At 50.4% G+C, this 111,052-nt stretch overlaps 1 protein-coding gene across 5 annotated transcripts; it reads left to right on the top strand.

Annotated features, from left to right (window-relative positions):
* Positions 1-19,069: 19,069 nt before the first annotated feature.
* Positions 19,070-96,885, top strand: SCML4 (Scm polycomb group protein like 4). Of its 5 annotated transcripts, none has more exons than XM_036902906.2 (8): positions 19,070-19,192; positions 55,427-55,640; positions 60,578-60,707; positions 62,888-63,088; positions 65,762-65,953; positions 83,427-83,717; positions 93,316-93,461; positions 95,887-96,885. In XM_036902906.2, exons 2-8 carry the CDS (start codon positions 55,485-55,487, stop codon positions 96,010-96,012), a joined length of 1,242 nt encoding a protein of 413 aa, XP_036758801.1. In that variant the 5' UTR covers positions 19,070-19,192; positions 55,427-55,484; the 3' UTR covers positions 96,013-96,885. The 5 variants fall into 5 exon arrangements, with proteins under 5 accessions (XP_036758801.1, XP_036758799.1, XP_036758798.1 ...); XM_036902904.2 differs by lacking the exon at positions 19,070-19,192 and adding an exon at positions 29,997-30,360 and having other exon boundaries at positions 93,316-93,465; positions 95,887-96,006; XM_036902903.2 differs by lacking the exon at positions 19,070-19,192 and adding an exon at positions 30,008-30,360.
* The last annotated feature ends 14,167 nt before the right edge of the window (positions 96,886-111,052 follow it).

Genomic DNA, 111,052 nt, shown 5'->3' with positions numbered 1-111,052 from the left:
TTACTTATTTATTTTACCATTGGAAGTCTGTCCTTTTTTTTAAATTTACTTCATTTTATTTTATTTTGTGAGGGCATCTCTCATATTTATTGATCAAATGGTTGTTAACGACAATAAAATTCTGTATAGGGGAGTCAATGCTCAATGCACAATCATTAATCCACCCCAAGCCTAATTTTCGTCAGTCTCCAATCTTCTGAGGCATAACAAACAAGTTCTTACATGGAGAATAAATTCTTACATAGTGAATAAGTTACATAGTGAACAGTACAAGGGCAGTCATCACAGAAACTTTCGGTTTTGCTCATGCATTATGAACTATAAACAGTTCAAATATGAATATTCATTTGGTTTTTATACTTGATTTATATGTGGATACCACATTTCTCTCTTTATTATTACTATTTTTAATAAAATGCTGAAGTGGTAGGTAGATACAAGATAAAGGTAGAAAATATAGTTTAGTGTTGTAAGAGAGCAAATGTAGATGATCAGGTGTGTGCCTGTAGACTATGTGTTAATCCAAGCTAGACAGGGGCAATAAAACATCCACGTATGCAGAAGATTTCTCTCAGAACAGGGGGGGTGAGGTTCTAAGCCTCACCTCTGTTGATCCCCAATTTCTCACCTGATGGCCCCCCTGCGACTGTGCCTGTCTTAGGTTGTTCCTCCCTTGAGGAATCTTACCCGTCTGGCTAACCAGTCATCTTCCGGGGCCATACAGGGAAATGTAGAGTTGATAAGTGAGAGAGAAGCCTTATTGTTTGAAATGGTTAGCTTTTTATTTCTTTGCATATTTATGCCCTGTAGCTTCTATGCCCAGCATTTGTCTTGAGGTATCTTTACCACTTGGAAGAATTATGATACTCGGTAAATTTGATATGAGGCATGAATTCTATTTAAGGGTTGTAATTAGGAAGAAAGAAGAAAAGCTATAGAAGTAGCAGGCGGAAGAAAACATGGGAAGATTGATTATTTCTTTGACATATCTTCTTGTAGAGTAACTTCAGCATGTATAGGTTTTAAGCTACTACTTACATTGCGCACACACATTAACATAATAGGAGTATAGTTACATAACCAAAGCATACCTGTAATTACCAGCCATCTCCAGTGAAACCAAGAAAACCAGTTAGGCACCTTAGGCATTTGTGAAAACTTATCTATGATATGGTGGATATTGTCCAACTGAACTTGAACAGTCTGAGAGAAATCAGACAAATTAAAACAACCCATTCCTGGGGACTGTTCACATGCCATATGTTCTTTTAGCAGCAAATAATCTGTAGTTGTAAGATTTTGGAGCGCTACAATTTGCACTTCTCCAAATTCTTGGTTGAGTTCCAACAGTATAGATCCAGTCAAATTTGTTGTTTTACTGTATGCACAGGCCAGCTTAGATGTCTCCTTCATTCCCATGGCAAGTCCAGGAGCTGGTGGGATGAGTGCATCTACAGCTGTAGCAGTGCGTGGATCTTTGTTGGGGTTTTTTGATGATCATCTTCTGGCATGAGTCTTCCAGAGAGTGCAGATGTTGGAAGTTCTCTTTCATATCGTATCTTAGTTCATTTTCGGGGTAGCCCAATTAGACTTTGATCTACTGTATAAACGCAAAGAGACCCTTTGCCTACACTTTTATATGCCCTTTATACCCTTGTGTAGAACTCATTGGAGGTTACCACACAGGACCTGCCCTTTTTTTTTCTTTTGTTTTGTTTTGTTTTGTTTTGTTTTGTTTTTGGTATCACTAACCTACACTTAACATGACGAATATTATGTTTACTAGGCTCTCCCCTATACCAGGTCTCCCCTATAAACCCCTTTACAGTCACTGTCCATCAGCATAGCAAAATGTTGTAGAATCACTACTTGCCTTCTCTGTGTTGTGCAGCCCTCCCTTTTCTCCTACCCCCCCATGCATGTTAATCTTAATACCCCCCTACTTCTCCCCCCCTTATCCCTCCCTACCCACCCATCCTCCCCAGTCCCTTTCCCTTTGGTACCTGTTAGTCCATTCTTGAGTTCTGTGATTCTGCTGCTGTTTTGTTCCTTCAGTTTTTCCTTTGTTCTTATATTCCACAGATAAGTGAAATCATTTGGTATTTCTCTTTCTCTGTTTGGCTTGTTTCACTGAGCATAATACCCTCCAGCTCCATCCATGTTGCTGCAAATGGTTGGATTTGCCCTTTTCTTATGGCTGAGTAGTATTCCATTGTGTATATGTACCACATCTTCTTTATCCATTCATCTATTGATGGACATTTAGGTTGCTTCCAATTCTTGGCTATTGTAAATAGTGCTGCGATAAACATAGGGGTGCATTGGTCTTTCTCATACTTGATTGCTGCGTTCTTAGGGTAAATTCCTAGGAGTGCAATTCCTGGGTCAAATGGTAAGTCTGTTTTGAGCATTTTGATGTACCTCCATACTGCTTTCCACAATGGTTGAACTAACTTACATTCCCACCAGCAGTGTAGGCGGGTTCCCCTTTCTCCACAGCCTCGCCAACATTTGTTGTTGTTTGTCTTTTGGATGGCAGCCATCCTTACTGGTGTGAGGTGACACCTCATTGTAGTTTTAATTTGCATTTCTCTGATAATTAGCGATGTGGAGCATCTTTTCATGTGTCTGTTGGCCATCTGTATTTCTTTTTTGGAGAACTGTCTGTTCAGTTCCTCTGCCCATTTTTTAATTGGGTTATTTGTTTTTTGTTTGTTGAGGCGTGTGAGCTCCTTATATATTCTGGACGTCAAGCCTTTATCGGATCTGTCATTTTCAAATATATTCTCCCATACTGTAGGGTTCCTTTTTGTTCTATTGATGGTGCTTTTGCTGTACAGAAGCTTTTCAGTTTAATATAGTCCCACTTGTTCATTTTTGCTGTTTTTTTCCTTGCCCGGGGAGATATGTTCAAGAAGAGGTCACTCATGTTTATGTCTAAGAGGTTTTTGCCTATGTTTTCTTCCAAGAGTTTAATGGTTTCATGGCTTACATTCAGGTCTTTGATCCATTTTGAGTTTACTTTTGTATATGGGGTTAGACAATGGTCCAGTTTCATTCTCCTGCATGTAGCTGTCCAGTTTTGCCAGCACCACCTGTTGAAGAGACTGTCATTTCGCCATTGTATGTCCATGGCTCCTTTATCAAATATTAATTGACCATATATGTCTGGGTTAATGTCTGGATTCTCTAGTCTGTTCCATTGGTCTGTGGCTCTGCTCTTGTGCCAGTACCAAATTGTCTTGATTACTATGGCTTTATAGTAGAGCTTGAAGTTGGGGAGTGAGATCCCCCTACTTTATTCTTCTTTCTCAGGATTGCTTTGGCTATTCGGGGTCTTTGGTGTTTCCATATGAATTTTTGAATTATTTGTTCCAGTTCATTGAAGAATGTTGCTGGTAGTTTCATAGGGATTGCATCAAATCTGTATATTGCTTTGGGCAGGATGGCCATTTTGACGATATTAATTCTTCCTAGCCACGAGCATGGGATGAGTTTCCATCTGTTAGTGTCCCCTTTAATTTCTCTTAAGAGTGACTTGTAGTTTTCAGAGTGTAAGTCTTTCACTTCTTTGGTTAGGTTTATTCCTAGGTATTTTATTTTTTTTGATGCAATTGTGAATGGAGTTGTTTTCCTGATTTCTCTTTCTGTTGGTTCATTGTTAGTATATAGGAAAGCCACAGATTTCTGTGTGTTGATTTTGTATCCTGCAACTTTGCTGTATTCCGATATCAGTTCTAGTAGTTTTGGGGTGGAGTCTTTAGGGTTTTTTATGTACAGTATCATGTCATCTGCAAATAGTGACAGTTTAACTTCTTCTTTACCAATCTGGATTCCTTGTATTTCTTTATTTTGTCTGATTGCCGTGGCTAGGACCTCCAGTACTATGTTAAATAACAGTGGGGAGAGTGGGCATCCCTGTCTAGTTCCCGATCTCAGAGGAAAAGCTTTTAGCTTCTCGCTGTTCAATATAATGTTGGCTGTGGGTTTATCATAGATGGCCTTTATTATGTTGAGGTACTTGCCCTCTATTCCCATTTTGCTGAGAGTTTTTAACATGAATGGATGTTGAACTTTGTCAAATGCTTTCTCAGCATCTATGGAGATGATCATGTGGTTTTTGTCTTTCTTTTTGTTGATGTGGTGGATGATGTTGATGGACTTTCGAATGTTGTACCATCCTTGCATCCCTGGGATGAATCCCACTTGGTCATGGTGTATGATCCTTTTGATGTATTTTTGAATTCAGTTTGCTAATATTTTGTTGAGTATTTTTGCATCTACGTTCATCAGGGATATTAGTCTGTAGTTTTCTTTTTTGGTGGGGTCTTTGCCTGGTTTTGGTATTAGGGTGATGTTAGCTTCATAGAATGAGTTTGGGAGTATCCCCTCCTCCTCTATTTCTTGGAAAACTTTAAGGAGAATGGGTATTATGTCTTCCCTGTATGTCTGATAAAATTCCGAGGTAAATCCATCTGGCCCGGGGGTTTTGTTCTTTGGTAGTTTTTTGATTACCGCTTCAATTTCATTGCTGGTAATTGGTCTGTTTAGATTTTCTGTTTCTTTCTGGGTCAGTCTTGGAAGGTTGTATTTTTCTAGGAAGTTGTCCATTTCTCCTAGGTTTCCCAGCTTGTTAGCATATAGGTTTTCATAGTATTCTCTAATAATTCTTTGCATTTCCGTGGGGTCCGTCGTGATTTTTCCTTTCTCGTTTCTGATACTGTTGATTTGTGTTGACTCTCTTTTCCTCTTAATAAGTCTGGCTAGAGGCTTATCTATTTTGTTTGTTTTCTTGAAGAACCAGCTCTTGGTTTCATTGATTTTTGCTATTGTTTTATTCTTCTCAATTTTATTTATTTCTTCTCTGATCTTTATTATGTCCCTCCTTCTGCTGACCTTAGGCCTCATCTGTTCTTCTTTTTCCAATTTCGATAATTGTGACATTAGACCGTTCATTTGGGCTTGTTCTTCCTTTTTTAAATATGCTTGGATTGCTATATACTTTCCTCTTAAGACTGCTTTTGCTGTGTCCCACAGAAGTTGGGGCTTAGTGTTGTTGTTGTCATTTGTTTCCATATATTGCTGGATCTCCATTTTGATTTGGTCATTGATCCATTGATTGTTTAGGAGCGTGTTGTTAAGCCTCCATGTGTTTGTGAGCCTCTTTGCTTTCTTTGTACAGTTTATTTCTAGTTTTATGCCTTTGTGGTCTGAAAAGTTGGTTGGTAGGATTTCAATCTTTTGGAATTTTCTGAGGCTCTTTTTGTGGCCTAGTATGTGGTCTATTCTGGAGAATGTTCCATGTGCACTTGAGAAGAATGTATATCGTGTTGCTTTTGGATGTAGAGTTCTGTAGATGTCTATTAGGTCCATCAGCTCTACTGTGTTGTTCAGTGCTTCCTTGTCCTTACTTATTTTCTGCCCGGTGGATCTATCCTTTGGGGTGAGTGGTGTGTTGAAGTCTCCTAGAATGAATGCATTGCAGTCTATATCCCCCTTTAGTTCTGTTAGTATTTGTTTCACATATGCTGGTGCTCCTGTGTTGGGTGCATATATATTTAGAATGGTTATATCCTCTTGTTTGACTGAGCCCTTTATCATTATGTAGTGTCCTTCTTTATCTCTTGTTACTTTCTTTGTTTTGAAGTCTATTTTGTCTGATATTAGTACTGCAACCCCTGCTTTCTTCTCACTGTTGTTTGCCTGAAATATGTTTTTCCATCCCTTGACTTTTAGTCTGTACATGTCTTTGGGTTTGAGGTGAGTTTCTTGTAAGCAGCATATAGATGGGTCTTGCTTTTTTATCCATTCTGTTACTCTGTGTCTTTTGATTGGTGCATTCAACCCATTAACATTTCGGGTGTCTATTGAAAGATATGTTCTTATTGCCATTGCAGGCTTTAACTTCGTGGTTACCAAAGGTTCAAGGTTAGCCTCTGTAGTATCTTACTGCCTAACTTAGCTCGCTTATTGAGCTGTTATATACACTGTCTGGAGATTCTTTTCTTCTCTCCCTTCTTGTTCCTCCTCCTCGATTCTTCATATGTTGGGTGTTTTGTGCTGTGCTCTTTCTAGGAGTGCTCCCATCTAGAGCAGTCCCTGTAAGATGTCCTGTAGAGGTGGTTTGTGGAAAGCAAATTCCCTCAGCTTTTGTTTGTCTGGGAATTGTTTAATCCCACCGTCATATTTGAATGATAGTCGTGCTGGATACAGTATCCTTGGTTCAAGGCTCTTCTGTTTCATTGCATTAAATATATCATGCCATTCTCTTCTGGCCTGTAGGGTTTCTGTTGAGAAATCTGACGTTAGCCTGATGGGTTTCCCTTTATAGGTGACCTTTTTCTCTCTAGCTGCCTTTAACACTCTTTCCTTGTCCTTGATCTTTGCCATTTTAATTATTATGTGTCTTGGTGTTGTCCTTCTTGGATCTTTTCTGTTGGGGGTTCTGTGTATTTCCGTGGTCTGTTCGATTATTTCCTCCCCCAGTTTGGGGAAGTTTTCAGCAATTATTTCTTCTAAGATACTTTCCATCTCTTTTCCTCTCTCGTCTTCTTCTGGGACCCCTATAATACGGATATTGTTCCTTTTGGATTGGTCACACAGTTCTCTTAATATTGTTTCATTCCTGGAGATCCTTTTGTCTCTCTCTATGTCAGCTTCTATGCATTCCTGTTCTCTGGTTTCAATTCCATCTATGGCCTCTTGCATTCTATCCATTCTGCTTATAAACCCTTCCAGAGTTTGTTTCATTTCTGCGATCTCCTTTCTGGCATCTGTGATCTCCCTCCGGACTTCATCCCATTTCTCTTGCGTATTTCTCTGCATCTCTGTCAGCATGTTTATGATTCTTATTTTGAATTCTTTTTCAGGGAGACTGGTTAGGTCTGTCTCCTTCTCTGGTGTTGTCTCTGTGATCTTTGTCTGCCTGTAGCTTTGCCTTTTCATGTTGATAGGAATAGTTTGCAGAGCTGGGACGAGTGACGGCTGGAAGGACTTCCCTTCTTGTTGGTTCGTGGCCCTCCTCTCCTGGGAGAACAGCGGCCTCTAGTGGCTTGTGCTGCGCAGCTGCACGCAGACAGGGCTTCTGCTTCCTGCCCGGCTGCTATGGAGTTAATCTCCGCTGTTGCTGTGGGCGTGGCCTGGCTCGGGCAGCTGCTCCAAGTGGTGGAGTCGCGTTGGAGCAGGAGCTGCTGGGAGGCTATTTATCTCCGCAAGGGGCCTCCCTGCTCCCTGCAGCCCAGGGGTTAGGGTGCCCAGAGATCCCGGATTCCCTACCTCTGGATTAAGTGACCCGCCCTGCCCCTTTAAGACTTCCAAAAAGCACCCGCCAAAACAAAACAACGACCACCAAAATAAAAAATTTTTTTTAATTAAGAAAAAAAAGGTGGTCGCTGGTTTTTCTTTATTCTCCGGTGCCAGCCTCAGGCCTCTGCTCACCAGTCTTGCTGCCCTTTTTCCCTAGTATTGGGGTCCCTATCCCTTTAAGACTTACAAAAAGCGCTTGCCAAAACAAAACAGCAAAAAAGCAAAAAAAAAAAATGGTCGCGCGCTTTTCTTATGTCCTCTGTCGCCCAGCCTCCAGTGGCTGCTCACTGTTCTTGCTGCCCTGTTTTCCTAGTATCGAGCGCCCTGCACTCTGGCTCGGGTGGCTGGGGCTGGGTGCTCGGCAGTCCTGGGCTCCGTCTCCCTCCCGCTCTGCCTGCTCTTCTCCCGCGGGGAGCTGGGGGGAGGGGCGCTCGGCTCCCTCGGGGCCGGGGCTTGTATCTCACCCCCTTCACGAGGCGCTGGGTTCTCTCAGGTGCGGATGTGGTCTGGATATTGTCCTGTGTCCTCTGGTCTTTATTCTAGGAAGGGTTGTCTTTGTTATATTTTCATAGATGTATGTTGTTTTGGGAGGAGATTTCCGCTGCTCTACTCACGCCGCCATCTTCTGCCCCTCTCTCACATGTGTCCTTTTAAAACATTAAATTTACTTCTCAGTTTTTGGGCTGGAAACATTAAGTCCCTTTGCAAAAAAAATCCAGAAGACAATCCATATTTATACATTGTGCTAGAATTGTAGGAGCTTCTTTGCTTGAGAGGGGTGGGAAGTCAGGACAAAATCCTTTTATTCTATCAAATGTTAATGTTGGGGGTGGTTGGTGTCCAGAACTGTGAAAGGTCTGAGATTTTTACTCCACGTGCAAGCTAACAACCTGCCACAATGTCACGGACGCCGGTAGAGACTTGAGGTTCCCAGATCAGACGCACTGCAGGCTGTGTGGACTACGTGTTCCCCATCTGTGCCTCTGGGCGCCCCCAGGTCCACGGCGGTGACGAGCAGCCCGGCTGATGCTGCACGTGAAGAGTGTGTGTTCGTCTCACAGCTGAAGAATTTCGAGCTGGATCTTTCAAAGGTATGTGGGCAAAGCTGCCCAAGAGGGAGATACCCTCTTGCATGGCTGTTCCCTATACAAACATAAAAGTCTAGAACGAAAGCCGTGTGCCTCTGCTCCAAGGTGTGCAGAAACATGACATACCCACAGAAAACTGTCTCTCAAAAGTTGGAATTTGAAATACATAGAAACTATTTACAAACAGGTACAGAGTACTTTCAAAGGGAAGGGGTTATATTGAGTGAAAATTAGGACCAGTGAGATCATCTTCCTTGAGAATAAAGTGCATTTAAGCCTCTTGCGGGTGTTTGATTTGTCAAGATAGTTTTTTGTTACACCTGAAGGTAGTTCACTCAACCTGTGTAACACGTAGGAAACACCCAGATTTTTCTAAGTTGAATCCAACCCAGTGTGACAAGGGGTGTCTGAAAAATGAATGCCGCATCCATTGGGCACTATGTAACCATAAAAGATTTTGACTATTGCCCTCTGCCACCCTCCCCTTACCTCAACCCAAACCTGTCCTCCATCGGTAAAACAAGCCCACACTCTTCTCAATGCAATGAGTGTTTGCCTGCAAGTGAGCCTCAGTCCCTGTAGAACGTGGCCGCTCCCTTAGTGGGGGCCCCTTCTCCGAGATGCTGCCTGAGCCCAGGGAGACTTTGGACCTTCTTTGGTTGACATAACTGAGGACCATCTCACACACTCTCCTCAACAGTCATGCTGGCACCTACCTGACAGTCCTTCGAGGTTTTGTTTTTGACTGAAAAGTCATTTAGAGATGATGCAGATGAAGAGGGAGGGTAATCAAATTTGCTGGTAGATATTTTGATAAAAAATTAGGCATGTGAATACAATTCAATGAGAGACATTTTCACAAATGACAAAAACTGTGGAGATGGAGAGACCTCTGAAATGAATGGGTTTACTGCGGCTTTGCAGATGCAGCTGGAAGGGACCTAGTCCTGGGATGGGGAGTTTCTGCTTCCCCCGAGGCAAGGCCAGTTACAACTCATCTGCCAGACCCAAGGAGAGGCACATTTATGAGGGGTCTCAAGGACTGAAAGTTCTGTAAATTCACATTGGCTTCCGGTAAGGAAGGCGGGCTGACTCACGGTGGGGGGAGGTCTGAGGTAGGGGGTTTGTCCGCAGGGAAGGCTCGCGGAGGGGCTGTTGATGGTCGGACGCCGGTCACGTGCAGGGGGATGCGGTGGTCCTGGGGACCCTCTGGATGACTGGTGACATGACTAGGTCCAGGAACGCCCCGTTAGCCACGGCCCGCAGCTGCCTTCCCCAGTCCCTCCCCCTCACTCTGCCGCCCTTAGGTCACTTGATTTGAAACATTTCAGGATTTTTGCCTTATCACAATCATGATCTTTAAATGGCATCTGAGGATTCCTAAGGAGGCAGCCAGTAATACTACTGGGATAACTATATTCTCCCTCACTTATGTTCATGAATCTGCATCTATGTATGAAATTGGTCTACTTTATAATCACATCCAAAGTCTCTCCAGCTTTTTTATGTCTTGATTCTCTGCCACATTATTGGGACTCCAGTCACCAGCTAGTACACACATCACTTCCCAAAATTCCCCAAGAGCCCATAGTTACCGGTCTTGACATGACGACGGGTGGGGGAGAGGGGAGGGATGGAAAAGGGGCCCCAGGAGAGGCGCCCTGAGTTGAAGGGAGGCAGAGCACCCCCTTGGAGTGAGTGTCTGGGAGCCGCAGCACCTGCTGCTTCAGAGCTCTGCTGTCACCCCACCTACCACACCCCAACGCACAGAACGCTGATCGGGGCCTGTTATCATGGCAATTATAAGGATTAGTGCGATTTTCAGGAAAGTTCAGTAACGCTTTTGAGAACGGGAGATGAAACAGCAGTGTTATGATTCACAGCCCTGTTTCTTCCTACACTGAAACCCCCCACATGGTTCAGGTCTGCTGACTTGATGACAGGGCACCCCGATAAATGTCAGGATTCAGGAGCAACACGTTTCACATGGGATTAAACATAACTAAGTTCCAGGTAGAATTGTGAATGTTCCAGTGTGTTACAATGAGTAACTTCTAAAGGGAAGAAAAAAACATCTTGAAAAAAAAAAATTCCTCCATCCCATTCAGTGTGAATTTGCAGTTTCCCTGCGTTCGGTGCTCTTGTGCATATTATTATCTGATGGAGGCAAGGGCCTGCCTGCCCCCGGCTCCTCCACGGCCTGTTAGGAGCGGAACCCGAGCGCAGGGGTGGTGGAGGCTCCCCGGGTTTCAGTGTCGCAGTGCCGTGGGGTGGCTCTCGCGGGGAAGCTGGCGACAGCCGGGGTGTGTAGGTGCTGGGACGGGGGGTGCCTTCTCCGCGGCTCTGGTTCAAGTCACCTGCACTCCGCTGGTGCCCACGGAGGGCCAGGCGCTGATGTGAGGGGGAGACAGAAACGAAGACCCGGAGAGTGACCAGCCACAGCTGGTGACAGGACCGGAGCTGGGCCCCGGTGCCTCCCCGACCGGGCGTGGCCACCTTCCACCACCCGTTGCTGTGCTGCGGGGAGGCGCCGGGGACAGGGCCGCTGCAGGCCGGGGCTCACGGTTGTAGAAGACAGGGGTGCAAGGAGTGCAAACTGAAGAAAAAGCAGGTGAATGCCTGCATTCCGGAAGGGGGAAAGGTGGTGAACAGCAAGCACCCTGGATGAGTAACTCGAATGGTGCATTTGAAGGTTGTAAGCGTGATGGAGAAAAGAGGGAAGGTGAGGAAGGCCGCGGAGGGCAGGTCTCTGCTCCAGACAGGCCGACACCTGGGCCGCGCCCCCGTGGAAAGCAATGGGGAACCCCGCCAACGGGGCCAGGGGCCTGCAGGGAAGCCCTCCCGCCTGCCGTGCCCCCTTCGCCGCAGCTCGCAGCCTGGAGGGAGGCCGCCCTGCCGCAGCCACCTGCCCAGCAGGGTGAGGCTTCCGCCCCTGCCGCCCTGCAGCCCAGCCAGCAGGAGGCCAGGGTACCCGGGCTCCCGGCCCCCCGACGGACCCCGCGCCCTTGCTCCGCGCAGGAGCCTCTGTGGCCCCCCGCAGGCGCGCCCCACCCGGTGGGATGACTGGCAGCTGTAATCATAAGGTTGGCAGCTTGGGGGGTGAGGCTAGCCGCGCAGCCGCGGGGGGCAGGGTGCCCGGGGAGAGGGCGATGCCGGCGCGAGGCTCCCAGGGAGTGCGGAAGGCCGCGGGGGCCGGTGGGTGCGGGGACGCCCCGGGCAGGGCCTCGCAGGCTCTTGAGCCTCCACCCGGGGCAGGGGAGCCGCCGCAGGGCCTCGAGCAGAGGCAGCCTGGGACCGGCGTCCGGCCTAAAGGGTCCCTCTGGCCGTTGAGTTGAAAACACAGAGGACGGCGGGGTTGAAGCAGGGGCACCGATTAGAGGGTGGTGCAGGCACCCCCCTGGGATTTTTCCGCGTGTTGCGAGGCCCTGGGTGCTCCGCGGCCTCGGGGCTCGGACGGGGTGGCAGCCGCGGAGGTGGGGGGCAGCGTGGGCATTCGGGCCCTGCTTAATTGCGGGTAAACAGACCCAACAGGATCTCCTGGTGAAGTGGACGCGCTGTTGTCAGGAGGGGGGTAAGGCCGCGTCTAATAGCGCCTGGACGTCCAGAGGGTGAAGGGGGGGCTGCTGTCAGCCCCGACGGTGAAGGCGGGTGAGGAACAGACCTGGGGGAAAGGTGGCAAGTTTGGGATTCCACAAACGGAAAAGCCAGGAAGGCGGGTGGGGGAGTGTGGAGGCGGAGGACGAGGTCCAGCTGGAAATGGAAATCGGGGCTTAAAATGGCATTTGCATGCCGAACGGGGTCATCAAAGGGACGGGCGAGGAGCAAGCGGAGACTTGAGGGGCAACGGGATCAGCCTGGGGAGAGGGGGAGGGCGGCCGTGGGCCGAGGGGCGCGGCCGCTGGGGGGAGAGCCGGGGGCCTGCGTCCTGGAGGCCCTGGAGGGAGCGGGTGTGGCTGGAGTCACCCGACGGACGGCGGGGTCCAGCCCGGAGGAGGCGCTGCTCACCTTCCCAAGGGCAGCCTCAGCGCGCACAGCTGGAGACCGAGACGCCACCCGAGGGGGCGGAAAGAGAACGGCAGGTATGGCGGTGTGGTGCCGGGACAGGGGCGGACAGAGAGGCCCGTGAGCAGAACGGGAAGCCAGACGCACGCCCGCTACGTGCGCACAGATTCACACGCTTGAACCGGTGACAGGTCGGTGCTGCACAGCGGCGGCCGAAGGGCCTTTCAGAATATGGGGCTGTGACGACAGGCTGTCCGTTTAGGGAACAAACGACGCGCGGCCGCTGTCTGTGCCTTATGCGACAGTTAATCCCAGGTGGCTTGAAAGCCTGAATCTGAAAGGCAAAACAGTAAAAGCTTTTAGAATACGGGGAATATATTCATGAGCTTAGGGTAGCAAATAAAGAACATGTCTTTAAAAAGGCAGAAAAGTTTGAGAAATTGAATTACATCCAAATGAAGGACTTCTGTGTTTCAAAGACACAATAAAGAAACGGAAAGTCAACCCACGGAGCGGCAGAAGACACTTGCCACACGTGTCCTGACAAAGGACTTGAATCCGTGCTACACACAAGACTCCAACTCAGTAGTAAAATGGGCGACAGGCTTACAAAGACTTGGGGTCTCAGACAGGGTTCTTAAGAAGCAGGACCCTGAGGAGGAGTTTGTGATGCAAGATGTTTATTAAGAACCAAGATGTTTACTGTGAACGAAATGGGGAGGAAGCAGGATCGGGCAGAGAAAGGAGGTGAACAACGCAGGCCTAGTAAAGCCTGGGCCAGCCTGGCGGGGACTCAGGGGTGATGCCCACGAGGGTGTCCCACGTCAGGCTGAGATGGCTGTGCCTGTGCGGCCCCGCCTGCCTCCGTCCGAGAGCGGGTCCCCCGGAGACCAGGAGGCTGCTGTGGTCCAGGGTGACCCTGCAGGGGCGGCTGGCTGGAGGCTGCTGACCACTCCCGCTGCCTCTGGGCAGCCGACCCTTCCTTGCAGGAGGAGCTCAGCGCCCCGTCTCCGTGTCCACCACTCGTCACAAATCACTAACCCAGGGCCCCCAAAACACAAAGCTGCTCAAGCTCTTTACCCATCAAAGGAATGCGAACTGACGCCACCACGCGCTCCCACTGCGCCCCCACCGGAAGGGCAGAGGGGGACGGGACCAGCAGCACCGGGGCGCCGAGGACCCGCCGCAACCGCAGGCCTCACCGGCGTCTGGCAGGAGCGGAAGCTGCGGCTCCCTTGGCGCCCGTTTGCCGGGAGTCGCTGACGCTGAGGTCACCCGCGGGCAGCGACCTAGCAAGTGCACGCCTAGGTATTTACCGGATGTGAGTGCGCGGTAGACGCGGCTCAGACCCTTCCTAGAAGCTCTGTTTGGAACAGCCAGCCCCAAACTAGAAACATCCCATACGTGGACGGATAACTGACTAGAGAAATACTGTTTTTCTGTTTACCCAAAGGCTGTGGGAGGCAGCCTCCAAGGTGGCCCCGGTGACCCCCTCTGGTGCTCGCACCCTTGGGCGGCCCCCAGCACAGTGGGCCGGGTGGTCCCTGTGACCCCCCGCACACAGCAGCAGTGACGGCCCGCCGCTTTTGAGATTAGGGCACAGAGGGCACTGCAGCTGCCGTATCAGGAGCCCTCACCCACATGTTTGCTCTTGACTACGTGCTCCGGGGAGATCTATGCCTGAGCAGACTCTGCAGAGGCCCCTGCGCCGAGGGACAGGGACTGGCCTTTGTTCCGTGTGTGAAGGGGGCGGGAGGTCCAGCTCGCGTGGAGGCTCGGAGACTGCAGCGTTAGGCGACAGGGGGACTGCGGCCCCGTGGGAGACCCCGAGCCGGAACACCAGCTAAGCCGTGCAAGAGTCCTCTCAGATCGTGGGGGACACCATAAATGTTAGTTTTAAGTTATTAAGTTTCGGGATAATTTGTTCTGTGGCAATTGGTAACTAATGCAATAGGATTCTAAAAGTGACAGAAATAAATGAAATGCAGTTACGTATGTCAACATGGGTGAATTTTGCCAACACAATGTTGAGGGCAAGAAGCCAGCCACTGAAGACACTTTTTTATTATCTTATGATTTAAGATAAATCTAAAGTATAGTGTTTAGGAATATGTGCCTGAATAGTAAAAGAATAAAATAAACCAAGAGAGTGATTATCATAAAAGTCAGGATGGTAGTTACCTTTGAAGGCAGATGGGGTCGGGGGCCGCCAGGAGGGCGTCAGGGCTGTCGGTAATGTGTTGTTTCTCGGATGGTCAAGGGTATTGGTTTTGGGTAAATCATCAAGCTGTATGCTTCTGTTTACCTCCCCCTGCCCCTTTTTTGTATATGTGCTGTATTTCACAATCAAAGGCTTGCAAAGAGAATGGGAGGAGCAGCCTTGGGGTAGAGGGCAGAGGGCAGAGGCTGCTCTCCAGGGGTGCGCGGCAGAGAGGGGGGCCGACGGCGGAGGAGGAGCTGAAAGAACTGAAATCTATTGTTTTTTAAGATGAGAGAAACAACAGTATGTTGTATTTACACAGAAGGAAACCATCTGCCTGAGAGGAGAAACTAACAGGACAGAAGAGGGCATTTCTGGAGCCAGATCCGGAGCAGGTGGGAGGGGTGAAGTCCGCACTGTGTGGTTACGGGGCCCTGGGGATCCTGAATTAGGCAGGGTTCTCCGAGAAACCCAACCAGTGGGACGTGTCTATGGCTGTGCATCCTGTTAGTAAGCCCCTATCTGTATTTCTATTTTTATCTATCTATCTATCTATCTATCTATCTATCTATCTATCTATCTATCTATCTATCTATCATCTATCTATCATGTATGTATGTATGTATGTATATGTGTATCTATCTTTATCTATCATCTATCATCTATCATCATCTATCATGTATGTATGTATGTGTATGTGTATCTATCATCATCTATCATCTATCATCATCTATCTATCATGTATGTATGTATGTGTATGTGTATCTATCTATATCTATCATCTATCATCATCTATCTATCATCTATCTATCTATATCTTTCATCTATCATCATCTATCATCTATCTATCAATCATGTATGTATGTATGTATGTGTATGTGTATCTATATCTATCATCTATCATCTATCTATCATCTATCATCATCTATCTATCATCTATCTATCTATATCTTTCATCTATCATCATCTATCATCTATCTATCTATCATGTATGTATGTATGTATGTGTATGTGTATCTATCTTTATCTATCTATCATCTATCATCTATCATCTATCATCATCTATCTATCATGTATGTATGTATGTGTGTGTATGTGTATCTATCTTTATCTATCATCTATCATCTATCTATCATCTATCATCATCTATCTATCTATCTATCATGTATGTATGTATGTGTGTGTATGTGTATCTATCTTTATCTATCATCTATCATCTATCTATCATCTATCTATCATCTATCATCATCTATCTATCTATCTATCATGTATGTATGTATGAATGTGTATGTGTATCTATCTTTATCTATCATCTATCATCATCTATCTATCATCTATCTATCATCTATCATCATCTATCTATCATCTATCATCTATCATCATCTATCTATCATCTATCTATCTATCTATCTATCTATATCTATCTATCCATCCATCCTTCCATCCATCATCTATGTATCTATATCTATCTATCTATCTATTATCTATCTATCATCTATCAATCATCTATCTATCTATCTATCTATCTATCTATCTATCTATCTATCTATCTATCTATCATCATCTATCCATCTAAAAAACAAGACAGCAACCTAGAGAGACAGACAGATTCACTTTAAGGAACTGGCTCGCATGGTTTGGAGGCTGGCAAGTTCAGATTTCCAGGCTGGGCCGGCAGGCTGGAGACCCAGGGAAGAGCCGATACAGTGAATGCAGAGGATCTGGAGGGTCTTCACTTCCTGGGGAAAGTCATTTTACCTCTGGAGGCCTTCAGCGGACTGGATGAGGCCCACCCATAGTATGGAAAGGGACGCACCTGCTTTACTCGAAGTCCACTGATGTGAACGTCCGTCTCATCTAAAAACTACCTGCACAACAACGTCAGACCTGTGTGACGAGGATCAGAGAACCTCGGCCCAGACACGTGGACCTGCGCCGTTAGCCATCGTGAAGACTTGGCTGGCTGTCGCCGGAGGTGGAGAGGGGGGTCGGCGGTGAGTGTGATGTTAGGACGCCCTTGCGTTGGTTTCCGTCTGGCCGTCTGCCCTCCATTCCGCCATCAGCCGGGAGAACGTCCCCCCAGCAGGGTGGGAAGGGGCCGAGGATGGAGTCATCGCGCGCATAATGTAAAACAAGACCCAAGCCCTGGATCTGTTTATTTTGAGCGCGCAGCAGAACCCCAGGAGAATTCTGAGTGGGGGCGATGTCTACTTGTATTTTCTTGCAACCTGGCAAGTCTTATATTGAGGGGTGGGGTCGCACGAACTCCAGGTGGTCTAACTGGAGCGGGCAGCAAGGCATGAACCGAACACCTGCAGGAGACACGCGCCGAGACGCTGTCAGGACGCTGGGGACCTTCCCTGGGGTCATTCCGCGGGGGGATCAGTGCTGCCCCCAGAGCAGGGCGGCCCGGCCGATGCCGCGGAGGACTCGAGCTGATTCCCTCGTCCGTGAAGACACTGGAAGAGGCGGCTCGGGCGGAAGCGGGCGCCTTCTTCGTCCCCGCGCCGGGGAGCACCAGCTCCCGGGGGGACTGGCCCGCAGCCGGGCTCAGCCCCCGAGTCCCGCCGGATCTCCCCGGGCCGCGCGCGGCGGACGGCGGCGCCTCCAGCGGTGGCCGCCAGGGGGCGCGCGGCGGGGCGGAGCCGCTCCAGAGTCCGACCGCCCCTTGGCCGCCCGGGCCGCGGGGTGCTCGTCGGCCTCGGCCCCTGGGGAGCCCTGCAGCTGGGCGCGCGGCCCGGGGGGTTCCCGCCGTCCGGGCCCACAGCGGCCTGCTCCCGAGCCTGGGGACCGCGGGGCCGTCGGGGCCTCGCTAGCGGGGGAGATGCAGCCGCGCCGCGGGGTTCTTCCTGGGGACGCGCACCCCCCACCGGGGCTGTCGGGGCGGTGGCCTCGGGCAGGGGGCAGAGTGGCCAGGGTGGTGCGCACGCAGAAGGGTGGCCGGGCTAGTGTCTGTGCACACTTACAGCGAAATATGTGCATTAAAAAATATTAAGTATTAATCTATTAAATATAGCATGTTTAATATGTAATATCAACAATATAGTTATAACCTGATATAGTAATAGTATTTATTAATAAATAATATATGAAATTTATGTTATATATTTGGGACAATACTTATACCAAATATGTATTTTCCTTATTTATATTTACTATAACATTTGTATGTATTTCATATAAATGCATATATATATATATAAATATATATATATATGCATTTATATATTTTATATAAGCCCAAGTACAACCTTGTCTGTGGCTTTTCCCCCCAAGTCTCAGCTCTCTGTCAGATTTCAAAAAGAACAGCTGGTCATTTAATTAGGGCATTAAGCTAAAGCTGCTGCCCTTTACGGAACCTTTCCTTCGGAGGAGCTTTATTTTTATGGCCAAATCTCCCTTTTGCTATTTTAGCAGAGAGGTTTACCTCTGACTAGAACCCGCGTGAACGGGAGCTGTCCTATGGGGCAGAAATACGGGCCGGGACGTGATAGCGCCTGCACAGGGCCTGTGGGAGCCGCCTGGGAGCCACTTCACACCCAGGGTCCTATGGGACGGACACACACACACACACACACACACACACACACACGCACACACATGCACACATACGCGCGCAGTCTGGGTGTTCATTACATTTAGCTTCGGGGTCAGGGGACTCAGTCCCTCAGAAGGGTTAGTCTTAGAATCCTCGTGACGCTGCTTGGCCCTGTTCCCCTCACTCTGCCGTGGGATCCCCCCAGATCGGGCTGACCCAGGGGTAGACACACTCCCCCCTTGGGCCCTGGGTTACAGGAAGCCAAGGTAGTAGGTTCCAGCGTCGCCTAAACAACAGACGTGTGGTCTGGCAGCTGGAGGCTGGGCGGCCCTCATCAGGTGTCCGCAGGGCCGCCTCCTGGGGGCCGGGAGTGAGGCGTCTGCCCCACGGGCTCTCCCCGGCTGGTAGAGGGCCTCCTCCCCCTTTGTCCCCTCACATTGTCTTCCCTCTGTGCACGGCTGTCGCTGTGCCCAAGCGCCTCCATTTGTAAGGACACTGGTCACCCTGAATCAGAGCCACGCTAATGACCTCGCCCTACCCTGGTCACCTCTTAACCTCAAATAAGGTCATGTTCGAGATACTGAGGGTTAGGATTTCAACCTCTCTTTTTGGGGGAACACAACTCAGCCCGTAAGACCAAGGGAACCCTGAGAAGTGGAGGTGAAACTCGTCGGTGCCCGAGAGGCGCCTCTCCGAGGGTTCCCCTCAGCAGCAGGGCCCCGGCTACTGGGCTGGTGGTTCTTGGGAGCTTCCGGGGCCCGGGCGGTGCTGGTTCCGTGGGGGAAGCTCCCTGGTCCAGCCGGACACCTGGGCCTGGTTTGGGGTCCGCTGCGCTGCCGGCAGGAGAGGCGCTTCCCTGTCTGCAGGGGGCCTTCCTGCGGGGGACCGGGTGGGGGTGCTCGCCTGACAGAGGCCGCTCCCCCCTCTGCAGGTGGCGGCGGGACCTCGAGCACAGCGTCCTCCACAGATTGGCCCGACGCGAGTGGCGTCCGAGTTCAGTGGAGAGCTGGGAATTGGTCCAGGAAAGAAGAACAAGGGCAGGCGATTGGAGGATTTGAGGTAAAAATTTAATTGCATGTGTAGTGGCTGTTCATAGTAATTTGGGTCTCCTGCCTTCCCACCCTGTCCTCTGACTTGGGCCATGAAACCCCAGTGCAACTGTGCGTTTTGTCACACAATTGAAATCCAAGGATTCAAAACAATACTTTGCTTATTTCTTTCTAAGGGAGCAAAGTCACTGACGAGTTTCAAACTCAGACGTTGATCACCTTATGTCCTCCTAAGAATTTAATATTCTGATTAGGAACAGGAAATATCACAAGTGAGAAAAATCCCAGTTGCTCCCCTGGTTGATGGAGAAGCCCAGTGCCGGCCCATCCCTCCGTGACTTCCCCAGGACCACCGCCTTTCCGGCAGCTGCCGAGTCCCCTGTGCAAACAAGGCTGATGGCCTGTGCCACTGCCCTCCATGGCCGGGCCCCCTGGGCAGTCCCCAGGCTCCCACGAGGCTAACTAGGTGTCAGGGCCGCCGAGGCCTATTGTGTTAGGACAGGGTTCTGATCCATGAGCCTAATTCCAGGTGGTCCTTGTTGCCAAAGGGAGATGCTTTGTTGCTATGCTTGGGGATATAGTTTTTCAGTACCCCCCAAATCCACAGTGTATTAGCAGTGCAAGATTTGGTCTGTGGACCGAGGGGATGGAGGGCTGAATGCAGGGAGGGAGAGCCCCTGCTGCGCCTGCCCATGCAATTCGGGCTCCAGAGGTAGTTGTTTGGAAAATGAAGTGGATTCTGTCCTTAAAAATAAAGCTCCTTGGCCAAGTGAGGAAGCCTGCGTCCAGCGGGGAGCCACAGGAGGAACTGGGGGCTTAACAGCCTTCTGCACACCTTTAAGGGCGTTTGAGGCCTGTGGCTGCTAGTCGGTACCCACGAACCATTTAAGTCATCAGCTCCGGGGTACATGTGAGCACATTAATAATTTCTCCTTAATACATTTAAGGTGAAAGGAAACTGGGGGCAGAAGATATTTGGTTTAATCACCTGGACGCATGAGCGCCACCACTCTGGTCCTGCCTCCCGTCTCTGGTGCCCACCCTCCAGGACGCACATCCCATCATGCTTTTGGGCGCCAAGCCCCCTCCAGAAGCCCCACTCACCCTCCCTTGGCCCCACGTGCTTCCTTTCTGCCAGTCTCTTCCTCCTGTTCTCTCCCCACACACATTCACATCTGTTTCCCATCATCTAGTTGTTCTGTGTCATGGTTTGCATTTCATTTGTCAGTTTACGTCTGTCTCCCATGTACATCTAGCTTTCCATTAGCAAACACATATTCATTGCATTTTGATACTGTGTCCTTGATAGTTTCCCCTGCCCAAGGAATTAGCTATTTTCTTCTTATCTTTTTTTTTTTCCTCCTGCTCTGGTTTTATTCTTCTCTCTCAGGGGCAGGGAAACCAGGGTGCAGGTGCCAAGGCTGGTCAACGGGGAAGTGCAGGCAGGCCCTGGGGCCGTACCTGCCAGTCTTGAATTCTGGTGAAAGCAGGGAATGGCGAAGGCCGCTTCCCACTCCTCCAGCCTGTGTTGGGAGGTTTGGGTGGGTAACACCACCAGGAAACATGACCAGTCTCCTTCCGGCCCAGAGTGGAGCATGCCTACAGTCTGCTGCTCTTCTGCAAAGCCCACTGCCGGGCCTGTGCGGGTAACTGCACAAGAGCCACAGGCAGAGTCTGCAGGCAGAGCAGGCAGGTTGATGATGACGTTGGTGAGAGACGGAAGTGTGTTTGTGTTGGGGAAGCCGTTTTCCTGGCTTACCCTGGGTAGAGCACCGCCTGTGTTCTGGAATATCTATCTGGAGGTCAAAGGGCAAGTCTCTGAAAGTTTCATGGTCACTGCCAACCAAGTCGCCACACGCTTGGAGAAGTCAATTATAGATTTGTGTGTTTTTTAGATTTTAGACGGACGACCTTCTCTAGGGGCCCTGGAATGAGGCTCCTGATGCTGTGAGAGTCTCCGGCCTTCCCCAGAGAATGTGATCTGCCTTTTTTCTCTGGCTGCCTTCAAGATTTCCTTGTTGCCTTTTCTTTTCAGCAGTTTAAAAATGACATACTTTAGGTTTGATGTTTTCTGCCTGGTGTTTCTGAGCTTATTGGATTTGTGGTTCGGTGTCTGTCATGAATTTTGGAAAATTCTCAGTGATCAGTTCTTCCAGTATTTCTTCTGCATCATTCTCTTTCTCTTCCTCTGGAATCCCAACTGCGTATATACTAGACCACTTGGTATGTCTCATGGTCAATAAAAAACATAGATATGAATAAAAGGGTGAAGAATAAATACCATGAAAACACTAAAGAAAGCTAGAGTGGCTATGTTATATTAATATCTGAGAAAGCAGCCTTCAGAATAAGGACTATTATCAGGGACAAACAGTGACATTTCATAGTGATAAAGGGGTTAATACTCCAGAAGATGTATCAGTCCTAAATGTGTACGTGCCTAACAATAGTGCTTAAAAACACAAAGCAAAAACTGCTAGAACTGAAAGAAGAGACAGATCCACTGTCATAGGTGGAGATGTCAATGACTGATAGAAAAAGTAGACAGAAAATCAGTAGACAGAGAAGACCTGAATTATGTAATTAGCCAACTAGACCCAATTGATATTTATAGACTACTCTGTTCAACCACAGCAGAAGACACATTCTTTTCAATTGCACACAGAATATTCACCAAGACAGACCCTATGCTGGCTTCTCTGCCAACATGCAGCGGGCGAGGGGTCCAACAAGGCAGGCCGATCCCCACTCACCCGCTTTCCACTGCGCATTGCAGATGAGTTGCTGAGGCTCAGCCGGCCCCTCTCCCCTCGCCGCCTTCAGGTAGCCACACACTTCACCTTCAGGGGACTTTCTGATGCTCTCGTTAATCACAGTTCCCTTCCACAGCGCTGACGCTCTGTATCTTCCTTCTCTACTTAAATGTTTCTCCTTAGTACTCATCACCATTTAACATGTACATATTTTACTTATTTATTTTTCTTATTGTCTGCCTCCCTTTAGTAGAAGGTAGGCTCCATGAGGGTAGAGATTTTGGTCTGTTTGTTCGTGGAGCCTGAAACAGTGGTTGGCACAGAGAAGGCGTTCACTATATAGTTAGTGAATCAATGAAGGAGTGAAGATTCCCTGCTGTTCACCTACTGTAAGTCAGGAGGACATTTAGGACTCCACGAGCATCTGATATGTTAGCTCATAAAATTCCATGTTTACTACAAAACCCCTGTCTATGATAGGTGTGTGCTAGGCACACGGTGGGTCACATGATCCCAAGCAGGACCTGATAATTGATCTGGTACAGTCTCTGCTTTCAAGGGACACCCCCACTCATTCAGGGTTCTCGGAAATCTACGACATTAGTTGTTCACCAGTGTTTAATGAATTAGTATTTCTCACTCACTCATCTACCATTTAAGTAGCATTTGTTCAGTGCCTGCTGCATGGCGGCCCTGTTCTTCATTGGACCTCTCCAAGAAAAAGAATTCCAGTATCCAACTGGACAGCGATAGTAGGTGTTTTTATAAAGAATCTGTATTAACATGGTCGTTTTTCACTATGGGTCAAAAAGCAGTGAAACCAAGCTTAAATTTAAAAAACTTTGTTTTGAAGTTTTTATTTTAATTTATGATCGACTTTCATTGCATGTTGGAGAAGTTACAACTCCAAGGTGAGATGAAATCATGCTCATAATTTTTGTGAGCTCCTCCACTCTCAGAGGTAGACGGCCCGTGATGTTCTTTATTTTCTGTGTTAATGAGCATGCTTAACACTTTTTATCTCATGCTTTTTACAATCAAAGTTGTGTACCTATCTATCTATTGAGAAAGAGATTAAAAGGCAAATAATTCTATAAGGTTTATATCAGAAATAGTTGTTCCTGTTCCCTTTCCCCACTCTCCAATGACAATCAAGTTTTTTGCTGTTGCTTCTGATATTTCCTCCTAAATTTCTAATTAACCTGCATATCTTGCCATTTCTTGATTCCTTTGTGTTTTAGACATAGTGAGACCCCATCCTGAAGACCCCACCCTACTTTTTCTCCCCCCAATCCTCCCAATAAAATCAGAGCATAATTTTTAGTAAAATCAACACTTACTGATAATATTGTTTACAAATATATCTATTACTGAGAACTGAGCCTCCCAGCGTACCAAGCGCCTGCTCCCCCTTCTCCCGCCCCCTCCGTCTTCCTCAGAGCCGACCCTCTCCATCTCCGTCTCCTGTGTTTGCTTGGATTGCCAAATCACAGACTTCTCCCCAGATGATCCACCGGTGCTCTACCACTTTCTTCACGTCCAAGCATTACTTTGTCTCCTGTTTTTATTTTTCCCTTTGGAGACATCACTCCAGGATGGCAACTCACTCGGTCTCTCGCCAGAGAGACCCCCAAACTCTCTGGGTCTCGACCTTCATCCAAAGGGGCTGCTCCTCGCCTTCAGCACTGGGGGTCAGTAAAGGGCCCATTTTCAGATGGTACTGCCGTATCGTCCTGCTGCCCAAGCAGGTGGTCCCTGCGTCCCCTGAGCCCCGAGCCGTATGGCACCTGCTCTCCAGTAACTCCAGTTCCCACCTGGCCGTTTCCCCAAGGCTGGGCTCTTAAATCCCGCACCACATAACACACGTAGCCTCGAGGCAGACGGCAGGCCAGGTCGAGGCACTCCCAGCGCCCACAATACTGCTCTTGAAGTGTACTTTGTTTTGTCTTAAGAATGCATCTGGCGAGTACTAGTTCCAGGCAAGTCCTCCTCTCCGGAAGATCCCGCCCCTTTATCAAGGGGTGCAGTGCAGCCAGGCGCACCCTTGATTTCTGCGGCTCTAGCCCCTTTGTCAGCTGGCTGCCTTTTTGCGCCTTGAATTCCTGATTTTCACATTCTCTGGGGAGGCCCAGGGGCCATGTGAAAGGCTGCCCAGTTGCCCAGGCCTAACGCTTTTGGCTTCCCTTCGGTCCTGGCCCCTGGCTTCTCATGTGCTATCTTGGTTTCACCTGCATAGACGCAGGATGCAAAACTCAGCCTCTCGTTCCATGTCTACAAGAAGCTCAACCACATCAGGCACTTTCAGTTTCTGCGGTTTGTCCTGCAGATGGTGTGTGAGAGTGCCTTAGGGGCGAGGGTCACGTGCACAGCACCCAGCTCCCCACCACGCCCCCTACCCCTGCCCTTATCCCCCCCCTCCCCCCCCGTGTCTCTGTGCCCCACCCTCTCTGAGTTAGTTGTTTCTTGCAGATTTTGGTCCTTTAGCACCCAGTCCTCTTCCTTTTTGCTAAGAGCATTGTGATTGTTGAGATATCTGCCCCTGGCCAGGTAGCTCTGTGGTGGGGGAAAAGCAGAGACCCCCCTTCCCTTCAAAGGCAGGCCCAGCCAGTCAGCAGCTCTGGGTAGCAGTCGCTGGCACAGGCTGGGCTGGGGCCCGCTTCCAGCCAGTGAGATGGAGGGATGCTGGCAGGAGGCTCCAGGAAAGAAGCTCCCTCCTCCTCCGTGGAGGGCGCCCGCGAAGGCTCTCCTTGGCGCTCCATGTCAGTGGGGAAGTATGCGGCCTGGAAGCCGCTGGCAGCCATGTTGTGACCAGGGGGAGCTGTGCACAGGGGGACTCAGACCAGACCTGTGGTGGTCAGCCTCCCCCGAAGTTCGCCGCTCTCCCTGCCAGTGAGTGTTTAGGTCAGTTTGAGCCGTTTTTTTTTTTTTACTGTTACCTGCAACCTTACTTCCCTCTCAGCCCCAGGACCAGTTTTCTGCGTTCAGCTTTGACTGTAAGTGGGCTTATCAAAGACACTAAAGTCGGCTGCCCTTCAGGGGAATTCATCAGCCAGCTGCTTTTAATTCCCCAACCACTGCCTTTTTATTAAAGAGAGAAAAATTTCAGACTGTGTTCTCTGCATTCAGACTCAAGTTGCATTTCACGGACAACGGTTGTATTCTTGTCTTATAACTAAGGGGCCCGTCTTGGACATCTTCTCCCAAATAAAGGCAGGTGGAGCATCAGGTGATCAAGACTATATCCTAGAAAATGAACGTGCAGGCAACTCCCCACAGGCTATTTTCTAAATGAGATTTAGAAAAATGTGGAGTCTCTCTTAGCTGGGCCCCCTGTTATATCCTTCCTATGTTACACACACACACACACACACACACACACACACACTCTTACACACTTCCTATAGTAACTGGGCCCAGAGCAGTAACTGTTTTCAGAGAAATTGCATGCACTCTTCGTCTTATTTGAAGTCTCCTCTCCTGTCTCTCCTGAGTGCATGTGCAGGTCTGGCTGAGGCCCGCTCTCTCTGGTTCTAGGAGCTTCTCAGCACTCAAGATCAGTTTCTCATGTTTGACTTGAGGGAAATATTTTAGGAGGAAAGGGGCAACCTAGCAAACAGCCAGAAGTGCTTGGACATCACCTGTCTGAAGTCTGAATAAAAGTTCATTAGTTTCAAACAAACATGGCTCAAAGCTGAAGTCATCCCAAAGAGTTAACATTTCGAAAGCATAAAGGAGGAGGGGGATAAGAACTAGAAATTGTCCTTTCAATTTTAACAAACCAGGAATGCCACCCAGCCTAAAAGCCTAAGCTAATGTTGGTTAAGATTGGGTCACCTCCTCCACCCCTAGTTTGTATTATCCATTAGGCAGTAGCTCTGTTCATTTCCTACTATGGGCCGGACACTGCATTACATGCTGGGAGACAGCGGAGGGCAAGACCCCTTGGGATTTACAGCCTGGTGACTGAGGGGAGGCCGCTGCTGGTGAGCCCCTCGGCTCTCCGGGCCGTCAGCTCAGGCCTGACAGCTCCGACCCTGCTACTAGGCCCCATCCCCGGAGGGAGCCTCTCTGGGCCTGTTACCCCCAGAACCGCCAGACCTGGAAACGAACGATCCCACTAGGCCGATCCCTGAATATGAGCCAGGGCCACAGGCCCAGGCCCGCAAGGAGCGGCGGCCCCATCCGGAAGGAGCCATGTTCTAGACCCAGGCCCCTTCCCTCGGATGGGAGGCATTTTCATTTCCTTCGGTCACCTTCTCGGCTCACCTCCTGCGTCTTCAGCACAGGGCTTTACTAATGCAGGACTGAGTGGGACCGGCTCTGAGAGGACCCCATGGATGGTGGGGAAGGACAGGGAGCCCGCTGGGCTGTGCTGAGCACCCCGCGTGGGCTCAAAGAGTTCGGGTGATGGTGAAGCCCAGGGGGAAGGACGGCAGGAGGGCCTATGCCAGCTGGGGGCCGTCTTCAGGCCTGGTGCCCCAGGTGAGGCCATGGCAGAGCGTAGCCTGCAGCCAGTGCACAAAGGTTTTATTTTTATTTCATGGATGGAAAATAAATTTGAGACTTAAGATTTTTGAGAATTATAAGCAAGTCTGTCTGTAGGTGTGGTAACGAAAAATTCTGTTAGTCAATTCACATAGCTTTTTATTGTCCAGAAAGTAGGTCTTCCTTTGTAGAAAATTAAAAAAATAAAGATTAAGAAGATAAAAATTATTCATAATCCTATCACCAAGGGATCATTACTACGGACACATCTCCAGCATTTTTCAAATCATTTTTTTTCAAAATAGGTTCTGTTCTGCATATGATTTTGTAACCTGCAATTATTTAGCAACTGTATACTGAGAACATTTTGTCATGTCTCTTGTGGTCTCCGGTGACATCTCTTTGGTAGTTACACTGTATCTTCTCTGCTGTGGACACGATACGGTCATTCACCATGATCTCTATCTGTGGGACTTTGAGGTTGTTTCTTGCTTGTCTTCATTACAAAGAATTGTCTACTTTTAATTTGCGAAGTCCCTGCTTGTGTACTTCAAACTAAGACCTGGCCCCACGGAAGGCAGGGCTTCCGGATGAAGAAGAGGCTGTTTGTGGGAGCTGGGGGTCTGGCACCCACTCTTTGTTCTGCCTTTCCTGTCTGACTGATCAGCTGAACCATTTCTGCCTCAGTTTCTGCTCTGGGAGAACGACGATCATAGCCTCAGACCTTCCATGACCCCTCCTCCGACTTTCAGGAGCCCACAGGGAGAGCGTGGCTGAGCAACGTGGAGGCAAAGTCCCGGGGAGCCTCAGGGTGGAGGGCTGGTCTCCCTCTGCTGCACAGGCAGCGGCCTTTACAGCTTCCCTGTTCTTTCTCCACGCCCTCTGGCCTTGCTTCCGCCCCAGTCGGGAGTCTAAAGCACTGGCTCACCAGGTCTTATTTTATTGAGAGAGAGGGTGCTTCTTGCCCCTTAGTAACCCTGGCCACAGCCACAACCACAGCTCGGTTTTCCTCCACCCCGAGGCCCCGGTCTGTCCCGGCCCAGAAGATAAAGTGACCGACTGCACTGTCGGATGCCGGAGCCACACGGACTGTAAAGGTGGTTGGTCCCCTGCCCTTCCCCTCCGTGTCATAGAAGGACAGAGATTTGACTAATGTCATTGGGTTAGTGGCAGAGCAGGACAACAGCCAGTGCCAGGAGGCCATGTGGTCAGGTGATTCATTACTGTGTCTTTGGGGACAGGCTGCCTGGATGGCCCTGCATTCCACCCTTTGGAGCTGTGTGACCTCGGGCAATTTCCTTAACATCCCTGTTCTAGTTTCCTTATCGAAATGGGGATGGTTCTCATCCTGCTCACTTCACGGGGTTGTTATCAATGAGATAACACATGAAACGGGCCTGTACATTGGATTTCCCCAGGGACACGAGCAAGTTTAGTGTGATAACAAAGGTGGTTTTTATTGGGGCATCACCCCGTCCACCTGCTGCTTGTGCTGTAACCCCAGCCCTTCACCAGCAGCTGACGCTGGGATTACTCTGCAAATGGACTCGACTCTAAGGAGCTTTGCATCTGGGATGCCCACAAATTAACCTGCTCCCTCCACCGCCTCCTGCTAACCGCCAACCCAATAGCGTTGGTGTGGAGAGAGCGGAGCGCGCTGCCTGTGGTCTGAGGTGGGAATGTAACCACAGCGCCAGTGAAAACGAGCAGGGTGGCACGACCTGAGGGTCCCAGCAGGGCACAAGGTTTAGAGGGACATTAGCACAGACGGGCCCCTTTTCTTCTTAACAGACCCCTCAGCTTATATGCAGCCATCCCACCAAATTTCTTTTCTCGCACATGTTTAGCTTAAATTTTTCCCAGAATTAAAAATATTTAGGACTTTTAAAAACATGGATTTAATTTCTTAAGGCCTGTAATCCTGATTGCATAAAGAGAGAAATCCCAGTAAGATTATCCATCTATCTATCTATCCATCTATCTTTCATCGTCATCTAACTATATTTTTTTAATCAAGCCACCTCGAGTTAATGTCCATTTTCAGCCTCGCTGTGTGGCTGACCCGTGATGCCAGACACACGTGACGTCAGGACAGGCTGGCAGCGCGGGCGGGGAGGTGGCACGTGCAGCCCGCAAGCACCAGCGTCCTGGACTCTCACCGAGTTGGGCAGCAGGGCTGCTTTTCGGGGGCCAGTTTTCACTTTTCCTTTTTCAGCCACGCCTTTTACTTATTTTATAAGATTTGGGGGATATTTTTCATGACTCAAGGAGATCTATTTTATTTATCTGAAGGGACATTTTAAAGTGAAGGCTGGTCTGGCATCTCGGACCGCTCAAGGCGCTCAGCCGAGTGGGATGCAGGACGGCGCCCGAGGCCCGGGGTGGCCGCAGCCGTAGCTGAGGCTGTGGCAGAGACGCCGGCCGACCGTGGTCGTACCCGGGGCCCCGTCCCATCCTCCTCCTCCTCCTTTAATGAAACCAGCGCAGATTAAATGGACAAATAAAAAATGACCAAACTCGTCCTTTCCTACGCAAAGCAAAGCAGCCCAATTAGATGATTAAATGAACAAAAGTAGTGAATTTACTTCTTGCTCAGCAGGTACAATGTTTTGACTTCAAAAAATTTTAATTTTTTCCTATGTTTGTAAATAAATCCAAGAGAGAGATTTCTTATGTCTTTTGAATGTGACACTGCCTATATATAGTAAGAAAAACCTGAAGCTGTAATTTCAGTTTTTTCACTCTTGGTAACTGTCCGAATTGTGGCATAAGCCTCGATCAGCCCTCGGTGGTGTTCAGTCCTGGCGGAGTTTGCTTGCTGCTCATCCCCAGGGGGGAGCCTGTGGGTGGCCACATGTTTGTTTAATGGGTGTTTCATCTTGTTAGAAACACTTGGGAACAATACTCCAGGGTGGGTTGAATGGCAGTCTTGTTCCTTTCACAAAAACAAGAAGAAAAAGTCCCTGTAACAGTGTGAATTGATTTGCCACAGAGAACACGCTGGGGTGTGGGGGGTGAATAGGGACGCTTTTCCTGCGCAAGCGCATTCCACCCCATGCAGCCCCAGCCATGTTCACATGTGCGGAAATGCTTCTGCGCTTAACACACAGATGTGGAGCCCAAGTCAGGGCCCCGTGTCGGTGAACTGACCGCGTGTGTGGTATGCAGCGTGGCGTGAATGTGCCCGAGCATGGTGTGTCCGCGTGTGTAGGCACACGCCTCTGGCAAACACAGAGTCGCTCCCGAACAGTGATGTCATTGGAATACTTCTTTCTGTTTTATTTGTCCAAAGTCGGGCATGCACTCCTTCAGATTAGCGGTATCTTAGCAGCTGGCCCCCGCTGCTGCAGGACTGGGACAAAGAGATGCTGTTCCAGCCTGGTCGCTATGGCAACAGAGGAGGGGTAATGAACACCGAAGTGTTGGCAACACGCATCCTGGCAATTGCGACATAATTCAGGTTATTACAAGGACGCGACTATCAAAGCAGCAGAAGCGTCATTACCTGCAGCTCATGTCGGCAGAAGGCTACGCTGCACATTTCTCTTAGCTGGGCTGCTGGGAGGAAGGAAACATGAGACACACACACACACACACACACACACACGCCTCGCTTTCTGCATGTAAAATGTGTGTGTGGTTTAAAAGCCAGTGGTTGGCTGGTTTTCCGGACATGATGTGGTTGAAGCTGTCACCGTAATGGAAATTCATCGCTGTAGCTATGTAAATCGGGTTTTCTGCCCGTGCTGAATGCATTAGTCCTCCTGAGATGTTTGCAGCCGGAGAGCAGGGCTGCCGCAGACTAACTGTGAGCTACTAACACACGGGTGGAAGATTAGCTTTTCTAATACTCGGGTTGCATGTACCGAAAGTCATCCATCTTCTGAGTCAACATTCTCGGCCTGGTAAAGCACCTGAGCAGGGCTCTGAACCAGCGTAGGTAAGGGAGACGCACAACGGGGAGGGTGCGCGCGTGACACAGGACCCTTCTCTTTCTCCTGTCAGCACGACAGGCTACCTGGGTCCGGCTTTCTGGCTTGCACGCCCACCGTTGTGGCAATGCACGGGTGTCCTGCCTGAAAACCGCTGAGGCCGGTGGGTGACTTCAGTGCCTCCTCCTGGAAATACAGTGTGTGATTTCTTAACCTGATCTCAGAGGGGAAGATGTAGCATAGAATTATACAGTTTATAAATTTGGGGTACATACATGTCCACTACTCTTTAACTCTGCATTGACACATGTAGAAAGTTGTTTCTTTTTCTCAAATGTGAACTCAAGTAATGAGTCAGCTTTTCCCTTTTGTCTTGCATGATCATTTCTTTGTTTTGTTTTTTAGTAAAAAAAAAAAAAACACAACATTGTTATATGGTCTTGGGATAAAAATAATTACCTAAAATTTACTTATTAAAACTGAAGCCTTATGAACACGCAAGAGTAGTTTTTTAAATTGAATTTTATTTTTTATATCCCAGATGGAATATTTAAACCAGCCTTTGTGCTGGTTTTTCCCAATTTCCCGGGGCAGCTGAGAATATTGTTTTTAGTAGTTGCTGATGCTGGTTTTGGGAAAAAAACCCCAGTGACTGTGGAGTGCCAGGAGGCATTTTCCCAAGTTCCATTACAGTTGCCGTCTTCCCAGGTGGGGCGTGTGACTTGAACGGGGGCAGCGGGAAGCTTCACCTCCGGGGTGCCGGCTGAGCGGGACGGGACGGGATGGGATGGGTGAGGCACAGACCGCACGTGAGTTGAGGTGCTAAGTCAAAGTTCTTCCTCCACCTGTAAGTAAACGAGAGGTGCCGCGTGGTCTTGTGCCTCGATTCTGCGCCCTGCCCGGAGGGCTAGACAGCAGCTTTCTGAGGAAGTGGCTTTTTGGACGGCCTCAGACTGTGGTGCCTGAGAAAGTGATGCAGGCGCTGCGGCCGGGGGATGTTTGTTGTGTGTCTTCTGGGCTCTTCTTCCAACCAGAGGAAACATTTCTGGAGAGTGAGAGACATAGTTGCTTTTTTTCCCTGTAACACTGAAAAAAAAAAAAGAACATTTGGGCTGAAAGCATAAAAATAACTACAAGGAATTTACAGTGTGACAAAGTAAACTACCTAGGAGTACAGGATTTGTGAGGAGCATTTTTTGTGTGGCTTGGTGGAAACTAGCCTGAAAAAGTGGGGGGTATTTGAGCAGCAGCAGCTGGGTGAAGATTACCTAAAAAGCAGGAGCGATCATCTCCCCTCAAATCAAGTGTTAATGTAGAATCTTCGATTTTAGGGAAGTTGTTTGGTGGCTTCAGAACCTTCCCCTTGAAACATATTTGTAACAGATGTTTAAGAAGATGTGAATGTGATTTCTTTAGCTCTTTAAATTGTGTATGTGGAGAGACTCTGTGATATTTTGGCATATTTATCAGGCTGCTTGATTTGCAGGATTTTAAGAAAAGTGCAAATCCTGTGAAAATCCAGTTATTTTATGTTTAACATGCTTACATTTCTTCCGTGTGCCACCAAAATTACTTTTATTTTTCTGCACAAAACAAAACAAAACAAAATGAATGAATAATAATAGAAATAAAAGAAGACAATAAAAGAAACAGGAGCAAGAGGCTTTTGGTCATTGACTTGCTTCTGGCACCGGGTTTTTGAGGCAAATGGAACCAGCAGATGCAGTTTCACTTTCTGGCTCTTCGCTTCTGGGCTGGGGTCACAGGTGTGGCCGCAGGCAAGGCAAGCCGGCCAGCTGCCGGAAAACAAGCCAGCCTCAAGGACTGTCCCCCCACATCAGAACTTAAACTGAAAGTTCAAAACAGCGGTGACTTTCAAAATGTTAAGTCATATTTGCATATTGTAGAAATTGAAGCGGTGCCCCAAAGTACAAAGATAGACATTTTAAAGTGTTTACACCTTAAAAGATGTGAAAATCACAAGCAAATAACGGTCTCCTAAGGTGGTGGCTTTATTTATATTTTAATCTCAAATTTGGATCTCAAATAGTTCAACAAACTTAAGGAACCCTCTTGAAGTTCCCTTAAATCACAAGGAATGCTTGGAGAGAATAACCTTTATGTATATTCGGGGAGCTAGATTTTAGAGTGTTTTGAAGGTCTGTTTACAAACCTAAGTAGGTTTGGCATGGCTGGAGATCACATCACCCACGTACTCACCCTCCTGGCACCTTAGAAGGGACACAGGTCCAGGCAGAGGTGGGGACAGAAGCTTGGCACTCGCTTCTTGCAGGGCGCTGTCTGCCCGAGTCTGTGCCCCTGGGGCCCTCAGCGTCACACTGCACCAGGTGGCTGAGGCTTGCTCACCGCAATCCACACGTCCTCGGGAAAGCAGGAGGCGACGCTGACCCTGGTCGGGGTGGAGGCCTCAGACTCCGTGCGCCTGCAGTTTCGTCCCGTGCCACTTCTCTTGCACCCAGCCTCCCCCTTCGTCCGGGGGTGGTGTGGGAGAGTAGACGAGGAAAGGCCCTCTTCCCCTCTAATTAGCCAAGAACATGAACTTCGGTGTAACGTTCTGGAGATGAGGTCTGCAGAGGCAGTCCTTCCTGGTGTGGGCACACATGTTCTTAATTTTGGTGGGCAAGCTGGACATTTCTGGGAAGGGGGCAGCTCTGTTTGAGTGCCTCCTTGGACATCTGACTTCTTAACCCAGAGATCTCCCAAAAGGCTAGTTTGAGATTTATATCATGTTTTTAATGTTTTTGTTGCCTTCAAAGGCAGACAGGTGGGGAGAGATGAGGGAGATTAGAAATAGCCCCTGGGAGAAAAATCAAATGGTTTGACACATATATAATGTAACAAAAGCCCCTACTGTGCCTAGTAAATTACTCTAAATTTTAATTAATGAGTCACAAAAGCCACACCATAAGCTTTAAAAATTACCCCTTTACCAATAAGGTGATAATTAACTCTCTCAGGAATTAGCAATTCTCTTAGCCCAGGGCAATATGCAACCTCCTAAGTTCTCTGGAATGCTGCCAACGTTAAACAATTGGTCTTTTGGCAAACCTACTGGATTTTCACTCGAACATCTATTGTGACATTGTCCAACACAGTTCAAGACCGTTGACTCTGCCCGAATCATGGCAGAATTTCCAGAGAGAAAGAGAGGCTGAGAGTGTTTGGATTACATTTGAATGTGCTGGTTCTCTTTCTTCATTCTCCTTTTCTATCTTTTCCCGCAAACCTGTGCGCTCGAAGAGCGCCAGACCCTGGTCTCTGCTGCAAGTCTCTGCCGCAGATCGCCGCGGCGCGTCCTGCGTGTGCCCGGGTGCCTATGCTGAGTGCGAGCCTGGCCCCACGCCCACGGCGCTCTAAGTGCCTTTCACGGCTGCATTCAGCTCAGTTTCAGTTCTGACTGGGGTTCTTCCTTCATATTTCTGCAAATTCTCACCCGAGGCTTGTCAGATGCAGAGATTTAGATTAAGAACTCAAAGCAGAGGAGTCATTGGCAGAAGGGCCATTTTGGGTGCATTTACAGCTGCTTGAAGTTTGCCTTATTCTGGCCTCTGCGCACCGCTTGCTTAGAAGGCAGGCCTCTCCTCCCTCTAGCGCCTTCAGAGGTTGGCACGGGGGTGGGGGTGGGGGTGGGGGCTCTGCTCTCCTCGCCCTGAGGCCGAGTAGGGCCGGATGCTGGGGACACAGCCCCCTGCTGGGCGACGCCAGCTGTTCTGACACAGTCAGAACATCCCCGCCTTAGGGGCCCATGGAGGTGAGTGACCGGCAGGCAGGGCCTGTGTGCTCTGCAGTCTGGCACGTCTCAGGCACTTGGCTGCCACCGAGGGGACCAAACACCCCCTGTTCATCGCAGTGATTACTTTGTGGACTCGTATTTTAGGACAGAAAGGAATTCATTCCCCAGTGGCAGTCCTCACTTGGTATTAAGCTGAAAAGTCACCCCGCCGAGTCTGTGTGACTCCCTTGATCAACAGGAATACATCAGATCCACAGCGCGGGCTCCGGGACAGCGTGGTCACCGTCTGACAGCTTTCACCGACGGCCAGCCCGGCGCACGGCCCGTGGGACCTTCCCTTCCCTCTGCCCACCCGCTCCGACGTGTCGCACCGAGTTTCTATTTGTGAGGCGGCCGCGTGCACTTCTTTTTCAGCAGCTGCATTTATCGAGGAGATGAGCGGAACCTGGTCCCCGTGACCCGTGTGGCCGAGTTTTGGGAATGAGGGCGCCTGTAGGCAGGGGCTGGGCCGAGGCGCGGTGGCCTTCCCACCAGACAGAAGCAGAGAGTGGAAGTGGCTGTTCTGAGGAAATTAATCACCAGGGAAAAACAGCGTCCACGCCGCGCTTTGAAAGGTGGTGACGTTTCCCCGAGACTGAGGACTCCCCTTTTGGGAGCTGAATACCTGGTAACAAAAGACCGTCGCGCTTTCCTCGCTCTTGGCTGATCATCCGGAGCAGCAACCCTCCTTCTTCCGAAACAGAACCATATGGCTGGAAAGTGACCCTAGAGAAACACGCGGCCCTCCCTGAAGACGGGCACCCGTTGGGAGCGAACGCTGAGCCCGCCGTCCCAGCCTGGCCAGAAGAGGTGGCCTGAACAAAGAGGTACTGGGCCGAGACCCGGCAGAGAGAGCCTGTTCCGGGCCCCTTCGGAGGAGGGCTTGGCCGTCCCTCTCCCTGCGCTTCCCGGTGCCGTTCAGAGAGGAGTGGTGGCATCCAGTAGGGATCCCCCTGGTCCTTTATGGCCTTCAGAAAAGAGGCTGATCCCTTTCCTTCCCAGCCCTGGAGGAGTTAGCACCCTCACCACTGGGGAACCACAGGGACGTCAGGGCTTCATCAGACAATCAGCTGTGAAGATAAGCTGCTCATGCCAGAGAGAATAACTGGAAAGTGTTGTGCGGGGCACTGGGCTTAGTGATAAGTAAAGAACTCCAGTGGGTGAATATATTCCTGCCATTTTTTGGTCCTGAGGAGCCAGCGGTCCTTGGTTTCTGACGTTGGCATCGCAGCCTGTGCCCGGGGACATGGCTGTGACATTCGGGGGCCAACCCAGCAGTCGTCTGTGCCTTTCCTCTTATACTGAGAATTCTCCCTTTCAGGTGCCAAAAGATGCTCAAGCGTATTTGATCCTATCCCTTTTAAGAGCTGGTTTGTGAAAGTGGTTCCAGTGGAAAGTTGCAGGTAGCTTTACGTCCTGGTGCACAAATCACAAACAAGACACGGAAACGGGGAAAAAATCCAACTGGTTCTAACGTCTGAAACCAGCACCTACAGTGTGAAAATGAAGCTCTTGTTTGGGGTGTTTGTGACATAACTCACGTTAAGTACTTAACATAAATAATGAGGGTGGACTCTAAGGCGGGGCTAAATTGCTGCGTGACCTGGAAATGGTTACCTGGTCCCACAGTGAAAGCTGTGCAGCTCTGTGCTGCTTTGATGTGACCAGGAGAATAGAAAGGCAAGTATAAACTCTCAACAGGGAATCGAAGTTGGAAACTCGAGCTGGGGTGTGATGTGTGTGACAAAGCGGGGGGCCAATGACACGTGAGGTTATGGAGGCTGGCCTTTTCTTTCTCCTGCCCGCCCTTGCAGTTAGAAGTCATTTGGCATGAACCCAGAGGGGACAGGGGAACTGAAATTACCTGACAGCAGAGTAAGGAACAAGGGCATTCAGAAAACTCCATCTCACTCACGTTTCCCTGTACTCAGCCCAAATCTCATTCCAAATCTCTACTAAAGTCAAGTGCTGAGAAGCCAAGTCCTCACTAACTGGCTGCAGACCAGAGTAATGTGGAATAAACTAGAAGTATGATTATTTAAAAAATATGTATTTCTGGGCACATATTAGACCACCGTTTTTAGGATGTGTTTGACATTTTCATGTCTGAAGAGAAATTTCCATGGGACCAAAGACTTCCCTGGCCCTCTGGATTTTTCCAGCAGTGGACAGTGTGGGTTACTCGGCTCCCTGGACCAAGGTAAGCAAACCCAGGGGGCCCTCTGGCCAAGATTTCCTGTATTCCGCGTGTGCACGTGGTAGAGTGACCGTCAGTCCCAGGGCACTTGCTGTCTCATTCCTGCGGGCACAGGGTAAGACAGCTTTAGAACAGGAGAAGAATTTACACTGGACCATGGACGCTCTGAAGCCCCAGACCATGTTCCAGCCAGTTCACCACTCAGCAGAAGCTGGGAGGTTAAAATAAGGCCAAATAATGAACCAGGGGGAAACCACCTGACGTTTGTGTTTTGAATACGTATTCCATTCATTGAGCATCATGGGCTCAGGGATGCTGGGGGAAGCACTAAACGTGCTTTATCTTATTTTTCTGACTTAGTCCACATAGGAGGTCCCCATGGGAGGGGCTATTTTTATCTCCATTACACAGATAGGGAAACTGAGGCTTATATTAAATAACTTGTCGAGGATCCCAGGCCGTATGAAGTATGCTGATTCCGTTTCCAAAAAGGAAGTCTTGCCTTCCGGTCTGAAAGGCCAAAGGGACGTCGGTGACTCTTCATGCAGCTGCCCCTGCGTGGCCTGGCTGGGATGTCCGCAGGTACAGCAGGGTCCAGAAAGGAAATGATCCCCTGGTGTTTCCACTTGGAAAGGCATTTTAGCCACGGCAAACTTCTTTTAAATCAATAGGCTCTCAGTCCTGTAAGACGCAACTCTCACATTTACTGCAAATGTCTTCTGATGCCCTGTTTACTTGCAGTGAACTTCCCACGTAGTATAACCCACCCGTACCCATAATTTAAGAAGACTCAGTAGAATGCAATAACTGCAAAATAAGAGGACCAGAGGAGAAGTGATTTCTAGTTATGTCCAGAGAAGACGCTGCTCTGCATGTCAGTGGGGTGGTTGGTGCCTGACATCTGCTCCCTCCAGGGCAGCCTGGAGACAGGCAGGTGGCAGTGGGGACTCGGATAAGAGGAGCTGGAGCTCCTGCCAGAGGCACGATTTCCCCAAACTGGGAACAACTGGGAATTCTGAACAAGAGAACAGCCTTCTCTCAACTCATTCCTGGAAGATAAAGTGTTTGTTACAGCTGAATAGAAACACATCATGTTTATACAGAAATTAAGTTAGTTCTGGGTTCAGAAAAACTGTGTTTTCCCTTAGGGGACTATATGGTGAGACTGCTCCCCATTATGTGGGGCAGCTCCGTGCGTCCGGCATCCCTGGGCTCTGCCCCCTCAGTGCACACACGCACCTGCCCCCGTGTGTTTATAGGATGCGAGCATCAGCAATCCATTTCTCGTACTAAAGAAGAAAAGGTCCACGGGGCCCTTGTCAGCTGGCTCCGCCTGCCGTATGGAAGCGCTGGAGGGTGGGGGCCACACGGTGGAAGTGTGTTTCCTCACAGTCTGGAGGCTGGAGGTGCGAGGTCAGCACATCAGCTGTCTGGCTGCCCCCGGCCACCTCTCCTCGGCTCGCCAGCCCCCGTGCCGCCGTGTCCTCGGGTTGCTCTTCCTCTGCGTGCGCCCCTGCTCTCTCTCCCTCTACTTGTGAGGACACTGATTCTGCCGGACAGGGCCCCACCCTTATAACCTCACTTAACCTGAATTACCTCTGAGAGGCCCCATCTCAAGTACTGTCACACTGGGGATTCAACCTTCAACATATGCATTTTGGGGTTACACTATATTCAGTGCATAATAGTGTTTATTTAAGATTTAATTGAACAGTTTTCATCTATTTCCCTGCAAACTATCAATGGTAAATGTGCCTCATAATGGTCTCTTATGATCAGCAAATACCTACATTTGAATTTTAGGTCAGTCACATTTTTGCCGTGCCCAACCCAGAGGGCCAAGGGATGCACTTCTTGAATGTTCCGACTCTTTGTCCATGGCAGAGGATGTGGTCTGATGTCTCCAAACCCTTTATTTTTATTTTTTTATTAAGGTGTTATTGATATACACTCTTATGAAGGTTTCACATGAAAAAACAATGTGGTTACTACATTCACCCATATTATCAAGTCCCCACCCACACCCCAGTGCAGTCACTGTCCACCAGTGTCTCCAAACACTTTTTAAGCGGCGACTGGAATCTCCCTGTGTCACTGTCACGGCTCCCGGCAGCTGGGCAAGTTCCCAAAGCCTAGAGAACTGGTGGAGCTCAGCAGGGAGGGGCGGACTGATGGGGGTTCGCCTCACGCCACAAAAACGCTCTCCACCCAGCTCCCACTGTGCGACCTATGTCTCCCCGGGGGGCAGGAGATCCCCCAGCCCACCTAAGCTGCTTTGCCATTAGTGGGGAGGGGGATCTTAAGCATACAGATTCTATCCGGGTGGAAATTATTGATCTTACTTTCATCCGTTTACCTAGATTTTCCTGAACTCTCCAATCTGAGATATTCCTCTAATTCTTGAGAGATTAACCTGTTGAAAATGAGTGATAATTATCGCAGCCTGAATTTTAAAACTGATGCTCAGATGCCTGGGCTGCTGCCCCGGAGGCAGTGAGCAGGCTTTGTTGCCGGGACACTGAGGCCCTACCAGTTAAGTGTGTTGCTTCAGGACCAATGACAAGAGCAGGATGGGGACAAAATCTTGCATCTTGAATCCTAAGCTGGATGCATTGCCAATGGGCCAGGGAAGTTCTCCTAGAATCCCTGATGTGAGGATGGGCCACGCAGGCTGTTTGGGTGTGAAATCTGAAAACCCATGCTTATCAATGTGACTCAGATGCTCTCCTGACTCCCATCTGGTGGCGTGAACAGAGTGGGGCCTGCGGAGCTGTGGGTGATGCAGAGGTTCTGGGAGGAAGCCCAGCGGGGCGCTTTGCCTCGGGGCCGGGGGCTCTCCGGGGCCTCTGACGCTGACTTTCCTCACATACATTGGTGCCCCCCTCCCCCCTGAAGGTTTCTGGTGGATTCTGGCTCTGACTTGGCAGGTGGCATGGGGAGGGCCGCCTCAGAGGAGGGAATGAGAGCCCTGGGCTTCGGGCTCCTGCCCTGGCAGTGATGGCAGCAGGGCTGTGCCCAGCCTCCGGGACAGAGGCCAGCCCCGGAGCGGCTGGAGCCAGGGCTTAGCCTGCCAGCCCAGGAGGGCCTCTGCTTGCGACTGTCCCTGCCCACCGACCACATGAGGGTGGGGCCTGGCATAGAGAGGGGCTGCACGTGTTTTCTGGCTGGATAGAGGATGTTCAGGCAGGAAGGGCATGGATGGTTACGCGAGGGGTTTGGGCACCCAGAGACTTGCCTGGCTGGCTCCCGAGTTCCACGCTGGCATTGCAGCTGACAGGTGCCCTAGACTCGGCATTTCACAACCCAGACTCGTCATCTGTCCCTGTCCCTACATCTTCTACCCCATGAAAGCCCTCACTGCCTCCTCAGCTATCTGCAGCGACAGTCTCAGAATCCCGAACTCTCTTCACCCCATGCCTCCGACCTGGACACCAAGTCCTGACTGGCACTAATTTCCAAAGACTTCCCTGCACCCCCACCCCACCCGCCTCCCCCCATCGCCCTTGCTCAGATCCTCATCAGCGCTGGTGGTCGCTGGGACCCGCTCTGCCCTGCGCCCACCTCACGTGTTCACCAAGGTCTTTGCTGGACACCCATGGGCTCTGGTGACTCGACTGCTTAAAAACTTCGGGCAGATTCCGCTGCCTGTATCGTGCATGCACATCCTTGCAATTTCCTTGCATGCACATCCATGCAAATTCCTTGCATGCACATCCGCAATACAATAACATATCCTAGTTTATACACATACTACTATATTAATGCATTATGCATATTATAAAATGTATGCAAAAATCAAAACGGAAAAGGCCACATGAGCCTTTTGCCCTTCCCCACACATTCCCAAAGTCTTCTCGCTTTCTGTTCCCGTGTCCTGGAATTCTCTTCCCTCACTTCTCCAGGTGACGAGACTCTCTGTGTCCTTCAGGACATGGCTTACGTGTCACTCCCTGGGCTCCAAATCCCCCACAGACTTCCTCTGTGCCTCCTTTACACAGAGTTTCTAGACCCCGACCTCCTCCTGCCGCGGGACTTGAGGAGGTTTTTCTGGTGGGCGAGGCGGAAGAAGGAAGGTGTGGGGATGCGGCCCCTTTGCTGCTGAGGATGAAGTTCCTATGGTAATGTGTGTCTCCTTCCTTGTCAGGCATCCCACGGAAGTGTTATTTTGTGCCCCCCGCTGTTTCAGCTCTCCTAGGGCTCCAGGTAGAATGTGTCCCCTCCAGGTGAGCACAGAGGCAGCAGCGAGCTGGGCCCCCAGTGGACGGGGGTCCCTGAGGCCACTGCGACCCCAGTGCCCAGCGTGAGGCAGGCGAGGCAGGAGCCGGTGGGGTGTGCGCCCCTCAGGGGAACTGGGCCCTGGAAGTGCCGTCAGCGGTTAGATTTCACTAGCAGGATAATAGAGCACTTCTTTGAAACGAGTATTGGGACCAGCCTGGGCGTTTCACAGTCGCGGGAACGGCAGATCATCCTCTGCAGAGACGGTCCCCAGCCCGGGCGGGAGCAGCCAGCGTGTCCTGGGACGGGGCTGCCGGGAGCACAGGTGGCCAGGCTGACCCGGGTGCCGGGACGCTGCAAGGAGCTCCACCTCTGGCCAAGGAGACGCTCAGCTCACCCAGCCCGTGTCCTGCCGGGACCTGTGCTGATAACTATGACAATGACATTGTAATGGGCCCGAAAGGCTGACGCAGCCCTTCCTTACTTCGTGCTCAGCATTATCCGGGAGCTTTGCGACCCCGGGGCCCTGGAGCAGGGGCACGTGGTTGACGGGAGGCATTTTAATTAGAGGCCTTGGGAACATCTCTGTGCTGTGGCAGCTCAGGAGGACCTGGCCCCACGACGGTTACCCAGCCGCGCCTTCCCCTTAGCCCTCAGCAGCCATTAAAAGGTCTTACTGACGGCAGGAGATAGGGGTGGGGAGGACAATGTGCCTAAGAAGGGAAGGACTCCTGCAGGCTGGTGTCCAGCGCCGGTTAGCTGCTCGGTGGTCAGCACCCAGAGCCCTTGTTTTAACAAAGTGGTGGCAAAGATCCACAGGGATGGCTCAACCCCATGATGGGTCCCGGGGCATTTTTAAAAGGCTCTTTTTAGTCTGGCTGCCTTTTCATGGTTTGGCTTAAATACAATACAAGAATAATGGCATAAATCAAAAGCTGTTAGCATACATGGCCCCTGAAATTTATGGGTATTAGGCAGAAAAAGCTTAGGAATATTTCACCAGATAATTCTCCAATCCCCTAAGGCTCATTTATACGCCTCTCCTCTCCCTCCCCCATTGCCGATGTATGTTTGCTGGCTGACCCCTGAGTCCCAGGCTGAGGGGGGGCCACCTCTGCCCTCAGACAGGCTGGCTGATTCTTATGCGGTGGGCATCAAAGCTCTGCCCAGCCAGGGGCTCCCCATGGGCCAAGAGGCAAGAACCAAGAGAAAGGCATGGCGCCTGCCCTCAGGTCAGGGATGTGGCCTTGGAAATGTCAGGCTCCCTCCAATTGGGCCTCTGTCCCCACCTCTTTCACCTTTAGCCCTGGGACTGGAGGGTGGAGAGCTTCACTGGGAGATGGTGGGACTAGGTGGCCGTAAGGGACCAGGATGGGACTTAATACTCAAAGCCAGCCGCTTCGGTTCAGGGCTGGGCCCCAGTGCTGAGTCCTGGAAGGCAAGGTTCAGGGCAGTGGCCCCCCAGAGGTCGGCATTAAGGAGCAGAACCACCCAGTTATGCCCCAGGGGCTGGTGACTGGGTCTTGCTATGTTAGTGGAGAAGCAGAAACCAATGGGTGGTGTTAACGTTTGTTAGGTAATTAGTGAATGTGACAAATAGTGACTGAGCTGCTCTGACAGGTGAGGCACATGGAATACTTACTCCGGCCGTGCAGGTAGACAGTCAGGTGAGTGCCCACAAGGGTTAGAGGGGGAGCTCCTGCCCTTCAAGGATCACCTCCGCCGGGAAGCCTCCCTGCCTTCCTGCAGCCCTTGAACTTACTCTTGGAGGGCCTTTGAGGTCTGTGTTGGGGTTTAACTATTTCATGTGTGTGTGTGTGCACGTGTGTGCACATGTGTGTGTGCCGTGTCTTCTCACATAGGGCAAAGTGAAGATAGCTGTCGCCTCGCACAGGAGGCTCTGTGGTGCAGTGTAGATGCCTGGGAATCCCAGGGTTTGAAACCCAGCCCTGCCACTGCCTGAGTGGTGAGACGGCCCCTTTTCATCTCCCTGAGCATCAGGTTTCCCAGCTTTAAAATGCAGACCCCAACAACTGCTTGCTATGAGGAGTGAGTGAGCTTAAATGTGCCTGACACTTGGCATGTTGCCTGGCTCACAGGGATAGGCTGTAAACTGAAGCCAGTAAGGCTCTGTCATGGAGCACACAGGGACTGCCACCCGAGCCTCTGCTCGTCGTCTGTTAGGAAGAAAATCTCCTTGTGACTTTCTGTCCTTGAGTCGGTAAGGGCCCATCTAAGTTGACAGCTGCCTTTAAGTAGAGAAGGGCAGGAGGTACAGGATTCTCTGTGGTGGCACCTGGCCTGTTACAAATCCTTTGTATTCAGTGAGGAAAGAGAAGGAACAAGGCCCACGTCAGACCTTCTGAGGCCGGCAGGCGCGTGCAGGTGGGGCTCTCCTGGCCGTGGCTTCTCCACGGGGACCCCGGGCTCGTGCTCTCCGGTCCCCACAGGCCCCGGGTCTCCCCGGAGATGATGTCTGTCCATGTCAGTGCCATTGTTCTTGTTAGAGCTGGAACGTTACATTTCAGAAGCAGGCTGATTTCTCATCAGGGCTCATGGCCAAGATGATAGCTGCCTGGCCCTCAGATCCATGGCCTGTAAACAGCTCAACATGTATGTGAGACTCTGTGTCACTCTTCGCTGAGCTAAGCTGGAACATTACAGTTGAGGAGAACATGGGGTCAAATCGAAGACGGGGCTTTGGCTGGGTCTGGGCACAACTGGGGTTTTTGGGCAGCTTTCTTCTAACAGAAGCATCAGGGCCCATTAAGCAGTCCAGTGCCAGAGTTTCAAGGTGCTGTGCTAGATATTCCTGCAGCACCTCCGTCCATCACCTTCTTTAAGATGAGGGTATAAATTGGTAGGAGGCGCTCCTTTAAAAAGGCCACAGCTGCAGGCTTCCTCACAATAGGAACCACGCTGCTGAAAAAGCTGGTGTCTCATGTTTTCTCATTCATTCATGTTATCTTAGTGTCCACTGCCACCCCTGTATTTTAGGTACTGTCCTGGAATAAACGGAAAGTAAGGCGTGGCCCCAGCCTCCGTGGACCTGGTGGTGTACTAGAGGGGTGGGCAAACTTTTTCTGTAAAGGGACAAATAGCAACTATTTTAGGTTTGGGGGCCCCGTGGTTTGGATTGCAGCACTCCCAAGGATTCCACGCCTCCTCCACACCCTCAGCTGTGCGGCCCTTCCTAAGCCTGCCGAGCCCTCTCTGCCGTCCCTGCACCCACTATCCCCTCGCCTCCGAGACAGGCGCTAACTGCAGCGGCACCGGCCGGTCGTGAGGACGAACCGAGTGGACGCGTGCAGAGACCTTGCTCCGGCTCCAGCAGCCGCTCAAAAATATGAGCCCCTCCTTTCCTTCCGGATGGATCTGAGAAAGTGAAACCCCTCCCAGTCTTCCAGGCTCACCCGGGAGCCCCAGCTCCAGCCCAGCATCTCCCCCAAGTCCTTCATCCTCTCAGCCCTTTCTCTGGACACCCAGCCTCCCTATCTTGTTAGACTTTGCCTGCAAACGTGCTTAGGTCTCCAGCACCTGGAGGGATTTAAGAGAGGGACTTGAAGAATAAGAATGAGAGGGCGGAGGAGGGGAAGGAGAGCCTCTGTCTGACCTCACGGCTCCCCCAGCGCCACGTGTTTTCCCTTTTGTCCAGATGGTCTCCGACTGTCCCACACTCTCTGTTGGTTTCAGTTCCTTCCCTACGTCTTTCCTTCCGAGCACCCTGGGCTGTGGAAAGGAGGGCGTTAGGGCCATGCACATGTCTCCACATTAGCACTTGTAGGGTCACAGACCCTGGGCAACTCACACAGCCCCAAGCTCCTCACCCACAAAATGGGAACAGTGAGGCCTCAGGAGGGGATGGCGAGAATTCAGCAAGGTGATTGGTGACAGGCGCAGTGCCAGGGCTTGGCATGTGGCAGGTGCCACTCAATAAATCCCTGTTCTTTTTTTCCTCCATGAGCTCTGTAAGGAAGGGTAGGGGCCTTTCCTTGGGGAGTTTGGAGCAGAGGGTGGGCATGGACTGGTTATCGTCCCAAGAAGTACCTGACACAGCTCTCCGAGTTGGCAAAATGTGCCTAGACCTTTTCTTTTCTTTTTTTCTTCATCTTTGTTAAAACTTGCAAAAAAAAACCAAGATGGGATTCTAGTCATGTAAAGACGGAAAGGTTGATTTAATTGATCAATTAATTACTCCGCTCAACACATACTTTTCCAACATCAGCTGTATGTTCACCCCTGTGAAAAGCTGGCATAAGAAGGTGGGTCCCCCCGACGGACAGTCTCAATCTGATTGGGGCTGGAGAGGCGAGCCGTGCAGCCATCCCGATGGCGGTGCCCGAGGTGGGGTGTGGGGGAGCACCTGCCTGCCGGGGGTGCAGGAGGGGAGCGGTGCCCTCCGCCAGAGGAGGTGGGGAGTCTCCCCGAGGGTGTGCCCCCGAGCCATCCGGAGTGAGGACTGTGAGGGTGCCCGGGCAGAGAGGGAGGCGGGAAGGGGCGCAGGAGGCCGGCTGTCTGTGGACCAGTGAGAGCCTGCCCTGGTCTGGACTAGAGAGACGTAAAGGGGAGAACGCAGGCGAAGGTGTGAGCCTCCTCCTGACCCTCCCCCGGGACATAAAGACTTACCTTCCCTATGGAGGGGAGTGAAGACTTCCCCACGTGACTCTGGAAGAAGGAGGTCGGCCCGGGGAGGGAAGGCTCTGGGGGGCAGTTCAGCTCTAGATCCGGAGGCATGGCACCCGCTCAGGTCCAGCAGCACAGCAGGCTCCCACCCCCGTGTGTGCGAGTGGGCCCCGTGCACGTGCGGGCAGCAAGCATGGGGCTGCTGCTTGTCTGCCAGACACAGAAGGAATTTATAAAAGAATGGGGGAGAGAGGAACGTGACCTCCATCCACGCGCCATCCACCACCTCCCGCCCGACCTGGGCGGCCTCCACGGGCCCTCACACCTCAGGCTGGGGAGGGGCAGGGCGACCAGGGATGGGTGTCCAGCCCAGCTCTCGCTTGCCTTACGAGCCCTACTTTTGCCACACTTTTTCCTTTCAAGGGGTAAGAAAAAAAGAAAGGCACAATTGGATAGCGTCCTCGGGCAGCAAGAGAAGTTGGGAGAGCTAGGTGGGCTTCTCACTAAGTGGATGCATACACCTACGTGTATGCATATGCATAGATATAAAACATTGTGTTTTGATTCAAATAGTAGGACTACTTTGACTGCTTGCACAACATATTGCAGTTTGAATCTGGCCCACATTCTCTCCCTTCTCTTCTCTACTCTCCTTTGGGCATCTTGCATCTGAAAGGCTGGAATTAAAATTTAGAGGTGGCCCCCCATGTTGTCTTCCCAGGGGGCCTGGCCTCAAGCAACTATAGGCATTCTGCCAAGACTTAATTTGTAGCAGGCTGTTGGGGTTTATTTATATATATATATATATTTTTTGCATTATACAGGTTGCACACACATATATTCATGTTTCAAATGAAAATTAATAAATTGGAACAGAATCTCCGTAGCTGTGCTCTCCACACAGCAGCTAGAGTGAGCTTTTTAAAATGTGAGTCAGGTCACATGTCAGAGAAAGAACCGGTGCTCATAAGTGGCCTGCAGGGCGCTGCATGCTCGGGCCTGCATCCTCCCCCCTGCATCCTCTGCCTTAGCTCGTCTTCCTCCCCCCTCGCCTCCGTTGCTCTGTGCCCAAGAGCTGGCCTCCCAGTGAACCCACCACAGGGCTCTTGCACGTGCTCGTTTCTCTGCCAGGACCACTCTCCACTTCCATGTCCCTGTGGCTCACTCTCCCAGTTCCTTGAGGTCTTTGCTCAAACATCCCTTAACAAGAGGGGGCTTCCCAGATCATCACTATAAAATAGCCCCCCGCTAACCGTATGCTTTCCCCACTTAGCCCAGTTTAATCATATGACATTTGTCATCATCTGGCTTATTACATATTTGTCTCTGTCTGTCTGTCTCTCCCACTAGACTATAAGTTCCCTGAGAGAATATAAGCTCCATGCTTTTTGTTGTTGTTTATACTGTGTTCTTAGTGCCTGAAACACCAGCACATGGTAGGTACTCAATAAATATTTATTGGGTAAATGGAGGAATTGATGAAGATACAGTAAAAAGTAAGAATTTCTCTCCACTCTCTTATATGCTCACTCCTATTCCACATTTCTCAGTTCTTAGCATGGTAACAGTATATCCTTAGAAATTTTTCTTTGCCTACACAAGGAAACCTAGAGGCTTCTGCTTCTAGAGAGGATGTAGAAAGGTGTGAAACACCTTTGGGCCTGGGATGCAATAAGAATAACCTGGGGGAAAAAACCCATAATTTTCCATGGGACTAGCAAAAAGTCACGGATGCAAAAACCCCCTGATGAGCTGTACTCTAGAGAAATGAGCCCCTCTAGGTACCGCAGAGAACTCTAGTCCCCATCTGTGGGGAGTGGGCAGATAGAGCAGGTGTATGCTTTGTGGACCATCTGGGAGGGTGACTGAGGGCACCAGGCCAGAGAAGGGGTCGCTGGAGTCGGGAGTGGGGTCGGCATCAGTGAAAGTGCGGCCTGGGTCTGGAAAGGAGTGGAGTGGACCTGCTGCACACAGAGAACTTACAAGAAGCCAGTCGGGCCGCAGAGAGCAGTGCATGCTGCTGGGAGGGGCTGGAGTCCGAAAGACCCTTGGGTTCTGTCAGGAGACATAAGCCACGCCAGGAATTTGAATAGGGATGATTTAATATGAAGAATTGCTACTACATGAAAGGTGGTTAACCAGATAAAGAGGTCAGAGAGAACAGGAACGTGGTGACTGCAGAGAGCAGTCATGCTCCCTGAAGCTGGAGGGAAGTAAACAATGAGGGAACTAGAAACCCAGAGGTAAGGTCCCTGCAAGGCTGAACCCCGGGCATCGGGGGAGGCAGGGTGTTGACCCGTGCTGGAGGGTGCCTGCTGCCCAGCCAGACAACCACCGGCCTCTCTCGGACACATGGCCAGGATCCCTGCAGGCTGACCCCCTCGCCACCAAGAAGAAAACCAAAACACTGGGAGAAAAAGTCCCTTCTTTCTCTTCCAGATTTGCAGTGCCTGTCCAGTGCCCTCTGTGGACAGGGCTCAACACCAAGCTGACTGGCAAGTGAGAAATGCAGTCTGAAGAACCCCCAGCCCCTGTATTACAGAGTGAGGCAAAGAGAGCTGGTTGGTTGCTGAGAAGTGATAAATTAATACGTGGCCCAAAAATACATTGTAAAAAACACACGCAAAAAACAGTACATTCATCTTCTCCTTTCTGCATTTTTTTGCTGAGATAGCACCAGTTGAGGAAGGGCTGGTAGGCAGAGAAAATGATGTAGTCTCAAATGTCTCCTAGTTTTAGGATTCTGGGGGCCCTGTAAGAGTTGAACTCAAAAGTAAACAAAGAAATAGGGGAAACTGGTTGGGGGTCGGGCAAATCACAGGTAAACTCAGCCTCAATTAAGCTGCAGCTCAGGTCAATTCTAAGTAAACCTGAGGGCCACCTGACAGAGGAAAGGGCTTGCAAAATACATACATACATACATACATACATACATAAATAAATAAATAAATAAAACTAAGCAAAAAATAACTACTATAAATATGTTAAATAATTTGAAGAAAAAAGATATTTCAGGAGAGAAATGGAAACTCTGAAAACAAGTAGAAATTCTGAAACTGAAAAATAAAATACAAGACATAAAAACGGATGGGCGTGTGTGGGAAGGGCGCAGCGTGGGGAGGGGCTGGGACTCGAGGACCCACAGGCTCCCTGACCCCTGTCCCTCCTCCTGAGGGCGTCTGGGTCCATTTCCATGTCCCTGGTGGGCTGGGCATAGCAGATTCCCGGAGTCAGGGGAAAAACGTCTGTTTCTGGCCATTGCTTCCCTCTCAAGGCTAAGAACGTGCCTTTGGCCCTGGCCTCGTCGTACCAGGAAGCCTGTGAGGCCACCAGGCTGTGCAGGTGTGGCCATCAGGGCAGACTGGTCGGACCCGCCGGCCACACATCCCTGGTGGGATGATGCTGGGACCGGATGGCACAGGATGACTGGAAGCCCTTGAGAGCCTTGGGGATCACAAGCAAATTAGGGCTGCATTTCATTTTCTTTCTTAGAAGTTAGAGAAAAAACACATGGTGGGGAGTTTTTCTCTACTCCTTGGTCCAGCCCTGCTTCCTTCTACCTGCTGTGTTCACAGACCTGGTGAGGGTCTGTGTTCCTAATCTTTGAAGACCCTGGGATTTTTCTCTATGAAGTCAGAGTGAGAGAGAACCGGGGTGCAGCAGCTGCAGGGACAGGTGGCAATGGGGCCAGGTGGGCACCGAGCACCCACCTCTCCCTGCAGCCGCACAGCTCACAGAGAGCGGCGGAGCCTCCCTATGCCAGGGGCCTGCTGCGGCTTCACCTGGTGGGCTGGACATAATCTAGACGGGACAGAGGGCTGTGTGAGGCTCTGCCGGCAGACAGGAGGAGCGAGGCATTCTCTGGATGCGTGCAGGTCTAGAAAAATAAACAGTTTGTTGTGCATTGTGTTTGGGGGCCCTGCAAACAGGTTGGTTGTGAAATAGAGTCCCTATCCACTCTGTTCTTTGCAGTAGGAATGGAAGAAAAGAAGTATTTGTTTGGGAACAGCAGTGATTTATTTTGCACGGGGCTTCCCAGATCTCATGGGCTCTCACGGGCTTCTCACCCGATCCCCCTAGCAGCCTGGTGACACCACGCCGGCAGGTACGCGTGTCTGTCAGGCAGGGACCCTGATCCCTAATAGCCACATGGCTACTCCACGGAGACTCAAGGCCAGCGCCCCTGGCCCCTCAGCCACAGAAATATGGTCCTTGTCTATTGTGCAAGCAAAGCTCTCAGCTACCAAACACGGAGAAATAAAACCAGTTCCAAGGTAACCAAGCACTTGCCCCCGCCTCTCACCTTTAAAAGGCGCGAGTGGTGAGCATGTCGGTTCCTGGGTTTTTCATACTTGCTTTCCTCCGACTGCTGTACTTGCACAGGTGGGTCCAGGGTGTGTGTCTTTCTTAGACAATGAACTATTGATGGGCAAACTTGAATTGCTACATCGCGTTACATGGCACTGACGGTGTTGTAGAGGCGTCTCTGTTTTACAGAGAGTGTCATGATGAAGACATCCTGGTCATACGTTTCTACACTTCAGCCTGAACAACAGTGTGCCTGGAGATTTGTGAGAACTGTTTGTGTCGGCCGGGGGGGCCACCTGAGGGAGCCGTGGGGAGGTCACTGCTGCCCCGGGCTGGCGGGTGCAACGCCGCGTGGTGAAGCATTGCCTCGGAGAGGTGTAACTTGTGCTGTTTGAATCTTGTTTTATTGTTAAGGCTTTCAAAGTTTTTCTTAGCAAAGTAGTTTAAAGGAACCTAGGTCTCCAGTTGATTTCTATTACAAAGAAGTCATCTTCAAAAGAGAGTTTGCTTTGGAGACAGAGACTGAACTAGAAACAAGCAAATCGCCCCGCCCCCAGCGCTTTCTCAGAACTAAATGTGAAGTATAAATAGGGAACAAAACAGGAAGTAGTGGTTTGCAAAAAAAGAAAGACATAGTTGTAGCTGCCCTAAAAAAGTGCCTTCCCTTACACCGTAGAGGTGGCTCAGGGACGAGTGACAGAGTCACTTGCCTCCCCTCCCAGCAGGGACAAGCATCTCCCAGCCAGCCCGGCCTTGAGGCTCCTGAAACTGCCCTTTAACAACCTTTTGTGACTATTTGGGTCTGTCTGCACATCGTGGGCACTGGCTAAACAAGTGTGCTTTCTCCTTTCAGAGAGCAGGGAGGCAGGACATTCCCAAAGGAGGCCTTCTTACCAAGTCCCCACCCAGCCCAAGGGGCAGGCAGATGCCCCCCTTCCCCAGTATGTCTGCTGGAGTCTAACTAGGAAATAGCTTTCTTATTTAAGGCACCGGGCATTTGGAAAATGGTAAGGTAAGAATGAAAGGGGACTGACACTGAGCCGCGGTCCCTGCAGCTGCCTTCCCTCCTCCTTCCCCCTGAGCTACAGGGAGAGGTGGTGTGGGACCCTGTGCGCCTGTCCACAGCGACTGCTGCATCTGTGGTGGGTTTGTGTCGCAGCTGAGTGACTCTAAGCCTAGGAAATCTGAGGAAGTCAGGGCGAGCTGCCTAGAGCTAACTGATAGGGAAGGAGAGGAGTAAGCCCAAGGGGAAAGAAAGAGAATCCCAGGCAAAGGGAGCTATACATGCAAAGGCCCTGTGGCGGGAGGAAGGGCCACAACTATAAATAAACAGCTAGATAAAAGGCCACCGTGGCGATTCCATGATTTTCGGGCTAATGGTGCTCAAGAGAGTGAGCCTGTTCATTTTCCCACTGTAAATGACCTACATGTTCTGCTCAAGTGCTTACAGATTTTTCCTTTTGCCTTTCTGTGTATTATTTTCACAGGAATTGTTGGAGATGTTTATTCTTTTTTTTTTTTTTTTTTATTGAAGGGTAGTTGACACACAGTATTACATTACATTAGTTTCAGGTGTACAACACAGTGATTCAACATTTATATACATGATAATTCTAGGTACCAGCTATCACCATACCAAGTTGCTACAATATTTTGACTATATTCCTTATGCTATACATTACATCCCAGTTACTTATTTATTTTACAATTGGAAGTGTTTATATATATATATATATATATATATATATATATATATATATTTTTTTTTTTTTTTTTGTGAGGGCATCTCTCATATTTATTGATCAAATAGTTGTTAACAACAATAAATTTCTGTATAGGGGAGTCAATACTCAATGCACAATCATTAATCCACCCCAAGCCTAATTTTCGTCAGTCTCCAATCTTCTGATGCATAACAAACAAGTTCTTACATGGAGAACAAATTCTTACATAGTGAATAAGTTACATGGTGAACAGTGCAAGGGCAGTCATCACAGAAGCTTTCAGTTTTGCTCATGCATTATGAACTATAAACAGTAAGTTCAAATATGAATACTCATTTGATTTTTATACTTGATTTATATGTGGATACCACATTTCTCTCTTTATTATTATTATTTTTAATAAAATGCTGAAGTGGTAGGTAGATACAAGATAAAGGTAGAAAACATAGTTTAGTGTTGTAAGAGAGCAAACGTAGATGATCAGGTGTGTGCCTGTAGACTATGTGTTAATCCAAGCTAGACAAGGGCAATAAACATCCACGTATGCAGAAGATTTCTCTCAGAACATGAGGAGGGAGGTTCTAAGCCTCACCTCTGCTGCTCCCCATTTTCTCACCAGATGTGGAGATGTTTATTCTTGAAGAGGTTTTCTGAAGACACAGAGAGCCGCTTCATTTTGGGAGACAGCCTCTTAATAGGCCTTTGAGTATTTCCTTTCTATTAGCTGTGACCTTTGCTCTAAACATTTGATAAATTGTCATCGTCTGTCTTCCATAGTTATGCTTTCTCTAAAAAATACTCCATTTGCCTTGCTGCCACTGCATGCCACATTCGGGAACCTTTCCTATTTGCAGTATTAATCTTTGCTATTTTTACTTTTTTGGTTCACATCTTAGTTTTGGAAAGGGAGATTTTGGAGAACCTGGAGTTTCATCACCGTCGTTTCTGGGTGTCTGGGTCTGTTATTGAAAGACCACTGAGTAAGCGCCTCCTTTCAGCTCTTTAAAATTATTCTGAGGAGACATTTAGAGAATCCCCCATGGCTAAAATAACCTCTGCAATTTTTAAAGTCCCTATCTCATTACTTAAAGCTGTATTTATTTGTGTATTAAAATTGTATTTATTTGTGGCAGGGAGTCGGGAAGTAGTTCCTTCCTGATGAGCACATGAGCTGTGTCATCATCCAGGTGTGGAAAGTGGCGTGGACAGTGGGAGGACTTCCGGTCTCCGGGTATCTCCCCAGCTGCCCTGTTCCCTCCTGTGCCACGAGGAAGGGTTCACTGTTGCTCCGTTAGCATGAAATTCATTGGCCAAATTCAGTTATCTGCAAAGCCCTTCGTACTCTTACAACGGGTGCGCTTCAATAGAAGAAAGCAAGGGGAAGTAAAACAACAGCAAAGCCCAGTTTAAGAAACGGCTTTTTTTCCTAGGAAATTTTTTTCTGACTTATTAAGAAATTTGGGATAGTTAAGAATAATCCGGAGTGATGCAGATTTTTGGAGTAATGTGCTAATTAATTTGTTACCCTTCCTTTACTCTTCAAACCCTATTCAGTAACAAAAATTCCATGAGGGCGCATCGCCCTCGCCAGTGCAGGGGTGCAGCTAGATGGCCCTTCAAGTGGACTCGCATTTCCTCCGGAGAAAGAGACTCAGTGCCTTTCCTGGCTGCGGGTTTACTCTTGTTGACATTTTTTAATTGAAGTGTAGCTGACAGACAATGTTATTTTGGTTTCAAGTGTACAACACAGTAACTCACCTTTATCGACATTATTAAATGCTCACCCCAATAAATGTAGTTACTGTCTGCCAACATAGGAAGATATGACAGTATTATTGACTATATTCTCTATGCTTTCTTTCATCCCCATGACTAATTTATATTATAATTGAGATTTTATGCCTCTTTATCCCCTTTACCTATTTCACCTGCCCACCCCAGCCCCTTGCTCATGGTGACCACCCATCTCTTCTCTGTGTCTATGAGTCTATTTGTTTTGTTCATTTGTTTTGTTTTAGATTCCACATGTAAGTGAAATCATATAGTCTTTGTCTTTCTCTGTCTGGCTTATTTCATTTAGCCTAATACCCTCTAGGTCCATCCATATTGTCACAAATGGCAGGATTTCTTTTTTCTTTTTGTGGCTGAGTGACATTCCATTGTGTATATGTACCCCATCTTCCTTATTCATTCACATTGATGGACACTTAGGTTGCTTCCATATCTTGGCTAATGTAAATAATGTGACGTCTCTTGCTGACTTTTGATCTTAACGTTAGCAGATACCCTGCTGACTTCCTCACCAGAGGTTATGTAGAAAGGTGGAGAAGCATGTCTAGACTAGGAAAAACTCCTGCTTCAAAAGTTTGTCAAGATCAGCAAACAGTGAAGAAGCCAGAAACTTGATCGTGGTAGTTCAAAATGGGAAGCAGACCAAGAGTCATATGGCAAAAATCTTACTGAATACATTTTGGTGGTTTTCCAATGTTTTTAGAAGCCTCTTTTTTTGAAATGAGCCCTTTGGGTATTTGTGGGCACTGCAGAGTACAGATGTGAAGTCTAGAAATAGAAGGATGTTCTTTGTTTACACGTCATTGGTTCATAGTCACTGACCATAATTCGCTGACTCTCAGGTGTCCTTGATTATATTACATGTCATTAGTTTATGTGCCACTAAGAGGAAAAATGCTCTCTGGAATTCGGGCATGCTCGCATCGCTGTAGGTGCACCGTGATCTCAGAGATGTTATTATGTGAAAAAAACATGCATCTTAAAATCAATGAGATTTGGTATTTTTCTTAAACTGGTAAAAAAACAAGGAAAACTGACTTCCTCAACAGCTTGTCTATTTCTTTGAAATATTTAACAATACATTCAATAAATAAATTTTTACTTTAAATTTCTATGTACTAGGTATGACTTTCCAAGAACAGTCAAAATTACTGATAGAATACTATTTATTAGTATTCAGAGAATTAACAGAGAGACCTTACATTTGTAAAGGATGTCCAAAATCTCCCATGTTGAGTATTTAAGAATTTCTGCTATCTGAGATTTTCCTTCGTGAGCACATCACTTTGGTCCCCGTGGGGCTGTGCAGAGCGTTGTTCAGAGGGCGCCTCTATCGTCTTGCCCAACTCTTCCTGCGGCCTTTTGAGCAATAGCCCCTCATTGCCACTGTTGGGTACCACTCGCCTTCAGAGATGAAGTTCATCACCTAACTTCATCCCTGCGTTACAGTCTAAAGGTCTATCCGACTTGTCACTTTCCTGAACATTCCAGGAAATCTGAGCTCATGATACCACTATGTTCTCTGGGTTGGAATTGATCAACTACGTCTGGCTGCAAGATTTAGGCAAAGCTACCTGAGAGGCTGTCAGTATTTTTGATGCTAAGAATATTAGAGGACATGGGTATGTGCTTGGGGGAGAGGATTTGTACGCACTTAGCGATCACTCGTAGTCCTACCACCCCTGCCACGGGGGCATTGTGGCGTGTTTGCTTTTATTTTCTCACCATACATTTTTGCATAGCTAATTTTTCTGTGTACTTTATGTGATGTTTATTCACTCAGACTTATGTCATTAAAAGAGTATTGTTAAAGGCTTTCAGTGCATTGATTATCCTATCCTGTAGATATGTTACGTGTCCATTTTATTTTTGCGATTCTAAGTCATGTTAAAATGATCACCTGTGCATGTAAACCTCAGTCCACATTTTGATGAAGGTACATTACCAACTTTAATGCAATTGATTTGTACTGTTAAACTTCTTTCCTGTGGAAAAAAGGTCCTAACAATTTATAACCCACCCAAAAGGAGAGGAATGAATATGAGAGAATGGCTGTGTTTATTTGATACTATTATGAGACCAGTTCAAAGTAGGACTGACCGGGGAAACTGAGACGCACGTGGACAGAGTTTTCCTGTTGCTGGTGACAAGATGGGCTGTGTTTGGAGCGGAGGATCTCTTGTCCTCTCCACCTAGCCAGGACGTTCCCCACTCCACTCCAGCCCTCTGGAATTCACTCGCCTTGAAATTATCCCAGGAGCCCAACAGCCCCGTAAAGGCTCCTTGTGGTGCCTGGCTCCCTCGTGTCTTCCCCTCCAGGAAGGACAGGGATGGCCCAGAGCACCAAACCGGATCCATGTTTTCTTGCAAACCCAACAAACACTTTTGTTTCTGTTTTGCTTTGTGTCTGGACTGATTCCTAGCACCTCTCCTGCTGTGAGAGATTTGTTACTTCCTTCTGCAAGACTGGCACCAGCAGAAATGCAGTCTCCGAGGGTCCCGGGGAGGAAGCGAGGCCGGCCCCCTCTTCATTCGACGCCTGTGAGGATGGCAGTTCATAACCTTTATTCTGCTTCAGCTGGTTCTTTACCCGCAGTGAAGACCCCAAAGAAAAGGGGGCGGAAACCTGGGCACAAGGTACGGCTCCTTCACCTCTGTTCTCCAAAGTGGCCTTGGGCTGGGGCACGGGGGCTTGGGCAGAGCTCGCAGCAAAGCGTGATGACAGGTCGGGAGCGGGGTAAAGACAGGATGAGACGTCAGGTTCTCCCAGGGAGGCGTGTGCCGGGCGAGGCCTCATTGTTATAACACGGCACCCGAGACCTGCTGTCATTGTCGCGTGTGTTTTTACAAGTGAAGAAAGCAGTCGCACCAGATGGGGCAAGTTGTAAGGTGAGCAGATTTTAGGGTCATAGCTAAACACACATTATTAAGCGTTGTATGTAAATTAGTGTTTCAGACACTCCGCTTTCCCGGACTGTGAGGAGGGCAGCTCTTGAAGCCACTTCCCAGAACTCGTTCATCATTTATTTTAGCAGAAGCAGATGATGCCCCTGAGACATTTAGGTCAACAATGCGAGCAGGCCGGTGTCAGAGGACATGGACGCGTTTCTCCCAAACAGGGCCTCAACAAGGGGACTCATCATGAAATTTCGGGGTGTTAATTCATGGTTTCTGGCTTATAAAAGGTGCTGACGTTACGTTTGACTACAGGGAGGCATATCAGGCAAAATTAAAATCCCGTGACCCTTTGAAGAATTCATTATTTGGCAAGGCTGGGGGGTAAAGAATAAATTCTCTGATGTAGCTGCAATAAAGCAGCCCAAATCCAGGAGGGGGGCCTTCTCCTCTCCGATGGTTTGAAGCGGGGACCAGAGAAGAGGGGCTGGTTACTGAGCTTGTTCTCTGTGAGCCTTTTGGGAGTTAGAAAATGAGCTTCAGAAGTTTTCCTTCATTTATTTTTCTTGAAATAAAGAGCTTGTTTCCGTCTTGAGATCTGAGTGCTCCAGCCAAAATGCAAATTGCCAATTAACTCCCATAGATTTAGGAAAACGTATGGAAATCATTTCAGGTCGGCAGGAAAACAAAGCTTCCGGAAGAATCGGTAATGAATTCAGTCTTTATCCCTTTGGTTCTCCGCAGCTCTTCCAGATACTGGAGAATAAAAATGGTAGGTAGCGGCGACGGGGGCTCAGAGTTATTTCGGGGCCGTTGGCCTCAGTAAAAGGCTCTTTAGCTCAGCCGTCTGGAGACGCAGTCTTGGCTCGCTGGCTGTGTTCTAACAAAGAGCCGCCTTCCCCCGTGGGCTCTGCAGCCTCAGGCCCGGGTCTCTGAGCCTGGCCCAGGGGCGTCTCCCGGCTCAGCCCCCTGCTCAGTTGCTGGGGTCTGGGAACTGCGTCGGGAAGCCTGGAGCAGGGCAGCCCTTCCGCGGGTGGGGCCCACGGGCAAATCAGGATCCCAAGAAACACGCTGAAAACTAAACTCTCCCCTGGGAGCTGTGACCCAAGAATGAAAATTGCTGACAGACACAGCATTTCTGGGGCCAGGAAAAATGAAAATTCAGTCCAGGGAATGCACCTGACTTCGCAATTTTCCTGTCTCTTAAAAAGGTCAGTTTTCAGTTCTCCGAACCCTCAGAGACACCCCCGGGCAGGAAGAGGTATGGTCAGCGGGCAGGGCAGTCCCTCCACAGAGCAGGCAGGTCTCCAGCCCACGCTCCACAGAGTTTCTGTTCTGGGCATAAAAGCCGCAGCTCTTCCTGGTGTCTGCCTCCCATGTATTTGGGGCAAAACGGGTGGGAATCATTTCGGACCAGCCACTCCCAGACAGCTGCCCCAGCCACGGGCTCAGTGTCCGGGAAGAAGACCCCTAGAGCAGGTGCTGGTCCACGGGGAGTCCTCCCCGCCATGAGGACGTGCGGGGGGAACCGTGTGAAAATCTTCACAAAGCGAAAATGATCCCACTTAAAGGAGCATCCTTTATTCTGAACTACCTGCTTCCTACTATCCTGGTGTCACCATTTATCTTATTTTATTAAGTCTCCTATATTATCAGGATTTGGTAATTTAAAAAATGTCCTCATGTGGCAAAATAAATTTGGCAATGTGTTAGGTCTCTCTAGTTTTTTTTGACAATTTCTTAGACCCATTTCACTACTAATGAAAGGGTTTTAATTGTGGAGAAGCCAGCAAGGAAACTGCACAGTTTCATTCCATTTACCAACAAATGGCCATTACTTTGGCAATTTTAACTACCTGGGACACAGTCAGGGGGCCAGAAGTTGTTAAAAAAAATTGTGAGCAAGTGGAATAAGATATTACTTGGTCTACCCTTAAAGACTTTGTATTTCACTACTAAGAAAATGCTTCCAAGCCCTTCCTCAGAGTCTTAAGTGTAGACATATTTCTTACCAGCTTAATTACAATAGTTTAATACCTATTTGAAGGGGAAGATATTTTGGGGTAAAAGACTGTACAACCAGCTGGACATTGAAAGTGCAATTACTAAACGATACATTAATTATATGGAAATAATAAAATATTCAATAATATTATCCATATTATATAATGATGATAATATAATTTTGTTATGTCAATAATATTATGATGATATATGCATACTAATAATATTATAATAAATGGCAAGTGTTTGAGTCTTGGGTGGGCTCTTCCCCAGGAGACTCTGAGGGCGCCCAGTGTGGGATGGTGTCGTCGCGGGTCTGTGCTGCTGACATGGGTCGCTGGTCGCGTGGTGCATGGCACTCTCCCAGGCTGCTCTGCCAGCCGCCTCTGTGCCCTGTGCGGGAGGACACTCTCTGGTCCAGCAGTGGGCACCGTCCTCTCCCTTTAAGACTCGTGCAGCTAACATAGGCTGTGACATTTAATGACGTCGCTACGTCTCGAGAATAACGTGAGTGAATCACAGTCAGGGAAGGGGGAGTTCAGCTGACAGTCGGACGTGGGTGCTCCAGAATCCGTGGGTCACGCCTCCCCCTGGGGCCCACCGGCTGCGTCTCCGGCCCGGCCGGCAGCTGCATTGCTGGGGCGCACCCTCTGCCTCGAGGGCATCATTTCACAGCCTTGCTGCCCCCTCCTCCCAAAGAGCCATATGCCGACTGCCGTGATAACTGCCTTCTGCGTTACCGAGTAGAACATTTACATCTCCGTTTGAAGTGTCTGCCATTGGTTTAGACGCTCAGTTCAGAGGTTTCCCCAAGATTATGCAGGTTTTCCTTATATTTCATGACTAAGAAGATCACTGGTGTCTTTTTAGATAAAGAGAGAGGGCCTGCACCAAGGCGAGACCCTCGCTTCCATTCTGTAAATGCAGCTGATTATAACGTGTCCCAGCTTCTGTGTCTTTGTGATTGGGATTATGATACAAGCAGGAAGAAGGACGTGTGGGGGTTTTTACCCCCAGTACCTAAGAATAATAATGAACACCGATGATGACAGTCTGATACAACCTTCCCTGAGCCCTTCTGTGGTTGAAGCTCTGAATCAAAGCACTTTATGTCTGTCTTCTTGTTTGGTTCTAGATAGTTTGATAGTGAGGCGGGTGGTCAGAAAATCAGCAGGAGTCAGGCCTGAATTAACCCAGCCCCACAGCCCGAGGCCCCTGTGGGCAGCAGACCTCTACTCCTCGGCCATATCTTTGCATTATTATTCCTCATACTAATTATGCTCCCTGATTCAAAAAAGGGTAAATTATATTCTGTCTGCTCTGCTTAATGAGCTAAGAAAAGGGAGGCATGTTCTAGAAAGAATGTCATCCCTCAATAATGAAGATAAACAGTTAAAATGTTCTAAAATGATAGTAATTGTATTGGTCAGGATACAAATTCAGCTGTTGTAACAAAGGCCAAATGACAGTGGCTTAAGGAAGATAGAGCTAATTTCTCTCTCATGTTAAAGTCTGGGAAGCCTGTCTGGGGCTGATACGAGGGCTTCATGGTTTTGGGGACCCAGACACCTTCTATATTGTGGCTGTGCTCTTCTTAACACATGGTCTCTACTTGAAGCTCTAAAACGGCTCCTCCAGTTCCCACTACCCACTGTCCAGCCAGCACAATGGAGGCAGAGGTAATAGAGAGACATCTTCCTCTTTAGGGACCCAACCCCACAGCTGCACACACCCCTTACACTGGGCATCTCACTGGCCAGAACACACTTACTTGGCCACACTTAGCCCCAAGGGAGGCAGGAAAATATTGTGCTAGGTGACCAGGTTATCAGCCAAAATTCAGGGACTCCATTAATAAAAGAAGAAGGGGAGGGTGGGTATTTGAGATCAACAAGCAGCTTCTGCTAATTACATAAAGGACAGTCTGCTGTTAACTGGAAAATTCATTTTAAAAAAAGTAATTTTCTAATAAACACAGGTAAATGCAACATTTCGTTTTGTTCCCTTGTTCTTATTGTCATCCCTTTTCCCCAAAAAAGTAATCGTTCTTGGCATTAACAAGGAAGTCAAGTTCACAAAAATCTCAATATAGAGAATAAACTTAAGTAGAAAGGGTTTTGTTTGTTAGTTTCAACGTTTATTTAAAACCTCTTTCTCAGCTGTGTTCTTGTTAGGACTGTTAAATTGGCTTCAGTACTTCTTTGTCCGGATCTTGTATTGCCCTAGAGTTTTATCTGCCAATACAAAATGTAGCTCAATAGTATGCCAGGGAAGAAGGGGCATCTCGGAACCCTTCCTGTGCTTACTTTCAAGGTCCCCGCCTGCTGGAGGTAGGTAGGGAGCGCCCTGTGGGGAAAATAGCTACCAGCCCCCAGGCCCCGGCCTCCCTTCCCTTCAGCAGGAACACCTAGGGAGGTGCTGGCCCCCCCGCGGCTGTCCGGGCTGGGGCAGGGCTCAGGGCTGAGGCTCGGCAGCGGGTCTGGGGCACCTCTGAGTGTGACCCCAAACGTGACTCGATCATGAACTTGTATCCTCGGTTCAGCCCCCAGAGCTGCGCAGTAGAAAGCTGTGGCCGCACGGTAGTGTAGCAACGGTCACCTGACACCGGGGGAGATTCCGGGCAGGGGGTACGGCATTGCTAGGTTTTCACTGACCCAATGGGCTTTCTCTTGCAGCTCAAGGCCAGGGTTCTCATGACCCCTGTAGCCCTCTCACCTCCGCGGAGCACCCCGGAGCCCGACCTCAGCTCCTTCCCTCAGGACGCAGCCACCATTCCCTGCTTGGCAGCCCCGCAGGCCCTCACAGGTAGGTCGGGCAAGTGCGCCCCAAGGCTGCCACAGCCTGCCTGCCCTCCGTCAGGTCTTTGTGAATGAGCCAGCTGTCCGGAGGTAGTTAGTTCACAGGAAGGGTGTCGTGCGTGGGCCGGACAGCAGCTAGGTGACCAAGGACTGCGAGCAGCGGAGTGTAAGTGTCTCACAGCTTGGCTTGCTTGAAACCCGGCGTTCTGCATCTCGGGTTCCGCTGTCTGCCCGGGGCAGGACTTGAAAGAGTGGCTGGTGGTCCAGGTTCTTTTTTTCAGAGCCAGGTTTACTTTGTACCCGTAGGGAGCCTAGTCACCTTGACTAGTTTCATCCCTGGGTCCACACCTCCGGATCCCCCAAGGATCCTGATCTCCCTGAGTCCCATCTGGCCCCCTGCCACACAGGTGGAGTAGAGCTCAGCCATCTCCCTCATGGGGTGTCCACGGACCACCAGCCCCATCGTAAGACAGAGCAACCAGGTGCCATCTCTCTCTCTCTCTCTCTCTCTCTCTCTCTCTCTCTCTCACACACACACACACACACACACACACACACACACACGTAGTTCTCTCTCATCACAAACCACCCTGTGCTCACATCCCACTCAAATCCCTCCAGCCCCCTCCCTGCTCTTTGGTAAACACCAAACTTGTTAGCGGGGTAGCAGGACCCTGCGGCTCACCGCCCTCCTCTCAGAACCCAAGACAACACAGGGTCTCAGCATGTTCTCTTCCCTCCATCTGGAATGATCTTTACTTGGCTTCCTGTTCCTCCCTTGTACCCCAGCTCAGGCTCTCCTGCCAGGGCCCCCAGGACGGGGCCCCCTGGTGCTCCCCAGTGTCTCTTGCAGACACAGTCCCACACCACTACCTGGGATGCCCTGAGTAGGTCTGCCTCCCTGGTGGGGAGCCCCTAAGCTCTGGGTAGCCCGGGCCATGCAGATTGGGTTCACCATTCTCTGTGGGGCCTAGCACTGTGCCAGGCACGAAGGTCCCTTATTAATTAAATGCTCCCAAATCGTCTGGGATGGGTGCAAAAGCAGGCAGCCTGACAGGGTGAAGAGAGCATAGCCTTGACTTCTGAACAACTTGAGTCTAAAGCCTGTTGTGTAACGAATTATAGACTTTATGAGCAGCTGTCTAGCCACTTTAAGCCTCAGGTTCTTCATTAGTTAAGGAAATAGTAACACCTCATTCCCAGGCTTGTCTTGAGAATCAAACAAGATAAATATAGAAAGTGCCTAGAATATAGAAACTGCTCAATAAAAACTAATTTTCTTCACCTTTGTTGTTACTGTTTAATCCTCCCCAAATCCTACTGTCCTCTATTAATGTCCCTCTTCAACACTCCTTTGCACTAGAGGCCCCCAAAATAAGATGCTGATACCCTGGGATGGGGACAGGGGAGACATAAAATAAGGTATTAATGGATGGAGGAAAATATGACGCCTACTATTAATATTTGTTGTATCTCATCCTTTAAGAATTTCTACTTTTTTTATTATGTTTAAAACATACAAAATACATGAATACAGTCAAGAATGTATATGACCTATAAATAAATAAACACGTTTTGGGGCACGTGCTCAAAATCTCTCACCAATGGGGTGATGACCTGAAAGCGTGGGAACCGTTGGTGGGGTCCCCTGAGTGGGCAGCTGCATGCTCGCTGTCTCTGAGATGTAAGCAGCATTCTCCTCAGAACTTCACTGAATATGTAGTCTTTGGAGTCATCAGCATCATCTCGATTTTTTATTAAATGAAGGGTAACAAAAAAATCCCAGCAAACATTACGTAGAGCTCAACAGGCCCTTTGGAGACAGAAGGACGGTTTTGCACGTGCACGTGATCAGCATGGAAGCGCATTTTCTTATGCACGTGGCCCCTGTGGGCACCCGTAACAGGTGCCTACAGTACAGGCGTGAGCTCAGCAGAGGGGCTGCAGCGCCCGTCTGCTCCCGGCCAGGAGGCCCTCTTGAGAGCAGGCGCTGACAGCTGGGGCGATTGACTCTTTGGCCTCTCTTACTTCTTAAATTGGAATGAAGGGGCCCTGCTTCCGGCTTTTTCTGCTTTCCTAAGGCCGGGGCCACGCGGGCATGGCTGAGGCCTCCCCCAGGCCCAGGAGAGCGGCCCCCAGGCCCGATATGCATCCTGTGCTGAGGGTTTCGTGGGTCTGTGTCCACAGTCCGCCTCTACATCAACAAGCAGGCTGACGCAGGGCCGTACCTGGAGAGGAGGAGGGTGCGGCAGCTCCCCGAGCACTTCGGGCCCGAGAGGCCGTCGGCCGTCCTGCAGCAGGCCGTGCAGGCGTGCATCGACTGCGCCCACCAGCAGAAGCTGGTCTTCTCCCTGGTCAAGCAGGGCCACGGGGGGGACATGGTGTCAGGTAAGGCCCTGGGAGGTGTTGTGCGGGGGCCGTGGGTGTCTCTCCCAAGATGGAAGCAGCCAAAATCAGGGTGGTGGCCAGGGTCTGTCCTCCATCCGCTGGGTTCCAGGGGCCTTAAATGAGCCCGTGCGCTCAGGGCCTCTGGCAGGGCTTGAGGAGAGGATGCTTCCACACTTGGACAAGAGGACGGACGCCTGAACCCTGACCCTTGGCTCTGTGCTCCCTTCCACCTCCCTTGTCTAATCCATCCGGAAGTCTTCTATTGCCCCAGCTGCAGAATATACCCAGAATCCAGCCACCTTTCACCACCCACAGCAACCACTCTGGTTCCTTAAAAATCTAAGATGATGCCCCTACTCCGCCATAGACCCTCCATGACTCCCGTGTCACTCGGAAGAAGCCCACATCCTGACAAGGGCCCACCCACCTGGGTGACCTGCCCTGGCTACTTCTCTGATGTCCTGGTCACTTCTGGGTCCCACTCTGCTCCTTGCTGATCCTCATATTCTCCAAGCACGCTCCTGCCTCAGGGCCTCTGCACCTGAGGTTCTCTCTTTCTGGAAGGCTCTTCCCCAGATGGCCATGTGACTTTCTCCTGGGCTTCCTGCAGTCTGCCACTCAAATGCCACCTCATTGAGGAGCCTGACCACCCTGGTCTGAAATATCAGCCCTGGGCACTACAGCTCTCCATAGCACTTCTTACCCCCCAGGGCAGAGTGGGAGGCTCGGACTCTCACCCTCATCTCACAGGGTGTGTTTTCTTTTCTTTTTCTTTTTCTCTTCATTTATTTTGATATCGTTAATGTACAATTACTTGAACATTATGGTTACTAGATTCTCCCTATTATCAAGTCCCCCCCCACTCTATTACAGTCACTGTCCATCAGCGTAGTAAGATGCTGTAGAGTCACTACTTGTCTTCTCCGTGCTGTACTGCCTTCCCTGTGACCCCCCTATATTATGTGTGCTAATCGTAATGCCCTTTTTCCCCCCTTCTCCCTCCCTTCCCACCCATCCTCCCCAGTCCCTTTCCCTTTGGTAACTATTAGTCCATTCTTGGGTTCTGTGAGTCTGCTGCTGTTTGTTCCTTCAGTTTTTCTTTGTTCTTATACTCCACAGAGGAGTGAAATCATTTGGTACTTGTCTTTCTCTGCCAGGCTTATTTCACTGAGCATAATACCCTCTAGCTCCATCCATGTTGTTGCAAATGGTAGGATTTGTTTTCTTCTTATGGCTGAATAATATTCCATTGTGTATATGTACCACCTCTTCTTTATCCATTCATCTACTGATGGACACTTAGGTTGCTTCCATTTCTTGGCTATTGTAAATAGTGCTGCGATAAACATAGGGGTGTGTATGTCTATTTGAAACTGGACTCCTGCATTCTTAGGGTAAATTCCTAGGAGTGGAATTCCTGGGTCAAATGGTATTTCTATTTTTAGTTTTTTGAGGAACCTCCATACTGCTTTCTACAATGTTTGATCACCAGCAGTGTAGGAGGGTTCCCTTTCTCCACATCCTTGCCAACATTTGTTGTTAGGGTGTGTTTTCTTAAACAAGAGCCATCAAGGTTGATTCCTTCTCCATCATCACTGGCTCCTCCGGTTTTCAGCCCCAACCTGACAGCTTCCAGAGGGAGCAGAAGTCATCACCACAGGCGAGAGGCAGAATCAGGAGCCATGCCCCCTCCAAACATCCACCTGCAGAGGCTCTTTCCATTTTAGCTGAGCCTCTTACACAAAGGCTGCCACAAGCTGCCTCAGGTCCTGGAGCACCAGGCCCCTGCAAGGGGTTTGGTCTCCAGGGAGACACCTGGTGCCTTCGGTGGCCCAGCAGTGTGGACATGGCCTCCATGCCTCCAGGGAAAGGGGAGAAGATTGCTCAGAAGCGGTGGTGGAGGTGGCCCTGCTGGTGGCTATGAGAGGGCCAGGGCAGGGGAGCCGCTGATGTCACACACCCCGAAGGACTCCGTAGGGCATTTTAGCTCCAGATCCAGAGCTGGGGTGGGGAGGAAGTTGGGTCTGACTTGATGGTAAATGATTAAAACAGACCTTGGCAAAGCCCGGAAGCATGTGTCTGAGCCACAGTGACTTCTAAGAGACTTCAGCAGGTGTGAGCAGAGACGGGAGGAGGCAGTACTGTGCCAAGAGGCCAGGAGGGGGTCCTGTTGTCCGGCCCCCGGGAGCCCCTTGGCTGTCCCTCGTCCCTCTCCTGGCTTCTGTCGGAGAGCCAGTTCCTCAATCTGGGGCTGCGCTCTGAGATCCTGCACCCTGAGCTGTTGCAGTGGGACGGGCGCTTCACCTGTGTGGTCTTCCTCCCAAAAAACCCACACCCCAGTTAAATCAAGAGAAAAACATTGGACAAACCAAAATTGAGGGCTATTTTTAAAAATACCTGCCTGGTGCTCCCCAAAACCTTCAAGTCATGGACACAAGGGAAGAGAGACAGCCCCACACCAGAGAAGGCTATGGGGACGTGGCCAGTAAATGCAAGGTGTTCTCCTGGTGAGGCCCTGCGACAGACACAGGACCTCAGGGAGACGACAGCGGAACCCAAAGGGTGCGGGGCTGGCATAAAGCAAACCCCCGACAGGAGCGTCCTCCGCGGGGCTGAGGGGCAGTGGCCTTCCCGGGCGCCCCGCTCTGACTGGCTGCCTCTCTGCCCCTCCAGTTTCGGCCTCCTTCGACGGGAAGCAGCACCTGCGGAGTCTGCCCGTGGTGAACAGCGTCGGGTACGTCCTCCGCTTCCTCGCCAAGCTGTGCCGAAGCCTCCTGTGTGACGGCCTCTTCAGCCACCAGCCCTTCGCCAGAGGCTCCAGGGCCTCCGAGGAAGCCCGGGGGAAGCAGGAGGGCATGGAGGCAGGTAGGCTTCACCTGCCTGCCTTTGGGGGCTGCAGGTGGTCGCCGCAGTCACTGCCCACCTGGTGCAGGTGAGGCCGCTCTGACGGGAGTTCCCCTGCTGGAGGCCCGCGGGGGGCAGTCAGGGCTGGCTGGGACCAAGCCGCCTAGACGGTCCCCAGTCAGGCTGCCGTGGGGACAGATCGCTCTAGGTACTGAGAGCTGACATCATAGCTTTCAAGCCTATGTCATTATAATTTAGGCAGTGAGATCATATGGCAGACATGGAGTGATTCAGACACTCACCCTTGACTAATTTAGACTCACGGGTGCTTTTATCACTGTGGAGTAGTTGAAACACTACGAAACTAGGGGACTGAGGAATCCCAAGGGAACTGGGGCTAAAGAATCCATTACACGTGCCCTGCCTGGGGCCCTCAGATGCCTGCCCATATCAATAAGGGTGTAGCGTGGCCTATCACTGCAGGACTTTGATGGCCATAAGTCAGGCATGCTCCCCAGGAGGAGTCAGTTTCCCATCTCAGGACGGAAAGTGACCCCTGGGCTGAGCCGCTGTTGTGCCACCAGTCCCAGAGCAGCCCAGCGGAGGAAAGTGGCCAGTGGGAAAGCCACAGGGGCAAAGTTGCCACTGTGTTATCTGCCCGAGGGGCCAGATGCCAATGGGACGTGCCCCTCCCCCACTTAGAGTTACAGATTTGCGGAGTTGAACGTGACTTCAGGTCCTGGATTCTGGGTTCCCAAAGACAAGCAGAGATAATTGCCTTTTTCTTTCTCTGGAAGCAGCGTTGTTGATTTATAAAGAACACATAGACAGTGAAACTGAAATCTAGTCATTATGTAATTATGCAAACATTGGCTGAACCCTCTTCTGCTCCAAGTACCATGTGAAAGCCTGTCTTGGGATAAGACAAATGCACGAGCTTGGGAAGTTTTTGAGGTTTTGAGTGGCTGTTATGAAATAACAGAAAACAGATACATTTGCTGGTATGTTCTCATGGACAGGGTTCGGGTCTTCAACAAAAGGACACTTGTAATCAGAGTAGCTGTACCTTAAATCTAGGAGGACCCCAGGGGAGAATACACTTAAATTCTTAGATTTGCTTAGACACTGTCAAGAACCTTGTCTACGATTTTACTTGAATCTCTCTAAGACCTGGGTAAACAGGAAGAAATTTGGCCTTTACAAGAAAGAGACCTGATTAAACGTGGTCTGTGCGAGCAGAGGCTGAATACAGCTATGATTGTCTTGATACCACTGTAGGGGTGACCCTGGGAAGGCCTTCTTATCTCTCTGGGTCCTGGTTCCCTAAATGAGGGCTCAGAGTTGCTCATGCTCCACGCACGTTGTGGTTCTGACAGTCTGTGAACCTGGCCTCTCCCGTAAGCCTTGACTGCTCAGAAATATACCCGAAGCCGATGGATCCTCCAGTGAATCTTGCAGTGAGAACAGCAGAGTGGTCTGATTTTACTTTGCAAGCCCTTGAATCCTTGTTACTCTGGACAGCAATGACCCCTGGGACATATTCATAAAGCCATATAACTAATGTCTCCCATTCTCCCTTACATGTGTCCTGTGGGACACTTCCCCACCCATGATGGACTTCAGGACAAATCTTGTGACTTTTGTGGCTCCTTTCAGGTAACAAAACATTTTCTAGTCAATATGTCCTGGTCCGTGTGATAATCAAACTTCAAGTTTCATAGAGAGATTTAACTCCTCAGGTAGGGGAGGAAGGGGTGGCCGGCTTCTCCCCCCCTCCACTGCCCAGCCTCATGTTTTGGCCCCTCCCTGTCTAGCTGATAATGATTTCGAATCCGATCAGAGTGGGGAAGGAGGGGAGGCAAGGGGCAGGCGAGTTTTCACCTGACCAGCCCCCCGGGACCCGGCAGCATGCTCCCTGCCTCCAGCTGGTGTCCACACTGCCTGCCTCCAGCTGGTGTCCACACTGCTCTTCGTCCAGTGGGGCTCTTTGGTGATCTTACCTTCTCTCACCTGCACTTTCTTAGCACAGATGAATGTAACTGTCTCTGGCTGGTCACTGACAACTCTCTCCTTAGCCTCAAGGTATCCAGGGTGAGTCTGTAGCTTCTTTAGCTGAGGCCCCCTTGTGCCTCCAGACAGTTCTCTGGAAAGGATCTAATGATCTGACTTCAGACTCTCTCCTGACGGTCTGGTCCCTGAGAAGCATCACACATCCTTTGCCCAAACGGGGCGTGTGGGCCAGTCCCTGTAGGCACCTCTCCTTTGTTCTGCTGCCAGACCTGGAGATTTCTCGTGGGAATCAAATGATAACCCACTGTGGCTCTCAGGTTCCAGGGACAGACATCAAGCTATTCACATGGCCACCCTGACGCCCTTGGGGACATAGTGGACAGTTTCTCCATAAATCATCTTCTAGCCAACCTGTGTCTCAACCTCTACAATTTCTTCTGCGGCCTGGAGGTGGGTGGTCTTCTGTAGGTATAAAAGTGACTTTTTACAAGATTTCTTTTTGCTAGATCTGCACACTGGACTCCGGTGTGAGTGTGTCTATTGTTTGTAGCCTTAGCCAAAACTGAGACTAAAACAGCTTCATTTTCACCGTCTGTGCCCGGAGCCCCCTCTGCTTCCCTTCAGTGAACACCGAGGCAGCGCCCGCCTCGGCTCCCCACTTCTCCTCGCCCCCTCCTGGCTCACCGTGCGGTGGGAAGGTCCAGCTTTGCCCGGGGGTCCTGAGTTGCCTCACTTTGTCCCTGGATTGAGGCAGGTGTTTCTACCTGGAAGCTGGTTTTCCTCCTTTGGGAATAATGACTCCAGCTGTCTCCATGATCCCTTGTCTAAATCATGGTTGCTTCGAAAAAATGAACTGCTCCAAACCACCCGACCTCGTGGTGACCGTTTCTCAGGCAGAGCCGAGGGCTGTGGTTCCTGAGTCCGGGAGCCCCCGGGGGTGGGGGAAGCGGCTCCGTACCGTGTGCCCTGAGCCGCTGCGTGGCTTCCCCAGCAGCCCGCCGGGGAGCCCCCGGGGAGAGCGCCAGGGGGTTGGCCTTGAGGCTGACATGTTTTTAGGATTGCCTTGGCAATGTTCCCTTACAAGGTAACACATCCGATTATTAGCGTTACTTAAGATGAGGAATTCGTTTATCACCCGCTTTCCCACTGTTGTGGCAAGAAAGTCATGTGTATTTATACGAGGGAGGGCTGGACGTCTTTGTTGATTGTAGGCTCCATATCCGCCCACAGGACCACATTGTTCCTAAACTAGATCTTGCAGACTTGAGCTCATTGGAACCAGGTCCTGCTGTGCCCTGAGCTTGTTCCGTTGAAGCTGGAGGGTGCCAGGCTGAGGGCCGCACAGTTGGAGGGCTGCTCGGCGCCCACTGGAGCATTTTCAGAAGACAGTTAATCAGATGTTAAGAAAATGCAAAGCCATGGCCTGTAAGGATTATCAAAGAAACCGCAATGCGTGTGGCTGACAATGGATGATGCAGTCCAGTCCATGAGAGCAGGTCGCGTGGATCTGGTCACTGTGGCCCCAAAGGTGGAGTCTTGGTGCTCAAAATCTGGCCGCGTGCATTGCCGTCGCCTGAGTAAGAAGGCAGGCGCTCAGCGGCCCGCATCCTGCGACAGCAGATCCAGGTGTTTTGAGGACACAATGAAGTTCAAGAAGTGAGGATTTAAGAAATACTCTCCCAGGTGGAGAACTCAGCTGCTGAATAACCGAGGGGACGTCCCCTCAGAAGGAAGCTCCCTCAGGAGTCAGGCCGAGCTGACGTCTATAAAGACCTGTGAGAAGTCAGCTGCTCAGAGTCGATGGCCTGTGTGGGTGGCAGCGAGTGTCCTGTTCTCAGTGACAAATGCAGATGTCTGTTTATTAGGGTCATGGCGGAAACTCTGTGATGCCAGCAAGATGTCCTCCCTGGTCCCTTCCAGGCTGAGAGTCACGAACGAAGGTGGCAGAGGACGGCTGGGGACAGCAGGAGGTCAGGGAGCCCTGGGAAGCCAGCCTGCGGCCCCCGCCCCTGAGGCCACGGTGAGGAGAGAAGGCAGAGGGGCCCGCACCACAGCAGAGCCGCCTCTTCCAATCGGGTTCCTCAGACCTTTGAAACAGAAACTCTTGCCAAATGACCTTTGTCCTGTGTCCCCGGAAACACTGGGCTTTGGACCTAATCAGCTGCCTGCATTCAGTGAGGAAGGTAGAGGGCTTGGCTTGAGACCAGGACCCTCGGCCATTTTCCTCCACTTCTGTCGTTGGATGGCCGAGTGCGGTCTGTGTGTTAGAAGCAGAGCCACTTTCTGGGTGCTTTAGGAGAATGGAGCAGAAATGTGCATTTGGTATCACTTGTGGTTCTGCCAGAAGTCACGAGAGGATTTGTAGGGGAGATCTTACCTCACCTTTGAATGTTGGAAAGAAAGGTCTCAATTGTAAATAAACTTTGACCTGTGCTTCTCCGACTTCAGTTTGGTCAGGAACCACCCGGGCATCTTGTTAAAAAAGCTCGGTGGGGCAGAGGTGGGGCTGGGAGCCTGTGTCTCTAACGGGCGCCCGGGTGATGCTGGCACCACCACTGGCTGGGGAGCGCGCCCGGAGTGGTGGAGTGGGTGCTGGCAGAGTCCTGCTCAGAGAGGAGATGTGCTTCAGACTTTCAGTAAAATAAGTCTGTCTGTGCTAGGATGATGCCTCCTCTGAACAAGGGTTGCCCTGAGATGGTCCAGGACCCCATGATGGTGTCTGTGGGCTGGAAGAGAGGACAGCAGCGCGAGGGGGTGGAGGGGCCAGGCAAAGAGGCGCGTGTGCAAATCCGGTGAGAAAGAGGAGGTCTGCAGCACGGGGGAGGAGGGCGCAAGAAAGGAAAGAATGACAACAGGCAGACTTCTCTGGGGGGCTGGCCGCCCCCACGGCAGGGTCACTGGGGCCTTTTAAGCGTCCCCGAGTCCCTAGGTGTCCATCTGTTCTCCCAGACCTTGCTTACACATCCTCTTAATTAAGAGCCTCTTAATGGCTCTGCACTCTGCTGTGCATTGTGAGGATCTGGGTCTAGCTCTCATCTCCTTGCTAGATGGACTCAGAGGCAGGGCCGTGCAGTCCCAGCAGAGTCGGAGACACAACGAGTCTGCAGTAAATATTTACTGATTCGAATTGAATGCAACACAGCAGAACAAACTGTCTCCTCACGAAGACGAGGGGAGGCCTTTGGAAGCCGCAGATGTGATGGCTGAACGCTGCAGCAGGATCTGATTGAGTGATCGGTTTCCTGCCTTTTGTAGGTTTAACATCATGAGAACAAATTGTTTACTTTTCGTGGAGCGGCTTCTTTGATTCGCGGTGGGTGGAGGGAGTGACGGGAGGGAGGACATGATTCTTGAGGCTTGATGTTTTCCTCCTCCGTGGGTGGCCTTTGAGCCGGGCTCCAAAAGGCTGTTGGAGCCACACACACAAGGGGTCGCGGGGTGGTTGAGCCTATCCACCCAGCACTTCGAGATCAAATCTGCTTCCTCGTTGAACTGCAAATTTGTCTAATATGATAGCTCTACAGAGAATGACTGTACAGAGACTATCTCTTCCCAAAAGATTGTTTATTTCTGAAAAGAAATCGAATTTCTGAAGTGTCAGGAGTTCCATTACACAGAAGCACCCTTTTAGTCCGTCAGCTAAACATTTACTGAGCTGCCCTTTTTGATGCCCTGAGGTGCACAGGGCCTGGTTATGCCCAGAGCCACCCAGAAAGGCAGCAGCGGTGGGGAGCCCAGGCCTTCCCTGCCCTGACCTCTGCTCTTCTTCCCAGCCGGCATGTTGGAGGGGCCCCGTTACCCAGCACGTGGGGGTAGGCTGTGCCTCCTGTCTCCCAGCCCAGGAGACTGACCACACAGAGTCCATGTTCACGAGTGGCACTTCTAGCAAAGATGTAGAAGAACCACACAAAGCCTCACCCCACTCAGCAAAATCGAGGTGGCAACCGCATGTCAAGCGGACTGACTCCGTTTGTCCTCTCGGCCCCGAGGACTGTTCCGTCCTTGTCCTTGTGGCCCAGCCACATCATTGCAGGATGATCTCCAGAGGCCAGGCACAGCCCCCGGGGGGAGCTTTTTCATCTCTTCAAAGCCCACACGAAGTGGCCGGGCAGATGTTTGACCTGGTGGTTTAGACAATGGTGGAGAGCAAAGGAATGAATGAAGGTGTGTTACTCCTGTTCCCTGTGGCTGCTGGTCTCCCAGTGGGAGGCCAGTGGGAAGGCAGGCCAGTGGCTGGAATATCACAGAGCTGTCTTCTCACAGCCACTGGTCACATGAACAAAATGAGCTTTGGGGCTCTCAGTCCAGGTTGGTGGAAAGGGGGCGTCTGCAAGGGGAATGAAGCATCCGTGTCAAGCTCGGGTCCTAAGGATCTTGCACAAAGTTTTGATGGATAGGTTAAAAGAAGAGTGTCCACAAGTTCTGAAGCAAATCACTGGCCAGATATTTTCAGACAGAGAGGCCAGGAGAAGCCCCACCAGAGCTTGTACTGCATAGAAGGAATCCCGTGTACGATTCCTAATTTTAGCCTGTGTGCCAGTATGAGTTCATTTAGGAACAGCTCTTTAATGTATTTTCAATTATAGCATTCATTAAATTACAATATTTATGCATATTTTAAAACATTGAGTTAAAAGCAAAAAATATAACCTCTAGAGAAAAGCCTGGGTTTTGTAGAATTTAAAATAGATTTTTACAGCATTCAGTTATTTATTGGGTCCCTTTGCATTGTAAGGATAATGTTCTTTTTCTCATTCTGTAGATATCGAGGAAGCACAAGATACATACTCAATAGTCATTGGCTAAATGAATGAATGAATGTTCCAATTAAATTGTTGTGGCCCCCAAGGTTCTTTAAATATGGGATAGATATGCATAATATTGAATCATGTTGACCAACTTGAGATATTTAAATACAAAGTGTCTATATTAAAGTGAAACGGAAAGAAAGTAAGCCACTCCCCAGCTGGCCCCATGATGCCGGGGATCCCGCGACGGCTGCAGAAGGCCTTCTGCGTGTGTCGCCAGCGTCCTGTCCCAGGGGCTCCTGCCTGTGGGAACAGGGGATGTAGGGGATGGGCCAGGCCTCCACAGACATCCAAGGAGATGGGGACCATGTTCTCTGATTTGCACATCAGAACACAGAAGGTGCAAGTACTGATGGAAACCAAGGGCTGAGTATATGAGAGGCAGCCATTCCAGAACCTCCATGAGCTGCAGCTGGACACTCTGTCCCCCGCTTTGGGCTGTTTCCCTGGACCGATACCCTGAGCCCCTGGGCTTGGCTCCAGTTAATGTCTGCAGGTCACCCACACAGTATGTGCTGACCGTGCCTCAGAACTAGTGTTAAAACGGCAAGCCATGCCGAGAGGATTGAAACTACTTAGGAAACCGGTAGACACCAAGATGAACTCTGTCCTGTTAGTGGGAGTGTCTGGGTCTCGTACGTAAGCAGCTGAAAAATAAACCCATAATCTTGCCGGCAGAGAACTGAACAGGTAGATCTACAGCAGGTGTGTCCTAGCTGCTACTGAATTAATAATTACAGCTTCCAATCTGTATATGTGGAGTACAGAGGAAAGAAATACATCCCCCTTTTCCGTCTGTATTAGCTACCTATTGCTGTGTGACAAATCACCCCAAAATTTACTGACTTCACATATATTATCTCAGAGTTTCTGCGAGTTAGGGGTTGAGCTGCAGCGTAACTGGGTCCTCTGTCTCCGGGCCTCTCACAAGGTGGTATGCATGCCAAAGCTTGCCTAGGGGAGGACCCCCTCCCTGGCTCATTCTCGGGGCTATTGGCAGGATTCGGTTCCCCATGAGCTGTCAGTTCCTCGCCATACGGGCCTCTCCGTGGAGCATCTCATTACTTGGCAGCTTTCTCGACTAGCGTGAGGAATACTGCAAGGGACTGGCGGCCTTCCTCAAAGCCAGGATGTCCATTTGGAACCAAAACGTACAAGGTATCCTCTATTGCAGGCTCTTCAACATCTTCCAGATTAAGGACCACTTTTAATTTCCCCCAAATTCTATGAAAGACCGAAAAGGGCTGTTGAGGAAACAGCTTGCCGGTGAAAGGTCCCCACCGTTGCCCTCCCCCACCCCTGGGGTCCCTATAAGTCTGGGGTGGGGGCCTGGCAGAGCTCCAAGCCCCTGCAGAGGGCGGCTATGGAACTTGCCTTCCTTTCAAGACTGAAAGAGCAAGTTCGTTATTCCAAACAGCTGTCTTTTGGCAGAATCTCCAGGGGAGGAAGTCAGCCGTAGGCTTAGAACCGTCTTCGGCAAACCAGAAACGTCAGGGAGAGACGGGTAAAGAATTTCAGGTGTCAGGTATTAAATTATGGTTGGTTTCTGCACATTTCATTAGGGAAGAAAAATACATAAATGTACTTAAGTGGGCCAGAGGGGAGTCGTAAGGTTGCTTCTGAGGGCGGAGTGATCTGACCTTAGAGACAGGCTTGAAGAGAAAATCTATACTGGCCAGAGACCAAGTTAATGGAAAATTTAATTGAAGCGAATGAAAGACAAACCCTTATAGGTGGTGTGGCCTGGTGCCCTTTGAACCCGGCAGGCTGGGACTGGAGGCCCCAGAGGCCCCAGGGACAGCGGACAGCTTACGTGAGCAAGGAGCAAGGGTGGGACTGAGCCTGAGAAAGGAAACCCCGGACCTGTGCGGGCGCCTCGGTGAGAGGCAGGGGGACGGCCGGGGCGAGAGCTGGTCCTGCCGTGGAGGCCCCCCGGGGGCCCCTGTGCCTCCTCTGCCCGCTCGGGGCACCTGCGGGGTACAGCGGAGCCGGGAAGGAGTGTGCGTGAGGCTGCTGGTTGCACCCCCCAGGTGAGCGCTGCCCCCGGGGCCCTGGCTCAGCGCCGGGAGGGACACCCTCCTGGGCACCCACTCTGGTTTCCGGGAACCGCTCCCTCTGGCCCCCCTTCTTGCAGCGTCCCTCCTCACGGGGCCCTTTCTCTGCCTCCCAGAGTGTGCTGGCTGTGCTCTAGGCAGGGCGCCTGCTTCTGCAGGGGGTACAGCCATGCCCCAGCTACTCGGGGCGGTGGCGTGGGGCCCCCGGCTGCGTCCTGTCCCCCCTGGGTCTCAGGGCCGGAGTCTGCGGCGCTGTGTCTCTTTAAGCAGCCGGGCCAAGTCGTTCACACACAGAACCCTCTGGACCTGGACCCGGTGGTCTGACCTGGCCAGCCTGGGCAGGGTTGTGTGGCCTGCAGGGCTGGGCCGGCCGACTGGCCACCAACCCCTAGAAGGGCCACGGCCCCCAGCCTAGGGGACACGGCATGAGGTGCAGCAGAGCCCAGGGTGCAGCTGCGGCAGCCGTGGGGAGTCCTGACTGATGTGGGGACGTGAGGTGGGAAGAGGAGGGTGAGTGTGAGTGTGTGTGTGCATGTGCATGTGCGTGTGAGAGGAAGAACTGTTGGGCACTGAGGAGGGGCAGTGCCTAAGTCGTGGGAGTGACAGTCTGAGCCCAGGTAGAGAGCCTGTTTAATTTTTAAATAAGACGAACAGTCCAGGTCCCCTTAGATGTGAGCAGTTAGGTCTGTGTCCTAACCGACAGGGGCTCAGTGCCGGCCTGAACTCGGCTCCGTCTGGAGGGTCCACGCGCACGGCCCCTTCCCTCTCTGCTCCTTCACCTCTTTGGGACTTTCTCCTTCTCTCCGGCTCCTGGCTTCCTCCTTCCTGTCCCTCTGCCTCTTCTTGCTTCTCTTTGGAGCATCTCTGCATTCTAGGCACTCACACCCGACCCTCCAGACACACAGCAGGAATGGCTGCCCCCGGCGCCCTAGGGGCCTCGGCAGGCTGAGGGAAGAGGGGGCGCCCACGCACTCCTGACCCTGGAGTTTGCTCCCCAAGCAGGGAGACTGACAGTTCAGATGCAGAAGTAAATGGTGTCCACTGAGGTTGGGTGGGTTTGAGCTCTTCTAGCACATTCTTTGGCCTCACATCATCCACAAACTTATTAGCAACGGTGAGAAAGGACTGCCAGGCCGCTCTGAATCCCAGGCCACTGGGCCCTGAACATGTGGCTGGCTTCTTTGCACGCACGTTCGTGGGGTTGCCTGCCTTTAAGCAGCCTTGTGTGATGGCACAAAAGCAGATTTTTTTTTTTTTTTTGCGGAGACGGGGGGTAAAGGGGGGAGTTTAGTGATTGACAAGTGGCGTCCTTTGTCTCATAGATGGCAGCAGGTGGCTGCAGAAGAGAAGGGCATAAGACGCCTCTGGTGCACCCTGTGCTGCTGAGCTGTGGTCCCACGGCCATGCAGTGGCTTTAAATAGAGGCTGGGTCGGACCCTGCAGCTCAGAGAGAAGAGCCAGGGTGATAAGGCGGCCCCTTCCAGATGAGAAGGGGCTGCTGGGCACGCAGGAGCAGAGGACCAGGAACGCCCAGCCCTGCGGTCGGCCACAAGCCGGTGCAGGAGCGGGATCCGTGCGGGGCCCTCGAGCCGGACGTTCCCAGGTCTGCTGGCCCCATCTGGTGTTCACTCACCAGTCAGCCACAAGAATGCGTGCAAAGAGTAGTTCTCTCTCCAAGTACATACTTGGTCCTTTTTACCCACTTACACCAGAGGTTTGAGGTAACGAACAGTCCGTGTGTCACACTTCACCGAATTCTTAAGCTGCCAGAAGCTCTGCGTACCTGTAATTCCTCTGGCATTAAGTACGTGCCGGGTGACTTAAAGGGTTGGACACTGTAAACGGTATGTGGTCACCAGTCAACTTTCTAACAGAAGCTAAAGGAACTTGCAGTTAGATGTAAGGAAGAACTTCCAAGCAGTGCACTTTGTAGCACAATGACTTAACTGTGAGGGAGATTATAAATCTCTGTGGGGAAGCTTTCAGATAGGAGGCTCGTTTATTTACCTTTTCTTCCTCTAGATAACACCCTGGCTGCAGAGGGGCTGGGGCCAGCTCAGTGCATTCCAGTGCTAACACGCCACCTTCACGATTCTTGTCGTCTGAGCAGCAACCATGAGAGTGTTTACTCAAGATATTTCTTTAAACGAATTCATTTATTTTTTTTAATTGAAGTGTAGTTGATCTACAATCTTACATGAGCTTTAAGGATTCATTTCTTTTAACTTTAGCCTTTAGTCATCTTGAGCAATGATAGCATATCAGTGAAATCACAGCTTGATGGGCTAATTATATTTTATTGAGGCACAGTAAAATATGTGACTATAAAAAATTACAGCCACCTGCTGTTGTTCCCAGAGGATAGCTGTTCAAGCCCTAACCCCTGGCGCCTGTGCGCGGGGCCTCAGCAGGTGCATGCCAGTTAGAGGGAGGTCAGAGTGGGCTTCGGGCTGTAACCGAGTGGCTGGGGTCCTCGTAAGAGGGACATCTGGGCACAGACACACAGGGAAGATGCATGTGACAGTGGCGGCTGAGATGGGAGCGGTGTGTCCACAGCCAAGGACCACTGAGGGTGGGGGGCAACCAGCAGAAGCTGGACAGAGGCGGGGAAGGGGCTCCCAGAGATAGCACGGCCCAGCTGACACCTTGAGTCCAGACGTCTGTCCTCTGCAGCTATGAAAGAACACATTTCTGTTCTAAGCTGCCAAGCTTGTGGTAATTTCTGCAGCCTTAGGAAACTAATAGACCAAACTGCCACCTAAAATCACCCCTGAGCCACCGGTGGGACGCATTTAACACTTGGGGACTGCGGGGCTGGGTTTTGGGTGGAGGCCCTGTGGTTGACGATGATTATTATATCCATTATATCAACCACTTTCACTTGGGTGTATGAGGTTAAGTGTCAGCGCCCCTGTTTATACAGGCGAGGGAAAGACTTCTAATCAGGTTTGAGCAGATATGGCTTCAATTCTGAACGGCACTCTGGGATGTGCCCCGGACCACACTGATCATGCCCAGGTGTCCTGGGACCTACGGGCTCTGCAGGGCCATGGTGCGGGCTTGGTGGCCTGTCACCAGGGTGGCCTGCCGGCTGACTTCAGGATCGCCGGGGCATCCTGTGCTGGGCAGAGGGCTGTAGCTCCGGCCTACTTCAAGTTGGCTTCTCTTCATGGTGGATTCATCTGATGGCAGCCCAGAGGCTGGCTTTTACGGCCTTGATCTCACTCATCGCTGTCAGCGGTTTTCAGACCAATAAAGCCCATGTCCTCTTGTGCCCCATTTCCACAAGTTGTCCCAGGAAAACAGGCTTCCATCTGCATCTGTATTTTCAAATTATTGGGCAGATTGGTGAGCTATTGGCATTCTCTACCTTAAACTATCGGAATTACAGACATAGTTTAATTTGGATTTCAAATATTTAATCAAATGATTAAATGTCTTAGTTAAATCTTTTTTCATTATTTATTGACCATCTAATGAATAATTTATATTTAGTCCTTTATAATCTGAATTTTAATGCATATTCTGTATAATGGCTGCCTCACTGCTAACCCTGGGCCCAGTGTGTACTTGATAAATATTTATTGAGTGCTAGACATTGTGAGAAGCTTCCTCGCATGTACAGCAAAGCACGTGCTGCTGGGGACGCTAAGAGGATTGTTTACTACGCAGATGATGAGAACTTTCTAGTAAAGGGAATGTGATGATGCCTTACTGCTGACCAGCTTGGAATGGTGCTGGCCTGTAGTAGGTGCTCAGTAAATGTTAGTTCTCCTTTTCTTTGCTCCATTTAGGAAACAGCCTGCTATATGGCTCCATAGCCTGGCCCTTTCTAGAATCTTCCTAATGATACCCTCTGACCCAGAGGGAAGAGGTGCAGTAGAGGCTGTCGAGGTGACGATGAGGAGTCCAGCTTCCTGAAGGTGTCTGGCAGCCCTTCACTAGCCACAAAGCAGGAGGTGCCGTGTGCTGGTGCTCAGGCTGCTCAGCGTACTGCCCATGTGCTAGTGGCCAAAGCAGCTCTTGTTGGACTTGGCTGTGCAGCACTTGCAAGAATGTGTCCACACCGAACTGGGCTTCAGCAGTGACTTTTCAAACAGCTTCATCGGGATGTAATGCATACGTCGTACAATGGTTTTTAGCCTATTCATAGATATGTGCGGCCATCACCACAGCTGTAGATTATTCTCCACATCTCAAAAACCCACGTACTGTTAGCCAGCACCTGCTGTCCCCCACCTCCGTGCCCTATAACCACTAATCTACTTTTTGTCTCTGTAGACCTGCCTATCCAGGACATTTCATACAAATGGAATCACTTAATACGTGGTCTTTTGTGGCTGGCTTCTTTCACTTAGTGTAACATTACAAGGCTTGTTCGCGCTGTAGTAGTTATCAGCACCTCATTTCTTCCTTATACCTCAATATTCCATTGTTTGCAGAGCCCACGTTGTAGTTACCCATTCATCAGTTGATAGTCATGCGGTTGTTTCCACCTTTTGACTATTGTGAGTAATGCTTCTGTTAATACTCATGTACGAATGTTTGTGTGGACTTCTGTTTTAATTTCTCCTGGGTTTATACCTGGGAGCGGAATTGCTGGGTCACATGGTGACTATTTTTAACCGTGAGCCAGAGTGTTTTCCAAAGAGGCTGACCCATTTCACATCTCACCAGCAGTGTGTGAGGGTTTCAGCTCCTCTAAAGCATCAACAACCCTTGTTATTACCTGACTTTCTGATTACGATCATCCTAGTGAGTGTGAGGTGGTACCTCATTGTAGTTTTGAGTTGCATTTCCCAGTGACTAATGCTGTGGAACATGTTTTCATGTGTTTATTGGTCATTTGTGTATCTTCTTTGGAGAGAGGCCTAGTCAGGTCCTTTGCCCATTTTTAAAATCAGGTTGTCTTTTTATTGTTGAGTTACTCTGGGTACAAATTCCTTATCATATATGATTTGCAAGTATTTTCTCCCATTCTATGGGGTATCTTTTTACACTTTCTTGATGGTATCTTTCAAAGTGTAAAAGTTTAACATTTTTATGAAGTCCAATTTATCTATTTTTTTCCTTTGTTGCTTGTGCTTTTGGTGTCAAATCTAAGACTACCTCCTCAAAGCCAAGGTCATGAAGATGTATGCCTGTGTTTCCTTTGAAGAGTTCTATAAGATTTTGCTCTTATGTTTAGGACTTTGCTCCATTTTGAATTAATTTTTTGTATAAGGTGTGAAGTCTGGGTCCAGCTTCATTGTTTTGCATGTGGCTATCCAGTTGTTCCAGCTCCAGTTGTTGAAAAGACATATGGGTTTATTTCTGGACTCTTAATTCTATTCCATTGATCTGCATGTCTGTCCTTGTGCCAACACTGCACTGTCTTTATTACTACTGCTTTGTAGTCAGCTTTGAAATTAGCAAGTGTGAATACTCTGCTTCGTTCTTCTGTTTTATTGCTGTTTTGGCTATTGCTGGTCCCTTGAAAATCCACATGAATTTCAGAATCAGCTTGTCAATTTCTACAAGGAAGCTAGCTGAAATTCTGACAAGAATTGCATTGACTCGAGATAAATTGAGGCAGTATTGCCATTTTAACAATATTAAGTCTTCTGATGCATGAACTTGGGACTTTTTCTGTTTATTTAGATCTTTAAAAATTTTTCAACAATGTTTTGTAGTTTTCAGAACATTAGTTTTACACTGCTCTTGTTAAATTTATTCATATTTACCCTTTTTAATAGTGTTAAAAATGGAATTTTTTTCTTAATTTAATTTTCAGATTGATCTGAAATACAATTGATTTTTGCATTTTAATCTTATATCCTGCAACCTTATTAAACTCAGTTACTAGTCTCAATAGTATTTTAATGGATTCTTTAGGATTTCTTATATAGAAGACATAGTTTTACTTCTTCCTCCCCAATTTAGATACCTTTCCTTCTTTTACTTATCTAATTGCTCAGCTGGATTTTCCAGTAAATTGATGAATAGAGTGGTGAGAATATGTGCCCTTGTCTCATTCCTTCTTAGGAGGAAAAGTCTAGTTTTCACCATTAACTATGCTGTTAGCTGCAGGTTTTTGTACATGCCCTTTCTCAGGTTGAGGAAGTTCCCTTCTATCCTTAGTGTGTCGAGTGTTTTTATCAGGAAAGGATGTTGGATTTTGTCAAATTCTTTTTCTGCATCTATTGAGATAATCATACCATCTTTGTTTTTTATTATAGCTATATGGTAGATCACATTAATTTATTTTTGAATGTTACACCAACCTTGCATTCTTAGGGTAAATCTTACTTGGTTATATATTATTGGATTTGGTTTGCAACTATTTTGTGGGATTTTTGCATCCACATTCACAAGAGATATTAATCTGCAGTTTTCTTTTCTTGTGATGTCTTTGGCTGGTTTTGGTATCAGGATAGTAGTGGCCTCATAGAAGGGGTTGGGAACTGTTCCTTCCTTGCATTAGTCTGCTTGGCTGCCATAACAGAAAATCACAGACTAGGTGGCTTAAACAACACAAACTAGTTTCTTCCCAGTTCTTGAGGCTAAAAGTGTAAGATCAAGGTGATGTCAAGGTTGGTTTCTGGTGAGACCTCTCTTCCTGGCTTATGGACTGCCGCCTTCTCACTGTGTCCCCACATGGCCTCCTCCCTGTGCACCTGTGTGTGGAAAGAGAGAGCGTGCATGCTCTCGTGGGTGTCTTCCTCTTCTCGCCAGTGCCGTCTTCCTAACCAGTCCTACTGGGTTAAGGTCCTACCCTTGAGACCTAACTTAATCTTTATTACCTCCTCAGAGACCTTGTCTTCATGTAGTCACAGTTCAGGTTAGGGACTCCACATATGAATTTGGGGTGCACCATGCAGTCCATAACACTCTCTCCTGTTTCTTGTAACAGTTGTGAGTAATTGGTTTTAATTTTTCTTTAAATGCTTGGTAAAATTCCCTTGATCTGGATCTGGAATTTCCTTGTGAGTAGGTTTTTGGTTAATGATTCACTCTTGTTCAAAGTCTACTCAGATTGTCTACTTCTTCTTAGGTCAGTTTGGTGATTTGTCCATTTCTTCTAACTTACCTAACTTTTTGGCATATGATTGTTCATTACATTCCTTCATAATCCATTTTATTCCCATAAGATTGGTAGCATGTCATTGCTTTCATTTCTGATTCTAGTCATTTGAGTCTTCTCTTTTTTTTCTTGGCCAGTCTTGCTAAAAGTTTGTCAATGTTGTTGATCTTTTCAAAGAGCCAGCTTTTGGTTTCACTGCTTTTTTTCTGTTGTCTTTCTAGTCTCTAGTTTCTACTCCAATCTTTATTATTTCCTTCCTTCTGTTTACTTTAAGTTTAGTTTACTCTTTTAGCTACAGTTCTTAATAAGGAAAATTAGGTTATTAACTTGATGTCTTTCTTCTTTTAAAGTAAGTATTTCTGACTATAAATTTTGCTTTAAGCACTGCTTTAGCTGTAACCCATGTATAATGACTTCTACTTCCAGGCACCCCCATATCCACCCACATCTGTGAGAAGACGTGCTAGTTCCCCTAATAAAACCAAGTCTTAATCTTCAATATCTACATTATGGGAAGGATTCAAACATGAAGAAGACATCTGGATTGTGGGACCCAAAATGTGTTTCCCCATTGCCAACTTGGGGGAATCCATTGCTTTTTGTTACTTTAGTCCATTTTCTTTGCAGATTGTCAAGATCTGTTTTGATCATATCTGGTATACAGATGATTATTGATGGGGCCAGGCAGATATAATCTTGTCTAGGGTGTGAGGGACTGAAGAGAAGGAATTACTAGAATATTTTCCTTCCTCCTTCTATCCCCATGATTTCTCCGGACTTCATTCTTAAAAATAAAACAAAACACCCCACACCATTTGGCTACAGGTGTAGCTCACAGACAGAGGTCAATGGACTGTAAGACTACGAAAGTGCAGAGAGTCCTGATTTACGTGGCAGGGGAGCTGATGATCAGGTCGGTAGATGCTGCAGGGCCTCTAGTGCCCCTGCCCCAGATTGGCTCTTCACCTCTCATCTTCAGGGTTGAGGGGGGACCACAGGGCCAACCGGATCAGCATTTGCGTCCCCAGTTTGTTAGCTTTAGCAGAAGGTTAGTGCCCTTGTATGTATTGGGACTGAAAGTGGGGAGCAAGCGCCATCGTACCCGAGTCACCACCCAGACCGAACATGTTTTCTGGATTCTGGGGCCTTGTGACTGCTGTTGTCCTCAGGGGTCCCAGTCTGGGTGAGGGAGGCAGTGGTGGTAGGCATGAGAAAAAGGAGCAGGGGGACTCAGACCAGCTGGCAGCCGCTGCTGGAGGGGCAGACCATGGACGGAGCAGTTTGTTGGGAGTTCATTTCCTAGTCATCGATAACCAAGAGGATCGCTTTTTCCACTGAACGTAGAGGGGCACATCTCCTGATCCCAGCCATAGAGAGGCAGGCGCTGCAATCGGCCGAGAGGCCAGCTACCTGGGATCATGATGTGGGTCCGTTCCTTCTCATCGCCCGTCCCCACAGGTAGTGGTGGCTTTGCTGCTGGGGAAACATTTGTCAAGACTGAGCACCGCTTGGCCTCTCGACTGCCCTCTGACTTCTGCTTCTCTGCCCTGCCTTCTTAGCAAAAACAGTCACCACTGAGGAATACCTGGTGAGCCCTGTGGGCATGAGCCGCTACAACATGGACCCCTCCGCCTCCGCCTTTAGCCACAGGGGCTCTTTGCCCACCTCGTCCGCGCTGTACTGCAAGAGGCAGAACTCTGGAGATGGACCCCTTGGGGGGTGCCTGGCCACCACTGCTGGTGGTCCCCTCACCAGCTCCCTGTCCTCTGGAGGCCCCTTGGCACCTGGGCTGAGGCCCCCAGGCTCCAGCACCAAGAGAAATGGGACCTCTCTTGAAGGAAACAGATGTGGTAATGTAACGCATGCACTGGCTTCCCCTGACTTAACCTCCTCTTCCCTGTCCCTGGGGCCACCACACACAGGGGGCAGGTGGGGACTGTGGCTGTGTGAGTGTGGGAAATTAGAAGTTTCCACAAGCCCCTTCATGTAATATTGTTCTCGAAGGCAGCTGCCTTCAACGTTTGACCCTAAGCAAAGAAATTGTATATTAGAGTAGGCTAGGCTGTAGGAGTAGGTAGACTCCAAAATGTGCACTGGCTCAAATATAACAGCTTAATTTTTGTTCCAGAGTCCAAAGTGAATATTCCTAGGTGATGAGTGCAGCCTAACTCAGGGACCCAGGCCTGTCCGTCTTATGGCCCTGCGTCTCCTGCAGCGTCCGTGCCCCAAGCAGCTAGCGGGTAGAAAGGGAAGGAGAGTGGAGGAGGCATGCACCCTTCCCTGGGGCCTGGAAGTGACGGACATCGGTGAGAGCTGGCTGTGTTGCTACACTGAACTCTCAGGGAGTCTGAGAGGCATAGACTAGCTCTGTGCGAGCAAAGGAAAACCAGATGTTGGTAGTTTTATTTGTATATGGGTGTCACTTGCAGGATATAAATACACAAGTTGAACCAGAGTTAAGCAACCTTCCCACAATGCTGGTTGGAAGGCCACTTCTGCCTCACCCGTTAAAAATGGCTTGTTGGGCTGCAGCGTATGAAAGTGCTGCCATTCTAGGGGTGACTTGCATGTAAATCCATACCATGGATTTATATTTTCAAAAAAGTCATTTTCAAGCTTCAGTATTTTATGAGTGAACAGAGGCTGTAGAGCATAGTGGATGGTCACAGGGACTGTGGACCCAGACAGGCTGGGCTGGAATCCTGCATCTGCCACCTCCTGACCATGTGACCTGTCGCAAGTCTAAACTTCTCTGTGCCTCGGTTTCCTCACCTGTGAAGTGGAATAATGATAATACTGCTCACCTCACAGGTTTGTTAGGAGGATTAAATAAGTTCTCACGTGTGTTTAGTACGAGGCCCAGGACGTAGTAAAAGCTCAATAAGTATTAGTGGTCACAGGAGCACAGTCACAGATCACAGCCCATCAGCTCTGTGCCCTAGAATTGCTGAAGAAAAGACGCTTTAGGCCAGGGGTCAGGGAGGCCTCCCAGTGGGCTGGCTGTCTTCTCTGGCAGGGCGCATTCTGTTCTGCACCTTGGGTCCCTCCACCAACGGCCCTGACAAGCCGCAGGGATGAGCTATTTTGTGTGATCTACACTCTCCCCTCAGAGAGCGTCCTCCGTCCCAGCCAAGCGTCTGGGGCTGCGGATGGAGAGCCGAGCAGGGGCCCGCAGAGGGGAGCCTCTCTGAGGGGCTGGGCACACTTCCCCTCGGCCATGGGGCTCTTCCCAAATGTAGAGGCGCCTCGCAGACCCCCTCTCAGCGCTGCCACACAGGGCGGTTGTCCAGGAAGAAGGTTTTGCAAAGGGGGGAGATACTGTTCTATTTGACATGTAGGAAGAGGAGAAGGGAACGGGATCTGGCACAAACCGGCATCTTCCAGGGCATAAGGGGGCAGCGTTTGGTTCTGGGGTTTACCTCCAGAGCCAGTGGGCTCTCTGGCACATAGTAGATATTCAGTAAGCATTCGTTATCTCGGGGTCACCCCCCTGCCCCCCGTGGTGTCCGGTACCTTCACACTGCCTCTGGGTGTCAGTACCTTCCTCCCGGGTCCCTCTGCACTTCACGCATCTCGTCTCAACTCCTTCCCCTCAACCCGGTTCTTCTTTGCTGAGGTTGTGATCACAGAACACAGCGCCGCTTGGGTTGCCCCATAATCCTAAGGGTGCGGCCACATTCTATAAAAAGGAGACATTTACTCTCTCCCATCCAAGTTGGTGAAGTCTCAGACCCTGGGTCTGAAGGGTAGGATTTCAAGCAGAGAGAAGGAGGCACGGCTTGGATGGAGGGACTGTCTCCTGCTGACGCATTGTCTGCCCCGTCCCGGCCCAGTGCTGCCCCTGCGTCAGGGCACCCAGGACCCTTGAAAGGGCCTCCAGGTAGCCCTCCTCCCCAGCCCTGCTGCCCCCTTCCCAAGGGCCTGGGGATGCCCTCCCACCTCAGCTTGTTCTCACCTCCACCCCGCCCTTGGTTCTGCTGGAATTAGAGCCTGACTGGGTCTGAGGAATGTGCCCTGGCTGCAGCCCAGGAAAGCCTCCCTGGCTCAGGACTTGTGTCTCTCAGGACCCGGGGTGAGAGCAGAGAAGCAGAGCCCACAAGCGCCTGCTGCTTTCTGCTGCGAGCAAACCACCGACTGTCCTGAATATTGAGAATCGCTTTTGCAACTTAGAAATATTAGTGAGAACTTTGCCTGATACCCTGGAAGTCAGAGTTGTTCGTAATGTGCAGAACCCTGTAGGGCTGTGGGCTGCTCCGAGTCACAGAGCCAGCCAGGCCCCTTGGAGTAAAGCTGCTGCAGGACTGATACTGCAGGTCACTGCTGAGCCTTTGGTTTGCAGAGGAAAAATGAAATTCCATTCACCCTGCATAGGTGCATTAACTCTTTAATGCTCCAGAGAGTCCTCTTAACCAGGGCCTTCTTTGGGGTGCTAAATGGACCACAGATGCTGGGAAGAGCCGGCCAGCCATGCCCACTCCCGGTGTTGGACAGAGAAGATGGTGGGGAGGCGGAGTGGCCAGTGCGCAATGCCGGCATCTCGGAAAGCGGTCTCCGCTTCCTACACCTCCCCGGCCAGAACTCAGTCCTATGGCCACGAGCTGCAAGGGAGGCCAGGAAATTCAGTTGCAATTCTAAGCAGCCATGATCCCAGCTGGAAGTCAGGGACTTTGTCACAAAGGACAAAGTGGGAAAAGATAGTGTCTCTGCCATACCTAACTGGGCGTGTTTGTCCCTCTTGCTGCCTCTGGGCCGCTTTGTCTGCTCATCTCTGGTCCTCTCTTCAGCCCCACGTGGGAAGCAGACGCTCAGCATCATGAGGTCTTGCTCATCTTTGAATCCCCCCACAGCCCAGGAAAGGAGCCTGCTTGTTTGGGGCATATACTAAATAGCTATTTATTGTGTGTGTGCTTTGGGTCAGACACTTCCCGCACATTATTAGAAGTCACATTTTCTGTGTTTTATCACAGGGGGTGTATGCTACGGTAGGCATCATCATTTCAATTTACAGATAAAGAAAGTGAAGATCAAGAGAAGGTCAGTCAAGTGTAGAGCCAGGATTTGACTTCAAAGCCTGTGTCTTTCAAAACTACCCCAAGGAGTTTCAAACTGGGGGGCTTCAAGCAGCCCTCTGAGGTCCTAGGGGGTGGGCAAGAGGAGGTGGGAGCGGACAGGACTCCACACGCAGCCCTCTTTAACCAGGGCCTCTTCACATTTGTGGAGGGGCTCTACATGGGCTCTGCTTGAACAAAGTTTGCACAGCTCAACACATTTGGAAACCGTGGAGATAAACCAGGCTCAGCTGAGTGGCAGTATATTAAAGTATATTTTTAAAAAGCCATCAGGCTCCTTACCCATCTGTCACCTAGCTGCCGGGCCGGGTGCTTGCAGGGGGGCCCTCTGGAGGGCTATTAAGCTATCCCTCCACCCACAGAACTGCTTGGAATTGCTCTGAAATTGCATTCCAAGTGAAAGCAGTCGTATTAAGAAACCATACCTCCTTAAGAGGGTTCCACCCAAGTCATAAACCCGAGAAGGGTCCTAGAGATGGATATCCGCCCCCCATGGCACTCATGAAAATGGTTTAAAACCGCAGGCGCCAGAGCCGTGCAGGAGGCTCCGGCAGCAGGGGCAGTGCCAGAGGCATGGCAGACTTCTCGGCAGTCTTGCGCAGGAGAATACCCGGCCTCCTGCTGTCTTGATTGCATGTGTCGCCCCTGCCAGTGGACTCATAAGGGACGTGTTCTCAGGACACATTTCCCTGGTGGTCGCTGACACTCCGGTGAAAATCGGAGAGCTCTCCCCATCTCTTTACCAAGATAGAATCATCCAGAGCTATACGCAGGTGCGGATAACAAAAGCTTCCTAACTCCAGCGTTTAAAAGGACATGATACAGAATTCCCAGCCAAGCTAGGTCCAAGCTTCAAAATCAAGAAAGAAAATAAACCTGGCATCGTTATTACATCCAGGTCCCTCCTGTGGGTTGGAATTTGCTTCCATGGGGTGTGGCCTTGGGCGACACATAGAGAGGATTCAGCCAGAAAAGGGAGAGAGAGGATGGCCCGCTGCGTGAGCGGGGCGGGGGGCGAACAAAGGCGTGGCCCGAACTCACTCATTCTGGGGACAGAAGGGAGTTTGTGGGGGGAGCTGAGGGAAGTTGCGTGGCAGGTTTGGGGCCATGACAGGCAGACTGGGCCTTGGTCTGTGGAAACCAGACATTCCTGAACAGGGAAGTGAGTTGATGGCCACAGGATTTAAGAAGACGAGTCTGTCAGCCATCATGGAGTGACGTTCATGGAATTACTGTTTGATGCTTCGAATCACCTCATTTAATCCTTCCACGCTTGGTGAGATCGGTGAGACTCAGAGGGACTTGGGTCGGTCCCAGCCAGCAGGTGCTTCCTCGGCACAATATGCCAGCAGCTCTTCCCAGGTCTGAGGATGGAGCCATGAGCCAGACACATGTGGGCCTCTCTGTGCAACTCCAGAGAGACAGGTGTTGACAGCACCACAGACTCAACTGTAACTGTTGCCGTTGCTGCAAAGGGAAGGGATGGGTGCTGTGGGGGACTCAGACTGGGCGGGCGGGGCTGAGCCCACTCTGGGGCGAAGGCAAGGCTCCTGGGAGAAGTGGCAGTGGAGCCGGCTGGAAGGGGAGGCCATGGCGGGAGGGGCAGTAGGGAGGGGAGGTGGGAAGGCTCCCTGGCAGAGGCCGAACTGCCTGCCCAGGGGCTGCAGTGTCTGTGGTGGCAGACGGGGAACCTGCCCCCTGTGGCCTCAGCACTAGCCCACGGTCTCTCCTGGTCTCTAGAGGCATCCCCTTTTCTCGTACAGGCAGGCCCGCTGATCTTGAGGAAGTAAAAGAAAAACCCAATTAGAATCTAAGGGTTGGCCAAACTCTCTTCTCTCACCCATCTCTCCTCATAAGCGTTTTGCAAACGCCTGCAATAGGAACAACGAAAAACAGCACCGTTTCAAACTGCGTGATGGTGCCCGGACTGTGCGGCAGCCCGGGCACCCCCTGTGCTCTGTGTGGCCTGCCCTGCTTCTAGGAAAGATGCGTTCTGCGGGGCCGGGGCTCCAGGAGAACTGAAAACAGTTTGCTGCATCCCTCCCTGCGCCTGCCCTGCATCGCCGCCCAGCGCAGCTCCAGCTGCCAGAGAGGCTGGGGGGCCGAGGGGACTTGGGCCGCCTGAGGAAGGGCTGACGGGCTTCCCTTCACGATGCATCTGGTCAAGCTCCAGACCAAAGCCACATAGTCACTTGATGCTTACAACACTCTGGAGAAACAAGATAAAGAGACTGAGGCCCATGGAGAGTGATCAGGCCCGGCAGGGGCTTGAGGCCCGGCCCTGGCCCTTCCTCAGCGTGCTCTGCCCAGGGACAGATGATGGGGGGATGAGGCTTTCAGGTGCGTGAGAAGGGGCCTCCTTCAGTGGTCGTGGGGCAGCCTGGCCGTTGGGTGCTGCAGGGGGAAGGGGCCTGGGAGATCCTTCCCGAGTCCCGTGGTTGGCGCCTGAGAAGCACGGAGGTGCTCACATGACCGGTGGGTGGTAGGGGTTTCTGACTCGCAGCGCGTAGCTCGTTCCATTCTTCTGCGTTATTGTATTGTTAGCTTAGAAGTTCCCTCCAAATTATGAATGAGCAAAAGGAAATTATGTGTGTGTGGGTGTGTGTGAGACAAAGAGGGACTCACAGACTCACCTACCTGTGCTGTGAACACGTCCAGGATTGCTTTAAACACTGACTCATAGCCGTCCTAGTCCTGGGACCTTAGAAACTTCGGCTTTAGGGACAACACCACCCTCTTTAGTTACGCGTCCGTTCACAGCTGGGTCCTGCTTCTCACACGTCTCCGGCAGCCCCCGGTGAACGGACTTGACCCTGCAAAGTCCTGTGTGCTGGAGAGCCCACCTTCCCACAGAGGCGTTTGGTGAGAGCTTTGCCTGCTCCATTCCTTTAGGAGACAGGTTTCTGCACATCCATCATGTCTTGCTGCTGTCCAGTGCCATCTGCCTGACCCGGTTGTGTCAGACGGACTCATCTGTCTTCCTGACACCTTCAGAGCCGGTGGGTCAGACTAGCGTGCTCACTGTGAGCACAGACCTCAGCAGAGGCTTTACAAGCCTGCACTGGGAAGTCTCATTTCCCTTCCTTCTAGAGCATGCTTCGTTCTCTGGATCTAGAGCGGCTCCTGAGTGTGACAGGGTCCCTGCTGCCCTGCCTTGTCTGACCACAAGGCCGTCCGAGGGCGTCTCAGCCCACCTGGCCACTGCCCTTCCCTCCGGGAAGTGGAAAGGCCCTCGGCAAGCACCAGGCAGCAGGGCAGGTGCCTCCACCGCCGTCGCCCAGGGCGCCAGCTCCCTAGAGACAAGCCAGCCCCTTGCTGGGTCCCCGGGCTGCAGTGGGTGGGAGGGAGGCTCCCAGAACCTGCTCCAGGTCTGGTATTTTTCCTTCCTGTCAAACACAGGAAATTAGATCTGACCTCTCCTCTGATCACTCTAAAATCATTCTTGGCACGAGGACTTCTACCTTTGTAATCAGAGCATCTATTGTCACCCCGATTAACACCAAAGATCCTCTGGGGCGGGACCCAAAGGCGAATGCGATTTCTATGATTCCTCGTCCCTGTGTTGAGTGCAGATATCTTTAAATGTGGCGAAACCATTTCTAATAAGCGTGCACCAGCATGCAGATGGCTGAGGGGGCAGTAACAGGGACCCGGGAAAATGCCCTGTGCCAGACCACCTCAGCGTGCACTTCCAGGCCCAGTGACGAAAAGGCAGGGAAAATCTCAAAGCACATCCAATTCTCAGCCAAACCAGACTCAGAAAATGTGATTGTGTACTTTTCTCAACATTAATGGAGAACTGTGCACTTCTCAAGCACTTTAAAAAGAGAAGGAAAAAGAGACAGGTTACTGGAGGGAAATGGAGGTGAAGGCTTCCTTACTTCTAAAGTTGGAATTATTCTGCAGGCAAACAGCTTCATTCTTCAGAGGCTCAACTTTTTTTCTGGCCTGAAAATAGGACTAAGGATCACCTGCACAGGCTTTTGTATAAATTACATTGTTTCTGCAAAGTACATTGATTCATTTCACATTTCTTGAATCCATATTTGCAAATATATTTCCTTAGAGCTGTTGGAGGAGTCAGAGACTGTAAACCCTATAATGAGCAGCTCCCGTTTTACCCCATCGTGCTGAGGACCTGGTACAGAAGAGATGCTCAGGAGATGTTTACGGAATGAATAGGGGGAAGATGAAAAAGCTGATCTTCAAGAAGTTAAAATCGAACTGGAGGTTACAGACAAGTACATGCATCATTGTGATACAAGGTGTGGAGAAAGGGAGGGTTCCTGCGGCCAGGATTCTCACCCGGCCCTGGTCAGCTTGCTCACTGCACACATGTGGGCAATATGTTGTTATTGGTTCTATATAGAAAGATTTCCGCCCAGTGCTCTGGGCTGCACGGCTGCAGGACAGTAGAGGCTGGAGTGGTGGCAGCACCAAGGACAGAGACTGAGACGGCTGCAGGGACAGAGAGGCCCAGAGGCAGAGACCGGCTTGCTGCGGGCAGATTCGCTCTGAGTGGATGGGATTCTAGTGACGGACCTGCCACCGTGGGAATAAAGTTGGGTATAAACCCTTTCACCCCAAGAATGTTCCACCGTCATTTTTTCAGTCTCATTGAATCCATAGTGAACTTGTCCAGGGCTGATAATTGGCGATAGTCGGCAGGATTCATTGTTGACCGAGGAACAGAACAGGCTCCCCTCGTGGGAGCGGCAGGCTGCTCCTATGGACGGGGAGACAGTCGAGTGTCCCCCAGTGGACGTGTGGTCTGAGGTGACTGGGAGGGGGTGGAGGCAGCACCTGAGGTGGTGAAGTTGGCCCTCAGCAAACTAGGGAATTGCTGAGAGAAACAGAGCACCCGTGAGGCCGTGGGAATGGTGGGGAATTTTCTTCTCACAATATTGAGAAAGGCCGTAAGGGAGAAAGACACCCTCCTGCAGGGAGCACGAGAAGAGGCGGCACAAGAACGCGGGCTGCGACGTGCCATTGAGGAGGTAAAAAAATTGTTGGTGACCGGAATGGCGTCCCTACAAGTTGCTATGGAAACGGTAAAGGATGTTGTGGTGGCCGGAGAAGGAGTGGCATGAGAAGCAGTGGCACGCAGGCCGCCAGGTGCCGCGGGGCAGGTAGAGGGTGCAGTGGAGCCGTCAGCCCCAGAAAGGGAGGAGCAGAGGTTCCCCGAACAGGTGGGGGTGGAGGCCCTGCCTGTCCGGAGGCGTCAGCCCCTCCTCATGTGAAACCTCGCCCGGTTGAAGGCTGGTGGAAAGCCTGAAACAAAATAAAGACTTGGCAACTGCAGGTTCCTGCAGGAGAGGTGCGGCCCCTCCCAGGTCGGGGGGCCCTCCGTGCGCTGCTCCTGTCCCCAGGGTCTGGCAATGGAACCACCAAGGGAAATAGGGTCTGCTGCTTGGAGGAAGAATTCAAAGGGCCCCATGAAGGTCATGAGGACTCAGATGTGGGCTGACTTGATAAAGGCAGGAGCAGACAGAGAGAAATTGGAGGCGAAGAATCTCACTGGAGCTGGGGACAAAGCAGAAGCCAGAGACAAAGCAGGTGCTGGCAGTACCCCTGAGGCTGCAGAGCCAGGGCAGGAAGGAGAAGGTAGCTCTGGGGAAAGAGGGTGCGTCAGTGTGAGACATCCCCAAAACACCAGCCCTGACATATGGCCAGGCATCTGCTCTGTGCCTCCATTCTTCCTGCACCTGTCACCTTTCAGGTGCTATGTGGGAATGCGTTTAGGTGACACGGCAGCTTGCGCCGCAGTTGGCCAGTAGGGCCACCTGTTGACTAGACAAAGGATCAGGCACTTTGCTGTGGAGGACTTCCCGGTCTTGGGGGCAGATTGGAGTAAGTGCTCTGACAGGCCAGAGGGTCGTGAGGGTGCCCTGTGGGCCCCTGGGCTGTGGGTGAGACTGCAGCTCCTTTCTGTATGTGTGCAGCCTGGCATAGACATCTCCCAGCCAGGACTTCTGAGGGTGTTTGCAGAGGCCCGTTTGGACAGTCATCTTAGCAAGCTGTGGTCACCAGGCACCTGGTTATAAGAGGCCCAGGGCCCACAGGGACAGAACTGAGCAGAAGGGTCTTTAAAACTCTGTCAGGGGTCAGAACTGCTGCCTGTTGAAAAGAGATGCATTTTCTAATTCCTTGGGAGAGCAGAGGACTTTTGCATAGAAGGTTAAGATCTGCCTCTAGGAATGGCCTCCTGTACTCTGGGCTCCTGACAATCGTAACCACTCCCAGCCTCTCACGGTGGTGGCAGGACATGGAGGCCGCCACCTTGGACTCAGAGGCCAGGTGGGAGCAGATGGCACCAGGGAGGCACTGAGGCCCCCATCTGGGTGTCTAATGGTTTCCTTTTCTGTGCTCACCCACCCAGCCTTGAGCCCTTCTCCAGACCGGCAGGACGCCAGGCGGCCGAGGAGCAGGAACCCATCCACCTGGACCGTGGAGGATGTGGTCTGGTTCGTGAAAGATGCTGACCCACAGGCGCTGGGGCCGCACGTGGAGCTCTTCAGGAAGCATGTATGTGCGTGGTGGGCCTGGCCTGGGGTGGCCTGGGCGGGTGGGTAGGAGCAAGGGTGGAGGGCGAGGTGCAGGGCGCTGCGGACTGTAGGGTGAGGGGTCCAATCTAAGCCCTGGGGGCACCATTCAGGAAGGCCAGATGGAGTCACAGGCCTCTCAGAGCAGCACAGCCACTTAACTTTGTTTTTAAGGGATTTGTCCCCTCTGGTCTCCCAGTTTGGCCTTTCTCAGGAGAACCTGTTTTCCTGCCCATCCACCTACCTGGGCATGCAACACTCATAGCACACAGACAGCATGCCAGGCGGACTGTTATAGCAGCTGTTCCTGAACTGCTTTGAGGATTATGTGAGAAAATGCACGTAAAGGCTTCAGCACAGTGGCTGAGGGCCTTCAGTTAGTGGGTATTGTCATCACTCTTTAGGAGATTCTGAAATATAAAGATGATTAATGGGAAGAAAAGGGTACAGTTAGTACTTTACCTGCCAAGCCTACTCTGTTGGTCTTCTTTTGCTGCTCTAACAATGACTGTAAACGTAGTAGCTTAAAACAACACCAATTTATTATATTGCAGTTCAGTGGGTCAGCAGCCTGCCAGGGGTCTCACTGGGACAGGTGCAGGTGTCAGCAGGGCCCCCATTCTTTCTGGAGGCTCCAGGGGGGGTCTGTTTCCTTGGTGTTTCCAGCATCCAGACCCGCCCTCAGTTTCTGCTCGCAAGCCCCCAGCCTACCCGGAACGCCAGTAACACGACGCCGAGCCCTTCTTGGGCCGCCAGCTCTGTGGCTCTTCTGACTTCCTCCAGTCTCTGGGCCCCGCGACTGTGGTGCACGCCGGGGCTCTGCAGGACGCTCCCTGTTATAAATTCCATCCACCACCCCAAAACCCCTGTGCCGAGGGACCCGACAGTCCCAGGCTTCGGGGATTAGATGTGGACATCTCGTGGGAGGGGAGAAGCACGTCCCGTCTGCCCCCGTTACATTCCTTCCTGCCTCTCATTTGATTTGGTGTTTGTGTCGCAGAATCATACTCTGCCATCTGGAGAGGCTCCTTATCTACCCCTACGCTCACATTTTATTAGGGAAGTATTTGACCTTGACCTCGAGAGTGAGGACCACAGAGCGGGTTGTGTGTAGACAGATCTGGGTGGGAGGAGGCTGGCTTTCTCGCAGAATGGAGGCAGGGGTGGAAGTCTGGGGCGGGGGTGGGGGTCAAAGAGAGAACTTTAGGCTCTTAATGACCTCTGCCATTTGCCAAGGACATTGAGAGTGAGTGACACAGAGTAGGCGCCTCGTGATGCTGGCTGGCAGGATGGACAGATGAATGAGGGGCTGGTGACCTGCACAGTCGTGAGTCCTGTAACTGCCTCTGCTCTCCCCTGGGCACCCAAAAGGTCTACCCTTTGTCTCTTGTGACCTGAAAATAGCCCTGTAGGTGGATGAGGAGACCCAGCCTTGCTAGGTTCATGAATTCAACACGCGTCCTGGAGGGTTATTGTTTTCAGACAACCAGGAGGTACCAGGACCTCAGGGGGTCGACATGCCCTTGGGAGTTCCCTGCGGAAGAACCCCGGGGAGGAAGCAGGGCACCGTTCGGTTGTATGCCCCTCGCAGCGTTGACAGGGCCACAAACAGTGAAATCGCTCATAGAATTTAATTAGCAATTTGGTAATCAGCTAAAGGTAGGTGCGATTACCAAGGAAAGAAATAGAGACAAGGGTGATTGATGAAAGTCAGGACCTTACATCACCAGAAATGGAAAGGTGACCACTGGTTTCTGAGTCCAGTGGGTGAACTTTGCCTTAGTCCAGGCCACCGTAATGAGGCACCACTGACTGGCTGGCTTATGAACAACAGCAATTCGCTGCTCAGTTCTGGAGCCTGGCAGACAAGGTCAGGGGCCAGCACGGCTAGGGTCTGGCGAGAGGCCTCTTAGGGCTGCAGGTGGTCACCTTCCCGTTGTATAAAGACACTGACCCCATGTAGGGGCTGCACCCTCATGACCTAATTCACTCCCAAAGTCCCCACCTCCAGATACCATCACTTTGGGCTGAGGGTTCCAACACGTGATGGGGGGACACAGCCAGCCAGTCCACTGGACACTTCCTGCCCACCCCCAGCCCCAGGAGAGGAGCCACACATCACGTGCGGGGACCTGGCCGGGGTGTGCCTGGTGCCTTCAGCCAGGAGAGAGAAGGCGCGTGAAGGGCCCAGGGCACCGACGGCCCCAGGGAGCCCATGGGGAGAGGGGCACATGCAGGGTTTGTTTGCTCCAGCTTATTTTTTAGGGAGACTTCGCCTGGGAAATAAGAGCTTCTGTAGCTAAGTAAGCCCGTGTCCCTTCCCTCATCCGCTGCCCACACTTGGGACCACAGCCGCTATCTGATCACTCTGACCATCTTCCGGATGTTTTCTGGTCCTGCCCCACCAGGAGATCGATGGCAATGCCCTCCTGCTGCTGAAGAGCGACGTGGTCATGAAGTACTTGGGCCTGAAGCTGGGACCCGCGCTGAAGCTGTGCTACCACATCGAGAAGCTGAAGCAGGCCAAGTGCTGAGGGTCTCAAAGCTGGAAGCAAACTCCAGGCGGCAGGTCTCACGGGCATCTTCCGCCGTCCCCACACCAGCCGCAGTCGCGAGCAGATTCCCTTCTTAAAACCAGCAGCCCAGCTCCTTGGGCTCTTAGGAAACTCGTGCACCGTCACCTCAAAACTTCCACCCGGCCCTTCAGAAAGGCTCCTCCACATGAACGATTTGCCAAAAAATAATTATCAAGAAAAGCCTCTTACTTTTCACATTCCTGATAGATTGGTTGCTGGTGGAGTGGCTCCGCTATTTTAAAACGAGAGAGGGGAGACGGAAGGCCATCGCCCAAGGGGAACACCGGCCAGGGGCGTGGGAGGCCGCCGCCCCGCAGGCTGTGCGCAGAGCCCCGCGTGGCGCCGCCTGCCCGGACTCGACCTGGGCCCCGGGCCCCGTGGGCCCCGCTTGATCGGCTCTGGAAGCCGTCCTCTGAGGGTGAATGCCCCACCCTGCGCTATCTGGAAAAACTTGAATTCTTTTGCTCCCTGAAAGAGAGGAAAACATTTCTTTTCCCATCCGAGTTACCCGAAGTGCTGTGTTGTGCCACTAGGGGGCAGACTGCTAGTGAAATTTCAGGACCGTCCCTCCCGGAACCGGGGATTCGGGGCTCAGTGGAGGGTTCTGTGCCCAGGATCCAGCCTGCACGGACACTGGGGATGCTTCCCACCGTCAGCACCACAGACGGCCGCTCGGGAAGAAACCGCCTTCTGGAGAGTTCTAGTTCTTAGCCAATCCTCGCTGACTGCGGTGTGCAGACCCCAAAGGCAGGAGCTTGGAGGCACGTTCTTCCAGGTGGGCTCGGGGTCCTTACGAGCGGCTGACGCGCTGGCGGACCGAAGGGTCTTGGGGACATCGAGCCGTGGGTGTCCCTTTAAAAAGGGGAAGGAAAATGTCTCAGCCGAGCTTTGAAACGGGAGCATGTTGATTGCTAGTTACATTGCTGGGTTATGTAGCTGTATCTGTGGCTAATTTTTCTGGTCCTCGACAAACAGACATGCTATGATTGGATTTAATTCAATTTGCAAATGGGTTTTCCTTCCTCACTGTGGAGTAACAGGAAAAAAATTGATTTTCTACCCCTTTGCAGCTGTGTCCAGGGACGAACAACAGATCCACGGGTTGCAGAGGGCGGCCTGTCCCCATTCTCCTTTTTATCTGTGTCCACTCTCTCTTTGCTCTCTGTTTTTCTTCCTCTCTCAGGAGTAGGAAAAGCATCTTTGCCGTGGGCACATCCTCTTCCTTAGAAAACATCCGTGTGTTGGCGGTGAGGACGTGAACTGGACTTCGTGGTCCTCGGGTGGGTGGGGTCAGGGAAATTGGCCCAAATGCAAACTGGAAAAGGCACTGCCTTCCTCTGAGCAGGGGTCTCGGCCTGTGTGTGGAGCGGTGGGATTTCAGCGTCCTTCCGTCTCAACCAGCTGCCATCCCACAGGACGTGAGCTCACAACCCTGAGGGCCGCCCTGGGGAGATATGCATATTGATCTTCTGTGATCTGTTCGAACACAGATGGAGTTCTAACATTTAAGAAATACTGCCTGCCCTGCTGTCAGACCCATGTGGATGTGTGTTATTTGGGAAAGCACCTTAGCAAAATCCTCTTTAGGCCCACAGATGGTGGCTGGACTGACCGCATGGCAGGGAAGGGAAGGAGCAGGGGGTCCTAAACCTGCCCAGGCGACTGAGCTGTTACCAGGTGGTGGAACAGACTGATGTGTGTGTTTGTGGCCCCTTAGGAAGCTGCCCTGAATCAGGCCTCGGCACAGAGACGTCAAGGTTGGAAGTGAGAAACCATGTCTCTCAGAGTGTGATAATTGCATGTGCTAGCTACTGGTAAGAGAGTTAGAGAATTGCCCTCAAAAAGCCATGGATGGTTTATGTATTCAGAACCACCAGTGTGAAAACAGTGAAAATCCCAGGACATCCCCTGTTGCTCCCTCCCCGGTTCGTGCTCAGTCTTCTGGGGCATGTCGTGCCTCTTCCATCAACACATACCTTGTTTAGAAACTTCCAGACTTCCTCCCCACCCTCACGAGTGCCTCCCTCACTACAACAACATGAACATTGGTGTCCCCAAATTAAAATCATCCCCAAACAATGTCAAAGAGATACTTTGAGTAGTTTTCAGGAGAGAGAGATTCTCTCGTCTCAAGTCTAGGGGAAAACTGGATCAGGTTCACATGAAACTGCCCCCTCTCTCAGAGGCACTATGTCGTTTTGCATTAAACTTTAAGCAGGGCAGATTGCTAGAGCCATGATATTTAAGGTTTGATTTTTTAAAAATCTCTTTGGTCTTTAAACGAACGCTGCCATGTCAGAGAATAACCCAGTGAAGAAATTCTTCATTGCTTGTTTTTGCACTAAAATGCAATTAGCCACCCAAATTATTGTAGCAATACTGCAATGATAATTAATTTTCACCCCTTTCAAAAATCTTGTCAAACTAGGCAGCTAAATAGCTTAGCAAATGTAAAGCATGCTAGGCCATTTCCCCTAAACAGACCTTAACGTGTCAGGCATGCGTGTCACTCTCCTCCAGATGTGAGCTGATCTGGGGGCTTCACACTTGTACAGATTCGATACTTGTGACTGCGTTGCAGTAGCTTCGCTTCAGGTTGTGGCGGATAAGGGTATAGCTTTGCATAATTCCAAATTAAAGCGTGTGTGTGTGTGTGTGTGTGTGTGTGTATGTGTGTGTGTGTGTGTTCACATCCCAAACATTTTCAGTTATACCTGTCTGTTAACCATTTTCTTACAAAATTAGAGATGGTTCTATTGCCTACGGCATTTGAAGTATTTTACGAAGCACATTATTCTCTTTGTGAAGACTTTAGGTAAGAGACATCGGGGGTGTGTGTGTTCCTGACACTGTACTTGGAAGAGCAGGAGGAAGTGGCTGGGAGCGTGTCAGCCACTACATTTGCTTGGTTTGAAATGCCTCCCCGGCATTGCAACAAGGGGGCCGAGCCCCCCTAGGCTGTTACTGCCAGGTTTCCCTCTAATGCCAACAGGCTGTGCCCTGGAGGCAGCTGGGGACTGGTTCTGGGGTCCGGGCCTGGCCTCCTGACACTGACTGGACACGCTGGGCAGGGAGCCGCCCCCCTGAGTGCCTGTTTGGGGCCCACCAAGTGTACCCTGGGCTTCCATCACCTCCCTTCAGCAGGAAAAAGGAGTGAAGAGCCCTTGAGGGCCAAATATGATGTTCAAATGCCCTGGGAGGGAATAGTGAGCCAAGGTCGACTTGCTTGAGAAGGAGACCAGCGAGGAAGGGAAGACAAAACTACCCATTTCTTAAGAAAACACAAAGCACCTCATCTAACAAGCCCAACCCTTCAAGTGGCAGCGACCTATTTTTGTATTTATGTGCTTTGTGGAGTATTTCTTATTTCTTAAAATTAAATATTATTTTTTAAATAAGTTTTTGAGATTTTTTTTTAGGAGAATTTTGTCATATCTCTGAAGATAATTGGAACAGCCCAGAGGAACCGAGGACTCGGATCGAGGCGCTGTCAGGTCCTGCAAGCTGGGAACAGTGCCTCTTTCTAGAGGGACAGCGGGGTTTGCACGCGGGCAGCTAGGTGAGCGCGTGTGGCGTGTGCTCAAGGGCGCCCGTTCCGGTGCCTCCCCAGTGGGCTCCGACGACCAGCAGGCTTGACTCTCATTTTTTCTTAAGCCCAAGATACGGAGCCGCAGAACTGTAAGGAGAAGGTGACTTTTTTAAACTGCAGTGTTTTGTCGTGGAGGAGGTGTGGTTCATTTTTGGTCGTAAACACACTCGAAGAACTGAGTAGGTGCGCGGCTCCCCTTGTCCTGCCGCGTGCGGGTTCCCTGGGGCATGAGGACCCCGCGGAGAGGGGGCCCAGCAGGCGGTCAGCCGCCTGGGTGCAACCCCCCCTGTTCCTGCCTCCCCAGCGCCCCCGGCCTCAGGCAGCGCGGCTCTGCCCCCGGCCTCTGCAGGCCTGGCCTGCAGGTGTCCCCAGCGCTGGCTTTCAGGGGGTCCACCTGCCCGGGTTCATCCTAATCCAGACGATTCCTTCATGTACAATTGGCAGCGGGATTTTTGGAAATCCAGCATTTAGTTGAAAGAGAAGCATTCCTATTTATTGCCACCAGTTCAGTATTATGGAAATGTGTCTGCTAGCGATTTGCTCTGTGTAATTTGTTCTAATGCTAATAAGCAGCAGCTGGGACACTTCCTGCGGTGAATCCTTCTGTGGGCACAGCGGTTTTATCACCCACGGACTTCACCAAAACGCTGTGGCCGAGGAGGGCCTCCCCGGCGGCTCCCCAGGCTGTGGGAAATGCCCCCAAACTCGGTTGTGGGCGAAGGCACTTGCCTGAAGGAGGGTTTGCTTGTCTGCACTCTGTGCTTTTCCAGCAGAGCCCCAGACCTGTGCTCTTGAAACCTACGTGAAGCCTCGAATTTGCCTTCCTCCGGAGGGAAGGACAGCAAGCGGAGCTGAGGGATGGCACCTTCCCGGGGGTCACGCTGTGCCCGGAGTCGCAGTCGGGAGGCGGGCGTGAGAGCACTGGAGACACAGCCCAGGGCCAAGAGCTGGCGCGGCGGTTGATTAAGCACTGACGTCGGGTGGTGTGTGCTTAAGGACAGCAGCCTCTTTCTGTCCCAAGGGTCCAAGTGGCCCGCCCAGGCCTGTTCCAGGCCGTCAGCCCGCGTGGCCTGAGCCTTGGAGGTGGCCCCGCGCACTGCATGCTGGTCGCAGAGGCCGGCCCAGACATCTGCCGCTGGGCCTGCTTTGGAACACGGCCCGAGCCTTGCTTCTCCAAGCAGCTCACTGTGAAACAGACACTCCTGGGTGTCATTTTACAGTGAGTGTGTGTGGGCAGAGGCCACCTCCGGCCTCACATCCCAGGGCGCCTCTGGCAGCCCGTCCAGGGCTGGAAGGCCCCCCCACCCAGCCCCAAGAGTTTGCTCCGCCTACTTCCCATTAGGGGGAGTTCCTCCCACAGGACATGGCCTGTTTCTCAGGACAGCTCTGGCGTGAGAAAGTTATTTCTCAGGGAAACACAGACATCGGAGATAAAGCTGCCTAGGCAATCGTTCTCTGCCCAGCCTCGCTGAGCAGTCACAGCTATTGGCAGGAGGGCCCAGCCCTGCTACACTGGGATAGGGGAGCAGACACTTTATGTGGAACTCAGAGAGGTCATGGCTGTTAGGTTCATCAGCCCTTCATGAAAAACTGGTGGAGCTCTTGAGGCCGCACACACACACACACACACACACACACACACACACACACACACACGCTGTCCTGGAGTATCTGGCCATGGTCACATAAGCCTGTGACTTATGTAAGCTTGTGTGAATGCTCACATAAGGCCATGCACCTCATCAACTCTAGAAAAGATGCTATGGGACATTGAGGCTGATTCTTTACTGGACTCACTGGTGATATAATGAACTGAGGAAGTTTCAGTTCAGAGAAAAACAAGTTACAATTGAGGAGAGAAAAGTAAAGATGTTCTGTTGTGAATTCATGAAAGCGTTGTGCCATTAATGACCCCAAGCCCACGTTAGGGTCTGTGTTCATGTATATGCCCATGAATGAATGTGTGTCTGTGAGTTAGTGTGACAAGAAGCGGGAATGGGGGGATGTTTGGCAAGGATGGTACAGGGAGATGTGCTTTCTGGAGCATCCTGTGTTACTCAGAAGTGTCCAGCCATGACTTAGAAATCAGGCCCAAAAGGACTCCAGCATGTAGTTACGTAGCTCACTTAGGTGAAATCCTGGATTCTGGAGCAGGGTCCGTGGAGATGCTTAAATCTTGGTACCTGGAAAAACTAGGTACTATGGAGCACCTTGTGCAGCACCTGCCGTGTAAAGGGCAGCCCATTAAGATTCACTGGCTGAGTGAACAAATGCTTGGCCAGTTTTCATATTTCCTTCAACAAGCCACTAGTTCCTTTCTGAGCCCTGTTATCTTTACTGAGAGGGACTTGCCACAGGGACAGACCACAGAGGGCCTTTCCTTTCTCGGGCTCACCAAAGGCTCAAACAGTTCAGCCCCAAAGTCACTGACTTGCATTTCACTCCCAGACCTCACCTTCTGATTGTCCTAGGGCTCTGCTGCAAGCAGGGGACAGGAACTGATTATTTACAGCTTTACTTTTTGAACGGCTTGTCCTTTTCCTTCTCAGCCCACAATGCCTCTCAGAAATGAGTAGGGTTTCCACTGGCAGGCACACAAGGAGGGTCAGCATCTCCTGCAAGAGGCAGAACGCTCTTCCCACAAGCCCTCCTCTCCCGGGACCTCACTGGGCCTGGACAGGGCCGGCCACTGAGCTGGGCCTTCCCACAAGCCACCCTGTCGTGTGCTGATGCCCCCGGGGCTGAGAACACGCAGCCTGCCGGACGTGTGCAGAGGAGAGCCTCCCCATCCTTCTCCATTCTTTACCCATCTCTGCCCTTGAAAGCAGATCCCGAAAAATCAGGGGCTTCTTTTCCCCCAGATAGTTACCCAAGAGTGTTGAAAATAGAACCATGTGACCAGTTGTTTTTCATAACCACACCAAAACTTAGAGCATTTCACTTTCAGAGAAATCACCTCAAACACCTGATTGTTATGGCTCAGGATATTTTTTAGCGCATCTCTTCTGGGGTTACCTTTAGAGGTGGGACACATTCTTTGCCAAGTTTTGTAGCAAGCCCATTGTCGTCCCTAAGCGTTCACGACAATACGGAGCCTGCCCTCATACCTAGAACCCTAAAATTCCACAGGAATTGGGAGGAAGGTGCCTAGGGGACCCCTGGACAGCTCCCCCCAGGGTAGAGCCTTCCCCACACCGTCTCCCACGTTTCCGCATCACTCGGCAGGGCAGAGTACGGCAGTCCAAAGTCCAGAAGAAGCCAACTCTCTCTGTTAGCTCCCCCAGGCCCCAATCTGCTCATCTGGAAGAGGAGGAGGACGTCCAGGTGCCCTTTAAAAGCAGTTACGACCCCATTTCTTTCCGCAAAGGCCAGCGGGGCTGTTTCCTCACTCTCCCGTGTTACAACTTCTTGTCTCTGCTTCTCCTCCCGTCTGACCTCGTCTAGATGTTTTCTTGTCCTTGTCTCCCATGGGCCATAACTCCTGCTCAATGCCACATAGCACCTCTTTGCCATCCTTTCTCATTATTTTTTACTTTCCACTTTATTCTTTATTCCTGTTTCTATATTTCTTTCTCCCACACCCCTGCCCCCAGCCCCCACCATGTCTTTTCCATTTATCTCCAATCCACTGGCCCAGACGTCTTTTGGGAAGGAGAGTGGGTGGAGGGAGAAACAAAGCGTTAGCCGGTAGTGTCCTCCCCACTGGCCCAGCTGTGCTGACCTCGCCTGCCCTCCTCTGCCCCGTCACCCGCCCACAGCAGCCTTCCTGCCTCCGGCCAGTCTCTACTGGCTTTTCCCGTTTCTCAAGGTCCAGGCCTCTCAGGGGTCCAGCAGAGCCCTGGCTCTTCGGAATGCTTCATTCTGTGGCTCCTCCTGTGGCGCTAATTCACCTCAAGCGCAGGTCCGCATGCCCATCCCACCAGGTGTCCCTCCTCGTCCGGCCCGGGAGGTGAAGAGCCAGGCGCCCGAGTGCACCTCACACACCTCTGCAGACGCTCAGGTTGTCTCCTGGCCGCACCGCCTCCTGCAGCCTGCCCGGAGTCACTGTCCAGCAACTCTGATCAGCCATTCCCATCACCCCACAGGTCTCGGCAGAGCATGCGGCTCTGTCCGGGCCCACTTAGCACTGACTGCACCCCTCCGTGACCGCGGTGTCAGTGAGGAGGGCCAGCCAGGATCAAAGATGCGGCACAATGATGTCGTCAGAAGCATTTCTGGGGTGAGGTTTTGTTTTTTGATATTTACAAGTCAGCTGAAACATGTGCAATACTGAGCGGCTTGCGTTTGGGAAGGAGAAGATGACGATGTCTCTTCCAAAGGAAAATGTGGTCTAGAGAAAGGAGAAAGGCAGCAGAACTGTGGAAAGAGGATGCTCTATTCTTGGCGTTTATTCGGCACAGTCACACACCCTCAAGGTCTTTCTAAAAGTCAAACTTCTTTCCTGCGCAGGAACTACGAGTGTCTCAACCTACGTGAGAGCGTTTGGAGGACCTTGATTTCCTTTATTGTCCATTGTGTTCTAAGCCACGGTGTTTAATCTGTTGTCACCTGCCAGCTATATCACTAAAGGACTAAAAAACGTGTTCCTCTCATCTCATCCTCCAAAAATATCCATTGCTTTATGTAGCAAATATTTCCATTTCATAGACATCAGTTGATTACATTGTTTCTCTCCTGTATATACGTAGAAATAATTTTATAATATAAAGATTTTCTACTTAAAGTACATTTGTAGATAAATTCACTCTTTATTCTACACACATACAGGAAAACTAAATGGTTGAAATAAAATAATTTCATCATAATTATCTTTTGTTGCTATTTTTTCTTTACACTAACAGTGAAAACTTTTTCTTAAAGTGCCACTGTAAATGACGAAATGTCACAAGGTGCAAAGGTCTGTGTTTTGTCGGCCAGGCTAGGCTGCAATTATCAGACAAGGCTGTTGGTACAGAATGAGGGCATCTGAGTAAGTGGAAGTCCATGGCCTCTAGGCTTTTGAGGTTGAATGATGATTGAAATTTATGCCTTTTGTTTTGTAAGCTGAGGGGTTTATGTCCAGATTCTTTCTTTCAACTTGGCTTGGTTAGTTGCATGTTTCCACCCCGTCCTACTTCTCTACCCTGATCCCCAACACAGGAGGCTTTCCGATCTCTCTGGGGGACCGGCAGCTGCACCCTTGCGCTGGGGAAGGTTCTGCCTCTAACCACACACTGCATGAAAGCCAGAGACCAAGGGAACCCCTAGCTCGTCTCCTCCTCTGGGTAAGAGAAACCAGGGCTGACTACATTCCCTCTTCTCTACCTAGATGATCTTTCCTCCCTTCTAACTAAAGATTTTAAAAGGGTGCATGTGTGTGCGTATTTATGTGTGTGCTTATGGCTCGGTTTGGGAATTTGAGGCAAAGGCCACCCAGTGGAAGTTTAAGCATCATTTGCATGTGCCAGGGCTCGTGTGCAGGCAGGACCCTGTGTGTGTGCTGCAGAGGCACTAATTACTTGAAAAGCCATTGTGCTTCCACTTTTTATGGACACTGTGTAACTGTGGAACATCGCTTCAATTCCACGTTTTATTTAGAAGTGCTTGGGGGGTGTGGAGCTTGGAACTTAGGAAATGGTGTACTTTTAGGGCCCAGCTTTTTTTCTGTTTTTTAAAATACCAATGGATCTAATTTTGCAGACCAGAAATTAGTGAACAGAACTCATTGTGATGAGAAACAGCATTTACATCAGAGAGAAAAAGTAGTGAACTTTCACCTAGCGAAAGAGCCCCTCCTTAATTTTTGCTCTTTGCAAGCATGATACAATCAGTGTTTCCTAATATTGGTACAATCCCCTCACCTCAAAGTGTTCCTATGTAATTATGTCACATAACGGTAAGTGGTAATAGGCAATTTGGTTCTGTAATTCAGTTTGCAAAGCATGCAAACATAAGATAACTAGGTTAAATGCAAGGAGGCATTACACTAAGGCACAGAACAGGGAAGAGAAAAACTGCTGTGACCATAACTTAGAAACAACGTGAATTTTATTCCTCATGTGCCTCAAAATGTAGAGTTTATTAAAGTTATTGGTCCTCTAGTTTTATTTCATTGCATACTGTTCACACAAGCCCATTTTCTGTGTGTGAACATACACGTATTTTCCGTGCGTGATTTACTAATTTCCCTTTGGTAATAAGCAGCCTCCACACAAAGCAATTCTTTAGAATGAGTTGATGTGCTCAGTTCTCACAGTGTACAGTGTTTTTAAAAGTAGCCTATCATATGTAAAACACCATTATCAAAATGCGCTTTTAATTTTTCAAAACCTTTTTGCTATTTTTATTTGGGCCAACTCTTTCATGATTTAGAGGTCTGTTTTTAACGTATTCCCTTAAACAGTGACCAGTAGGTACACTATAGTCAGATAGGTACAATTTCATTAAAGAAACACTCCTGGCCTTACTGCTTTTAATATTTTGGGGTGCTTTTAAAAAAAATTTTTTTTATGTAGTATTTCTTTTTTCTAGTACAGTGTATCATGGACCTGAGACTGATTCAATAAGATTTCTAAATCTTGAGGTTCCAAGACAATGCAGTATTTTCTCTTTTCATGTTGTAAAAACTATTTCTGTATTTTTAATAAAGAATGGAATTTATGGGAGCCTGTATGTATATTTTATCTGATCAACTTCTTTATGTCCATTATGGTTTCATTAAGACTAGTGCCCATAAGCAGATAGCAAGGAAAGCCTTTCAAAGAGGGTCCAGGGACAGCCCCTGCTGCCAAGGCCTGCCTCCCAGCTGCCCAGGGGGCCCCTCCTGAGCACGGTGCCAGCTCCAGGGTGACTTGGTACCCCAGGGGTCTCTATGGACTAAACTTCCTGTGTCCCTGGGGGCAGCAGGGGGCACGGAAGGAACATAAGATTTGATCCGAGCCCCAAGGGGACTGTCCACCCAGCGTCATCTTGGGCCAGTCTGTAGGTTCTCCTTCCTGGCCAAGAACTGGGGACAAGTGGGCTGCCTCTTGTAACAGTTGGGAGGTTTAGAATAAATTAGTGCCTGTTGACATCCTGTTCTGCTGCAATAGCCTACCGGTCTATGGCTTCGTAGTAGAAGAGGCCATTTATGACTAGATTCTCTTCGTGATCTCGAGAATCCTAAGCTGATAAGACCCACCGACCCACCGGGGTGCCGCAGGGAAGAGAGGAGATGATACAGACAAGACCGGGAGGACAGCCTGCCTCTGGGTCTTTCTCCTAAGAATCTACGGGGAAAATGGCTCTTAAGAACAGAATGGAGTTGATTTTCTCAGGCAAGTTACCAGAAAAGAGAATTTCCTGTGAATCACCGTGAAAGGAATGTTGCTCCATCGTAGGAAACGAAAGCGCCATCGCGCTCACTGAGCACGGACAGAGCCTGCCTTCTGATCGCTAACAACTGCGGTTCATTTTAGTGCTCAATGAACTCGCACATTTTCCCATTACCCCTTTCATAAAAAAAAAATCATTTTTTTAAGCAGAATTGCTTTTCTCCTTGAACTCTTTACAAAGGTTGATTCGATATCCATCTATAAGTGGCTTCTAACTTATTGTTAACCTATTAGTGGAAGCAATAAAAAAAATTGAAAGGCAAAGGCTATTTAAGTGAGAAATAGTTCTGTGAAATCTCCTGGAGTTGGGAGGTGGAGGAGAAGAGGGTCTGACAGCAGCTCTGTTGCCTGTTTCAGACTAACAGGTGTGACACTCATGTTCCGTTAGCGGCAGTTAATCAGTGAATCCCATTACTTAATAAGGTTATCACTCTTAGCACAAGCTGCAAATTACAGTTTCTTTCTCTCCAGGCTGAAGATAACATCCTTAAATTTTTACATCTACAAGTAGGATCTTGTTAGCAGAAACCGAGTAAACAGAAGCACATTGAAAATGCTATTTGCGTGCAGTTCAGGCTGAGGTTTTTAATCCAAATATTTCAGTCAAGTCAGCCTGGCGCTTCCCCTGTCCCCTACTGTTTGGTGCTGGCGTGGACTGTGAATCAGAAAAGGGTCGGAAACTGCCCCTCTCTCCATCACCAGCTGCAGGAAGCACCCTCATGTCCACGAGACTAAATTCATAGGTGTGTCTTGGCTAAGTCACTGCCAACCTCAGGTCCATGGGCTTGTCGGCCTCGAAGGAGGCTTTCCAGTGAATTAGTGATCCAGGAAAGCCACTTTCTGTCAACAAAATCACCTCCATTGACCCCAGGACCCTCACCTCACCTGTCATCACAGCGCCCTCAGTGGGCCTGCCCCTCCCTTCTCCTCTCCCTCCCCGCCCCCTGGCCCTTGCTGGCGTTTAAATCCCGCAGCTTCTCTGCCAAACTTCCTCTGCCTGCATTCCTGCATGTTTACCCATCCCTTCCCCCGAGGGGCCTGGGAACCGCGGAGAAGGACCAGGTGGCGCTAAACATGTTGGCGTCCCCCTCGACCTCCTACCAAGATCACGTGCCTCGTGGAAGGGGAGGCGGGCAGTGGTGAACGCGCCATGCAGCGGGTGGGAAGCACCGTGGGGGCCACCGGGAGTGGGGCAAGGGAAGCCGTTCCCTCCCTGCAGGTGCTTGGGGGGCCCAGAGGAGACTTGCTCCCGGGCCTCCCCTCCAGAGGGGCAGGGCTGCGTCTGGGCACCGCCCCGACCCTCACAGACCCTCACAGACGCAGGCCCTGCCCAGCTCTGTCGTCTCCACGGGGCTCCACCTTCCAGCTCAGCTGCGTCCGGTTCTTTTCCTTTTGGCTCAAAAGGTTTCAGAGGGCACGCGCTTGACAGTCGTTCTGGTGCGCGTGTTGCGCATATGCACGTCTTTCTACCCCCCTGCAGCTGTGGAGGGCATTTCCCTGCGGCCTCTCCCCCCCCCACCCTCTCGCCCACCTTCCCACGCAGCCTCCGGTCCCCAGCATTTCTCAGTGTTGACGTCATTTCCCTCAGGAGGGACTTGGTGTTTTCTGGCTGGATTCTTCTTCAGACGCGTCCCCCTTCCGGCTGCACCTCTGCACCCTTCCCTCACTTGGCTCTGGAAGCATTTTTCTTCTTGGTGTTTTATTTCCTCGTGTTGCCTGTGCCACCCCCACACCCAGTGAGAACATCTCTGTGCGTGCCTCACAGCCTTACATTTTCCACCAGCAAACACACTTCCAAGCGCCCTGGTGGCTTGTGAAAATTCCTTCCAAACTTGCGTCCTGGAGACAGGATGGCAGATGAAAGATTTCTTAATTAACATTAGACGCTTTAAAGCGTCATCTAGTAAAAGCTCTGAGACTCCCCAGTGGGCCTCCTCCTGCAGGGAGCTGCTGAGGGGCCAGAAGCAAGCCTGGGGTCCGCGGGAGGCGCCCCTCGATCTGACGCGGGCTCCCTGCCTGGACACGGAGGTTGGAGCCTCGCGGGGCGCGGCTTCCTGCCCTTGCACACACTGAGCGCTGCTCCACGTGGTTCCCGCGTGGTTCCTGCAGGGCCTCGTGAATCACGCTTCTCAGGGCACAGAATATGATTTATGACTCGGGAAGCTGCTCGGGGGTCTGGACGGCATGCACGCAGCTGGGCGGCACCCCTCGGGGGGCGGCTTTCCCGACTTGAGCCGGTTCCCAGCAGGCGGGGGCTGAGTGGGACCAGCAGACTGCGGCCAGAGCCTAGAGGCCACTCCTGGGCAGGGCCTTGGGAGACTCCGGGCCTGGGGAAGTAGCTCTCAAACCCTGGCTGACAGCGGGCAAGGAGGAGGCCCCAAGCTGGCCCCTCTTCTGAGCAAGGTCAGCGCTGCGTGCAGCACGTGCCACAAACACCTCGCTGGTTCCTCAAACGCCCCTGCTCTGCAGGCAACCCGAGGGCAAGGTGGGCACAGGGAGGCCCGGCCAGGCATGTTTCCTAGGGCAAGGCGGGAGGGAGCCCCTGTCTCCTTGTGGGGCGCCTTTTCTGCCTTGGGGAGCCAGGACCAAAGGCTGGGTGCCTGGTGTAGGCCTCTGACCTCGGCACGAACCAGCTCCCACGAGCCGCCTCCATGTCTTAGCGGTTGTAAGTAACCCCGCAATGAACACGGGCGCTTATATACCGCCACGTTAGTGCTTTCATTGTCTTCAGGCAAAGGCCCAGAAGGGGAATCAATGGTTCACATAGTAGTTATATTTTCAGTTTACATTCCCACAACAGTGCACAGGGTTCCCTGTTCTTAATACCACATCCTCACCAGCACTTGCTATTTCTTGCCTTTTGGATGGTGGCCATTCTGACAGGCGTGAGGTGGTATCTCACTGTGGCTCTGATCTGCAATTCCCTGATGGCTGGCGGTGTGGAGCACCTTTTCAAGTGTCTGTTGGTCATCTATCTTTATGTCTTCTTTGGAAAAATGTCTGTTCAGGTCCTGTGCCCATTTTTTATTTGGATTATTTGTTTTCTCGGTGTTGAGTAGTATGAGTTCTTTATATATTTTAGATATTAGCTCCTTATTGGATATATCATTTGCAAATATGTTCTCCCTTACAGTAGGTTGCCTTTTTGTTTTGTTGATGGTTTCCTTTTTCGTTTGGTGTCATCCCACTTGTTTATTTTTGCTTTTGTTTCCCTTGCGGGAGGAGACACATCCAGGAAAAATCTGTTAAAGCCACTGTTCAAGAGTTTATTGCCAACAAACTTCTTTCAGGAGTTTTATAGGTTCCTGTCTTATATTTAGGCCTCTGGTCAATCTGAGTTTATTTTTCCATGTGGTATGAGAAGGAGGTCCGGTTTCCGTCTCTTCCATGTCAGTGTCCAGTCTTCCCAACACTGTTTGTTGCAGAGACCGTCTTTTCTCCATTGTATATTCCTGCCTCCTACGTCATGTATTAATTGGCCATGTATGCATGGGTTTGTTTCTGAGCCCTCTACTCTGTTCCATTCATCTCTGTGTCTTCTTTTGTGCCAGTGCCATGCTGTTTTGATTAACTGTAGCTTTATAGCATAGTTTGAAATCAGGGAGAATGATACCCTCAGCTTTGTTCGTCTTTCTCAAAATTGCTTTGGCTACTTGGGTTCCAGGCACACTTTAGGATTATTTGCTCTCAATCTGTGAAAAATGTCGTTGGTCCTCTCTTCTCATGGTCATTCACCCTCAAGGAAGTCAACTTGGGCTTCTTGACATGGCAGCACCGAGTTCCAGAAAGGGAAGGCAAAAGGCTGTGAGGCCTCTTGAGGATGAGGCTCAGAAGTCACCCATGGTCACATTCTGTTGGTCAGCGGAGTCACAAGACCAACCCAGGTTCAAGGAAGGGAAAATAGGCCTCCTGCTGGGAAGGTAGGAGAGGCACCGGGAAACAGGCATGTGCACAGCAGTGGAGGGGTCACTGCAGCTGTCTCTATAAACACTCCACGGCCAACACTGTTTTATGCCTGCAGGGGGGCCTCTGGCCCATGGCCAGGGTGCAGGGGGTA

This window comes from Manis pentadactyla, chromosome 12 (genome assembly GCF_030020395.1).
Source record: "Manis pentadactyla isolate mManPen7 chromosome 12, mManPen7.hap1, whole genome shotgun sequence".
In the NCBI taxonomy this organism is placed as follows: domain Eukaryota; kingdom Metazoa; phylum Chordata; class Mammalia; order Pholidota; family Manidae; genus Manis; species Manis pentadactyla.
Note: the sequence above shows the minus strand (reverse complement) of the source record. Positions and strands in the feature narration are given on the sequence as shown.

Excerpts from the sequence above, each read along its gene's own strand:
- SCML4 (XM_036902906.2), top strand. The coding sequence starts at position 55,485 with ATGCAGTCTCCGAGGGTCCCGGGGAGGAAGCGAGGCCGGCCCCCTCTT. Across the intron at positions 55,641-60,577 it reads GGCGGAAACCTGGGCACAAG|CTCAAGGCCAGGGTTCTCAT; the intron begins GTACGGCTCCTT and ends TTTCTCTTGCAG. Across the intron at positions 83,718-93,315 it reads TCTTGAAGGAAACAGATGTG|CCTTGAGCCCTTCTCCAGAC; the intron begins GTAATGTAACGC and ends TCACCCACCCAG.